At 39.8% G+C, this 125,000-nt stretch overlaps 2 protein-coding genes across 3 annotated transcripts; both read right to left on the bottom strand.

Moving 5' to 3' along the window:
- Positions 1–10,149: 10,149 nt before the first annotated feature.
- On the bottom strand, positions 10,150–70,242 carry tbc1d22b (TBC1 domain family, member 22B). Of its 2 annotated transcripts, XM_017468915.3 has the most exons (13): positions 69,962–70,242; positions 60,704–60,760; positions 60,081–60,433; positions 57,355–57,522; positions 53,184–53,254; positions 49,878–50,006; positions 47,461–47,526; positions 42,892–43,006; positions 29,650–29,756; positions 28,037–28,112; positions 22,728–22,855; positions 18,054–18,149; positions 10,150–15,888 (listed from the first exon to the last, which is right to left on the bottom strand). In XM_017468915.3, exons 1-13 carry the CDS (start codon positions 70,015–70,017, stop codon positions 15,760–15,762), a joined length of 1,551 nt encoding a protein of 516 aa, XP_017324404.1. In that variant the 5' UTR covers positions 70,018–70,242; the 3' UTR covers positions 10,150–15,759. The 2 variants fall into 2 exon arrangements, with proteins under 2 accessions (XP_017324404.1, XP_017324405.1); XM_017468916.3 differs by lacking the exon at positions 60,704–60,760.
- Positions 70,243–90,302: 20,060 nt separating this feature from the next.
- Positions 90,303–93,953, bottom strand: pim1 (Pim-1 proto-oncogene, serine/threonine kinase). The gene is made up of 6 exons (XM_017468777.3): positions 93,553–93,953; positions 93,258–93,364; positions 93,034–93,084; positions 92,544–92,910; positions 91,749–91,925; positions 90,303–91,617 (listed from the first exon to the last, which is right to left on the bottom strand). Exons 1-6 carry the CDS (start codon positions 93,632–93,634, stop codon positions 91,448–91,450), a joined length of 954 nt encoding a protein of 317 aa, XP_017324266.1. The 5' UTR covers positions 93,635–93,953; the 3' UTR covers positions 90,303–91,447.
- Positions 93,954–125,000: the final 31,047 nt, after the last annotated feature.

A 125,000-nucleotide genomic window follows, 5' to 3' on the forward strand; every position in this document is an offset into this window, starting at 1 on the left:
TCCGTTCGATAAAGAGGAAAATTTTAATTATGAAAGTAATCCAGCGCCATCCAGTGAAGCTTGTGTACGCAGCTGCGTGTAGAAAATTATATAAACGATTTGAAATGATGCACGTTTAATTCATATTCTTTTTTATAGAGCATGTTTGATTTTGTTTACCTTCATGTGTTAATGAAAACATTAACTAGAAAGCATGTACTAACGCGTACTTAAAGTGGTCGTTATTCACGCATGAGACACACATCGTAGTTAAGGTTAGCTCTTCATTAAGCTCATGATTAGTACATGCCTTAACTCATCATTAGTTCATATTTAATGAAGTATTGATCCAGGTATTAGTGCATGATTATTTATGTAGTGTTAATGTAAAGTGTTCCCGTTACAAAATGATAAAACATGGGAACTTAATTCTTATAGGAAACAACATTAGGTAACCGTGTTACTATGACCGTGGTTATGTCGCTATGTCGGTTTCCTGTGGATCTAGTCTAGCAAGGATAACTTTGTATTGAATTTGTATGGATTATTAGATGATGGATTATTTTTTTTTTGTCTTGCTTCAAACTCTGAGCCATATTTTTGACGGCTATGTGTATGTGGATTTGCTTGTTGGATCCAATTTTGCAGAATTATGGCTAAGTGGCCTGAATAATAGCAGAGAGAGAGATGGGATGGGATGGGAGAGGAGAGGAAAACACATCAATGACCTTTCTACTTTCACTTCATCACAGAGCGGATGAGATGACTGGACTGAGGAATGAGTCAGAAAAAGACAGAGAGACAGAAAGAGAGAGAAACATTAAATCCTACTGTGTAGTTAAATACTTAATATATTTAGTATATAATTAAATATATATATATATATATATATATATATATATATATATATATATATATATATATATATATATATATATATATATATATATATATATATATTAGTATAAATATAAAGATGAATTATATTTTGTTATCTTCCCTTCAGGATGTGAGTGATTCCTACATCAGCAGATTCTTCAATCAGTTGCTCTTAAAAAAATACATCTGCTCCGATTTCCATGAGTCATGATGTCTACATAGCATGCTAATTAGCTAGGAGTTGCTAATAAACTAGCACACGTTTGATACAGGTAGACCTTGTAGAGTCTCAATTTACATTGTCATGTTCACCATTTTATAATTTTCATTATATTAACTATGCATATAACAGTAGCAATCAAAACTATTTTGCTAATCAGTACCATTATCTGAACTAGCTAGCTATCTAGCTTAACTTTTTTGTTTTTTGCAGCAAACGTTCTAGGTAACATGCATCGCAATAATTTTATGATCGGACTATAATAGGCAAGTACTCAGCTCATACTCAGTGATCCCTAAATCAGTTTTTTTTTACTTTTTAAAAAAAAAAATTTTTAACAGATGAACTGAGAAAGTCTATCTACCAATTTGAAAAGTGTGTGTTTTTCATCCAAACATAAACCTATATAATCAGAATCAGCCATGTAAGAGGAAATAGCCATTGAAGAAATGTGTTTTTGAATTCAGGGTTAATTTAAGTATCGTACTGTTCCTGTTTTACATGTATACATTGCTTCAAATAGCATGGTTTTTTTTTCTGGCTGGAAAGGAAATCGCAGTAAGAAAGTAAATAATTAAATAAATCCAGATTGCAGTGCCTTCTGGGAAAGTTTTGCTCCTGAGGTCTACACTGATGACGTAAATCCTTGGACATAAAATATCAGAACAGAAAGCAATGGGAATTCCCTCAAAGGAAAAAGCCAGGGGTCTCGGTTTCAAAAATGCACCAAAAACAAGTTAGAAATCTTGTACCATTACCATCTTTTTCTTCATAGAAATGTGAAACGTTCCATTGGTCCATCTGAAGATGAATAGACGTTGATCCAAGTACATATCTGCTCCCCTTTATTCTGCTCAGTTGAACTCAAAGCCTCGGCTGAAATAAAAACTTCATACAGCATCGCTTTGGCTGTACTTGCTCTGAAAATCCAATCTGTTCCACCGTGACCCTAAATAAACTTTCCAGAAGTCCTGAGTTTTGGGAAGCAGCTTCTAAGCGCTTTGCACCAGCAGTGTTGATCAATATTTCAGCTGGACAGGCCTCTGAAGAGCCTTTTCTGTGATGGATGTGGAATATGTGCAGGAACTTTACTGTCTGTGCAGCTGGAGACTGATGACAAATCTGCACTCCACAAAGCAGAGGAACCAGGAGTGATAGTATTTAGACAAATCGCAACGGGCCACCTATGTGTCCATGTTCTTTGTGACAAAGCGAATGGCACAGCAAAGAGATATAGAGAAAGACAAATAGGCAGAATAAATGCATTAATTTAGAAAAGCTCTGGGACACTGGGAGTATTTTGCATTCGCCTCGAAACCAAAAACCACCTTCAGTAAATGTGTTTGGTTGGACGAAGGCACCTCAGTGAGATTTTAGAATACATCTCGCAAAGCCAAAAGAAAACAAAAAACCCAACAGCGGTTGATATTCATGGCGCGAAACATTTTTCATAATTCAAAATTGACTGTTTAAAAATCAGCTCCCTTTCCTGTCAGCGGTGTCAAAAGATATACACCAAATGAACACCACCAGTCAGTCACACACCCAACCCCTACCCTGCATTTTGTTATGGAACTGGAATATATTGTAGCATACCGGAAAATACTATGACATATACTGCAGTAACTAATATACACTGAAAAGCCACTTTATTAGAAACACCTGCATGCCTGCTCATTTATGAAATTATCTAGTCATCCACTACAGGTCCAGGGCTTCAGTTAATGTACACAGTATCCCACATGACAGTCTGTTGAGTCTACACAGAAATTGCCCAGACTGGCTTGAGTTGACAGGAAAGCTATGGTAACTCATATAACCACTCTTTACAACTGTGGTGAGCAGAAAAGCATCTCAAAAAGCATAGCATGTCAAACCTTGAGGTGGATAAAACCTGGTCTCATGGGCCTTGAGGTTAAGGATATGGCAGCTCTCAGCATGGGTGACGCCCCCGCCATTGAGCCCTCCATCACCAGACACCTTAACCCCCACCCCCACCCCAAGCCCACTCTCCCCAGCAAAATGCCTCTCACAAGGCCTTGGCCTTGGCTGTCACGGCCCTCTATGTCTCCTCGTTTCTATCAGCTTACCAGGCTGAGTCCTGGTTGACACGGGGCAACAACTGCAGAATGGTGTCCCTCACCCTCACTCTGGAAGGAGATTGTCACCATTAATGAACTTGTCCTCCTGCTCAGCAGCCCTGTGCCACTGGATGAACATGGGGTTTTATGCTTATGGTACGCCCTTTGAGGCGTTCATGTTGTGAAAAGTGGTGACGACAGGGAGCCACCAAGGAGGGCACAGTGAATGGCGTGTGGGCAAACGAGCTCCCCTGAGCCCACATGAACTATTTGGAACTCATTATAGTATGGATGGCTCTGAAACAATTTCTGCCCTGCCTCCAGGGGCATCATATGCTGCTATGCCACAGCTGTAGCACAAATCAATTGCCAAGGAGTTATGCACTCCCCCAAGCTTCATTTACTAGCTCAGAGGCTTTTAGTGTGGAGCAGGCGGCACTCTCTGTCGTTATGTACAACCCATGTCCCAGGCATCCTGAACAGGGGTGCAGACCTCCTCTATGGAGACTGGTGCCTCCGCCTGCAAGTAGAGGACTTATTGTGGGAAATATTCTGCCAGGCTGCCGTAGCACTCTTCACCTTGCGCAAAAACACCCATTGTTCTATGTTCTTCTCACTAAGGGTCAAGGATGCACCCCTCGGTTTGATGGACGCACTGGCCCATCCATGACCCAATGTGCTGCTCTACGCATTCCCTCCCCTTTGCTTAATATCCCCCAGCATAGCCAGGGAGTTCAGAGCCTGTTGTCTCAGGCAAATGGAGAAATCCATCACCCCTGTCCAGACAGGGTGGCCCTCTGAGCTTGACCTGTGAGAGGACAAACCTGAATGTGTGAAGGCTCCCTCCATGTGTGGCCACTGTCATACAGACAGCTAGGGCCCCATCCACACATTCCCTGTATGACTGTAAATGGCATGTGTTGTAGGAGTGGTGTGATTGGTACTGCCTGATATTGTATCAGTGTTTGGTTTTGTACATTTTATGCACAACATTTTATGTTTTTTGCAAGACCTTATTGACAGTTGTAAACCTTTTTCCACTATTAAGGTCTACCTAGCAGCTATTGCGGAATGCCATGTTGGGTTTGATGGTACGACAATGGGTCAACAACCCCTTGTTCACTGGTTCATGAAGGGCGCTCGTTGCGCACTTCCAGTCACTAGAAGAACTTTTCCGGAGTGGGACCTCTCCACAGTGCTGGAGGCTCTGTCCCAACAGCCTTTTGAGCCCCTGGGGGAAATTTCCCCAATTCTTCTGTCCTTAAAGACAGCTTTGCTTATTGGGCCCTTGAGCAAGGCCCTTAACCCTCTCTGCTCCAGGGGCGCTGTATCATGGCTGACCCGGCACGCTGACCCCAACTTCCTGACATGCTGGAGTATGCGAAGAAAAGAATTTCATTGTGCATATGTATATGTGATCAATAATGACTCATTATCATCATCATTATTCATGTTATCAGCATGTCCTGAATGTTCTGCCTGCATACCACTATCAACCTCATACATGGTGTTACCAGGCACCTAATTATGGGATGTGTCAAGCACCACCTATCTAGGTGACCATCCCCTGGATTACAGGGCGTCACTGTGCGTATGTTGTTCAACCGTGGAGTTGTCCATTTCTCCCATAAGCGGATCTTGAACACAAAATGATGAAAGAGAACAATAGGTTCCTGCCTACAACCCCGGTTCTCTGAAACTTCGAGTGGAGAGATCCACCAAGCTTGCCCCGCTTGCTGTATGAAAACCAAATTTGCTCACTCAGAAAGAGGAGTGCGCACAGGTCATTTATGCACTCAGGTAAGGGGCGTGCCCTTACCTAGCATTGGACATATGGCATTAGCCAGACTTGGTGCAATTGGTTGCTCCTGCAGAGGTCAGGTTCAGATTCCCTTCCCTTAGGTGGATCTCTCCACTCGATGTTTCAGAGAACCGGGGTTACATACAGTAACCTATTGTTTTTACAAATTCAGTCAGCATTGGTGGCCACATGCCAAAGAGCATCTGATATCTTTTGTGCACTTTTCTGACCACGGGCTTCAACATCTTGATGGTTTCAAAGTTTCTAGCAGGAAAACAAACTTTTTAAACTCTGTGGCACAATGAGCTTTCTGGAGCAAGATATAGTCAAGGGACTAAAAAAAAACATTCACAGCACCTTGGAAGTTATTAAAGAGTTTCACTTGAAGCAGTTAGTGCTGGCAAATTAGATAATCTCACATCTGTGGTTGGCCATCTGCCAAGTCAAATTGCCTTTTTGCTGTGAAAGTAGGCAATTCTTAGCCATGTTTATTGACAAAGTAGACCAGACTCTAGCGTGTGCTAGAAATCTGGCTTGTGAGCCAAAATACTGTTAGTTTAATGAGACGAAAATGCTGTTCCAGAGAAAAGTAACACTCAATATTGAACCTTTGTTATATGGAAAAAGTTATAGCACTTGCTAAACAAAAAAAACAGTGACCTGGTAAAGCTACAGTATGACATGTTTATTCTGAAGTGTCAATAAGTTATGCTACTGTTAATGCCAGACATACCAGCAGTACAGCATAATCAAAAACTGCATGTCCTATGCACATCTATATACATATGCACATAATGTATACAATCACAAAAGACATGTTTCCATGTTGTTGTGAATAAATTCCCACTCTGATATGCACACATACCCAAAAACAACTTCTGCCTCACCACACTGATGCAATTAACCTGGTGCCAGCGGTCAGTTCTACAAAATCAGCAGTGTCCAATAATACACATTAACATGTTAGAGAAAATGTTCTGTTCGATGCAGGTGCACAGCACAGATGCTAAATCTACATCAGGTCGTTAACCCTGTGCTAATTGCTTAATGAGCACTAACTCCTGCTGTCATTTCCCAGAGCAAGAGTGATTGACAGCTGACAGGACTGGCAACACAGCCACTCAGCTCCCATGATCGATCTATCTATCTCTATCTCTCTATCTCTCTATCTCTCTATCTCTATATCTCTCTATCTCTCTCTCTCTCTCTCTCTCTCTCTCTCTCTCTCTCTCTCTCTCTCTCTCTCTCTCTCTCTCTCTCTCACACTCACACTCACACACACACACTCACACGTAACTGATATCAGAGGCACATCAGTGTCCTTTCCCCTTCGGTGAATTGGCTTCATAGCCTAATGAATTTTCTTCCTTATTGGATGTAATTTATACCCCTAAAAGCAATGGTGGCTCAATGGTTAAGGCTTTGGATAATTGATCAGAAGGTTCCAAGCCCCAGCATCACCAAGCTGCCAGTGATGGGCCCTTAAGCAAGACCCTTAACCCTATCTGCTCCAGGGGCGCCGTATCATGGACTGACCCAATGCTCTGATCCCAGCTTCCTAACAAGCTCGGATATGCAAAGAAAACAATTCCACTGTCCTGTAATGTACATGTGACATTGGGAGAGCATTTTCAAAAAGCTCAGTTTTCACTGGACAAAAATGCCATCTCAGTGTGGACAGACTGTCAGCTGTAATGTTTCCGCTTATAAATAAAGCTAACACTGACTACTATAGCAGAGAAAACCAGACTAATGAGAGAATCCGCTTTCTAAAAATAAAAGGCTGATCTAGGCACAGCATCTGCCATATCCAGGCAGCCATTCATTGGGATGTAAAAAGCGTTGAGCGACCCTAGATCACCTATCTTGCTGAGAAGTGGGTTATACACAATTCCTGGTTAAAGGAACGCGCTCCAGCACCACTGTGCATGTGAATGGGTTGTTGTTGGGTTTTATTTTCCATCTATGGAATGTATTTCAGCTCAAACTGGGATACACATCGCTGAAAAAAGTGGTGAGAAAATTATAACAGACATCTTGAAATGCTGCTTTTTCAAAAAGGTTCCAAAATAGGAAAGAGGCAAAGAATGACGGAGAAAGAAAAAGCAGTAATCCACACACACACACACACACACACACACACACACACACACACACACACAAGGAGACACAAGAAGGAGAAAAATACCGTAGGACACGCAGGACACGGCTATAAATAAATGTGGCGGCTGCTCCAGTAGGCCACTAGTACCTTTCCCCCTCTTCTTTCAGAAAAAAAGGGGAAAAAAATGTCAGGTCCACCTAAAAAGGACTTGTTCTGTCTCCTTAAATCGAATCTAAACTACAGGAACAGTCTGGAGACCTTTATAAAAAAAAAAAAAATAAAAAAAAATAAAAAAAAAAAAATTCCAATCAAAAGAACTCAACCGGAGAACCATTAGGAGTCTTTACAGCATTTAAAATGAAACAAGGTTCTTATTAAAAATAATAAAGTTTATATTGTAGTGAACATCAAACATTTAAATCACTTTGTAGGTCTTAAATTACTGACTGTAGCCCATCTGTTGCTGTGTTTAATGTGTCGCACCCCTCCACCCTATCTATCAATGCGAAGGGACCACCACTGAGCAGATATTATGTGAATGGTGGATCATTCTCAGCACAGCAGTGACACTGACATGGTAATGGCATCTTAATGTGTTGCTGATATTAAAAAAAAATAAAATTCTGAGTGTCCCTACTGGGTTGAGAAACAGTCCATCAGTCAAACATTTTCAGCCACCGTTAGTGCTTTGGTCATAAACTGACACTGATAATAGCAGAGAACAATTAATACAAACTGTGAAATGAGCTAAGTGTACACCTACGAAACAAGGCAAGCCAGCAATATAGTCTAGGTGTATCTGTTTAAGTAAGGAATAAAACACAGCTGTGAAACAGGGGTTGTGAGATTATATATATATATATATATATATCATGCTTGATGCACAACAGAGAAAATGGGTTAACTATTGATTGGCTAGGAGAAAAGAGCATATTTGCATAAAACAGGAAGCACATTAATATAAGAGAGAAACAGCTCCATGTATGGTATTTGGAAGACATAGGAATGTGAGCAAATGGTGCGAGGCTTTATCTGTTCGTACCTGGCTGAAAGTGGTATAATTCAGTGGTAGAAGTGTTAACAAAGGAACAGAGAGGGAAGACGGCTAACCTACAGTCAACTTATCAGTGTGAAGAGTGTTATCCTACAGTAACTAACTCACTAACTCTACTGTAGTAACCATTTCAGTGGGACTGTTGCTAGAACTGGAATTCCACTTGGCGAATACAGAAGAGTGGAGTAAGAGAAACAGTGAAATCCCAGTGTAGTTATACTAAACATCAGCATTGTTGGAACACCACTCATCCAATCAAATTAGTGGATCGGAAGTAACTGTTGTATAACTACAGAAATAACATATTAGAACGCGTGTGGTAATATAAATGGAAAAATGAATGTCACTGAGGTTTTTTTTTGTGTGTGTGTGATTTTATACATCCAAAAATGCTTGATTTTGCTGCAGCTAATGCAATTGCACGAAATTGTTTTGCGCAGTCTTTCACAGTGATGTTTATTGGCACGGGAATCGAAGAGGTTGAATGCACGTTGTGATGATGTCAAGTCACATGATGCGTCTTGGCCCGAATCGGCGGTAATTTAGAAAAATTTCAAGCTCAGAATGTTGCAGTTTGCTTGATTTTGCATTAATTTCTGCGATCGCAAAATCTGGAAATCCTGGAAGGACTGGAATGTGGCCACTTGATCACTTATACTACAAAACATGAATCAGTGGTTGAGAAAACTCTGTGTAAAAGTAGCCTTATATACTTTTTTTGGTGAACCTCTAAAGAGCTAGATAACAAAATGGGCTACAGTATTATGAAAAGTACTGGGTACTAGTTGGGGCTTCAAGATTCTCCAATTCAACTATTTATTCTGAGAAGGGTTTACAGTATGGGTATTTTTCCTCCTTATACATTTAGTGTATTTTTTTCCCAGTGACCTCCAAACACCTCAAAGCTATGTGAACGTGGAGCACTGGTGTGCAAGAAGGCAGTTGCAATGAGTCATCTAAAGGGCAGAACATGGACCAATTGTTCTCTTTTAAATAAGTAAGACGAAGCAGTGCAGCAGTATAGAAGGACAGCAATAATACATTCTGACAGTCTGTTTGCAAGAGAACAACCTTTTGTATTTTTCTTTATGCATTGTATGTAGTGTGGTCAAACCATGAATCCATGTTCCCTGTGAAAGGTCAGCCATGGCCCAGCAGTTAAGGCTCTCTGCTACCGAAAGGAAGGTTGAGTTCAAAACCCATTACCACCAAGATATAACTGTTGGGCTCTTGAACAAGGCCTTTAACTCCTGCCTGCTCCAGGATAGCTGCTTCCTGACGGACTCTATGCTTCGACCCTTGACTTCCCACCAAGCTGGAATATCAGAAAAGAATACTTGTGGTGTCCTGTATGTGTGTGTGTATGTATAATGGCAATTACAAATAAGGCAGACATTTGTTAATTAGCAAGTTCCCTCCCTACACCAGGAAAGATGAAGGCTAGCACATGCTTCCTTTGAGACATTTTCAAACTGCTTTTTCACACACTTGAAGGAAAGCACTATCTGCTCTCTTCCACATACACACTAGCTTGCAGATACCGACGATTGGATAGTGCTGCTGTGATTGACAGGAGAAAAAAAAATTAATGACCTTGCCATAGATAGCTGTGGCATCCCCGGTATTCAAACTCGCCCTCTACTACCAATAGAGTGAACAATAGGTAGGGCACTAATTTCATGTTTTTCTTCGTCTCTCATTTTACTGCTATACAATTATTTAGAAACTTTATTAATTTACTTACGCACCTTTTCCTTGTTCTCTCTCTCTCTCTCTCTGATCTCACTACTGGTCAGTCCTAGGGAAGCGCATGTCTCCTCTCAGACATTAGCTGTTTTAAACATATCCATACATCAAAATGTTAATCCTGCATTGAATCATCTCGAAAGCTCACCTCCATCCTTACCTAATTTGAGACCATACAATGATTTAAAAATTGATTTAAAGTATGTCACCTCCTCATACACAAACATGCACACACACACACGCACACACACACACACACACATACTGATGAGTCCGGAGTCAATAACCCGTGAAAAATAAGCTTTGCAACTCTAATGACTTTGTTTACATCATTAATTTGTGTAAACAGTGGAATCATAAAAAACACAGGCGCGCGCACACACAAAAGAAATCAGGCGTTCAGTAATTACTGAAGAACACAGATGATGTAGTCCTAGGCATAATGGCTTCAAAAAAAATAAATAAAAATAAATAGTCACAGTGTGGTTTTAAAAGAAAATTACACACAAATAGGCTGAGTTTCAAACAATCACTAGGTCAGTCAGGGCAACATCAAATTATTTTTACATTCACACTCAGGAACAAACATGGCCAAGGATTGTCAAATTGTCAAGGCATCATAAAATCATTTTGAGCAGAGCATGCATTTTAGTAAGTACTTTAAAACGATCCAATCACATCTGGAGAACAGGGCAAAGATTAAGGTTAGTCTTAGATGAAAAAAAAGAAATACAATAAAATCTCTGGAGGCTTGGTGTTTCTCCGCTCCAAGCCAACTGGCTGAGATTCTTCTTAAATTATTATTTTTTTTTATTTTAAAAATTTGGGTGCGTACAAGCAGGAAAAAACATCACTCTGTAAAACTGAAGAAACCCCTCCATGAGTTAACTCCAAAAACCCCTGTTATTGATATGTTTTAATAAAAAATGAACACCAGCCCTTAAACAGGACATTGCTTTACCTTTGTTGTACTTCAGAGAACACAATAGCAGTACAGGGTCACTTAGCTGAAAACAAGAAAATGGTCTGTTCCCCTTCCAAACAGCCCCAGAGAGAAATAACTGGCAATGTAAAATCACTTAGTCAATTTTTGGGCCAATTTTCGATTGCTAAAACTGCAGTCCGTTTTTAGTGCTGATGTCTGAGAATTGCTTCATTTGGAGCCGAAAAGCTGGGAAAAGTGTTTATTTGCGGCACAAATTATCCCAATCATAACAGCACTCAAGTTACCAACTAGGTCTCTATGAGGCTGTTTACGCTCAGAAAGCTCTAATACACAGCAAGTTCACAGTTGCAGGAATCCAACTGTCCAGTTTATCCATTTAAACCACCCGTTATCAAGGACACTGTTTAAGGGTGTGGGGTGTGTCGAGAGAGAGACAGACACACTATCAAAGGGGTCACAGGGGGGACAAATAGCATATACAAAACTTTTTTTTTTGCCTGGTGGCCAAGTATGTTCAGTAGATTGTTGATGTAATATTCACCAGCGTACGTGTTTTAATTTTTTATATACTTGACTCATCAACCCACCAAACTAAAAACTACTTTCTATTGACTAATGCAAACTTTTCATTTGGAATAATCGTTTGAACGTAGGGGGCACGGCGGCTTAGTGATTCGCATGTTTGCCTTGCACCTCCGGGGTTGGGGGCTCAAATCTTGCCTCCACCCTGTGTGCATGTTCTCTCCATGCTTTGGGGGTTTCCTCTGGGTACTCTGGTTTCCCCCAGTCTAAAAAGATGCATTGCAAGCTGGTTGGCATTTCTAAATTGTGTGTGCTGTATGAATGGGTGTGTGATTGTGCCCTGCGATGGATTATCCACCAGTCCTGGGTGCCCCCCCACTTGTTCCCCAAATTCTCTGGGATAAGCTCCAGCGCAAATTAAACATAAATAGCGGATATATCAGGGTGCTGTCGAATTCTCGATTCTGATCGGTTCGGGAGGTGAAACTTGGACTTGAAGTAAATCACAGGTTTATATTCATGTGCTCATATTAATACGTTATCGTTTCTATAGTAACGACCAAGCGACAACATGATGAAGATATTGATGGAAGGAGTCTCCAGTGTCAGCACCTTACAGTATATCAGTTACAAGTAAAGCTACTCCCCCCGCCCACAACACTAGAAAGTCTTCAGGATAAAGGGCTTTGTGGTTTCTCGATAACAAGAGGAAGAAAAAAAAAAGTCGCAATTCTCATTAACTATTCTCATTAACTAATCAGACTCAATATAAACATCTATATGTAAAACGAGAGAACACCACAGATCGTAGCCAAAATAACTAAAAAGGATCAAAAATTCTTACCCAAAAAGTTGTGGGGTTGGGCACTGGGGGGCAAATGTGATGCTTCATCACCGGAACCTGAGGAGAGGATAAAGACTAAAGCTACGTAAATCCGCTGCTCTCAGGGATTCAAGTGCTCATTACTTTTCCACAATCTATATTAATGCACATAATTACATCGTCATATTTTTGAGTTAAATTACGTGCCAGCTTTTCAGCCTAATTAATTGGACTTCTGGGCAGCAAAACACGAGAATGGGCTGCACGTTGGAGCTTTTACTTTCCCAGTGGGCTAGCTAATGAATTTATGATTTGTCCATCCCTGCAATGTCAATTAACATCTCGTTACGAAGATTTTATGCCGTGGTTATCACCGAATTATAAACGACAAAGACACACAGGTAAATTAAAATTATGCAACCAACACTGAAACAAAAACAAAAAGCATCATGACATTGTAACAGCATCATATCGAGTCGGTTACGGTGATGTGGAAGTGTAGATTTGCAGATTAAACATTAAATCACTTCTTGCCCTGCGAAAGCAGAGACAATATAACACAATTTCTCTTAACTGATCCTGACAGCTCGATATATTCACATGTACTCCAGTTACTTTAATATATAAAGTATGGTGGCAGCCGTTCATCAATTATTAAAGCCGTCAATGGGATTTGGATTAGAAAACTGATTGCTCGAGGTGAACGGAGCCCAGTCTGTACACTCTATCAAAAAATGCTGAAAAAAATGGATAATACACTGTAATATATTACAATTACAATATACATAGCAAACCTTTATATGGTAAGAGAAAAATATTAAGCTTCGTTACAAACTAATTACTGATTGCATTCGCACATTTACAGACAATTAAGGTTGGGAAATAAAAAGCAATCAAACCCACTGATCCTGGATCAGTTCTCGATATAATCTAACAATAGTAAAGGTTAAGTTTTGGGTTGAAGGAGCTGATCCTACATCTGTGTACAAAGGATTTTATTTCCCCCGGTCAGTTTTCAGCACTGTGTTTGTGCTGCATTAATAATTTCTCCGTCCACACACTTGCAGCTTGCATTACTGACCGAGTGGGGTGTTTTATTTTATTTATTTATTTATTTATTTTTATCCCCACACCGTCTTCTTGCATAACATAACCTCGCATTAGACCGACTCTCTCGCTACAAACATATTATTAATATTTCAGCACAGTCTGATTTGAGTGGTCTGCGCTCTGTAGTCGTTTCTAAAGTTCCACCACAGGAGAAACGTAACCCTTTTTAATATTTATATTAACATTAAAATTTCATTTCATCGTTTCTGCAATATGCAGGCGCTTCACGCGAAACCACGGCACCTTCAAAGATTTCAGACAGCAGCGCGAATCTAATTTCTTTTCTTAAATCCGATTTTTTTTTGACAGTGTCCACATTGCAAATTACATGAGATCAAATCTTTTCTTTTTTTTTTTTTTGTACGTACTGTAGTTGCACAGGCTCACACATCCAAAGCAGTTGTTATAGCAACAACACAGATGTTTATATGCCGAGTAGTGGAAATAAGGCAAAAGTGAGCTAGTTTTATGAACTGGACAATGTCCAGTCAGCTAATCTCGATCTGTTTCGTTCATGTTGTCATTCTGACGTCATGAAGCATATCTAGAAATGCAGTCGTCCCCTCCACTGGTCCGTCCTGACATTGTCGGGACTTCTTCATCGACTGAAATCACCTACAGGGTTAGCTACTTGGTACATGACAGTCACCTGGAATTAATTAGGTGCTAGACTGATGTACAACAATTTGTTTATCAATAAAAAAAAGAAAAGAAAAACAAAGCCACGAAGCTAGCTAACTCATGCTACCTTCCAATTAAATAAGCTAGCTAGAGTTGCACAGAGGAAGCATGTTAGCTAATCACAAACAATTCGTTCGCGAACAGCAAGCAATATGTACACTGTACAACCGGATAAGTTCATTTAACTCAAAACATTTGAGGAAACTAATTACCTCAAAAATTTTACGTTGATAAATCAATTTCTTTAAGCTAAATACACTTAAATATAACAAAAATTGAACTCAAACTTGTTATATTTAACTGTATTTGGCTTAAAGAAATTGATTTATTAACTTAAAAATTGAGGTAATTAGTTTCCTCATTTTTTTTTTTTTGAGTTAAATGAACTATCCGGTTTTACCGTGTATTAAACATAAATAGTTACAAGTAGCTAAACTTATACCAGCGCTCTATTGAATTTATGAATCTGATTGATCAGGTGGTGTGGAATCATTTTTCTTGATCATTCTAACGCGTTATTGTTTCTTTAACACGTGAAAAAAAGTTTGTTTTTTTTAAAAACACAGAGACATTTATGTATGGAAGCTAAAAATGTGCGTAATCGTTGATCTGTGTACGTCAGCATTCATGGAAGGAGCGTCAGTACTTTGTAACAGTCAGAGGTAAAGCTATTGCTTTAATTTTTCTGACAAGTCTTTAGGAGACTGCTTTTTTTTTTTGTCTCGTTAAGAGAGACTGGTGAGGGAATTGCTGTTATAATGTAAGTGATGACAGGGACTAACTTGTTTTGCGGCTGTTCCACAACATTAAAAATGACTATAAATGAATAAAATGTCCGACAAAATTTTCAGCGTCGTGTCTTGTTCCAGACATTAATACCTAACTAGCTAGGTACCTCGGTTATCTACTTAAAAATGACCTCCGTAACGTAGATAAAGACAATGACTTGAAACTGAATATTGGGTTATTTTCTAAGGCTGGTGTCAGGGAGGACCGTATCATTCATCACACTGTCTTAAATTCTATCTGATGTGGGTTTTTTTTTTCTCCCCCCCCAATTAAGACTGCTCAAATCAAACAAGCGACAGAAAATCAGATTTTTGCTGCGCGTCTGAAAATAGCTGTAAAATCAGACTCTTAGGATTGTTTAAATTCAGTGTCAGTCTACTGTGCAAACGGCTCGGATAGGCTGCTGTAGCTTCCGCACTACTGGCTGCTCTGATGTCTGGGTCCAGTGATGGCAAAATGAACAGATCCAGTCGCTCATTAATACAGCAGAAATGGAAGAGAGGAAAAAAACTAAACAAAACACAGCACACACAAATCTTTCAGTGGTAACAGTCAATGTCAGAACTGAATATCGTCTGGAGAAAAGAAAAAAAAAAAAAAGGAAGAATGTTCACTTCATTGCAGCAGAGCAAAATGTAAGAACTCATTTTAAACACACGAAATATATATATATTTTTTCATAAAACAGCCCAGAATCCATTTCCCTCCTCTGTCTCTGGTTATTAATTTAAAAAAAAAAAAAAAAAAAACAGAACACACACAACCTGAGGATGAGATGAAGTTTCCGAGATCATTTCCAGTGCGGGGACTTTTGACCTTCGGTTTATTTGATCCATACGTTCAGCCCGGTGCCGAGTAGCAGCCTGGATTTCTGGATTTCCACTCATTCAAGCTGAAGTAAAAGAAGATTAAAGGAATGCCTCGCCCACACAGACAGGACAGAAACAGACAGAATGTGGGTCGGGTCACTTCATCGTGTTCGTTATTGAGTCAGTACTGAGTAGCTGCTCGGTTCTGAACGTCCTCATCTCTTGTAGTGGCGGGGAGCGTCCGCGAACATGTATTTAAGTCTGTAGGCTTCGGCGAGGAGTAAACCCACCTCCTCGTTGCCCCAGTGTATCGTGGGTAGGTTCTGTAGAAGCATCAGCAGACCCTGAATGAAACAGGAAAAAGGATGCTGCCTGATTAACACTACAGAGAATGTTAACATTCACACCATTCTCTTGACACATAATGGATCTAAACGCAAACATAGGATTTCCTTCCAATATTCTTCCGCTGCAGATTCAGTTTCGATGTGTTGCTTTAAATCGCAACGCAAGACGAGAAAACGTAAAGAGTCTTTGATTTATGGGGAGCATCTGCCTTGAGCTGCATGCGTGTGTTTACTATAAACATCAAACTCAGTATGTCCTAAAGGGAAAGTGAAGGATTATTTACTGGAGGAACTAAAAAGAGATATTCTCCCTGATGGAGGTGAGAGAGAGAGAGAGAGAGAGAGAGAGAGAGAGAGAGAGAGAGAGAGAGAGAGAGAGAGAGAGAGAGAGAGAAATTTTCACAGCTGAATTTTAAACTTGTTTCCCAAACAACAGTGGCCGAAAGAGAGCGTGAGAGATAGAGATGGAGATGGAGAGATTTAGAGAGGGCAAGAGAGCAAAGGCGAGATAGAGGGTGGGGAATAGAGTAAGAGGCAGTGAGAGAAATAAAGAGCGAGTGAGGAAAAGTTAGAGAGAGACAGGGAGATGGACAGAGTGGGAGATTGAGAAAGAGAGTTAGAGAGAGCAGGAGAGCATTAGAGAGAAAAAGAGAGAGCATGAGAGAGCAAGCGAGAGAATGAGAACGAGACAGCGCATTAGAGAGAGAGTGAAAGAGATAGAGAGAGAATGAGGAAGAGAGAGAGCACAATAAAAAGAGGGGAGAGAGAGAGAGAGAGAGAGCAGTAGGTATATACAGAGACACATAAAAGAAGATAAAACAGCTGCAGGAAGAAGAAGAGCTTGACGCTTTAAAGGACTCTATAATGAATGGATTTGGTAGTGTGTGAAATGCAGTTATAGTGATGCTGCTGCACTGCCGGCCCAATTACTCCAATCAGCACGGAGTGTGTGTGACGGGCCTACATGCAACACAAGTGTGTGAGTGTGTGTGCTTGCATATTACACACAACACATCCTTGCTCATCCATCCACACACTTCCATATTCATTCATCCATCCATATGCTCACTTATCCATCCATCCATCCATCCACATGCTCACTTATCCATCCATCCATCCACATACTCACTTATCCATCCATCCATCCATCCATCCACATGCTCACTTATCCATCCATCCACACACTTCTTTATCCATTCAACCATCCATCCACCCACACACTCACTTATCCATTCATCCATCCATCCACACACTCACTTATCCATTCATCCATCCACATGCTCACTTATCCATCCATCCACATACTCACTTATCCATCCATCCACACACTTCTTCATCCATTCAGCCATCCATCCACCCACACACTCACTTATCCATTCATCCATCCACATGCTCACTTATCCATCCATCCACATACTCACTTATCCATCCACCCACACACTTCTTTATCCATTCAGCCATCCATCCAGCCACACACTCACTTATCCATTCATCCATCCATCCACACACTCACTTAACCATTCATCCATCATCCATCCATCCACACACTCACTTATCCACCCATCCATCCATCCATCCATCCACACACTTCCTTATCCATCCATCCATACACACTCACTTATCCATCCATCCATCCATCCACAAACTCCCTTATCCATTCATCCATTCACCCACACTCTCACTTATCCATTCATCCATTGTCATCTGTCCACACGCTCACTTATCCACTCATCCATCCATCCCCACACTCACTAATCCATTCATCCATAGTCATCCATTCATCCATTCCCACACTCACTAATCCATTAATCCATCCATCCACACACTTACTTATCCATTCATCCATAGTCATCCATTCATCCATCCATCCACACACTTATCCAGCCATCCATTCCCATCTTTTTACTAACACACCCCCACCTGTCATACATCCACACATCTAAACAGTCATTAATCCATCTTCCACAGTACCTACTACTACACACACACAATCCCCATACACATGCATCCACGTACACACTTCTCTACACTCACCCACATACCCACACACTCCTATCTATAGAAACACACACATATCCCCACCTATAGAAATTACGCACATATCACCCATCTATTCACACGCCTCCACCTTCACACCAGTACACACACACACATTCAAGTACCTGGAAGTCCAGCATGGAGAGGATCTCTTTTCTCCACTTGATGAGGAACGCTGCACAGACGTACAGGTGGAAATGTGAGAAGCCCTCTGACTCGGCCTGCAGTAATAACACACACACACACACACACACACGGTACATCATTACAGATGCATCTGCAGCTCATTAGAAGTGTTTATTTAAATAAGACAAGTGGAAGAAAGAAATAGCAAGTTACGCCATCATTAGTAACAAAGCGAGCATTACAGTACCTCTCGGTGTCTCAAGAGATGACACCCCCACACCTCACTTGTGTGATGAGTTCAATGCAATACTTACTTTGAGCTACTTGAGGAGAGGCGTGTGCTTATAAATAGGTTTGTTCTTGTTTTCTGTTTGTTTTGTTTTTTTAAATTGCTTTCTGCTTGCTTCGCTCAGTGTATCGAGTGAAAAATGGGGAACAGGGAAAAAGGAGTGTCTGTGTGAAAGAGAGAGGGGGGCTGAAAACAAAGGAAATAAAGATAGATAGAGAAATAAACATTAAATGAGGAAAAGACCAACACACCAGCAGCAAGTCAGAAAAAGAGCGAGAACCACAAAGAACTAAGACAGATAAATCAACAGAAAGAGTGCAGAGCAGAAAAAAAAAAACGTGCTTCGTCCAACTCTTTTTTTTCAAGCGTAAGTGGGCTGGAGGTGCCATGTAATTTCAGCCACACTACCATGTGCCTGGCTTTCTTTTCCCTTTCTCTCACATGTCTTTTCCAGGCACTAATTGATCGTCCCGAGGCAGTCCTGTGTGTTCCAGCTCTAACATACAATTACAAGCGTACGAGAATAAAAGGGAGAATAAAAGCAAGCGGAGGGGAGCGGCTTGACTCCAGGATGTGCTCTCGGCCTCCTGAGAGAACAAGAGGGTAAAAAAACAGCCCTCTTTTAACCTCTTTCCTCTGACTAATGCCTTTTCTTTCATCTGCATGTTTACAGTGATAAACAAACAAGACTCTTTCATAACCGTGGGGCAATATTGCAACAGTGGTTTAAGCCCTGAAAACTGAGTAAAGGAACAAAACATTCAGGGATGTGCTTTTATACAAAAAAAATAAATAAATAACCAACTGTTAGTTGGTGTGATGCGGCACAAAGCCAATGTACTGTTTCCACCCTAAAGTTGATTCTTTTCCATGCAGTGTATTTTTTTTTCCTCTCACATCATGGTCTGTTTGAATACTCGATTCTGATTGGCTGGAAGGTGTGCGTTCAAACCGTATAAAGGAAGTTCCAGTCAGTTTACATCACCGTTTCAAATCAACGCGCTTCCAATAAACAGCTGTAGTGGTTAAACACAGCTTCAGTATTAGTAGAGACGCGGCACAGACGCAGGTAACTCACACACACTTTAACCTGTCAATGCTTGCAGGTGACCATGGTATAAGTGGGATAATGCACGGCTAGGTGTGCATGACACGATTTTAATGCACGTCGGCTGCTTCTTTTCTTCCACGTCGTGCATTAAAATCGTGCACACATAGCTGTGGATTATCCCTTACATACACCCCAGCATTTGGTCAGCACTTCCATTTCTTTATTAAAGAAGAATGACGTGTGATACTTTTTAATCTGTTTATGGTTACGTTTCATGTTGTGGAAGGTCCGCAAGACATGCCACTCTTTTCTCTTCACTTGGTCTTAAAACAAATTTTAAAAAATCTTGACATGCCACCTTACTCCTGACTCGTGCTAAGCATGGACAATGGAGACTCCGTCCATAAATGTTAAAGAAACGTGTCCTTACAGACAACTTCACCATAATACATTGTACGGTGTTAAATAACATGCCTCTTGTCTATAAGATGCAGCTGTGGACCAGATCATTCTAAATGGAGCAAATTCAGAGTGTTGAAGCTGAAAATCCTGATAAACACGTCATTTCTGGGGGAAAAAAAAAAAAAACAAAAACAAAAAAACTTTCTACTGAATTAACTAAAAAGGCACTTCTTTAAAATGTCATGTTTTCTTGGTTGATGACTCTCAATGGAAAAAAAAAAATCTTTCAAAAAAAAATTTCAAAAGGGGAAAACTGCAAGGAAAAAAAGATAGAATTTGGAAATTACAAAGTAGAAATCAGTCTCAAAGGGACAAAAAAAAAAAAACGGAGAAAAGAGACAAATCAAAAGAGTTCTGAGACACGGGGATGAAAAGCAGTGAGGAAATCCATCAGGGGATTCAATCTCTTCATCAAGAATACAAATGAATACTGGCAATGAACACCGCACCCAAGGTCAGGCCTTTTTTTTTTTAACCAATTATAATTGTCTCTCTGAACTACATAAACCACATTTATCAATGCTCTCAGTGATAACGTACACTCTGGGCTATTTTTCATTCTGGCAGTGAACATCAGTTTGTGCTATTTATTCTACAGGAACATTTCCATATGCATTAGTGGTGGCGATCGGTACGGAATAAAACACTGCTGTAATGGGAAACTAAACAACGATGGCATGTGTGTGATGCAGAATTACTGCGAAGTTACATAACATATATAAAAACGTGTCCTGGAGTGTTTATTCCTTTCTTCATACCATGGTGTGTCTGAATACTCGATTCTGATTGGCTGGAAGGTGTACGTTCAAACCGTATAATGTGGACGTAGTTCCAGTCCGTTTAATCACCGTTCTAAATGAATGTGCTGCCTATAAACAACTGTGACCATAGTAACATACAATTGAATTCAGTAGTTAAATTAGTAGAGATGCAGCACAGGCACAGGTAAATCACACACACGCACCTCTCTCTCTCTCTCTCTCTCTCTCTCTCTCTCTCTCTCTCTCTCTCTCTCTAATAACTATTTATTAAAATCGTGTAACACACACCTAGCCATGGATTATCCCTTACTTATAAATTAAAGAATGACACATTGTACTTTTTATACTTGGTGTGCACTTAGTTACCTTTAATGTTGTGGAACAAATTCCTTCCTGTTATCACTTACGTTACAGCAGCTATAAACAGTGGTAACTTCTTGGAGACTCCTTGGCGAATTACAGAGAAACCTTCTCTGAAGACTTACTCATAGTGGAAAACTTCCTGACTCCTCCGAAGCCCTGACACTGAAGACTCCTTCCGTAAACGTTAAATAAAGCGTCTCCTTACAGAAAACGCTCACGATAGCAACGATTATACATGTTTCTCTGGTGAATAACAAAACGTTTATTAATCCGTGTATTATATGGAGTAGAACTGCTGTCAGAGCTGCTGTTAGAGAAAATGAATCAACAACAGAATTCTGACCAATCAGGTTTGAGAATTCCACAGTGCTGTGATATAAGTCAAAGATATGAAATGACAATACTTGAAGACATTTTCACTATACATAATGTGCGATCTGTATTGCAGTATTTCAGTCAGTAACTTGTAATAAACTGCTACTACTATTGAAGAAAATGGCAAAAATGAATAACTCAGTAATATGTTTATCTAATATTTAGCATTACGCTTTAAGAAAATGAAATGACCGATACAAATGGAGATTTTAAACGCCAGTTAGCTCGAAAAAAAAAAGCATTTGTGTGATGGAAAATCTCAATATCCATAGCGTACGGTCATTCTGTCCATCCTAAGTGAGCATACAGTAGGTATTTGTTTGTGTTCGTTTTATTGAAACTCCAATGTCCTCTGGTTATATTGTTTGCTTTTCTTGTTTATTTACTCGTATTTTTGTTTTTCCTTTACAAAATATTTTTTGCATGTTTTTATTTACACTCCTACTTGGTTTTATGATTTTTCCAGTCCTTATTTACTTTATTTCTTGTTTTACTTGTCCTAATTCTATTTTAAACGATGAAGACTATTGTTACTATTTTTTCCATCACTTGGTTTTTGCTCTTGTTTAAGCTGACCTTGAAATCCTGCTAACAGACACATTTTTTCTGCACGTGTGAACAAAAATAATTGGCGAGGCGCATTTCCGAATCTGAATGTAAAACGGATCTGTTCAGAGCACTGACATCATAACCAAAGGCAGCCAAGGTTCAGCCTACACACTTTTACTTCAGAGTCTGCTTGTTCAGAGCACTTGAAAGACTGGAGGCGGAGAAAACTGGCACTACAACCTGGTAGCAATTTGTTCACATTTGTACCAAACGATGACCTTCACCACAATGTTGTAAATTTCTGCACCATAAAAGCAATCCTGATTAATTTTTCAACTGTCTTTGTCGATCTCTTTTGCTATTTTTAAAAGGCGCATAGTGATCCATATTCAGTCATCCAGCCTCTATTTCCCCCCCAACGTGGTGATGATTTTCGTGGTCAAAACATCTGAGTTCAGTCTTATTTGAAACTGATTTTCAATGCTGTGATCACTCTGTTTTTTTTTTTGTACTTTTTGCAGCCCTGAGAGCCCGGAGTCCTGTGTGTTTATGTAATTGTGAAAGAGGGGAACCAGTAGATTTATTCTAAACATTCGTTTGAGGTACCAATAATTTTGCCACTTTTTAAATTAAGAAAAAAAATACAATATTTAAAAAGTGTGAAAATCATGAGTGACAAACATGAATGGGTGCCAATAATTCTGCAATGGGCTGTAAGTGGTTATATGAAGATTTGCATTGCTGCTGACACGCAACCTTTGGATTTTTTCCAATATTTGCTCCCTTGTCCTTTCACTATGGGGGGGTGTGTGTGTGTGTATACCTGGTACGTGTCCCACAGGCGGATTGTGCAGCGCAGCGGCAGCTCCCTCATCAGCAGGTTGTTCATCCAGCGGAAGGCGAACTGCAGATACTCCACCTCACACTTCTGGAAGTGCAGGTGCACGTCCTCTGCATCAGGACAAACAAAAACATGACACGTTGTGACACGGTTCACAATTTTCACTTTAGAAATGTGTAAAAAGAAACACCACCCATCTTGCGCGGATCTCTAGTCGTCTCATAGCTCGACGTTTACATATACGTAAAAGAAGCAGCCTGCTGGTTTCTCAATCATAAACGCCGTCAAATTGGGCCCACACTTGTCCCGCCGAATTTAGATTACAGCCTCCCACCGCGTTCCACATAATTACATTCGACTGGAAATGAAGAGAGAGGTGCAAGCCGAGAGGTGCGGCGCACTGAGAATAGGGACGTTTTAATATATAAAGCATCCATTCAGCAGGGAAAAGGAAGAATAAGGACGGCGTTAAGAAGGAGGCTCTATCGACTGCACCCGTGATGGATTTCAACAGAATCCTGCCGCATCTTGCAGAGGGGAGAATGAGCGAACGCGGATCTATCAGAATGATAATGGACACTTTAAAGGACTCAAAGCAATAGAGGAAAAAAAAAAATCTGAATTTCAAAATACTCTCGTTGTTGACTGTTCTTGATACATTACATAAATTTCACTTCGCATGAGATCCCAAACGATCAGCTGTGTAGTGCATGAGGAAAGAAATTACACTTTTAATCCCAACTATATATTCTCTTTACATTTCAATTTCTAGCACAGCCTCCCTTTATTCCCCTTTATATTCGGGCAAATCAATTCCTCCTTCTTTCGTTTCCATTTTTCTTGTTTCTTGAACAATGTGCTAATTGTGGGACGTATGAAGGAACTGATTACTCTTGGGACACCTTTGAGTCTCCCAAAGAGAAGGTCATCAGAAGGTTGCCACTCTCAATCTTGTGCTAGTCTTACAAATTTCCCTAGTGCTGGCCCCATTCTCCTTTTGCTAGTTTCAGTTTTATGCTAGTCTCACAGCTTTCCACAAGGCATCAGCTTATTGGTATTCGCAGGATTAATTACAAATGCAAACAATAATAACTGCAGATGGCAGGATTGGTGAAACGTTTTGCAAGTGATTGTGGGATTGGTCAAGTGTGTCTACAGGAGCAACTGGGATTGGACAGAAATCCTTTGGGGGCAGATAGTAATAGGATTTCTAAAAAACCTGCGCAGGGGCGTCCCATGTCCCAGTCTTAGGACTTTCCCTTTGCTAGACTTAAGGCCTTAGCATACTTAATGTGGAGATGACATCTATAAGGGTTGCACAAAGAGAAAACAACTTGGCCAGTTTACAAGCTCACCACCATGTGCGAGTGCTCCAGTACTGCAGGTATTAAAATTTCATGACAATTTCCATGATTAGGCTTAGCGGTTAGAAAGTTTGCCTCGCACCTCCGGGGTTGAGGATTCAAATCCCGTGTGTGCGGAGTTTGAACATTCTCCTTGTGCTTTGGGGATTTCCTCCGGGCACTCAGCTTTCCTCTCCCAGTCCAAAGACATGCGTCGTAGGCTGACTGGAATTTCTAAATTGTCCGTAGTGTGTGATGGGTGTGCGATTGTACTTTACACTTTGCGATTCTAAAGTGATCTTTATTGGTCGACCACTACTGGGGAGGGAAACAATGGTCATGAATTTCCTCCATTTTTAAATCTTTTCTGTCGGACTGTGGATTGGTGGAGTCCAAACTCTTTTGAGATATTTTTTTTAAAAACCTTTTCTGAGGTCCTCAGAAATCTTGTGTATCATTAGGTGAAATTGATCGTGTAGTGATACACTTCCATGTCTTGTGTTAGTCTCAACATCATACTAGTCTCTTTGCTATTCTCAGTATTTTTCTACTCTACGATCAATTCCAGTACTGTTAGGCTGTAGAGCAAGACTACCCCTTGATTGATCCATGGGCCCCATCATTGGCTGACCTAGCACTCAGCACTTTGATCTGAACTTTCTTCTAACCTATACACACACAATACTTTTCATAAACTAAACATGACCCTACAGGTTGTGTGCAGAAACTGACATTTTCAACTGGTGAGTTTCTGGAAACAAACACGGACGAGAAGAGTCGTCAGCTTTGCTACACAGCGGTAGTTCAGTGTTTACGTTTCTGTGCTAGTCACCAAAAGGTTGTGAGTTCTCAGAATGCCATGACTGGGCCAGTAAATAAACCACTTGTATTGCCTCATTCGTAGGATCTCATTGGAGAAACCCTTCTACAAATTGCATAAAATGTGAATGCATTAGAGAGAGAGAGAGCGAGAAAAAAAAAAACACTCTACTATGCAGCGCCTTGGCCTTGCAGGACAAAAGCCTTGCATCAAAGGATCTTTCTGCTGAAAGGACAAGAGCCAAAAATGCTGACTGAAGCCAAACGGACAAACCATAATAATAATTTTAGTCATGGTCTGTTAACTTTCACTTCCGTTGTCAAAGTTTCAGACTTGATAATGAGCCCTTTATATTCATAAGGATATGACAGAGGAGCTGACCTCAGGTTAGCACTTACACTAGAATAACTGCATGCAATACCAATGAAGAGATATGTGAAGTAAAAGAGGGGGGGTGGGTGAGAGAGAGAGATAATAGTAGGTAATTGTTCTAAAAGGATCACTTAATTGCCACAGAACCGATGTTCCGAACTGATTTTAATGCTTTTTTTTTTTTTTTAAGGTTCATACTGCGCACTTTTTACTTCTCTACTAGTAAAATAAAAAAATAAGAAAACCATCATAAAATACAATAATAATGTGCGCAAGCCGCTTTTTTGTTTGCCACATTAAAGCAATTTAAAGTAAAAAGCTTTTCAAATGTCACTGCACTTTCTTGGAGCTTGTCTGATTCAGATGTTCTTTAAAAAGGTTGACTTTGAAATTATAAGAGAAGTAACTTGCTCTAATGTTTGTTTATAACAGCCGTTCTTTGTCTTATGTTACGCGCTAGAGCGATATACCACTATCAAAAAGTGAATATATAAAGTAATGCTAAATACCTTGGTTGTACCTTAAAAAGAATAATTTTAATACTTAAATACTTGAAATTCTAATACTGAACAAAACAAAGCACGTGGAATAATACATTTTAATTCCTTGTTAGCTCTGTTAGCATCGCCCGAGTGAATTTCCTTTCCTTCTGCTCGTTTTATCGCTTTTGCTATGTTTGCTAGTTTAAACTATGCTAGTATTAATAATGCCCCTTTTAACAGTCTCACTCTCATGTTATCGCTTCTCCAATGCTAGTCTCGGCACACCAACTTTTGCTAGCCTTTGCCTTAATTCCAGTCATATTGACCTTCTCTTTTATCAAGGGAGTGTCTCAATCAGCTCCCTAGTTCAGTTGACAGGGCACTGATCAGGGAGTCGGCCATTTTAAGGGCTGTCTCAATCGCAAAAGCATTCCAGTGTACTGGAACTTTCGTTTGATAAAAAATTTCTCTTACTGAAAATGACATCATATTTTCTGAAGCCTTTCAACTAGAAAAAAAAAAAAATGGCGGACAAACTCTCAGCCAACTGCGTCTACAAATCTAAGTAGCTTGTTGTTGTAGCTTGCAAATGATTACTCATGTTAGTGATTTTTAAGTTTATTAAAAAGTCTAACAACTTAATGTTTAACGCTTTTGCAAAATCCACTAGCTACAAAATATGGAACTACTCCTAGACTAGCTTATGACTATATCATTCGTATGCTTGCCATGACTTTTCCCATGCTAGTTATGACATTTCCCATGCTAATCGCATTCCTATGCTAGTCATGACTTTTCCCATGCTAATCTGTCTTATGCTAGTTATGACTTTTCCCATGCTAATCTCAGTCTTATGCTAGTTATGACTTTTCCCATGCTAATCTCAGTCTTATGATAGTCATGACTTTTCCCATGCTAATCTCAGTCTTATGCTAGTCATGACTTTTCCCATGCTAATCTCAGTCTTATGCTAGTTATGACATTTCCCATGCTAATCTCATTCCTATGCTAGTCATGACTTTTCCCATGCTAATCTCAGTCTTATGCTAGTTATGACTTTTCCCATGCTAATCTCAGTCTTATGATAGTTATGACTTTTCCCATGCTAATCTCAGTCTTATGCTAGTCATGACTTTTCCCATGCTAATCTCAGTCTTATGCTAGTTATGACTTTTCCCATGATAATCTCATTCCTATGCTAGTCATGACTTTTCCCATACTAATCTCAGTCTTATGCTAGCCTGATAAATCCACCCTTTGATAGTTTCCCCTTACTAGCAGCTATTATGCTAGTCTTATGGCTTTTCTTTTTGTCATTTGCAAGGACTTATGAAGGTCACTTTACACCTGACATGTTTCTAAATCATCTCTCTCTCTCACTGTACGTGTGTGAGAGAGAGAGAGAGAGAGAGAGAGAGAGAGAGAGAGAGAGAGAGAGAGAGAGAGATGGGTGTCACATATGCCACTTATGCTTCAATTTTAAAAAGCCTTTAGAGGCAATTATTCCGCGTCACGCTTTGCTTGGTTTACGCACCATTTGATTTTTTTTTGACACAGGAATAAGCGAAGAGTACACTTCATAGAAATGCACTGAAATAACACATTTATATTTTATATTCTGAGACCTATATTTAATATCACAATCTACAAACATGTCACGACTGTGCAACCTGGGGCTTCATAGCTGGTTGGCTATGTTAAGTATACAGGATAATCAGGGTAAAAAACAAACTGACAGATACAATGTTTTCTCACTATCCTGCTGTCTCATGTCACATCTGAGATGTGATATAATTACATAATTGTGCAATACATAAATAAAAAAATAAGCCCATTTGGGCATTAGTAAATTGTGCAGTCTCACGTTCATGATAGTTTTATGATTTTCTGCTTCACTAGTCTCAAAACACTTTCTTCACCGGTCTCACTTTATGTTAGCCTCGTCTCTCCTCTCTGTTAGCCTCACTTTTATGCTAGTTTTATTACTTTCTGCATTGCTAGTCTCAAAACGTTCATCTCTGCTAATTCACATTTTATTCTAGCCTCATCTCGCTTTCCTTTGCTAATCTCCGTCTTATGCTAATTTTAATTTCCGTTTGTTAGTGGCAAATTTGGAGACAGGGGTATTACCCCTTCTAAATTTAAAAAAACATCACAGTGAACTACAGATTAGTGAGTATTTAGCTAAAAGAGCAGCCATTTCATTATTAGCCACTTTAGTAGCATTTAGTTGAAACACTGCTAGTAAAAGTGCTATAAAGATGGCGGCCTCACCGTCAATCCTGCTGATGAGCTCCTCCAGAGCCTTCACTTTTTTCTGAATACCAGGCTGAGCAAATGTGTAATTATCCTGTAAGATCAAAAGACATACATTAATAATACTCAGACTCACTGCATGTACAAATAGCTTTCTGCTAGTGCAACTTTTAATGGCACTGTGTAGGACTGATCTTAATTAATTGTAAATATTCTGGGGATTAATTCTTCTTTACACAATTTCTCTTCATTGTTTTCTCACTCAAGATGTTTATATTTCTCTTAAGTCTGAAATAGAGATCCAGGGAATATTGGAATTGCTGGTTTATAGTGGTTTTTAAATGCAAACTCAATGTGTACTTGATTAGCCTTTGAAAATTATTAAAATAATTTTAAATTATTTTTAAAAAAAATTATTTGTAGTCATTTTTATTGCTTATTATTATTACTGTCATTCATTGTTCTTTATTCTCAATGACAACATTTCTAGTTTCAATATCATTTTCACTTGCTGACTTTAATACTTACATTCATTTGCCCACTCTCACACTCACTACTCATACCCAATTCCCATACACTACTTCACTGACCCATCCACCCACTCCCTCACTGACCCACCCAATTACTCACCCATTCATTCATTCACCCAACCACTTCCTCACTGACCAATTCAACTACCCACTCACCCACCCACTCCCTCACTGACCCATCCACCCACCCATACCCTCACTGACCAATTCAACTACCCACTCACCCACCCACTCCCTCACTGACCCACCCAATTACTCACCCATTAATTCACTCACCCAACCACTCCCTCACTGACCAACTACCCACTCCCTCCCATTGTGTTTTGTTCCCTAGGTCACCTCTAAATGGAAATCTTACTTTTGAACATTAGTCTGCATTCTTCCTGAAAACTTACATGACAAGATATGCAATCTCTCCGTTTTAGCCAGGAGACATTTTGCAGCCCAACACTAGATAAACAGTCGGATCTGCAACACTGGCATTGCCCCCTCTTTGTACAAACACTAATTGTTCTGTTCTGAATGAGTTGAGACATTAACGACACAGGAAGGAGATTAAGAGCGATTGTGGAAGATGGAGGGACAGAGAGGATGAGGAAGTTATATAGGATGAGTGTAAACTGTGGTTCAAATTAAGTAAATCTAGCAGGGTCAGGTAACTGAGGACCAGTGTATGCTAGTTTCCGCTAGTGTTTTTCATCGTGGGCAAAAACTGACCACAAACCACTAGAGTATGTTCGTGGATGAGACGGCTATATTTTTCCAGAGGTAACATTGATTAAAACATGAGATAAAAGTCCAGTGTAACTGCTACTTATATTAAGTAGCTCCTCCATTATTTTACTGACCAAAGGGACGACAGCCCCGCCCACTTATTTTCTATTGGCTCACAATACTAAGACTTGTGAAGTCACAGATAAAGTCAGCCCAAAGCAAAACTTTCCCTTTGGTGAATATTCTTTTCTGCCGGGCGGATTTTATTCATATTTGGTCTGATCATAACATGTTAGCACCCCTGTATTCACCTTCTAATGCCAAAAAAAAAAAAAAAAAAAAAAAAAAAAGGACTTCACAACAACAAAATGGAAACACAGAACACACCTGTATTCCATCCAGCAGCTTGCTCATACACCAGAAGCTGTCAGCTTCAATGTTGCGTTGTGTTTCCAAAGGCAAAGCAGCCATTTCAAAGTTCTCCATGTCCTCCTCTGTAAAACACACACGCACACAGTTGTTGAACAAATGACAGATATAGACCTATGCCATGTGTTTTAGCTGGTTAGCGTTTCCTCAGGATACATGCTTGTGTGTTTAGGTGACACAGGGCTGTCAAAATGCTAAACACTGCTGGGGTCACTCTGTTCCACCTTCATTCTGCTCTCTCTTTCTCTGCTGTCTTCTAACAGCAGTTACCATTTCTTACTCTTTAAACAGCGAGTGTTAAATGGTCCTGTTACACACATTAGGCCCCCTGAGATTTCCCCCATGCCCCCAGGACACTCCGCTCACCACAGGAAATAACACAATACACACACACACTATCGCTCTAAACATTTAGCTCACTTTCTCTCAATCCCATTTCCTCATTTTCTAACTTCAAGCAGAGATACACAGCAAAAAACCATATCTTAGCAAGGCTTTACTGTACATGAATGTATACAATATTTCTTACAATGCAATTTTTATTAAATAAGAAGATAATTAATTATAATTTTAGACATATTTACTAAAGGTACAAAACACAACAGTGTGCCATTGCAAGAAAATGCTACGGTTACTGTTATACCTCTTATAACAACAATTTCCCAATTATGAATCATTTTTTATTAATTAAAGAACACATACTTTTTATCCATTTATAGCTAATTGTTGTGATTTGCAGTTATACCAGTAATAAACAATTGTTCCCTCTTCAGCCTCTCTTTTTTTTCCTCTCTTGAAGACAATATGACAAAAAAAAAACCATAAACAAAACAAACAAACAAAATAAACACAACTTACTAATTGTTACAAAACCCTGACACTGGAGACTCCTTCCACAAATGTTAAATAAACATATCTCTAGGGAAAAACTTCAGCATATCAATGATGATTCATTTCCTGGTTAAATAACATGTTTCAAATTTCTTTATTGTTAGTCTTGGATTACGTGGCATATCCATCATACGAGTCTCTGTGAACGACCTGTTACTATAGTAACAATCACATGTTAATATATACAGCCAGAAGTTTGGTCAGAGCTGCTGTTATAGAAAATTATTTACCAGCTTCTGACCAATCAGATTCAGGAATTTAACAGAATTAACAGTTTTATGGTTTTATTTTGCATATCTTATACATTTTGCATTTAGCTTAAATAGAAATAAAGGCTGGAAATGAACAAATGAAAACAGAGACTAAATTACTAAATAATTTAATACGGTTTATTATATTTGTTTTATATATACACACACACACAAAATATATATATATATATATATATATATATATATATATATATATATATTATATACACACACAGACACACACACACGAGGTACAAGTTGCATAATTGTAGCAGGCATTTTTATTTTACATAATGTATGCACTGCCTCTGAAATGGCACTTTACAGACCTGCCTAGTTTAGTTTTTGTCCTGTTTCGTTAGTGCTGCATTATCTCCCGAGTATAGACCTGTCAGAGCAAGTTCTTTTTATACTTTCAGAAAAATTATTCATTCAAAGACGAAGAAAAAAAAAAAAAAATCTACATTTAAATCTGTGAAAGCTCACGTTCCACTTTGAGCCTAGCAGTAACCTAACAAAACATACTTTTGTTAAACTTTTTGCCTAAACAGTGTTCATATAGGAGAAGGGGTATGGATTCTCTTATTTTAAATTATGCAGCATTTTTATTGTATTTTTTTTCACCACGTTTAGAGTTGCTTTTGCTTATATAAGTCTGAATAAATGAAGAAGCATGACACAAAGGGGAGAAATTCGTTGAAATAAGGGCATTTGGAAAATAAACAGTGAATTAAGGGTCAGGGGTTCAAGTGGCTGTTTTTTTTTTTGCTTCAGATGGACGCTGTAAATGAACGAGGGTTTGTAAACTGTTGATCAGTGCTTTTCACCCTTGAACGTGTATGTGCGAGAGAGAGGTGGGGGGAGAGAAAAAGAGAGAGAGAGAGCCACAGGTTCAGCAGTGAACAGATGTGAGCAGATGTGAGGCCGTTCCAGATGCCCTCTTTAACCCCAGAGAATTTTGCATTGCAGTGACAGCATCTGGGAACGACAGGAGAAGCTGAACAGGTGTACGGACAGAACTGAGGGGAAAAAGGCAAACGGTTATAGAGGAAGACATATTGGTCTGTGTGTCACAGGGATATCACAGGGCTTTAGGCTAAGAGTATCATGGCTGTCCTCCCACTCATCTCCAGAACACCCTGCTGAGCTTTACTGGACACACACACACACACACACACACACACACACACACACACACACACACACTGCAAAGGAAATGCTGTTTGAGGATACAAAACAAGGTTTTTAGTACTCATAAAACCCCAAGCATTTTAAAGGAATGGAGTCACTGTGCCATGTTCCACTTATCTTATCCTATCACAAACCACAGTCTGGCACACACTTGAGGTGAATCTACAATGCAAATGCATCCAGTCAGGAAATACTGCATGTGCATTCACGTGGTGAGTCCAGGCTCACGTTACTTACTCTCACAACTGCACGACATAATCTGCTTTAACGTGAAGTACTGAATAATAAGCAGGAAGGGGGTTTGGGGTTGGGGGTAAATATACACCAATCAGACATGGCATTAAAACCACTGACAGATGAAGTGAATAACATTGATTATCTCGTTACAAAGGCACCTGTTACATACAGGTGGGATACATTACGCAGCAAGTGAACAGTCAGTTCTTCAAATTGATGTGTTGGAAGCAGGAAAAATGGGCAAGCAGAAGCGTAATCCCGTCTCCGCCCTGTGTGCGTTGAGATTGTTTGTCCTCCTCGTGCATCAGGGTTTCCTCATTGTAACTCCGGTTATCTCGCCCAGTCCAAAGACATTTGTTGTAGACCGGCTGGCATTTGGTAAATGGTCTGCACTTATATAGCGCTTTTATCCAAAGCGCTTTACACTGTGTCTCATTCACCCCTTCACACACATTCACACACCAATGGTAGCAGAGCTGCCATGCAAGGCGCTAACTTGCCATCGGGAGCAACTTGGGGTTCAGCGTCTTGCCCAAGGACACTTCGGCACGTGGAGTCACGTAGACAACCCGCTCTACCACCTGAGCCCCAGCCGCCCACAGTATTTCCATATTATCTGTAGTATGTGAATGTGTGTGTGATTGTGCCCTGCTATGGGTTGGCACCCAGTCCAGTTTTGAGATAACAAGATCCTGGACTAGTATCTGTGTAGCCTGTTCAGTGATACAGGGTCTGATTATCTTGAGGTTGTACAGAATGAACCTACAGGATCATGCAGTTGTTGAAATGTGGTCTGTAAAGGTTAAGCTGTCATCGAAAGTCACCCCAAGGTTTCTGGCTGTCCTGGTTGGCTTGAGTGTGGTTGAGCCAAGCTGAACAGTGAGGTTGTAATTGATTGAGGGGCAGGCTGGGATGACGAGAAGCTAAGTTCTTGCCAAGTTGCGCAAGTTTGATAAGGCGTTCCCTCATCCAGTTTAAGATGTCAGACAGGCAGGAGGAGATGCATGTTGAGACAGATGGATCATCAGGCTGGAAGGACAAATAGAGCTGGGTGTCATCAGCATAGCAGTGATGTGAGAAGCCATGAGACTCAATCACAGGCCCCAGAGATGTAGAAAAGAGAAAAGAGCAGTGGACCCAGAACTGATCTCTTGGGAACCCCAGTTGTGAATTGCTGACTTTCAGAAATCCCTCCCCTCCACAATACCTTGAAGGATCTGTCTGAGAGACAGGATTCCACCCAGCGCAGAGCCGTTCCTTTGATGCCTAGGCTGGAGAGACTTGACAGGAGGATCTGATTATTCACAGTGTCAAAGTCAGCGGAAAGGTCGAGTAGGATGAGGACAGATGATCTTGAGGCTGATCTTGCTAGTTGTAAGGCTTCAGTGACAGAAAGCAGAGCAGTCTCTGTGGAGTGACTGCTTTTGAAGCCAGACTACTTGGTGTCCAGGAGTATGTTCTGTGTGAGAAAAGTGGAGAGGTGTTTAAAAACAGCTCTTTCAAGGGTTTTGGACACAAAAGGGAGGAGTGAGACAGGTCTGTAGTTGTCAACTGCAGCAGGGTTAAATGTTGTTGTTTTTTTAAGCAGTGGGGTAGCCCGGGCCTGCTTAAATGAGGTAGACAATGTGCCGATGGAGAGGGATGTGTTAAAGATGTGTGTGAGTGCAGGTAGTAGCGTGGGAGAGATGGACTGAAGAAGGTGAGAAGGGATAGGGTCTAGAGGACAGGTTGTCGGACGACTAGAGAGGACAGGTTTTGAGACATCAGTCTGATGAGGGGAGACTGAGGACAGTTGAGATTTACATAGAGGAGGAGCTTGTCTCAGGGTGTAACCTTGATGGAAAAGAAGCTATATTAACCTAAAGAAGCAAATTTCAGACCCAAAAGCTAATCTGGAAATCTGATGATTTTGCACCAAATTATACATTTGATCAAGACTCTAAGAACCATGGCATAGAGGGCATTCGTGCAGTTCTGCCACCACTGGGGGCCCAATCTCTTGTCAGACTTATTCAGAACCTACCTAACCTTGTAACCCAACATTCATTTTTGTGACGCCTAGGGGGTTGGGCTTCCCAGCAGCTTTTGCTGGAGAGATTTAATAAATAGCCTATTAGTAGCTGGTAAATTATACAAGTTAAATCCCAGTGTATATTTCTACATGCTTACGTTATGAAATGGATTTTAAATATGTACTAGGAAGAGACACAGCTGCACTTCCTCTTATGATAATGATTATCCTGGTTGGTGGAAATGACTGATGGGATTTACCCTCCTGTGGTGTGTTCTTATTTGTTCATTAAGGAACTCTTTTCCGTGGTGTGAGCACGCTTGAGTTGTTTTATTTTATAGAGCAACATGACGAGTTATAATTTTGTTAGCGTTTCCTACTCAGAATTTGGTGCTGAATGACTGAGCAGAGTGTTGATATATAATAATATCACTGTTTGCATGGCTTTATTAGAGTGGGATGCTGCAATGTTGTTGTCTTCCCCCATGGGATAAATCTTAACTGATCTCAATGTTTTATATTACAGAGCTGTTCAATTCTCAAAGGTCAGATGCTGTTGATTAATTTTCTATAATTACAGCTCAGACAGTAGTTGTGCTGCACAGCAAATCAGGTTTGTATTAATTTACTTGTTCTGTTATATATTGTTTCTGATTTTAATAATAGATGGATTAAAATCAAGTTGTTATTTAACAAAGTGAAAAGTTTTCACTAAGGAGATGTTTATTTAACATTTATGGAAGGAGTCTCCAGTGTCAGGACGTTTCCCACTACAGGAAAGTCTTCAGGACAGAAGAGCTGGTGCTTTCCAGTTTCTTAGTAACTTGACAAGGTGTTCTTACAAACTTCAATAAAGAGTAGAAAGAGGCTGGTGAGGGAATGACTATTTACAGTAAAGCTCCTATAACGTAAAGGATAGCAGGCACTACTTTGTTGTGTGGACGTTTCACATGCAACTATAAACTGATAAAAGTACAGCATTACATTCTTTGATTGTCTGCTAAATTGTTGGCAAATTGCTCTGGCATATGGGAAAGAAAACATCAGACCGCACCGTCATTGATTACTGTCCTATCCATGTTCCATGACCCAAGTGCAAGTGTTTTTTGTTTTTTTTCCTCCCTTGTATTTATATTTGAAATTTTCACACTGACTTGCCGCAGGAGTTTTTTTTATATCAAGCGAACAAATTGGATCAGTGTAAAGTGTTGGCTGCTCATGATGAGGCAGCTTTTCATCTGAAATGCAGGGCAGTGTTTAACTGTGCAACATGCCACCACTACAAGATCATCTGTTTGCTTTTATTTATTTTTAAAAAGGCATGATTAGCAGCACTAAAAGACATCTGGAGTTAACGAGGCTGTGAATTTGAGCTTACAATCTTATGAAATTTTCTTACATAATTTAGTTGCTAGATATCGAATTATTGTCTCATACAGAGTTTTTTGCACATCTAGATGGTTTGGATTTGGATTGCATTTCCGTTTTCCGCCATTCCTCACACACTCTCTCTCTCAAACACACACAGCTTCCCGATCCGTATCTCAAATTCCAATGCTATGGCTCATCGATACGGACACTTTAAATCAAAACGGCGTTGTGACTCCTGAGCCTGCTGGCTTTTTAAAAACACTTTACTTCCCACTATTGAACTAGCTCAGGAGAACTGATGCTGCTTTCTCACACATGCACACACACATACAGAGATACCGACACACACCAATAGACACTGTCCTCTCCAAGGAGGCTCTCAGGGACGGCAGAAGCGAGTCATGCAGTCCTAGAAAGTCACTGAGCCATGCAGCCCCCGAGTTCCTCAGAAGAACAATGATACAAAGAGAGCAGGGTGGGGATTAAGCACGGCGTGATCAGGGGCTCCGATTGGCCGAGTGCTCCGATCGCACACACACACACACACACCTAGAGTGGCCTCACCCGCTTTGGAAACCCTGAAGATCAATGAAGCTCATTCAACCTGAGCGTTTGGCTCAGTCTTACAGCCTCGTGCGCGCACTCACACACATACACACACAAATCAGGACCATAAAGGCCCCAAACAGAGTAGAGCGATGCATTACGATGGAAAACCTACCTTTCAGTAATGAGTTTTAGGAAGAACTGAGAGAGAAAGAGATTTGAAAAAAAGAAGAAAAAAAGATCTGAGAGAACGAGTGAGTGTGTGTGTGTGTGTGTGTGCGCGCAAGAGAGAGAAAGAAAGAAAATGACCAGAAATCGATCAGTGCTCCAGGTAATCTCAGGCTACGTCCCGATCTGTGTGGACTGGTGACATTGCAGGCTTGGCACACACGGGAAGAGATCAATGCACTCCTTTTTGTTCTGCTGTAATCCTTAACTATCTAGAAGTAATTAACCTTCACAGCAGAGGAAAGGAAATAAATAGGCAGGGGAGGGAGGAAGTCTGCGGCGCGCCCGGGAATAGCAATGAGACAGACGAGGCTCCGATTATCCCCTTCGGTGGCTGAACAGATCTCAGTCCATAGACAGGTTACGCAACCAAGACACATGCACTCGAGATCTACTGGAAATGAGGTACAGATACCTGGCCGCAGTATACTGCATGATGTATTGAATTTCTTTAGCCCTAATAAACAAATGAATCCTGGGCCAATATCCGGGGCACAGCACCAATTTAATACTTATTCAGCAGCACCAATTTTAGACTTGCTGAAATAACTTCAAATGAACTTCACGACAATATTCGTAGTGGCGACAACTATAAGAATACTTCAAACCAAGTCACATGGGGTAAACATTTTCTATTTGTGTTTACTCCACAGCAAGAAAATAAAACAAAAAAACACATCTCATAAAATATGAAGAAAATTGTGCTATGGCAACGTAAGAACTGTCAGTCACTGCTGAGTATCGGCTGCTCTCCAGCCACTGTGGTTTGAACTGACCTTTTCCCATTTGGTCCCTGCTTATGCTAATTCAACATTTAGATAATGTTAGCTTCCGTTTAATGCAAAACCTGCACTGTTAAAGTGGCCCCATTTTAACCGGCGTGTATGGGGAAAAAAAGATTTAATCACACATTTAAAAAAAAAATTAAATGACCCCAGGTAAAGAATGTAATATGTAAACATAAAACCCACCAGTTAGTTCTCCACTCTCATACTGTACATCAGCTACCAAACTGGGAGAGTCAAGGCGATCACGTGCTTCCTCCAAGACACACTGCTGCTCATGCCTCACCATGGGTCAGTCTAAAGGGCCTTTCATGCTGAGCACAATTAAACGACGCGATGACGCTCTTGAATCGAATCTCGACTCCCCCCCCGCGTCGCTCCGCGATGAAACGGCCCGTCCAATTCGATTTGAGCTTTAGATCGCGTGCCGGAGCTGCTGCTGTTGCACAAAAGGGCGAGATTGGTGGCGCTATAGTGCAGAAAGCTGTTTTGAAAACCAGTGTAAACACTGAAGGAACGTATTCTGGAAGAGAGAAGAGAATGGATGTTGAGTTCTTGTTATCGTTGGTGTCTGAAAACAGAGAACTTGTTGATAAAAGTCACAGCGCAATCCATTTTCTTTCTTTCTCTGTAATCCTTAACAGTTTGTGTACCTTGTGGTGCTACGCGCCAACATTTAAGTGATCCTTCTTCTCTATGGTAAAAGACGATAGGCCAATCAGCCGAATAGTGGATTGCGCCACCTAGTGTGAAGGCATAAAATCCATTCTCGGTCAGCGCCACCTATCGTGCAAGCGCGAATCAGGGGAAGGTGAGCAATCGTTTCATGTTTTTTTATCATGTCGCGCTCAGTGTGAAAGGACCTTAACACACTAAGAGGAAAGCGCTATCTGCCTCCTTCTGCAAGCATGAGCTCAAATTCCCAACCCTATGTCCCCTTCCCCTAGTAAACGCCTGCGCATCGCATACATATTTGCACACTGCATCCTGATAGGCTGTTATATTTTATGACACAGTAAAACTTTCCTGTCAAAAATAAAATCCTAAGTCATATTTTCCACTAAGATTTCCCACTGAGCTTAAATTAATGAGGCAGAACCTTTTCTGTGACACGCTGAAAGATAGAATCATTATAAGGGCCCGAGCACCGATGGTGTGAGGCTTTATTGGATCTGCTCCGTTTCTTCTTCTTCTTTTATCAAATTAATCGCATTTTAGAGGGCCTAAATATACCCGAAAACTCACGAAACGTCGCACATGCATCAGAACTGGTGAAACATTTGATTGGGGCTCCAGAATTGAACGTGGCAAAATGGCTCAATAGCACCACCTACAAAATTCAACAATGTGCGCCTCGCACTACGTTTCACCTACATGTACAAATTTCGTTCACATGTGTAACATGCCAATACGTACAAAAAATCTCTCGAACCCATGCCCTAAACTCAACAGGAAGTCAGCCATTTTGAATTCCTTCTTAAATTTCTGCTCAGATTTTGCCATTTCCAGGCCTCGTACTTTAACGAACTCCTCCTAGAGATTTCATCAGATTGACGTCATATTCGTTCAGTCTCATCGAAAGGCCTTGACGATGCTGAATTGCAAAGCTTTTGAGTTTTTGCTACACGGCATGGGCGTGGCGATCTCACAAAGTTTGATGGTTCGCCATGAAACAGGAAGTTGTTATAATTCCAACAGACAATGTCCATTCTGCTCCAGACGTCAAAAGTTTGATAGACGTCCTGGCCTGAAGACATCTACATTCCAACATTCAGTTATATTCATAGTGCCACCTACTGGCAACAAGAAGTGACATGTTTTACACTGTGATGCACTCCTATCAACATATAAAAATATGCCAGCATGTGGTAAATATGCTAGCAACATGCTAAATGCTAAAGCACCCTATAGGAAATTTCCTATACGAAATAGGAAGTTGTTATAAATCAAACAAGCAACGTTCAATCTGTACCAAAACTTCACATATTTGATATGAATCCGGGCCTGAGGCTATTTACATGCCAATGTTCAGTTATAGTCATAGCGCCACATGTTGGCAGCAGGAAAACATGTCAAAAACAACTATATAAACTCAAAATAAAAGAAAAAAATGTAATGGCTTTCCCCTGGCAGAGCAGCCCCAACGTGCACCAGGGTGCGAGGGCCCGCTTATCGCTGCTTGCAGCTTTAAAATAATCCTTAAAATTACTTAGGTTCATCAAACCATTCCTGAACAATTTTTGCAGTGAGGCTGGGTGTATTATCCCGCTTAAACAGACCACTACCATTAGGGAATGAAGGGGTGTACCTGGACTGCAGCAATGTTTAGGTAGGTTTTACGTGTCAAAGTAACATCCACATGAATGCCAGGACCCAAGGTTTCCAAACAGAATGTTGCCCAGAGCATCACATTTTGGTAAGTACTAACCACTGCATACCGGGAACACCCAACAGGACCTGCTGTTTGGGAGATGCTCTGACCCAGGCGTCTAGCCATCACAGTTTGACCCTTGTCAAAGTCGCTCAGATCCTTACATTTACCCATTTTTTCTCATTCTATCACATCAACTTCGAGAACTGACTGTTCATTTGCTGCCTAATATATCCCACCCCTTGACAGGTGCCAGTGTAACGAGATAATCAATGTTATTCACTTCACCTGTCAGTGGTTTTAATGCGATGGTTGATCGGTGTATATCAACCATTTGGATGGAAGCACAACCTGTATGCAAATACAGTACGGTGAAAATCATATGGTAGACTAGGTAACTCGCAAAAGCACACATCTATTGGACAGCATTTTTACTCTGAGTTCTGGCCACAGCACAGCACAGGTTAGTGCTTTCACAAGTCCAAGACAGTTAATTTAATTCACAAAGTGCTTGATAATTAGATAATTAGCTGGGGGAACTCTTCTGCATCTCTGAAGGACTGGGTGTGAAGTCGTGAAGTACTATTGTACATCCTGAGCACTTGAGCATCACAAAGTGTGATGCGTATAGCAATGCACCCAGAAACCAATCACAAACAAGAACCGGTTTTAAATGTGTAAAACCAGGAGCAATACATACATACATACACACAGTGCCCTCCACTAATATTGGCACCCTTGGTAAATATGAGCAAAGAAGGCTGTGAAAAATGTTCTGTATTGTTGACCCTTTTGATCTTTTGTTCAAAAACTTCACAAAAATACTCTGCTCTCATGGATATCAGAATCAACACAAAAAAATGGTTTACTGGCCATCCTAGTCCCCTGACTTGAAACCCATAGAAAACCTGTGGGGTGAACTATAGAGGGAGAGTCCACTAGCGTGGACCTCGAAATTTCAAGCATCTGGAGAGATTCTGTATAGAGGGAGGAACGGTCTCAGATCCCTTGCCATGTATTTTCCAACCTCATCAGGCATTATAGGAGAAGACTCAGAGCTGTTATTTTGGAAAAGGAAGGTAGCACAAAGTATTGACTAAAAGGGAGTCAATAATTGCTACACACCTATATTTAACAAAGTTTTTTTTTTTAATAAACCTGTGTTGTATTTGCAATTGTTTGATATCCATGATAGAGTATTTTTGTGATTTTTTTTTTACTTATTTATTGAGTCGTATTCAGATATAAACTTCTAAGTCTTCAGACATGGGAAATTCTTTAGGACAGAGGGCTGTGCGGTTTGTCAGTAACATGACAAGCTGCATTTTTCATCGTATTAACTTCAACAGAAAGTAAAAGGCGAGGCTGACGAGAGAAAAACTGTCCATAGCAGTTATAAGTGATAACAGAAACTGACTTGTTTTGTTGATGTTCAACACATTAAAAGTAACTGAAAATGGATAAAAGTATGATGCTGTTCTTTAAATCAATAAATAACTGTAACCATCGTTACAAGGCGAATAACACACTTATATAATCAACTTTGCGGTGGTAACGGTCATTAACTTAAAATGGTAAATGGTGCACTTATATAGCGCTTTTATCCAAAGCGCTTTACACTGTGTCTCATTCACCCATTCACACAGACACCAATGGTAGCAGAGCTGCCATGCAAGGCGCTAACCTGCCATCGGGAGCAACTTGGGGTTCAGTGTCTTGTCCAAGGTCACTTCGGCATGTGGAGTCACGTGGGCCGGGAATCGAACTGCCAACCCTACGATTAGTGGACAACCCGCTCTACCACCTGAGCCACAGCCGAATCAGACCGTTTCACACCACCCCATGTTGAGTATTTTTCTTAAATCAACATGCCCTGTTGTTTTTAACATTCCTTACAAGGCTAATGCATGACACAAAGTTTTCTGACAAAGTATCGCTACAAATTGGTTAGTGTATAAAGGATAAGCTCTTAGCTAAACGGTTTTCTTTTTGGAAAAAGGTTAGGGTTAGCACGATCATGTGCAATGCAAAAATGTCGGTTTGTAAGAAAAACAACAAAATAGAACCTCACCCACCCAAACTTAATTTAACTGCGGTCTAGACATAAGACAGATGTCTTAGGAGACAGGTAAAAATGTCATCCCGAGACACTAATCCCATCAGATAGGGCTAAAGATATAATTAATAGTGTGGAGTACAATACAGTGCTGCTAAAAGAGCAAATTTGGACTGTGATGATAATAAATGCTGCTTTGTTTTTGCTCCCCCGTCCCCCACCTTTGTAACGGTAAAGTTACAACCAGATAAATCGTCCCAATAACAATAGCAGTATTGACAAAACCTATCGAGGGAACCTAATTACTGAGAGGTCTTGTAGTGCAGGGAAGGAAAGAAAATCTGTATATCTGCAGGGACAGTGAAGGGAATTTACTCATTTAAAAAATTGCTAATTGTCTTTTTTAAATTATTTTTATTATTGGCCAAAAATGACTGATTTGGAACACTAACAAAAATAGGTGTGGCACATATGATGGTATTTTTTTTTATTATCATGATAATTTAGTTTACAATCCTTGCTTTTAATCACATCACACAATCATTTCTTAAACACTGAGCAACTAGATGCTATATATATATATATATAAATAAATAAATAAATAAATAAATAAATATATATATATATATATATATATATACACACACACATACACATATATACATATACATATATACATATACATATATACATATACATATATATACATATATATATATATATATATATATATATATATATATATATATAAATATACATATATATATATATATATATACATATACATATATATATATACATATACATATATATATACACATATATATATATACATATACATATATATACATATATATATATATATATATATATATATATATATATATATATATATATATATATATATATATATATATACATACACACACACACACACACGTATATATAAAGAAATAAAAAAAACATGTAGCGTGATCTTAGAAAAAATGTGAAGGACGGAGCAATGGTGTCACCCTGGGATGTTAAACTGCATAGCAACAGGTAGCTGATTGGATGTCAGCGATTTATGCCGTTATCATGGTTATCTATTTATATAACAGCTGTCTGATAATCCCTCCCGTACTGAAATGTATTGGTAAACACCAAAATGAAAAATGATTGAAGTCACTGTTGTACCGTCTTTTTTGCTGGTGTGTTTTGTCTGCTTCATAACTTGTTTTGCTCCACACACGCACACACCCCTTTCAGAGTACTAGACTTACCCACAAACTCAGACAGGAAGACGACGAAGAAGGGTGTGACGAGGTCATTGATGCCCTGCACATAGCCGCTGGCAGGATGTCGGATCGCCCAGATAAACAGAATCCTCTCAAAGACCTGCCACACAGAAAAAAATATTTATTTTATATACTTATATTTCTAAGTGCAAAAGGTTAACATCCCCAAAGGTTTCTGGAAGAAAAAGTATAAAGAATGTATACTCGGTGTAAGTGATTCAGAATGCAGTTTCACTTAGGATACATGTGATAAGTGAATGAAAAGCAGTTCTAACTAATTCCTAAAGAAAGAAATTGCAAAACTGGTAGCAGATGTATCATGAATATATATGATATACATGCATCATATTCAATTCATATATATGAAACCCAGTGAGAGTATTTATAAAAAGTGAATGCTGTTTTTTTTTTTTTTTTTAATACCATGTTCGTTAGTTTCAACAGAACGTGTGTTTCTGACTGGATTGAAGTCACTATGGTTTGAAATGTCACGACACAGCCATAGCACCCCCTGTTGTTACCTATTCAGCACTGCACAACAGTAAACCCAATCATGATAACCTGCACTCTAAATAAACCGACTAAACCTGTTACGTCCTTTCAGAACTTCAGAAATATAGGATTATACTGAATATCTCCAGATTTAGCACAACATTAGACATATCCAGACTAGAAGCACTGCTATACATCCACAGGGTGTGACCTACAACAGCCAGCAAGGATGGTGCATAAAAATCTATATACAAAACAACGGAGTGAACTATGCAACATGAAGCAGGACAAATGTTCAGTTTCATTTCCACAAACTGACAACATATGACATGTATAAATTCAGTCCCTATTTACCATACATTTCATTATTTATCGTGCACCCATATTGTAGCGTCCTACTTCTCACTGAATGATATTGTATGGATAGCAATATTGTATGAGCAAGATATACTTATACTATAAGAGTGAGATTTCTCGGCACAGCTGTGATTCGGCCACAGGCGCAAGCCCAAGGGGCTTGAATGCGAGAGGAATATCGCTTTTGTGCAACACTTCTATAAACACGAAATTAATATTACGTAAGTGGCATTTTGGATACAATATGGCAAAATGTTTGTTTTATTTTTTGCTCAACTAGTGCGGTAATGTGTGAGTATGTGAAGGAGTGTGAACGAGTGAGTGAATGAATGAATGTGTGAGCAAGAGAGTGAACGAGTGAGTGAGTAAATGTGAGAGTATGTGAACAAGAGAGTGAGTGAGTGAGTATGTGAACAAGAGTGAATGAGTGAGTAAATGTGTATGTGAACAAGAGAGTGAATGAGTGAGTGAGTAAATGTGAGAGTATGTGAACAAGAGAGTGAATGAGTGAGTGAGTAAATGTGAGAGTATGTGAACAAGAGAGTGAATGAGTGAGTAAATGTGTATGTGAACAAGAGAGTGAATGAGTGAGTGAGTGAGTGGGTATGTGAACAAGAGAGTGAATGAGTGAGTAAATGTGTGAGTATGTGAACAGGCGAGTGAATGAGTGAGTGAGTCAGTGGGTATGTGAACAAGAGAGTGAATGAGTAAGGGAATGAGTGAGTGAGTAAACGTGTAAGTACGTGAACGAGAGTGAACAAGTTAGTGAATGAATGAGTGAGTGAGTGAACAAGTGTGCTAGTGAATAATTAAATGTAAGTATGCGAATGAGAATGTGAACGAGTGAGTGACCGAGTTGAACAAGTAATTGAATGAGTGAGGAAACGTGAGAATGTGCACGAGAGTGAATGAATGCGTGAACGAGTGAGTGAGTGAGTGAGTGAGTGAGTTAGTGACCAAGTTGAACAAGTAAGTGAATGAGTGAGGGAACGTGTGAGTATGTGAACAAGACAGTGAGTGAGTGAGTGAGTGAGTGAACAAGTGAATAACTCTGTCTTTTATAAGTACTGAAGCACAGAATTGTGGGAAATCCATTCCTGACCTCCAACGAAATGCACCTTAATTTGAGCACCTATCTAGGAAGGCGATATTATCAGTGACGAGCTGAAAGGACGTTCTCTTTCAACCAAAAATTCATAAATAATAAGAAAAGTTCTCCGGCAATTATGTAAAGATCCTGAATCAGCATATAGTGTCCAAATCCGCTCGTCTCTACTCAGCTCTTTCTTCAGCACAAACTGTACAACTCAAGTCCATTGTGAAATAAACAGAAGATAATTCGGATCTTAGTTTCCAAGACTGAATGTTGTCAGTTGAGATGCTCATAAAAAGTTTGTGTCGCTAACAAGAAATAATATTTAGCATGATAGCGTTTCAACAATTTCAAGCCAATGTTCTACAAATTTCACAAATTTTCACGTCACCCATTAAACAACCCATTTGGGATTCTTTTTTTTCTTCTTCTTGATACACTTTTTTTTTTTTTGCACTTTTGTTGACTGTGCACAATTTTACACTAAATATTCCAGCTTTAAAACGTCAAACTTTAAGTCTTTCCTCAAAGTGTTGTTTAGGCAGCTACTGGAAATTCCACATTTTGGCTTACGAATAAGGAATCCAGACTGCTTCTATTGAAGATAACATTGTACAGCAATGAAACGCCATATGATGACCTTCATACAGGATAACACTAGAAGATAAATCCAGTAATGGGATTTGTGATGTGTTATTTGAGCAGTGCTAGGTCAGCATAAGGTTCTACACTGGGATAAGAAGCCAAGTGTTGGCTTATAAACAAATACTCCAGATGATTTTCAGCCTATTATCCCTCTGCTGGTTTCACACACACAAAAATATAATAATAATATAAAAGAAGCCTAAGAACTGTTGCTGTAATGCCAGTGAAAACTGATAAAGAAATGTATATTTCTTTAACACAGACTTCAATTAGAGCAATTTGTAAATGACGCTCTAAATTACACAAATTTGGCCTCTTGAAGATCAGGGAAGAATTTGTGGTTATGTATTACTGATGTAGTTGTGAATTAACCAGGACTATGTTTTACTGTATTGCTGATAGGGACGTCAGGAAAATATCATCACATGACATCGTATGCAGTACGACAGCAGTAATCTAATTACTGAGCTTACTCTGAGTAAGATAATATTGTGATTAAGGTGTTTACATGAGTCGCTTTTAAAATACTCCTTTCATGTTCCTGTTTTACATGTTATAGAACATAGATGGATTAACGTCACACGTGACGTCACCGCGCCATGCCGTCCGACATTCCCAACAGAACTTCACTTATCGACATATAGTCTGTCTTCGTAATGGTACCGTATACAGTTTTGGGTGTTTCATTTTTAATTTTACGAACGCTTCAAGTGCAGTTAATTATTTGTCATGCTGTACGTGCATATAGACGACCGCTTGAAGCCGTGGGGTGCGTCCCAAACCGCGTACTTACCTACTATATATTAGCCGAAATACATGTATTTCTCCTACTATATAGGAGATAAGTACGCGGTTTGGGACGCAGCCGTGCTCTCTTGTTTGCCGTCAAACGGTTGAGCGCTGCCGTGTGTGTACGTGTCCTGTCGCAAAATGCGGTGAAAACTCCCACACGACGTTGATAGTGTGATTAAGGTGTGTACATGTCTGTAATACACGTCCATAATGTGGAGGAATACTCCACACGTCTTAATTTCATTTGCGTTTACTTGCTATTACCATGATAAACAAATACATGTACTGAGTCCACAGCATATGTATATAGTGTCTCAAAACTGTGCATTTCATAGTACCTCCCCCATCCACCCCAATATCTATCTTGCATATATTGTATATCTTGTTTATTTATTTTGTTTATTTATCTTGTTTATTTATCTGTGTATTATCTGTTTATTCTTCTTGTGTATTGAATGTATATGTTTGCACGGAACAAAAAGGAGTGGCTCTTAATTTCATTGTACATATGTATAGTGACAATAAAAGGCATTCATTCATTCATTCATTCATTCATTCATTCAAGTATGACTTTAGTTGGATTAAAGTCATCAATAATCGCTGTTTACATGCTAGTTTCTTAATCAGAGTATCGTCTTAATCGGGTTAATATTGGATTATTGTTGTCCATGTAAACGTACTGACTGCGAAAGACTGCGCAATATTTCGCCAATTCAAGTACTTTTACGCAAAAAAACAGCACAGAAAACTCAGCAAATGGCATCACAAATTTTTTGAAAAAAAGCATGAACATTTTTGGCTGAAACAATCACAAAAAAACAAACAAACAAAAAAAACCTGTACGGACTGACTGTTACAATTAATGAATGGCACGTCATACTTTTAATCAATTTATAGTTGCATTTATAAAGAAGTGAAAGAAGCTAGCTCCTGATCACTTATAATAAAGCAGGTAAAAACAATTATTCCCTTATTCTCCTCCTTTTTTCCTCTTAAAGTTAAACAGAGAAAATGTAGATTGTCATGTTAGAGGAACTGGAGAGCTCTTAACTTCTGCATGTTTGTGTAAATAAAAGAGAGACTAAATCTAAGTGTTGTTTTGTCTGTACAGACAGTGTTTACAGAAAAGAAGGGATGACTGTAAGGACAAATGGAGAAAAGAGGACAGGACTCACCTCCTGTACCAGCGGCTGCTGGAATAATGGAATCAGCGGATTCGTCCTAGGGATATCAATGTGAATCTGGAGAAGAAGAAAAAAAAAAAAACACCACACACACACACACACACACACACACACACACACAGAGACACACAGAGACACACAGAGACACACAGAGACACACAGAGACACACAGAGACACACAGAGACACACAGAGACACACAGAGACACACAGAGACACACACACACACACACACACACACACACATAATTCAGTGTGTCTAAAAACATGGGCATTCATGGCAAAACTCAGGGTGAATCAATAAAAGCCAGAATGAGCTAAATAGAGTTTCATGCCTTAGCTCTTACAGTAAGCTCGGGAAATCAATCAAGCTCGACAACGCAGTATCGAACGGACTTCATAACGAGCCGAGCCCACTCAGAGAGATCCATAGGCCATGAAAACAAACATAACTCCAAAATGGATTAGAAATAAACCACTCGCTTGTATCCCATTTCCTCAAACACGCACATCCGACCCTCCCCGTCTCTTAACCGTTTTTCCAGTTTTCTGTTTTCTAACTGTTATTGTTGTGCTGTTGCCTTATATCGTCTTCTGGCGTTACTGAAAAGATTACAAATGCAGTAATCTGCAGCTGAGAAATTGGATCAAACATGTAAGCACAAAGAAGACATTAGCCGTTGTTTTTGTATATAATGAGACATTTTGGCGAATTGCACCAAGCAGGACTGGAAATGAAATGGCTGCATATGGTCAGGTCAGAGAGAGGCCAGCGGAGTGCACCGCATCTGTATTCGTGTCGATGGCAGCGCTCCCGCCGTTGAGCCGATGTCAACACTAAAAGGTCATTTAGAGTCTTGCAGACGGCCAGGGGCCATTCAGACCACTCAGTACAACCTCATAAACAGCCCTAAAGGTCTGCTTCCCATTTGTGCCGCGCTGAGGGAAATGAAGTGCTCCGGGCTGAGGGCAGCTCCATCCCGCAGAACGATGGAACAGAAAGAAAAGAATCAAGTACATGGCTGCCAAGTCTCAGTTCTGCACCATTAACCCGACTTTTATAACCTATAAGCTTATCGATTTCGGCCTCCCCCATTAATAACGCATGCTATATAAGCTCCGGTTATTAAGTGAGACTTTGTACGGGGAGCCACACACAGCGAGTAGTGCGCTCATTTTCCACGACCTTGTTCGCCTGTTATTTGAAGTTCTGGCCATTCACACCCGCTGAGGTAAATATGAAGCTATCTTAAGGTCATGCGGGGAGAAAATGTCGTGCCTGCTATTCAGTGTCCATTAGGATGTAACCGAATACGAATACATTATTCGGAATGAACAGATAATGTGTTCTAAACGGATACAAATACTACTTGGTTTTTTTTTTTTTCTCCCTTTCAGAAAGCTTGCCAAAAAAAAGGTTCACGTGGCAACAAAAAAAAAAAAAAGTCATTTCTGTAAAGTTGCTTTTGTGACAATGTCCACTGTTAAAAGTGCTATATAAATAAAACTGAATTGAATTGAACCCAGGCGTGAGACATGAGCTAGTGGTCAGATACGAATCCTTTATAACTGTCTGGTGAGGTGACTAGCTTGTTTATACTTTGGGAAAGAGAACCAACCAAGTTTGTTAGAAGCAGGCACAAACAAAAATAATAACTACATTAGTGGTATTAAATAAACAGTCCAGAAAAAAAAAAAACTGTTATAGGCCACGCCCACTTTAGTTCTAATCTAAATACAGATACTAGCACAAATATCTGAAATACTAAAAAGATTGTGCTAATGCCAAGCCAAAAAATTATACTCCACTGCTCTGTATACCCATAGGTTGTGGTTCTCTGGTAGTCTTGGGATTTGAAATAATAACTTAGCTCTTGAGCAGGCTCTTAACAGCTTGTATAAAAAAAATTCTGTATAAAATATTATACAAAATGTCAATTTAAACCAATAAGAACATGATTTACAACAACAACAACAACAAGGGACAATAATCGAAAATTGTGACTGGTTTGAAAAACAAAATGGCCGTCATGGCGTTTTTTTGTCTGTTTTTAAAATGCATAATACATGTTATGCATTTGGAAGTTATGCTGTCTCATTCAGAGTGTATTCCTGCCTTGTCCCCAGGACCCACCATGATAAATAAACCAGAATAAAGCGGTCTACTAGCTAGCTACACTCATGTTTTTCCCAAAGGCTAGTGCTTTCTTGAATCGGTCGACGTCTAATTAAAAACACGTTCATCTAGAAGCTTAGGTTTCTCTTTAATTAAGCTAATATGCTTAATGGTGGATTATGAACGTAACAAAATCTGTGAGAGCTACCTTAAGTGTCCCAAGACAAATGCAGTATTAAAAATGTTATGTGGAAAGTGAGCTCTAAATAGTCAGGGAGTATGCTGGATGTTACCTGTCGGTAGGTGTCTCTGTGGTGCTCGTCTGTTCTGGAGTGGTAATACTGCTCGATGAAGCCAAAATACTCCTCTCGCTTCCTTTGGAGAACCAGCTCCCTACGTTCCATATTAGCCGGCAGGTAGCCCTGAAAGAGAGAGAGAGAGAGAGAGAGAGAGAGAGAGAGAGAGAGAGAGAGAGAGAGAGAGAGAAGGAGAGCATGAGACGGGTATGAGATGAGAAGACGCAGGATGTCTTCTGGCGTTGCCATCATTCTTGTCCCCAGCACTTTTCAAAACAGTTATGCCCATTTTGTATATCATTAGGATTATCCTAAGGTGAAACATTTCTATCCGGATGGGAGTGGTGTCTTCCAAGATGACCCCGCCCCCAAACACAGGACACAAGGGCTCATCGAATGTTTTGATCATATGCTTTTGGAGTATCGTGTTAGACAGCGCTCTCCTCCACCACTGTCATTTTTAAAGGAAATAAGAGAAGCTGAATTTTGTACAATGATGCTGATTTAATCCAGGTTTACAGAAAAAAAAATAACTGAACGCATACAGACGGATGTCACCCTAAAGGAAAAACTAACAAGTGTTTTAGTAAGGTGTTGGACCACCAAGAGCCATGAGAACAGCTTCAAGGTGCCTTGGCAAGTCTGTGGGAATGTTTTGATGGTGGTGGTGGTAGACAGTGCTTACTAACATCACTCTGAAATCTCCCATACGTGTTCAGTTGAGATGCACTGAGTGTGGAGGCCCTAACAGGTAAAGGCTTTACATCATTTTCATCCTCATCAAACCATTCAGTGAGCCTTCATGCACTGTGGATGGGGGCGGAGTCATCCTGGAAGAGACCACACCCATTAGGATAGAAGTGTTTCATCACAGAATAAAGATCATCAATCAGAAGAAATTGCTATTGATTTGCAGAGATGGTTCTCTATTAGCAGACCAGTGGATGCCAAAGCATGCCAGAAAAATAAGTAAATGCCCCCCCACAGCATAACCAAACCACCATTTTATCCTTTAATTTGTCCCACAGCTGTATTTTCTACATCCACACACCAATGCTATGATCTTGTGCCGTATTTTCCCAATTGTTTTCTGCTCACAAAAAAAACTGGCCCACCTTTCTTATTCTTCATCTCCTCCACACTTATTTTCTCGCAGGAACTAACACAACCACAGTGTTACCACATGCTGGATGGTCAAATAATAACTATGATTCAGAATCACTTAGCGAGCACTCAATCAGCGCTTGTCTGAAGCTTCGAGTGTGTGTGCGTGTGTATGTGTGTGTGTGTGTGTGTGTGTGTGTGAGAGAGAGAGATGATTGCTCGCGTTCACAACTCATTTGCATCCTTGTTCATTCTGTCAACAGCTATTAAATGCCAACGTAAACGCAAATAGAATGCAAATGATTGGGGTGAGTGCTTTGTGTAAACACAAGTCCTCCTGTGCATGTACAGCACAGAGAAAAAAAGAAGAAAAAAAAAAACCTGCCATGAAAATGTTGTGTGTAGTTAAAATCCTCACTCGCTGTGTATACGCTTCTGTCTCTAATCTGTTTGCAAATGCTCTGTGAAGCACAGCGGGTTTTAAGGGCGTTTAATCCATTCTGTGGAACTCTGTGTTATGGACCGCGTGAGCAAACTACAGATGTGTTAAGTCCAACCTGTAGATCAGCCTTCCCACACAACCATCCGAGCTGTGTGCGCTTTCATGAAGCCAGTTTGTTCATGGGGTGTAATAGGCTAGTATGCCATCCATTTACCCAACAACGGGTCTCACTTATCAAGCTGGATACGAACGGATTTATCCCTCAATCGTCCGTAGGAGCATTTACACAAGAAATGTTGTATTCATGAAAATCCTGTCATTTCGAAACACGTTCATATCCTACTCGCGTTCGAAGACTAACTAATGTAAACCTCGACTTGATTGACTTCAAGTCCAGGAATTACTGCACTTTAATATATGGAATAAACTGTCAAGTTTAAATTGCTTATTAATTTACTTTTACAGCATTCAGCAGATGCCCTTAACTCGAGACTTACCAAAGTGCTTTGGAGTCTTTATCAAAAACACATCCTCAGGCTACTTCACTAGGTCAGGGCCTTAGAATACCATTGAGAACATTTAGTGAAAACCAGTCATATTATAAAATTGGCATTAATTAACAACATAAACCAAATAATATGAAGACGAATAAAACTATCTATTCAATTATGACCATAGAAATAATGCCATAGAAACAGAGGGCGGGCCGGTCTCTCTACGCATAGCCGTAATATGTAAACAAATGCCCCAGCTGATGGAGGATTAAAGTCATGCTTATGAGGGAAAGGATTTGTAAAGACCGGTGTGATTTTTATTGGAGGATAAATGCTGGCTTATAAACCGCTTCCGCTGCTATTTTAAAATAGCAGTATCTATGTGTGACGTGCTTGGTGATCTATGATCTCCTGGGTCTAGTGTAGATATTTTCTTCATTGTTGATTGTAGATATTTTCTTCATTGTTGATTGTAGATCTCCTTTGTTTTTGTCTTTGTTTAATTCACCTTTTCAGTCGTTTGTCTTTTCGAACTTTGACCTTTTCAGGTGCACCGTTACACTGCTCACTGTTTTTTTTTTTTTTTTTGGCATAGAAGTGAGTCAAAATAACTTCCACTTTTCTTTCGCTGTCATTTTGTGTTTCCAGCCGTCTGTGCACTTGACCTTCTATGGAGTTTTGTGGGCGTCGCTAAATGCAAACGGACTGTGTCGGGGGACATTCCTTGTACTTTTGAAAAACTTTAGTAAATCTGGCCGGGATTTTTAGTTTGGTTTGGCTTATAATCATTTACACACAACTTTACAAAACAATTGATAAATAAATGTGCTTAGGAGAAGTGTTACTGTTACCCCCCTGCAGTTGATCATTTCCCTATAACAGCATGTCCTTTGTGAAGTGTTTAGTAAATTTCTCTGGTAGAAGAGGAATTAATGATTACATTAGATGAACTAACTAAAAAATGACATCATTTGAACCATTTATGGTGACATATCAACAATTCCATATCAATGATTATGCATTCCTCGTCGTTAAATATTGATTACTTAATATATACAAGTATACGAGTCCCTGTGAATTTGCCGTTACCATAGAAATGATAACGTATTAAAACGAGCGCATTAATATAAACCTGTGTAGCCAGAACTACTGTCAGAGCTGCTGTTTTAGAAAATTAAAACCAACATCAAATACAACTTTAAGTTATGATAGAAATCTAACCAAGCCTAAGCAAACCTTCAAAAAGTGATATAGTATACTCACTGATAGAAGTCTCCAAGTGATGGGGCGCATTTCTCTCGGGATCCCTGACCAGCTGTGCTTCCGTAAGTCCTCTGTCCAGACACACAACGTTAAATCAATAAAGCATATGCGTTATAAACTACAGGCAGATCTTTCTGGTCAGCAAGAGTATGCAAGAGATCAATATTTAGCATATAGCATCGCCCATTCGATCGGGCGTAATTAAAATATTTGCGCCATGATCCAAACAAAACGAGCCACTCGGGCGTTTTCCCCGAGATTACAACCTTGGTAATGTACATCATCCCTCTTTTTATTTCATTGTCAATAAACAATTACTTTTACGCAGTCACACCTTGCATTGCCTAGCCTGATCTATAGTGATATCTCATAACCTCGCGTGGATTTTAAAAAAAGAATTATCCTCCTGTCGACTATTAAGAAAGCAATCAAAAATTCATCTGTGCGGGTTAAAAGTGCTGCTAGAGGCGAGGCTGGAGAAAGAAAGCAGGATGGATAAATGGGCTTACATCCACTTATTTACAGATGGCTTGCTCTGACTGTGGAGGAGTGCTGAAGGCAACATATTGCGAACAGGAAGTGTGATGCGGTACCTGGTGAAGCGTTGTTATCGTTATTGTCAAGACTGACATCTTGAACATTGTGTTGGAAATGAAACATTGAGCATGTGATTGTGTGAGCATCTCTAAACAGCCAAATGGACTTGGAGCTGGTTATGGGGAAAAAACAAAAAGACAAACAAACAAAACAAAACAAAAAAAAAAAAACACCGCATGGAAGAAGCTCCAAAAAGTGTACTTTCTTTTCTTTTCTTTTTCTAGCCCTGTTGCATGTGCTGCGATTTATATAGCGAAGCATCATACGATATTGCTTCATGAGCCGTAATGTTGTTGCCTGCTTTTAGAAAAAAACAAAAAGTATTACAGCTTTACCTGTTACATAACACGGACACTGGAGACTCCATCCATGAAGCCTAAATAAACATCTCCTTACAGAAACGTTCAGCAGATCAACAACTACAGACATATTCTAAATCGTTTATGTGGAGCGTCCGCCATAAAAGTATCTATGCGAGTTGTTACAATAGAAATGATGGCATGTTAGGATTAGTGCATTACTATCAACCTGCGCTTTGAATTACAGGTGTAACTACTGTCTGAGCTGCTGTTATAGAAATTTAATCAAAACTCTCTGAAATTTCATGCTTATATATTTCAATGTAAGTGACATATAAAGTGACCACTTTATGTTTTCCCAATACCAATACAGAGATCAATTCCAAACCACTGATATGAACACTGATCCAAAACACACATCATTTGGCTTTCATTGATTTCTAATTCGCAACACTTTACTTAAGATGGACATTTAAATTTGCCATACTCAAACACTATAATAAGAACACAGACAGTTTATACTAAAACAAGTGGAATTCTTGTATAGTATTGCTACATACAGTACATAAACCACTGAGTAGGAAAGTAGATACAGACAATGCAATATTACTTAAATACATACTACACTATAATCTACAGTATGTATGCTAGGGGTGAAACGATCCATCCTGACAAAAATGCGATGACGTGCATCGTGGAAATCTGCGATTCACATAATGGAAATCGGCATTCTATTAATTATGAATCTAATGCAACTGCACTGTTTGAACACCAGAGTCCCCAATCTGCACAACCCATAATATATAGCTTTAGTATATAGAGAGAACGCTGGTCACATTCTTTCGTGGAGAGTCTGTGGCAATACTGGGAATCATCTGCACTTGTGAAGTTACCGATATCTTTGTATGACAATGACCAACACACAGTATAATTTTATGCACCATTATAAACCATTAAAAATAGCTTTCCAATGATACCAGCCCCACTCACCAGCAGTCTACAGTGCTCAAGAAAGAGGATGCAGAAACCGGGCATTTTAGCCGCCTTTGGAGCTCCATTTACTAGTTAAAATGGCACCTCAAGCTCTGCTACTGAGCTCGTTATGTTTTAATCGATCAGATCACATTTTTTGGTGAATTTATAAATGTAGTTATTTATCTTATAGATCACGATGAAGCCGTAGTACAATTTTGTGTACAATATCAATCCTCTGTTCATAGCAATTTTATTCATTTAGTTTTATACAGGCAAAAGTTCACACTGTTGTGCACTGTTTATGATTCAGAATATTTTTTTTAATGAGTCTCTTTAATCTGCATTTGTCTTCATTTAAATTTTGTTCAAAACATTCTGAGAATCTAATCGAATTGAATCGTGAAGCCAGAATCATGAATCTAACCAGATCCTGACTTAAGTGTAACATAACGCTACACCCCTAATGAATGCTAAGGGATTTGGATAAATCTATTTTTCCCTCTACGCTGCCAACTGAACATTCAGGATGAACTACTGCCATTTTAAAACTTTTTTTTCCTCCAGTTTTTATTATGTTCCCTGAATAAAATCATTGAGTGAGTGAATAATTTTTCAGGCTTGGACTCTACAATTTCGGAGGCATGGCGGTTACCAGGTTCAAGGAAAAAGTCATGGCAAATGTTCTCCAGTTCCTTTGTGTGGTTTAAATTTGGCAGGACTTTTCTCACGCTGGGAGGTTACGCCTCTTAAACTCAGATTCCATCTGCCAGTACACAAGCTACCATTTGCTGTGCCGTTTTACAGGAGCCACGTTATTCTCAAATGATGACAGGTGCGTAAAATAAATAATGAATTTAGCTAATTAATAGGCAGCCGCTGCAGGTATGGCATCTTAAGAATCACCCTCGGGGTGATTGCAGCCAATTTAGATAAAAGAGTAGTTTTTTTTCCCCTTGTATTTTTTCCTGTTAACACCGCAGAGCGACATATGGTGGTGGTGACTGCTCTCTGAAAGCTTTGAATTACAACATTGAGAAAGACAAAACAAAAACATCTCCTGCGACAACAAAAAAAAAACCACTCCTACGACACCGACCGTATTGGTTGCTCGCCAGACGTCACGCGAAGACGAACTGAGGAGAGACGGCGAGACAAGTCACTGCGTTCAAGCTTACTTCCAACGCTAATAGAAGCCCTAATTTGTTATCTTGCTTGAATACACACATGCTAGAAGTACATAGAGCAAGTAGTAGAAGAAGAAGACTCAGAAAAATAAGAGAGCATTCCAGAGATAAGTGATGAGTTCTTACACCCTGCTGCGACATCACGTCAGTCACAGCCACCCGAGCTCCAGCTAGTGTTTCGATTTCACTTCGTGGCATGATGAAAGCACCCTCTCCCTTAATTGAACCGTTACAGTCAGCGTGCCTCGTCGAGCAAAAGCACTCACGAGGCTTGGTTTAGGTTTTCTCGACAGCTCTGAGGTGTGTTTAAATGCCTGATCGCTGCGACGTGCTTGGAGAACAGAAGGCTCGCTCAGCACGACCCCAGGAAGACTAAAATAACAGTTTCTCTTTCAGCACTCCCACCATCTCAGCTGTGTGTACCTGCCACCCACGTTGGCACCATGAAGAAAGTTTTTTTTTTTTTTTTTTTTTTTTTTTTTTTTAAAAGTGACGTCTGGGGAGAGAAAAGGTTCAAACTTCAAGCTCGAGATTTCTGTCATTTCTTGCTGTTAAAGGTCACAAAAGAAAGACCCTCGAGCCGAGTTTCTCAGCTCTGCTGCTAATTATCCCGCAGCTCACGAGTACAGAAACAGAGAGTCTGAATTGTGAAGTAATAACAACCGTTACTTTATTCATACCACCTACTGGTAGAATCCAGAATTCACAATAATATAACAACATAATTGTGTCTAGTTCCTTTCTCATGAAATAAACATCTTAACACCTTCTGACCAATCAGAATCAAGAATTCTGTGCCGTTATATTAAGATACCGAGCGAGACGAACGACACTTTTCCACTTCTATTCCTCTGAGATGTTGAAATGCCTTAAAACCATTTTATTTTTTGACGTATTAAAGGTACTACATGCGCTTGAGATTAATAGTCTAATAGTTACACATAGGCTCCACAATGTACTTATAATACTAGCTTATAACTCTGTAATCAGACCATATACATCAATTACAGAGACTCTACTAACACAGAGTGTATTAAACACATACACAGTGTGTGTGTGTGAAATCAATTCATTTTAGAATAACAGATTCCTTTACCTCAGTATTCTCGTACTCACCCAGGTCTGTGTTGGGACTGGCCAGCAGCAGCCTGAACTTATCCAGTCGGGTCTTCTCTCGCACGGTCATGGGTGGAGCTCCAGATGCATTCTGGTCTGAAATGCGGGCCACTAGAGGGATGATGGGACGCATGGGGAGAGACTGTTGCTTCTGTAGAGTGCTGCGCTCTGGACAAGACACAAAACACTGTGACGAATGAGCGCACTAAAGACAAGACAGACTGGTAGAGCGGGTTGTCAACTATTCGTAGGGTTGGCGGTTCGATTCCCGGCCCACGTGACTCCACACGTGTCCTTGGGTAAGAAACTGAACCCCAAGTTGCTCCTGATGGCAAGCTAGCGCCTTGCTACGTGTGTCTGAGTATGTGTGAATGAGAAACAGTGTAAAGCGCTTTGTAGAACCGCTAAGTACTGCTAAACGCTTTGTAAAACCGCTAAGGTTAAAAAGCGCTATAAGTGCAAAGATAGCTGGATATAAGATAGACAAATATACACATTCAGATGGACATATATAATGACAGAGACTGACAGCTAGGCAGGTATAGACAGAGTGAAAGAAAGATAGCTAGATATAAACAAAGACAGACAGACAGCTACAGAGAGACCGACAGACATAGCTTGATACTGACAGACAGAGACAGATAGACAGAGAAATATACAGGTGGACAGAGAGACAGCTAGATATCGACAGATGCAGATAGATAAACACAGCTTGATTCTGACAGACAGACAGCTATAGAGAGATAAATAGATCAATATGCAATATGAGAGACAGACAGACGGGTCTTTTCGTCAATTCTGTAGCTGCAAATCATCTGAAACTGAACTCTTCTGAATGTAGCTGAACACTGATAAAGCAAAACCTAAGACAAAACACACACTCTTTCTGAGTGTGTGTGCATGTGTGTGTACACGTGTATATGTGTGTGCTCTCTTTCACCATGCTGTAATCTAATTCATGACCTCCAAGGTCATTGCTAGTTTTTTCAATACTGTTTATGTCTGACTGCTTCCTGCTTAAACTCAATTGTCTATTTGGTTGGGGTTTTTTTTCTGTTTCTGTTACTGTTTCTGTGACCTTCTGGAAACTCTCTTATTCCAAGAAAATAGTTCCGGGCGAAAACCGAGTTTCCCTTCCATATAACTGAGAATAATCCATCCATCCATCCATCCATCCTTCTTCTATACCGCTTAATCCTCTTCAGGGTCACGGGGAACCTGGAGCCTATCCCAGAGAGCATCGGGCACAAGGCGGGGTACACCCTGGACAGGGTGCCAATCCACCGCAGGGCACACAAACACATACACACATCCATTCATACACTACGGACACTTTAGACACACCAATCAGCCTACCATGCATGTCTTTGGAAACCGGAGTGCCCGGAGGAAACCCGCGCAGCACGGGGAGAACATGCAAACTCCGCACACACAGGCCCACGGTGTGAATTGAACCCCCGACCCTGGAGGTGTGAGGCGAACGTGCTAACCACTAAGTGCGCCCACCGAGAATAATGTGAATAGAAAAGTCATTCAAACACAGAAACTCCACCTCGAGCGGTCTCGGCCTGGCCGACGCACAGCAGAGTGCGGCTCATTTTCTGCAGTTTTCAAACATACAACAGGACGCAATTTTCACACAATGGATCACTGTCAGTTACTTTAAAACAGCAGTAGGACATTTTTCAAGCCATGTGCTACCTGCATGGTGAACTGCAGTTGAAATGAATATACTGGCAAACCCTCGGCTTGCCCTAACCGATTCTATCCGAAACGAGCAAATTAGATCGCTGATATTGCTCTGGATGCTTAGGTAGGCCATACCTCTAATGCTCTTTAATAAAAAAAATACTGTTTAAACGCTATAATATTGTAGCAACATAGTAGATCCTCTTGTTCATGTTTTTTTTAATAGAGCACATTGGAGTCTGCTTTGCCTTGCTTGCCAAAATTAATTGTGAAATACACTACAGGGCCAAAAGTTTGTCTGACCATCACACCCATATGTGGGCCAGCATCATCAATAGGTTTAAATTTGGTTTGGATTACATCTATAGTCTTCTGGTAAGACTTTTGCTGCTCTATATGTTAGAGGTCGACCGATATTTATAATAAATAATCGATTAATCAGCCCATTATGACTTTTTTAAATTGATACTGAATGAAAACAACACTCAAAGTAAAATATTGCTGAACTTCATGACAAAAATAAACAGTACTGACTGTACCATGAAAATGCACTGTACTTTTTAAAAATGATTATATATATATATATAAACAATTAATATTAAATATTCAAGTAAATAAAATATATACATTCAAACTGAACCAAAAAGTAACACTTCAAATAACAAATAAAAATAGAGATATCCAATATGAATTTAAAAAAAAAAAAAAAAAAAAAAAAAAAAAAAAAAAAAAAAAAAACCACACAACACTTCAAAGGACAACTAAATTTGTCAGCGATAGTTTTTTATTTCGCCTCTAGAGGCTGCTCACGTTCTGTAAAATGGCAGTGGACCCTTCTCAGCCGATCCAGCAACCGGGAAAAACTATCGTTGTGGATTTTTGCAGATAAATGATAGTTTCAGCAATTGGTTATCGGTGCCAATGAATCGCAAAACCAATCGATCGGTCGACCTCTACTATATGTCACAACCTTGTTCTGAAACTTTCTGAAGTTCATCTATAAAAAGGGTTCAAAATTTGAGACACGCAATGATTACCTGAATTACTGTTCAGCTGGACGTCACTGCTGGACTTCACCACTCTGCCATTTACCGACTCACTGTCAGACCTCAGCTGATCTCGGCAGACCTCTCTGCTTCCTGCTTCCAATCTGTCCCCTGGTCTTGGCTCCGGCTCTTTATCCATCACACGATTGGTCTCTTTCAGACGGGGTGCTTTGACTGTGGAGTGTGACTGCACAGGAACAGAGTGTGTCGGAGTGAAGAACCCGCTGTCTTCCACGTCGTCTATGTCCCAGGCATCGTTGGTGCTGCGTGCAAACTCATGGAAAGTGGATGGCTTCTTTGATTTGACGCTCACAGCGTTTGACTTTGGAGTGTCTTTCAGAAACCTGACAATTTGGAAAGGTAAAGAAAACATTTTAAAAGAATCTTGTGAGATTAAATAAAAAACATTAAACAAACATTCTGTTCAAACTCTTGTGTCAAAAGGGGGGGGGGGGGGGGGGGGGGACGACAAATGCTCGACTTGGATATTGAGGTTCAATGGGCAACAGACTGGGATGAATTCGAGCACAGGAACAGAAACAGATGAAAATAACAAGGTTAAGGAGTCAATCATCCACTGAGGGCAGATTATCCATGCAGGTGGCTGCACTTACGAGCAGAGTACCCGAGGGTCCACAGGTGGGTACCGCGCCCCGTAGATAGGCTGCAGACTAAGAGAGAGCAAATAACGGCAAGAGAGACAGACAGAAAAAGAGAGACAGATCACACTGCTGTGTGAATTTTAAACAAGTTTGTTTTCCTCACCTGTCTATTAAGGGTGTACGGAGCGCCCCTAGTGTCACGTAAGAAAAAAAAAAATACAGCCTTGTGTAATCCGTGCCCTCAGATTTGTAAACCGTACCCTCAGTTAAAAAAATAAAAAATAAAAAAAATTTGTAATGTCATTCCCTCGAACGGATATCCTCATTCCCTGGAAATGAGGCCACACCTCCTTCACTCTGACTGACAGGCACAGACATATACATCATTTTGATTTCCTACTGCTGTATAAACCTGAATTTTGAATGGTGAATCTTTGCACCACTACTATTCTTATACATATTCCAATAACAAACACAAAGTAGTGGACAAATAAAGCACCTTGTTATACCAGCATCTCTGGGAAAAAGCGCACAAAAGGATCGTTATTTACAGGTTTCGTCTCAGCGAGGAAAATTGTGCTATAATGTACTTTTCGCACACCACTAATGCATAAACGGAGTGATTTATTTCAGCAATCCTCATAAACAAGGGCAAATGGTTTGGGCTTTGCCCTCAAGAAGATAAATGCAGCATCACTGCTTGGAGTTTTGGGGCTAAGGAGGAATTTTAGAGGCAGTGGCGATATTTTGCAGATTCTGCACAAGGCCACAAGGATGTACCACCAAAGAACACATTGTTCACGTTAAAATCAATGAGAGCTAAATGTCTTGGCGAGAACATAAAGACAAATAATCCTCCAAATGTGTCACTGGGTGAAAAGAGGAGACTTCCCAAGTAGGCATGCTGTGCTCTAATCACTCTGCCAGAAGAAACTGTTATCTTCATCACATGGTACACATCCATCCTGTTCAACACACACACACACACACACACACACACACCATTTTGGGGTTATGGCTATACACTAATGGTCCATTTGCTGTGGATTAATGTAATAATTACAATATAAATTACTTTAATTTCCTAATCTACTACAGCACCCAGGTGGCAGCAGCTCGCGCCGCTTGGAACAGACGGACTCATCAAATATAAAGCTAAATGGCGCTAACGGCCTTAATTAATGATATTTTTCCATTGGTGGCCTGGATATACTCACACCACACTTTCAGACAGAATCTTCCGCTTCAATAAATACACATTTATCAACACAAAAGCAAGAATCCTGCATATGACAAGCAAGGACGTTGTGGAAGAAAGCGTAAGGAAGCACTGACCTCAGATTAACATTATTCTATCAGCATTAAACGAAAATTACACACAAGCCTTTATTATTATTATTATTATTATTATTATTATTATCGTTACATCAAACGTAACTGGAACACGTCGCTTCATTTGATGTTGAAAATAAAAATAGTTATTCCTCATATCTAGTGATTCTGTGTGCATGCATTATGAGAAAATATATCCAACAATCACAGAAAAATAAAATAATCCGTCATAAATGTGTCGCCATATCATCTTCACTGGAAGCTCATTTTTAATTTTAATAATATGATCATATCAACAGAGCTGGGTTCATAGGAAACTGTTCGTCGTGTGTTCATTTAAAAGCATCGGGATGCAATGGTTTTAGTTGTGCATCATTGTGCAGATGTTGTGTTTTTTTTTTTTTTTTGATAAAGCAACATACACCGATCAGCCATAACATTAAAACCACCTGCCGAATATTGTGTAGGTCCCCCTTGTGCTGCCAAAACAGCTCTGAAGGTGTGCTGTGGTATCTGGCACCAAGACGTTAGAAGCAGATCCTTTAAGTCCTGTAAGTTGCGAGGTGGAGCCTCCATGGATCAGACTTGTTTGTCCAGACCATCCCATTTACTTGATGCGTAATCAGATTGAGATCTGGGGAATTTGAATCCTCATACCGTTCCTGAACTATTTTTGCAGTGTGGAGAGGGCGGATTATCCTGCTGAAAGAGACCATGACGGAGACCAGGATGGAGACCACGATGGAGACCATGATGGAGTGTACTTGGGCTGCAAAAATGTTTAGGTAGGCGGTACCTAGTAACATCCACATGAATGCCAGGACCCGACGTTTCCCAGCACGACATTGCTTATTGTTCCCAAAGCGCATGAATGAGCCACTGAATCTCGGGAAAACAACACAAGACCTGCCACTTTGGAAACGCTCTGAGCCAGTCATCTAGCCATCGCAATTTGTCAAAGTCACTCAGATCCTTACGCTTGCCCATTTTTCCTACTTCCAACACATTAACTTCAAGAACTGACTGTTCACTTACTGCCTGATTTATCCCACCGCTTGAGAGGCGTCACTGTAACGAGATAATCAATGTTATTCACGTCACCTGTCAGTGGTTTTAATGTTATAGCTGATCAGTGTATATGGTATAATAGGGTTCTTTTACCTGCTGTGAAAATGTACTACATCAATATAGAACTCATTTGAAAATGTCTTGAGAGTTTGGATTGAGTATTTCACTATAGCAGATTTTTTTTTTTCCTTTTCTTTTTTTAAACGCCTTTTTTCTAGAAGATTTAAAAGCAACATTATTTTGACCCAAATAGATTAAACATAATCCAATCTTATACTTTAAACACTGTGAAAATGTCAGCCATGTGAACATTAGACAGCTTATTTGTAAAAAGATTATATCCATATGTGCTGCTATGGGTTTTTTTTTTTTTTTAATTATTGTTTACAGAGCATTATTGCAGGATCCAGTCATTCCAAGATTTTGCGATCGCTGAAATGAAGGCAAAAATCAAGCAAACTCCGATGTACTCGGAGGAGCTTGCGAGATTTTCCGCAGATTTGAGTCAAGACGCGTCATGTGACGTCATCACAACGCACATTCATCCAAAGCCCTCTTCGATTCACGTGCATCGAACATGAGTACAGCTAAAAGGTCTCATTTTCAAAGCCGCAGCAAAAGCAAGCATTCTTGGCTGCAGCGATCGCGAAAATAAAACTATGAGAAATCCTGTACGGACTGAATGCAGGATCGTTTGAAAATACATCATCCAACTGAGTTCGTGAGTCCGTGATTGTCACATGATCCAACTGCACAGCGGATCGTTTTATTAAACTCTCCAATACTATCCTTACACCAGAAATGGTAGAAATTCTTGCTTTCCTGTATTGTTTTTTTTTTTTTTTTTTTTTTTTTTTTTTTAGACAAACAGTTTTGGATGATTAAATCGTTTATCGCAATATTTTAAAATGGAAAATCCTACGTAGGGAAAAATCAATATCGTACAAGCCTATTTACTACATTAAATGTAGTTTTTTTGTTTGTGCACTACACAAGATATAACATAGTGGAGCTATACATCCTGGCTGTTTCGGTACATGTACAGTGCAGAACATGGCAACGTTCAGTGTATTTTTTACTAGTCTTTCTTTTAAAAAAAAAAAAAAAAAAAATAGTCAAAACCCATGTTGATGGGGTTTTCTTTTCCATCTTTTGTCTCTTCTTTCTTCATTGAAAAAAAATAACAAAATTGCTTTCGGCTAGCCTTAAGCTAAAACTAATGCCAAACACTGAACGTTTCTGCACATGGTTTTGGGTGACTCGAGCATTCCTACCACGTTTATCTAAAAAGCTGAAGCTTGCTCAACAGAGTATTATTTTTCACATTCAACATTCACAAACTCCCCTTGACTAATCAGAGGTCCAACATCGCATAGCCAAACATTACATCAGCTACACGCCTGTTGCCCTGCAGCTACAACAGATCTTCCCCAGCAAACACACACTGCACTTAAACATGTATAACCTTAAGGGGCTTTTAGCTCATCACTTATTCTACGTTCATCGATTGCAAAACCGGCTGTGGTAAGAAGTCAGGGGTGTTGTCCTGAGTGTCCTTGGAAGATATCACAGGTCTTGGCCGAGTTTCAGTGCTGCTTTTAACATGCCCTTGTCAACTTTTCTCCTTAGAGAAAACTCTGGCAAGATATAAAGGGCAGCTGCATTCATTTATTAAATGAAGTAAGCTAAAAAGTTTGTTAGAGGGCCGCCTGGAGAGCCAAGAGATCGAGTCAGTGACTCAGAATTTACCCGGTAAACACTGTAATCTGGTTTTAATTAACAAAAATGACACACGGTGTTGTTGAATTCTTAAATCTCATTCGTCAGCAGCTCTGACGGTAGATCCGGCTTAGAGATGTTGATTTAGCGTTTTGAAAAGCATCTCCAGTGTTAACACTATGGAACCGTTAGAGATAAAGCTGTAAGGTTTTCCACAGTTGGAAAGTCTTCAGAACAGGCAACTGTGAGCTTTTTGGTTTCTCAGGAACATGACTAGCAGCATGACACAGCAACACCATTTCCCAAGGTATAATAGGAACAAAAAAAGAGGGGGGAGAAAATACCGAAGGGGAAGAATAACAGAGAATAAACAACAATTTCTGCAATGACGAGAAGGATGGCGATAATGTGTTGGATGAGGGGCCAATCAGGGTTGCCAGATCTGTGAGACAAAAGCAGCCTGAAGCTGCTTGAAAATCACTCCATAGGTATTAAAGGGGGAAGTGGTGGCTTAGCGGTTAAGGCTGTGGGTTACTGATCGGAAGGTTCAAGCCCCAGCACTGCCAAGCTGCCACTGTTGGGTCTTTGAGCAAGGCCCTTAACCCTCACTGCTCCAGGGGTGCTGTATCATGGCTGACCCTGCACTCTGACCCCAACTTAACATGCTGGGGAATGTGAAGAAAAGAATTTCACTGTTCTATAATGTATATGTGACCAATAAAGACTCATTATTCATTATCATAAAACACACAAATTGGCCAAATAGTTTTTTGACCAAGGTCTTACAATGGCCTCATGTTAATACATAGTCACATATCATAATAACCATCTATGAAAAACCAGTCTGTACAGGAGAGGGATTTTTTTATTTTTTGTGATTGTTACGTCCAAAAATGCTCGATTTTGCTGTGGCAATTTTTCTAAATTTTCGATGCAACTTGCTGAGTTTTTTGTGCTTTTTCTGCGGAAAACTACTTGAATTGGCAGAACTGAAATCGAACAAAATTGTTTTTTGTTGTCTTTTGCAGTGACGAAATGAGATCCTTTAGCTGTACTCATGTTTGACACACATGATTCGAAGTGCGCTTTGGCTGAATATGCGTTGTGATGATGTCACATGGAGCGTCTTTGCCCAAAATCTGCGGAAATTTTGAAAAATCGCAAGCTCCTCCAAATACTGCGGATTTGCTTGATTTTGTGTTCATTTCTGTGAAATTCATTGTCCCCTTTTGATTAAATACCTGTAGAATGGTACTCTTTCCAGTGCGAATTGGCCACTCTTCCTCTGTGGACTCTTTCACCATGGACTGGCCAGAATCTTCCTATTGTATCATTTTCAAGTCTCTACCTTTGTAAAAGTATATTATATCTGCTCTTATACCTAGTTATGACACCAGTTACCACACAACATGCAGCGAGCTGAAAAATTTATCTATGTGGCTAACGAAAATATCAGGTTTGTTTGCATTAATTAGCTGACTAATGCTACCCAACAAGCCAGTTTAGCATTATGTTCATTTTTAGATTACATCAGGACTGTGGTTGGTTTACAAAATAGTAACAAGTTACGAAACCATGATAAAATTGTGACACATACTAAAACCGTTGTTATCCGATTGGATCATGTCAGGTTTATCTCTGTTAGAAGGTTGGTGAGTTAGAGAACTAGTGTTAGATAAATACTGGGTATTCTGATATTCATATCAATACATTAAATGTATGAGTCAGGTATAGACACCGATGCAGAGTGAGGAAAAACACAAATTCTGTGGCAAACTTACAATATTGTAATGCATTTGAAAAATCATTGATTTAAATGTCGTTTTATTTTTTATTTGGATCCAGCCCTGAAGTGCATAAGCAGGACTAAACTCAGCACTGCGAGTCAATGTAATAGAAAATCAAAACAACAGCTGGCAGGTGTGTCCTAAACCAGTTCGTTAGAAATCCACCACCCACGCGCTTAAGGACATCCAAGAACCTTAGTAAGATTAAAGAAAGGAGGCTGCCTGTAGAGCTTTTACGTCATAAAGTTCGTGTGAAAGGTGTAGCAACTGTGAGCCGCAAGACAATGAGAGCCACACTGACAATGTCTCTTTAGAAAAAAGTGGTAATATGTCTTCAAGCTTATACAAGTTCAGTCACCTAGACATATTACAACTAGGCAAAGAACACAAGCTTTACGCCTAATCCTAGCGAAATATAGAATTACACAAGACGGTTTCTCAAAGTAATAGGTAATACTTTCTAAAACAAAAGAAAAACCCCAGACAAGGTTTATGAAATCTGATACAGCCGTGTCTGCTGTTCACTTATAGGGAAGTACCCAAGATTGTGGTGACAGTTAGAACTTCCTGGTTTTAAGAACACTGAAACAAGATAACAGTAAAACCACAATGCTGAAATCTCACTCGTTTTTAAGAAAGTCATTCAGATTAGAACCACCGGAAGTGGCACAGTGATTCACTAAAGTGTTGTGATGCTTTTATTGGTCGTGATTCAGCACCTAATTTACTATATAGGTACTTTAAGAAGCAGACACATCATAAATTCATTAGGAAGTGAACGCACCAAAGTGCTGACTAGAATTAGATTGCCCAGAAATCAAATTGCTAACATGCTGCAATTATGTACAGTCAAATAATTAGCTGGTTAAGTGCATTATTAGAGACTAAGGAATATTAACAAGTATATTAAAACGCAGAACACTGTATTTGTGTCCTCAAGAAAAGTCCGCAAGACACTGGCCAACGCGTCGTCTATTCACATTGCACATTGATTTGTTTACATGGACAGCAGTAATCTAAATATTGATCTTATTCTGAATAAGACAATATTCTGATTAAGGTGTTTACATGAGTCGCTTTTAGAATGCTCCTTTCATGTTCCCGTTTTACGTGTCATAGAACATAGAGCGATTAACGGCACACGTCATTACGTCCCCGCGCCACGCCGTCCGACGTTCCCCTTCAGAATTTCACGTATTAACATACAGTTTGTATTCATTATGGTACTGTATACAGTTTGGGGTGTTTTTATTTTTACGAAAGCTTCAAGTGCGGTTAATTATTTGTCATGCTGTACTTGCAAATAAATGACTGCGTCCCAAACCGTGTACTTACCTACTGTATAGTAGCCGAGATACATGTATTTCACCTACTATATAGTAGTTAGGTCAGAGTATTGTCGTAATCGGGTTAATATTGGATTATTGTTGTCCATGTAAACATACTGATTATTTGAATCAGGTTTGAGTCTTTATTTTATAGCCATATGCTTAACTGCAAACAGGGGAGTTGTATGACGGCTTTGCATTAAAACATTCTACTGTTCAACAAATTGCTCCTCAGCCAATGTGTGTGGTGCAGCAGGCAGTAAAATGAATACGCGGGCTGTCACGAACACTCGATTATAATTGACTACTCTTTTATATATGTATGTGTGTGTGTGTGTGTGTGTGTGTGTGTGTGTGTGTGTGTGTGTATATATATATATATATATATATATATATATATTTAAATCCTCTATGGAAAATTTCACATCATCAAATAATCAGCAAACAATGCTCCAGAAGCAATGTACAAGAGGCTAGGCCAAAGCAAGAAAAGGTCCAATAAATTAGTGAAGAGAAATGTAAGTTTATTACTTTGACGTGTTTATAAACGCTCCTGCATTCAGGCGTGTAGAGGACGGTAGATACAATAAACAAAACAATAAAACAAATTCTTTCATTTATAATAAAACAAAATGGAAACATTACTGTTTTTGATCCACTGATAATTTAAGCACCGTCTGTGCAAATGTATGCTTATGTTCAGCTAACCAGCGTTAAACTAGTTCGTTTAAGTTTGAACCCAACACCCTGCTCTATGATAACACTAACACATGTCCCAGCAAGCAGAAACTTTCACTCAGAAGACTTGTTTGACGTCTGTTTTTTAAAATGCATCTTAACACAGGAGATTTAAATCAGACGCATGTAGATGTATTTAAATTCTGCCTGTTTTATGTGATGTTCCTGTGTAACGAGTAACACCTTTTGTTTAGTTTTTTTAAACTAGATACTTTCTTACTCTTACTCGAGCAGATATTTGAATTCGGTTGTTAGTATGAAAATACAAAAGGTGTTTGTTGTTGTTGTTTTTTTTTTTTAAATAATATTGCAGGCCTACATTTTGTTTTCATGAAGGGACATTTTGAAATGATTCTTGGGAATTTATTTTAAAATGAATTAACAAGTCTGAATTTAAAGATAAAACAAAGTATATTTATATAGCACGTATATGTAGCAGAAAACACGTTGTTAAGGGAAAACATGTTAACACTTGTCTGTAGAAGTAGGTTTTAAAGCGGCATATGATATCGACTACTCGATTATAAATTGAAGGAAACGGTCGACTTATAAAAAGTCAAATTATAATATCAATAGCAACAGCCCAATATCACAGCACAGTTTACACTAATATAGCCCACACTTGAAATTTGCTTGCCCCGGGTACCCTGAGTACCGATTTGACCACTTTTGACCATGTATGAGTACCTGTGATGGGTACTATTTACTAGTCTCCCAGTACCCCGCCCATCAAGGGGCAATAAGGCAAACAAGGCACAATTTTGTGATGGAAAAACTAAGCTTTAGTCTCTAACTGTACCAGCTAGAAAAGTCATCACAAGCTTAATACCCTTATTGTGTACCAGCACCAGTGGTACTTTTGTTCTGGTCAGTAGTGATCCCTTTAGTATATCAGTGTCAGCAGACAGACTTAACACAGTACCACTGCTATGTTCACTACCATGTCAGAGTCACTGACCACCCAAATAATATCTGCACATAAAACATTTATAACACATGGTCTACAGGAGGAGATTGTACACCTACAAAATGCCCACTGAGCGCACGTGCGACCAGATCCTGATACCATGTGGTCACGTGTTTTCACGTCTACACAGCTGGACACACTAGTTTACATATTAACGCCTGTGGGGTTTTGACAGTGATTATAAATAAGCTATTAAATATATAAATTAATTCAGGCCGAATTAAGCTAGCACTGTGAACCAGTCAATCCTAAAACAGATGATAAATCACTGAGATACAGGAAGATGTTGATATTTAAAGACTAAACATTTAAGTTCAAACCCTCAGCTCACCTTCCGGGACCCTTCGCGTTCCTCCTCCAGAAATGAATTTTATTGTCGGCGGCCATGGCTGCAGAGCCGTGTATTTCTCCCTAAATAAACATTAAAACATACAGCGAAGACATGCTTCCTCCAGGGGTGGACATTCAAAGCTGTACTCTTCTTTTTTGTGTGCTGCATTACACGAGCTCGCACTGTTTAAGCGATTCAGTTCTGCTGTTTTTGTCAACAAAAAGTGAGAGGATGATACTTCGCGATGGACGCCGCCATCTTGAAACGGCACGTCCAGTTGTGATTGGATAAAGCGGCAAACAGGTGCAGTGGAGTCAACCAATAGAAGGGCGGAATTACACCAAGAGGCGGGATTTCTTTGAATCCCCTTGTGTGACCACTTTGACAGGTGCAGGTTACAATCCAGGGTAAATGTTTGCATTCCCCATGGTTTTTAAACTGTTGCTCTGCATCCTAAATGTTTCTGAATAAATAATGAAAATAATGAAAAACGTGTGTGTGTGTGTGAGAGAGAGAGAGAGAGAGAGAGAGAGAGAGTGTATGTACATAAACACTGAGAATGCATTGCATTCATTGCATCCTACAACAATTTGAAACAGAAGGTAAAATCAATTTAAAACGTTAAAAAAATTAAATAATATTTATATTACATTCAGGAAGAGAAACCCAAAGTTGTTGTTGTTGTTGTTGTTCTTTACGAAGTCCACTGTCGTAAAGTTGGAGAACTCAGTGGTTGTTACAAAAGCACTGACACTGGAGACTCCTTCAAAAATGCTAAATAACCATTGCCTTACAAAAACATCCCCATATCAACAGTTACACCGGTTTGTCAAAGTGTTTATGTCGAGCCTCCATCATACAAGTCTCTATGCAATTGTTACTAAAAAATAACGCACACAAAAATGACAGCGTATTAGATTGTGTGCATTAATGCATTAACGTGATTTGCTGGAACTACTGTCAGCACTACTGTTATAGAAAAGTAATTAATACTTTCTGATCAATCAGAATGATTATTATAAAATGACAGACACTGACTTTGATTTCTCTTTCAACTTCTTTCCACTTCTCATTTTCTTTACTTCTATCAGTAGCTTTGTGATCTGGCTTCATATACACTGCCCTCCACTAATATTGGCACCCTCGGTAAATATGAGCAAAGAAGACTGTGAAAAATTTATTTCATTGTTTAACCTTTTGAGCTTTTGCTTAAAAAATTCACAAAAATACTCTGCTCTCATGGATATCAAACAAATGTAAACACGACACAGGTTTGTCCTAAAATTATCTTCATTAAATATAGGTATGCAACAATTATTGGCACCCCCATGAATTCATATGAGAAAAATTTACTTGAAGTATATTCCCATTGATATTTTACATTTTAGACATAGGTGACTAGGAACAGGAAATTGTTCAACCATGACTTCCTGTTTCACAGGGGTATAAATATGAGGTAACACATAGGCCAAGTTCCCTTAGTCATTCATAACAATGTAAGACCAAGGAATACAGCTGTGATGTGCGGCAAACGGTTGTTGAGTTTCACAAAATGGGGCGTGGCTATAAGAAAATAGTACAAGTATTGAAAATGCCCATTTCTACCATCAGGACAATAATTAAGACGTTCCAGTCAACTGGTAATGTTATGAATCAGCCTGGAATTGGACGTGTGTCTATATCGTCTCAACGCACTGTGAAGAGGATGGTTCGAGTGGCCCAAAAATATCCAAGGATCACAGCTGGAGAACTGCAGATGTTAGTTGCGTATTGGGATCAGAAAGTCTCCAAAACTACAATCACCACAAGTTGTTTGGAAGGATTAAAAAAAAAAGGCTTCTACTCTCATCCAAAAACAAATTCAAGCATCTTCAGTTTGCCAGACAGTACTGGAACGTCAAATGGGATCGGGTTCTATGGTCAGATGGTCTATGGCTTTTTGTCAATAAACACCAGAGGTGGTTTTGGCCCACAGAGAGAGGTAGCCATATGGAAAAGTACCTCATGCTCATGGTTAAATATGGTGGTGGCTCTTGAATGTTTTGGGGCTGTTTTTCTGCCAGAGGACCTGGACATTTTGTTAGGGTGTCATGGACTCTATCAAATATCAACAGATATTAAATGAAAACCTGACTGCCTCTCCCAGAAAGCTTAAAATGGGCCATGGTTGGATCTTCCAGCAAGACAATGATCCAAAACATACATCAAAATAAACACAAAAATGGTTTACTGACCACAAAATCAAGGTCCTGCCATGGCCATCCCAGTCCCCTGACTCGAAACCCATAGAAAACCTGTGGGGTGAACTGAAGAGGAGAGTCCACCAGTGTGGACCTCGAAATTTGAAGGATCTGGAGAGATTCTGTATGGAGGAACGGTCTCAGATCCCTTGCCATGTTTTCTCCAACCTCATCAGTGTTATAGGAGAAGCCTCCAAGCTGTTATCTTGGCAAAGGAAAGTAGCACAAAGTATTGACTAAAAGGTGCCAATAATTTTTGCACACCTATAGTTAAGAAAGATACTTTTTTTGATAAACCTGTGTTTTGTTTGCAATTGTCTGATATCCGTGAGAGAAGAGTATTTTGTGATTTTTTTTTTAACAAAAGCTCAAAAGGTTGAACAATAAAGACAATTTTTCACAGCCTTCTTTGCTCATATTTACCAAGGGTGCCAATATTAGCGGAGGGCACTATGGTTACCCCCTTAATCTCAGGTCTCATTATTTATTCTATTCAGTAACTACTGTGACTTATTTAGTAACTTCAGTGACACTCAAAAGGGTGTTGTCGATGTAAGGAATGTAAGTCTGGACTTGCTGAGGTGACCTTGAAGTGGTAATTATCCCCGCTTGGTGACCTTTAGTCTATTTAGTTAATAAACAAACCCTGCTGATGACCTTCAAAACACCTTCAATACAAGCACTGTTCATTTCAGTAAACACAATGCCATGTCATTCTATATATTACCATCATCATCATCACCATCATCAACCATCATCACCATCATCATCATCATCATCATCATCATCATTAATATCACCCTCCATCATCATCATCATCATCACCACCACCATAATCGTCATCATTAATATCACCTTCATCATCATCATCATCACCATCATTAATATCACCTTCATCATCATCATCATCACCACCACCATAATCGTCATCATTAATATCACCTTCATCATCACCATCATCATCATCATTAATATCACCTTCGTCATCATCATCATCATCATCATCATCATCATCATTAATATCACCCTCCATCATCATCATCATCACCACCACCATAATCATCATCATTAATATCACCTTCATCATCATCATCATCATCATCATCATCATCATCATTAATATCACCTTCATCATCATCACCACCACCATAATCGTCATCATTAATATCAGCTTCTTCATCATTATCAATATCACCTTTATCACCCTCCATCATCATCATAATCCTCCTCCTCCTTCTCCTCCTCTTTCATCATCATCATCATCATCATTATCAATATCACCTTTATCACCCTCCATCATCATCATAATCCTCCTCCTCCTTCTCCTCCTCTTTCATCATCATCATCCTTATCAATATCACCTTCATCACCCACCATCATCATCATAATCCTCCTCCTCCTCTTTCATCACCCTCCATCATCATCATCATCATCATCATCATCATCATCACCCTCCATCATCATTATCATCATAATCCTCCCACAACTTCTCCTCCTTCTTTTTCATCATCATCATTAATATCACCTTCATCACCCACCATCATCATCATAATCCTCCTACAACTTCTCATCCTCGTCTTTCATCATCATCATCATCATCATTATTATGATATAACATTATCGTCATTATCAGTTCTATCCTTTTCCTCAGACCTGCTGTCAAAACATGCTGCCACAAAATTAGAAAGAAATGGTATTTCTGTAGTTCATCTATTGAGCCACTAGATGGCAGCACATGATTAAAATATGTATAATATATAATATAACTGACGTAGTGACTGCAGGCAGGAGTCAGTTACACTGTCGTGCCTTCTGCACAGCGCTATTATATTTCTAGCTCTATTTATAGTTCTATCATCAGTCCTATATGTTCCTCTCTATGGCAGAGATTTAGTAAATATCCAATGTGGTAAAGAAAACAAAACAAAACTGCAACTTGAACAGAGAACCAGAAATATATTTCAATCTGAAAACTAAGGTTCTCAATCCTTGGGGACTAGAGGCAACACACATGATAATATACATCAGCTTTCTCATCTGTTACTGGGATGGGATTCTTAAGGGTACAGTCTTTGCACCTGGAAATGATAAATAATCTAAGGGACATACCGTAAGTGGACCCTTACGGTTCACTTTAATTACTTTAAATGTACTGCCCATGCACTTTCCCAAGAAAAGGTACATATTAAAGGTGCAAATGATTAAAGGTCAATGTACGGTTTAGTAACCTTTCTTGTTGAGAGTGGTTTCCAAACACAGGAGGGAGGATCAATGCTGAAAAACTAGAAAAATATGTCTGAGATTCATGAGCACTGGATATTAATTAGGATATGGAAAATGCCATAATTTTGTACATAATATTTTATCACATCACGTGCGAATCATTCAAGGTCAAGATTATGAGTCAGAGATATAATTAAGGTACAGTATAAGCAAATAGGGGTGCGACAGAGATAAGAAAAGATAACACAATGATAAAACAAAACATTGATCCTGTTCAGAGAACAGAGCTGTGGCGAAATGTAGGAAGCTGGATTTCACATTTAAATAGGGAAATGATCTGAGAGAGAATGAGAGAGAGACAGAGCGAGAGAGAGAGAGAATGTGTGTGTGTGTGTGTGTGTGTGTGTGGACCCTGAGGGCCTTAACTGTTACTGTTATGCTAGAGAGCTCTTCACAGGAAATGTTTACTATTTCCCAACATACCGCTAACTGATAAGCTCATTCATGCCACGCTCATGCATAAAATGACAACACGGCACATTTTTATCACTTCAGCATTGTTTTTGTTTTTTTTATGGACCAATTGAAACTTGTGATCAGTGTGTGTCATGGTTGAGTAAATTCCTTATTACTTAGCTAAAACTGAACCTTGATTGTTCACCAGGATTATCACACATGATCAGGCTGTGTGTGTGTGCGTGTGTATGAGAGAGAGAGAGAGAGAGAGAGAGAGAGAGAGAGAGAGAGAGAGAGAGAGAAGAGAGAGAGAGGAGGAAGGTGGGGGTAGGAGGCCACGGTTTCTGTGTCCTTCATGTGCCTCTGACATCTCTGGAATGTTTCCCTCTTTTCCGCCCAATTCCCATGTGTTTGTGTCCATTGTGTTGCTCGATTGCAGACGCGTGTGTGTGTGTGTGTGTGTGTGTGTGTGTGTGTGTGTATGTGTGGTGTTATTGACAATTTTAGTGCAGCATATTCCTCAAGGCAGGCGAGGAGATTCTTAAAACATGAAGTTTAACCCATCCTGGCTTCCTTGAAAGCACTGCAGTGATGGTTTAAACCATAGTGTCAGGTGGGACTTTATCTTCATAAAATACTCATTCAACTCCTTACATTTTAAATACTTCTTTTTAGTGGCCAATGACTTACAAAGAATATTGCTATTTGACAGATATAAGCTGATGTCCCATTGATTTCTTCGAGGCTGCTCAACCATGAGGCCCCATTTAGCTTTTTTAGAGTTATTACTGAACCTAGTGGTCAAAAATGGGAACTGCATCAAATGCTAACAGAGGCCCATTGGGGTAGGTACATCACACTGCCCCATACTCACTTTTCAGTGGAGGAAGAACAGCAGACAAAACAGAGAAATTAACAGAATTAACCAAAAATCTGACTTTTGTTTTACAAATATGTATTATTTTCTGGAATATTATATATATATATATATATATATATATATATATATATATATATATATATATACAAGAATTTTTTTAAATAATCAATTTATTGATATATTTGGTTCCAAGCACCATTTTCCTAATTGTTTAGTCTGTTTTTTAAGTAAATTCTAGACAGTGAACTGAAAAAAGTAATGTGTGTGAGCTGTAACCCACTGCAGAGATTCATTCAATGCATCACTGAATGAAAGAGCCTGAATGAAAGAGCCAGGCTGTACTTTGCTCAGAGACTGGCATCCCGTTATAGCTCAAGGTCTGTCACGTCGCTATCCTCCTCCATGCTGAGTGTTAATACAAAAGCTCCATGCCAAGGACACAGAGTGACTGCATGAGCCGCCCACGGTCCAGACGACAGGAGAGAGGAAAGGAAGGGTGCGAATGGAGGTTCTTCAGGCTGTGGCAGATCAGAATTGTTGCCAGGCGCCCCGTTTAAACACAAGCGGCTTTGGCAGTGGGTGCGAATGGCAGATTGGTGAGGAAACACAGGAAGAGTGTCACTGCAGGAAGGAAGTGAGTCAACGATGGAAGTGCTGGCTCTTCGAGGAATAGTTTTTGTTACATAAATACACATATATTTGCTCAAGCAGTCACTGGGATTGAAAGTTAATAAATCGAACAGGAAGGCTAATGTTAATGCCATATTATCATGCTGTGGCTCAGGTGGTAGAGCGGGTTGTCCACTAATCGTAGGGTTGATGGTTTGATTCCTGGCCCACATGACTCCACATGCCAAACTGTCCTTGGGCAAGACACTGAATCCCAAGTTGCTCCCGATGGCAATCTAGTGCCTTGCATGGAAACTCTACTACCATCAGTGTGTGTGTGTGTGAATGGGTGAATGAGAACCAGTGTAAAGTGCTTTGTAGAACCGCTAAGATGAAAATAAAACTTGCTATATCAGTGCAGACCATTATCTGAGTCATCTATTTTTAAGTTGCATTGACAAACACTAAAGTTTTGATCTCTCAATATACTGTAGCCACACTTTTGTGTTTCCTCGTCTGGGATGTATGACAGCTTACATAAATATCCACCCCCACTTGAACTCCACTCAAACATTTAGTAGTCACTTTAGACACTGTGACACAGTGAAGGTTAATTAACAAAGAGTAAAAATTAGTTAGTTGCAAATTCACAGTTTCACAGTCCCTACTGATTTAAAGCATCCTCACAAGATGATGCTACCACCACCATGCTTCATTACGGAGATTGTATTCTCATGGTGATGAGCAGCATTGTTTGGTTTCTGCCAAACGTAGTGCACACGTTAGACCAGAGAACCCTTTCCCACATTTTGCTCAGTCTCCAAACAGGGTTTTTTATTGTCTCTGCAGTCTTCCATAAAGCCCAGATTTGTGGAGTGTCCAAACTCTGGTTGCCCTCAACAGCTTCTCCCATCTGAGCAGTGGATCTCTCCACCTCCTTCATAGTTACCCTTGGCCTCTTGGTTGCTTCTATGACTAAAGCCCTCTTTACCCGGCACTTTTCCAAACAACAATTGGGTACACAATTCCATTATATGACACATTTTCCCCAAATATACACTTAGTTTAAACTAAGTGTAAACAGATAACAGGCACCATGCCAGGTAACTTATCTAGTTAGACAGGACACTGCTAAATGAATAGACCATTAGATAGATAGCTAGGACTCCTATTAAGTTAGTTAATGTTAAAATGTACAGCTTTCAATTCGAGAAGTTACGATAGTAACAACAAACACAGTTTAAGACTAATCATAAGCACTTTTTTTTTTTTTTTAAAGTGTAGTTATTTAACAAAGCAAATTGTGTAATTGTTGATGTTTGAAGCGTTCTGTAAGGAGATGTTTATTTAACCTTTATGCCACAGGAAAGAGTTCAAGAGAGAGGAATTTGTGCTTTTCTGTTTATTAGTAACATGACAGTCTGCATTTTGTTCTAATTAACATCAAAAAAACAGCTAAAGTCCCACCTCTTCCGTGAGCACTTAACTAACTAAAATGCTAATCTCCACATTATTTTAAAAAACACACACAAAAAAAACAACGTAACTCAAACGCTTCTCTAGAACTCAATTATAAATCTTGCATGGTAGCACTACTTGTATTGTTTCTCCACTTGATATATCGCTTTGCTTGTATTTCCTCATTTGTAAGTCGCTTAGGATAAAAGCGTCTGCTAAAAGGATAAATATAAATGTAAATGTAAGAGAGAGAGCGAGAGAAAGAGCAACTTTTAATAGGAAATAACTTGTTTTGGGGATGTTCCATGACAATAAACGGAACTATAAACGAATAAAAAGAATGATGTGCCGTACTTTAACAAACAGAAAATTATAAATCATTGGCAAATTGCTGTGGTATATGAGGAATAACATACATCAGGATATGCTATTACTGGAAAATAATCAACTTAAGGGTAGTACTAATAGTAACTCTGCTTCGCATCATTGATTATTTTCCTATAACAGCCCGTCTTGTGTTTTATTCGTTATATATTATGCTAAATCATTCATGTGGTTATCAAATAAAAAGTCTTTCAGATATGTATAAGAGCATAAGTGGTTAACTTAGTCTACAGTCTAAAATGTCTACATCTTTAAAGACAACATTGAGACAATAACAATAAACAATAACCTGTCGATTCTTAGCTTTCAGTTCTAACTGAAACAAGAAACCCATCTGTTGGTGGTTGGAATGTGGCTCAGTGCTGATCCAAGATTAAGGTGACACGCCTCACTAAAGTCTTAGCACACACCTACGTCGGCATTATGAAAGGAATTATGTGCACATTCCACTCCGGTTTCTCTCCCACTACAAGGCTTAAGGTTTATCACATGCCCAGTGAACCATTATCAAGGCCAAAGGAAGGAAGGTTCATCCTTCCTGTGCATATGCTTATCTGCTAGTATTATCGCACCATCTTTTATTACACCATCTTGGACATTTCCACCCTTGCTCAGCCACTTGGTGTTTTGTCATTAACCTATGAGTCTGTTGGTACACACAGTACTTTGTGGTTATTAACATCAAACCCTCACTTATCTAACTTCAGTAAATCATTGGGAAATGTACCATGTTGCATATGACACGTTTTGGATCAGTGTATCATGTTTCGGTTGGAATATGCCATGAAAATGCAACAAGAATCATCTATTTGCACTTGATCCCCTAATGCAACACCTCAAGCCATTTTATTAGGTATAGCTGCTTTGTATGTACACTCATTGGACAGGTACATAATGGTAACATATGCATAATTTATTAGCCCCTCTCTACCCATCCATCAATGAAATAGACCACCATAGGCGTTTATAAGGCCAGTAGAATATCTTTAGAACGATTAGGATATCTATAAGGCTACATAGATGTGTATAAAGCCATGAGGATTTTTATAAGGTCAGGAGGATGTTTATAAGGCCATGAGGATATCTATAAGGCCATGAGGATGTTAATAAGGTCAGGATGATGTTTATAAGGTCATGAGGATATCTGGAATGCCATGAGGATATCTATAAGGCCATATGGATGTGTATAAAGCCATGAGGATGTTTATAAGGTCAGTAGGATGTTTATAAGGCCATGAGGATGTTAATAAGGTCAGGATGATGTATATAAGGTCATGAGGATATCTGGAATGCCCTGAGGATATCTATAAAGCCATGAGCATGTTTATAAGGCCATGAGGATATCTATAAGGCCATGAGGTTGTTTATAAGGCCATGAGGATATCTATAAGACCATGAGGTTGTTTATAAGGCCATGAGGATATCTATAAGACCATGAGGTTGTTTATAAGCCCACAAGGATATCTATAAGGCCATGAGGTTGTTTATAAGCCCACGAGGATATCTATAAGGCCATGAGGTTGTTTATAAGGCCAGGAGGATATCTATAAGACCATGAGGTTGTTTATAAGGCCATGAGGATATCTATAAGACCATGAGGTTGTTTATAAGGCCATGAGGATATCTATAAGACCATGAGGTTGTTTATAAGCCCACAAGGATATCTATAAGGCCATGAGGTTGTTTATAAGGCCAGGAGGTTGTATATAAGGCCATGAGGATATCTATAAGGCCATGAGGTTGTTTATAAGGCCATGAGCATGTTTTTAAGTCCATGAGGATATGTATAAGGCCATGAGGTTGTTTATAAGGCCAGGAGGATATCTATACGGCCATGAGGTTGTTTATAAAGCCATGAGCATGTTTTAAGTCCATGAGGATATGTATAAGGCCATGAGGTTGTTTGTAAGGCCATGAGGATATCTATAAGGCCATGAGGATATTTATAGGGTCATGAGGATGTCAATAAGGCCATGATTATAATTATATCTAGAAGCATTGAAACCCTGACTCTAGTCCTGCAGTGGGCCAGGTTCATTTATCTCTTAAGGCAAGCACTTCACAAGGATGCATTCAAACTCTACTATACCATACCATTGGAGGTTTATTTTATATAAATCATTAAGTTAAACTAGTCTTTGGAGTTACAATGTGGACTCATTGTAATCCTTGACTTGAATCCATGACCACAGACCAAGCTTGGCAATTTGCCTTCAGTGTCAGTACTGACATAGATGAGCTCACATGATTGTCCCCTAGCCCTATTCAGTGAGTGGACAACACGCGCCTGCTGAATTGCACTATGTTGTAAAATGAGGCTTTGAACTTGAAGCCAATATTGTCTTACCACCTACATTTTCATGCTTATCAATATGTATAATTATTAATGGTGTTAAGTTACTGTCTGGAGACTTTTTTTTTTATTTAACTGATAACCCTGCTATTCTGTGGAACTTATTTTTGTCTAGGGACAATTTAACACAGCCAGTCCACCCAGTGTCATGAATTTTGTGAGGTAGCATGAAACTGGAGAACCTGGAGGAAACACAGACCTGAGTAACCTGAGTTAGGATGAACCTGGGGACCCTGCAGCTGCGATCCAGGAAGAAATTAAAAACATTTTCTATTTAATAAACGAAAATGCCAAGAAGCTGTATCATTCTAGGAGAATCAGGATCGAACCAGAATATTTCATTTAAATAAATGATGTGTAAAAGTGTATAATTTGGGAGAATATTAGTTTTGCATATGTAATTGGTTCTAATTGCCATAAACGCTGTAAATAATATGATAGTATCGAGTGAGACACACCCGTGCAGGTTGACTTCAAAGCATAATTTCCATTATAACGTGACCTATATTCAGACTGATCTCGTTTTCAGGGATGAAGAACAGCACGGTTTGTGGCTAAATCTGCTGTCAGGAATAACGGCCAGGTCACTTAACTTGCTCTCTGTTTACAAACACAAATCATGTCCTCAGGCTTGTATGTGCCAAGCTTTCGGACAACCGTTTACCGCGTCACTGCTGTAGCTGATCTGTAACATAATGTGACAATTTATTGCAATGGTGCCTATGAGGACACACAGGAACTCACCCTAAAGATGCCCTTTGCTTCTCGTAAGGAACGTGAGGCCATTCCTCTCCGTCACATCAGGGCAGAACAAATCTGTTACCCAAGTTAGTTTCGTTGTGAAATACCGATGTTTCAGATTTCATCATTTACAACTTGAATACAGGAATGTGCTGGAGAAGCATGCAAATATTTTTAACCTTGAGCAACACCCTGGACTATGTATGGGAAACTACTCATGAGCAGATGTATTAGGGCAAGCCAAAAGTTTGTTTTTCATTTTAGGAAATAAAAAAAGAGGAATAAGGAGGTATAAGAATGCTTATAAAGTATAATAATGAGTCTAAACACATGCTGTGAGTAATTTGTATTAAGGGGCCACCTGCGAGCTGAGTGTGTTTGTGTGTGCAAGTATGTGGAGAAAGGGAAGCAAAAGCGAGTGCTTGCATGTTGCATGCGAATGCATCAGCCACTGCGGAATGAGGAAGTGAATCATGGCTTTACGGGAAAGCAGCAGGGAGGAGGAGGGGTTGATGGGAAAGCAAGAGGCATTGATACAGGTGTGTGTGTGTGTGTGTGTGTGTGTGTGTGTGTGTGTGTGGTAGTGACATTTCTGTTCATACAATAGATGCAGAACTACAAGTTTACAAGAAAGGCTGTCATGCTTGTTTTAGAATAAAATGCAATATTATTCTAATAATTGCATTTTTTTTATTACATATATATTTTAAAAGTTTTGCAGTAATTTCCATAGATTTATAGTTTGATTATAGTTTATTTACTAAATGTTGTAGATTTATTAAAGTTATCCATAAAATACTTATATTTTGTATACGAAAAAACTTGATCGAATAAAACAATAAAATAAAAGTAACAGTAGTAGTAGTAGTAGTAGTAATAGTGGTAGTAGTAGTAGTAGTAGTAGTGGTAGTAGTGGTAGTAATAGTAGTAGTAGTAGTAGTAGTAGTAGTAGTGGTGGTGGTAGCATTAGTAATAGTAATAGTAATAGTGGTAGTAATAGTAGTAGTAGTAGTGGTGGTAGCAATAGTAATAGTAATAGTGGTAGTAATAGTAGTAGTAGTAGTGGTGGTAGCAATAGTAATAGTAATAGTAATAGTGGTAGTAATAGTAGTGGTAGTAGTAGTACACAATGAACAGTATTTAGTCATTCTTTTAAAAAAAACCACATTAAACCCTAACAAAAAACCTAAACGAATTAATAAATTAAAATTAATTCAAATCAAAACTATTCTAACACCCACACCCAAAATTCCTTCATCATTCCTTGAAGCATACTTCTGCATGTTGGGACACGATTAAATTACCAGTGAACAGTTAACTCATGAGTTCTGCTGCACTGTGTGTTAATCCAACACTTTCATTTACGCAGCAGTTTGCTGTGTTCGTTACCTCTCCAGTGGCTTCACGCTCCCATGGGAACAAACTCTGCGCCAGTTCTCAAGTCACTCAAACAGCCATGACTAACCCCACTGGGAGGGGGCGAAGTGGGTGGCGCCCTCCAGACTCCACCCGCTATTCCTAACGCTTGTCAGCTCAGACTTGACTGCTGTTTACCGAGGGATGAATCACAAGGGCTTGTCAACAGTGGTGTGTTTGCTGTGCTGGGTTGAGATATTGACTTCCACCAATTTCCCAATGGGAAGACTGAGGAATGGGGGCCATTGGTTCTGTCCTCGATGACCTGAGAGGAAGATGAACTTTAGAGCTTATCCGTGATCAGAAATGGTTTGTGTTCGCGTTTTGGTAATGATAAGAGAGATACATCTGGTTGAGTTTGAAAGCTGTTTTTAGGCCTGGGTGTGGTTGTGGGAATGGATTCCCTAAACACCCCACTCTGGGGGGGTGATGCTTGATTCCTAGGACAATCTGAAAAATAACAGAGCACCATGTCATGGGAGGGCAGCACAAACTGGGCATGTTTGAGTCAAGGTCAACTATCAGTGTTGCCAATAGTAATGGAGAGCCACAGGGTTTTCACCAGGAGGCATCTCTGACATATCTGAGTAATAGATTTAAGTAATACTACGGTCCAACAGTCTATGATATGGGCAGACATTTACTGCCCTTAGAAAAGTCAGCAATAAACTACATAGTCCTGGGAGAGTATGTGTGTGCAAGTCACAGGTTCAGAGTATCATGGAATATGCGTCACTTTCTTGGATGGGAGCCTCCGCAACATCTCTGACAGTCCCGAATAACATCCAAAGGAAAGCAACTGATATCATTTCTCTGATCCCATGCCCATATACCTTGTGTCTAACCACTAGAGGCGGTGTTTCGACACCCTAGCATGCTCTGTCCATTCCAAGTGCCAGAACCCATAAACTTACATACTTTCTCTACACTGCTAGAAAGATTTGGAATAGTTTGCCTCATGATGCTGTTGGGTGCATGTCTTTTGGCAATTTACAGGCTTTTAAACCTCGAACACATTGCTACCTGGTAAATAAGTATGTTTTACTGAGCTGCTGTGAAACATGGTGGTGGTAGTATCGTGGTTTATGCCTGTTTTGCTGCATCTGAGCCAGGTCGACTTGCATCATTGACAGAACAGCAAATTCTAAAGGAAAATTTCAGGACATTTGTCCGTGAACTGGATCTCAAGAGAAAGTGGGTCATGCAGCAAGACAACAACCCTAAGCACACAAGTCATTCTACCATCCATCCATCCATCTTCTATTCCGCTTATCCTTTTCAGGGTCGCGGGGAACCTGGAGCCTATCCCAGGAAGCATGGGGCACAAGGGGGAGTACACCCTGGACAGGGTGCCAATCCATCGCAGGGCACAGAATCACACACACACTCACACACCCATTCATACTCTATGGACACTTTAGACATCTCAATCAACCTACCATGCATGTCTTTGGACTGGGGGAGGAAACCCCCGCAACACGGGGAGAACATGCAAACTCCACACACAGAGCCGCGGGAATCGAACCCCCGACGATGTGAGGCGAACTTGCTAACCACTAAGCCACCATGCGCCCCATCGTTCTACCAAAGAATGGTTAAAGAAGAATAAAATGAATGTTTTGGAATGGCCAAGTCAAAGTCCTGACCTTAATCCAATAGAAATGTTGTGGAAGGACCTCAAGCAAGCAGTTCATTGAGGAAACCAACCAACATCCCAGAGTTGAAGCTGTTTTGTACTGAGGAATGGGCTAAAATTCCTCCAGGCCCTAACCCTAAACCTAAACTTAACCATAACCCTAACCCTAGGACTGATCAACAGTTACCATAAATGTTTAGCTATTATTAGTTCAGTTATCACAGCACAAGGGGGTCACACCAGATACTGAAAACAAAGGTTCACATACTTTTGCAACTCACAGATGTGTATTATTGGATAATTTTCATAATAAATAAATGACCAAGTAGAATATATTTGTCTCATTTGTTTAACTGGGTTCTCTTGATCAACTGTGAGGACATATTTATTTAGAAACTTTCAAGCACCACTGTATATGTATATACAAAACTGAATCCTACTGGACCTAAATCGAATCACTGCTGCTATAAATCCACTATCATTGCCACTGAACTGGATCAATAGTGAACTGATGTGACTGAATCATTTGAAAGAGGAAGATTTATATCTATCTTATTTACTCGTACGTATGGAGAAGGCATGTTAGCGTATATGATGGAATCACATTCTCAATCAGTCCGAGGTAGCAAGACGTTCAAAGTGAAAAGGGAATATTATAATAAAAATGCACCAACGGAACATCAAAACTTGTTCACTGCTAATGAAGAGCAAGGCCCGCCCCTGGAGGTGGGGCACATACATTCTGCAGAGCATTCAATTGGTTGAGCACAAGACTAGTGCAGGATGAGTCAGCAAAAATGAGACGTAAAGAATTATAAAAATTGAAATGAGATTATCTGCAAAACTATTCTGTTGCATTTGTTCTGGATCTATTATTGTACTGGTCTTGATAAAACTGGTACCAAAAAGGACTCAAACACCAATTTTGATTTCAGGGGCACTTTAAAGATCTGATCTGAGGTAAGCTGCGTTCCGAATGAGTGAGAGCGAGCTGACCTTTATCCTGGGTGACGGATCTGCACTCGCTGCTGAGAACGAATTGAGTCACAGGGCTAAGAATGCTGGGAAGCCGGAGGGGGCGTGTTTGTGTGTGTGTTTGCTCACAAAGGCCCAAGTGGTGAGGAGAGGAAGAGGGTTAGCAGGTAGAGATGGAGCGAGCGCCAGGGTCAAGCGCAGGCTTACATTCCAGTCCTCTCAGCATCGCACAACCCTGGAAACCTCGCAAGAGCAGCATGGAAGGGGGCACTGAGCTCATTCTCACGATGCTGTTCACACACACCATAATAAATAAGCAGTTCTTTTCTTAAGTACTATCCAGAGCTCAAGAAGCAGATTCTCTGTTTTCCGTGTATGTGACATCAAATGACGGAGTAAAGAAAATGTTTACAGACGCAGTTCATACAGGTTTTTCCTTCTTTTTTTCTCCAGAACTTACATCATCTGATTTTTTTTTTTTTTTTTGCGTATCAATATGGACTATGGATACAGTTGTCCCATCACCAGGAAATCATACACTCGTTCACATCCTTTACTCTCAATTAACGCACTTAACTAGCTAACTAGCTCACATGTCATAACATTACCACTTTTTAACATCAATTCGATTTCCAGGCAACCGCAACATGGAACTGGGTAATGCACTAAAGCTTACATTTGCCTGGTGGGCTAGATAATACACTTATTATTTATTTAAAAAAAAAAAAACACTATTAAGTGTTCCTGGACACACAGTAAACATATTTTCAAGGACCTAAGGAAAAAAAAAAAAAGATTTGAATTATTGTCGATATGGTTAGTTTCTTCATTTCTACATATTTTACAGCCCAGAAACAAGCCCCGCCCACAGGTTTGGCAGACCTACTCTGCCTTGTCCCTTTTCCTAAAAACAAAACGCAGACTGTTCGTTTAAACTCACATCTGGATCAGTGTGTGTGTGCGTTTCTAAGTGAGGTTGTGTAAGATCACTCTGCTCGTACCGACATATTTATTTTATTATTTTATCCTCCATCTATGGTCTGCTTGATTGAGAAAATTCTCAATTTTCTGTCCCACTCTCATTTCTTGGTCGTTCCCGAATCGATCGTTTCGGATTCACAATGGATTTTCAGCAGATTTCCGACCTTTAAGAGTTTGAAACTTTAGAAATGAATCATGTTTAAGATGCTCAGGCATTAGTACAAACCCTGAGACACATGCCGGTGGAATGAGTATGCAAACTTTTTATTACTTTTCATTCCTAACATAATTTCATTAATGCAGAAAGTATGCTGACAGACACTCACACTCTGTCACACACACACACACACACACACACACACACACACACACACACACACACACACACTCATAATACACGTAAATACATGAACAATTGGGACAATGTGTGGCCTAATGCATTGCCATGAACAACTGGGACAATTGGTAGTGTGACCTAATGGCGTTGCCAGCACACTCAGGCCCAGTGGGACCAATTACATGGATGTCATGTGCCAAAGCAGCACGGCCACACACACACACACACACACACACACACACACACACACACACACCTGTATATGTATGAGTTAATGAGTGCACCTAATCCCAGGTAACACTTTGCTCTGATCGTGTTTGCTACCATTCCATCTTAAGAAGGTCAACCATTCTCGCCTAAAAAAGCAAGTAATCTTAGAAGCCTGATGCATATCAGCCGCACTGTAGCTGTACTGAGTGATGCTGTGTGCGCGTTAGAGCATTGTTAATTATTTTTCCGTGTTGTGTCATGGAAATCGTAAGCCATGCTACTACTAGGATCTCGGTTGCAGGTCAGCATGACAAAACCAGCACAAAGGCCATTCAAACCTACCAAAAGCTCGACAACACCCTGCCAGTTCCAGAACTCAAAATCTCAGACTCTTTATTAGACCTCAACAGCTGTCCATTACTCTCACCAGCAACGTTCACACACAGCGATTTTATTACTGCAAGTCGCCAGTAGGTGTTCCTTCTACTGGTTGCCATAGTAACATTTATCAGAGGGCAGGACAACTAGCATGTCACTTTTGACAACAAAACTGTTTTCTTTCTCAGAGGAGAATGGCCAGACTGGTTGAGCTGACAGGAAGGCTAAGGTCAATCAAAAAAACACTCTTTACAGCCGTGGTGAGCAGAAAAGCATCTCACACTGGAACACTGGGTGTATATACAGGAATATATCCTGGATTAGATGCCAGTCCCCCATCTCAGGACATCATGGAAGAACGATTTAGAGTTTCCAGTGCTACTGGCATGTTTTTTGGGGAAGTGCGATGAAACCAGAGAAGCCGGACGAAACCCACATGGACAGGGAGAACATGCACAACACAATTTGAATTTATAAGATGGGTAATAGAACACTTTGGTCTTCTGGAAGCTCCTCAAGTGAATCCCGCCCCTCTGCATGAACTTTCTTGTAGCAGTTATGTAATGGCCATGAATCAGCATTCTGTTCACACTGTCATAGATCAGAGGCATGCACCCCCACCCCGCTACTGTAGAACTCTTTTGTCAAAAGGCAATGGCACATGCTTGACAGGCTCGACATGTCAGTAATGGAGCATGTTCCCATGAAGCAAGGAGCTTTCCAACTTTGAAGAATTATAAATATCTGCCGGGGGCAAGCACAGCCAGGAGCAAATATTTAAAAATTCTAAATAGGCTGCATCGGCTTTTTCTTTTTTATGTGTTAACTCTCTGGCAAGTACAAGTTTCAAGATTCATCCTGGTCCAAGATACGTATTTCCCACAATCTTTCATGACAAACAGAAAAGGTTTTGACCCTAGAGGACATGGTGCCTTAGTGGTTAGCACATTTGCCTCGCACCTCTAGGGTTTTGCTGGTGAAGATAGTCGTTCTCTTTTCTTTTACAGTCACAAACGTAAGGTGGAACTATTATCACATCCATCCATCCATCCATTTTCCATACCGGTTATCCTATACGGGTCGTGGAGAACCTGGAGCCTATCCCAGGGCACTTGGGGCACAAGGCGGGGGACACCCTGGACAGGGTGCATCACCAGTGTTCCCATCACAGGACACAATCACACACACATTGACACACTGTGGACTATTTGGAAATGCCAATTAGCCTACAACACATGTCTATGGACTGAGGGAGGAAACCCCGGAAGCATGGGGAGAACATGCAAACTCCGCACACATAGGGTGGAGGCAGGATTTGAACCCCCAACCTCAGAAGTTCAAGGCGAATGTGCTAACCCCAATTCAGCTTCTGAGGTTGGGGTAAAAGGAGAGCTGATATTTAAGCTGATGGCTAATTTTAGCCTTTAGTAGAAAAACATGCATCCATTTTCTAAACTGCATATCCTACTGGGTTGCGAGGAACCCGGAGCCTATCCCAGGGAGCATCGGGAGCAGGACGGACACTTTGGACATGCCAATCAGCCTACCAAGCAAGGGGTAGGGGGAGGAAACCGGAGTACCCGGAGGAAACCCCCGCAGCACGGGAGGAACATGCAAACTCCGCACACAGAGGGTAGCAGAATCTAACTGTTATAGAAGCTTTAGCTATAGCTAACACTCAATCAATCACTTTTACTAAGCACCTTATCCTGATCAGGGTGGATCTGGAGCCTATACCAGGAACACTGTGTGAAGCAGGAATACACCCTGCATGGGATATCAGTGCTTTTCAAGGTACCATGCACACACCCATTCCTCACCGTGGGGCAATTTATCTTATTCACCTAGTGGAATGTTTTTGGGTTTGAGCAAACTGAAGAACTTGGAACCCCCCCACCCCACCCCACACACACACACACACTCACTCAGTAACACGACACCAGGATTGAACCTGGGATCTGGTAGCTGTAAAGTAACAGAGCTACCCACTATAGCTAATCATGAAAATGATTTGAAGAAGCTTTTAAGGTTCTGTGTAGCATTTTCCTTCCAGAGAAAGTTTCACATTATTGAAAGCCTTCAGAGAGCTATTCAAAAAAAACGATGACGAACTAAACTCTGAGTGAAACTCTGGATCAGGAATGAGCGGTTTGATCATACACCAACTCCACTGTTCCTCAAAGTAATGAGCTGCTGACTTGTTTCCCTTCCAACTTTTCCTATACTTCTAAGAGATTTTTTGTACTGTGACACTTTCTGCTGTAAAGGGGAGGAAGGTGAACTCCCAGAATGAAATGCATCCTGGAAAAAGCTGGGAAATTGGATTCACCTGTCAGGAAACCTGAAATTTCTACTCCAGAGGTGCTAATATAATAATACAGATTAACGGCAGCACGTAGGATTTTTGACCCATTGCTACCTGAACACTATGCTTTAATGCTTAAGCAGCAGTCAGAAAGGTATATAAAAAAAAAATAATTCACTGAAGGGGAAAGGACACAGGATGTGAAACACACATTTCCTCCAGGTAGGGGTTACTTTCACTTTGCACTTTACCCAAGTGAACATTGACCTCTGTTTTGTGAACCATTGAAAACAAGATGTGGTCTCTGGATGGGAAAAGTACAGGTTAACATTTATGCTGTGAGCACAGCACCATCTCATCCTCCAACATAGTGTATGGATTTTGTTGTAGAATTCGGCTTCCCCCCTCTCTCTTCCTACAAGGGATTTTCTTGTTAGCCATGCTAGCAATGTTATCCATGTTGACAGTTCTGCTTCTGGCAATTCTTTATACGACACTATAATTAATTAGGGATTAACCTTTTAACATACGCAATCATCCAGCATATCTAATATTTATGGGCCTTGTAATTTATACTAGCCTCAATCCTCTTTAACCTTGTAGTTTTAACAAATGCTACTTGAAGTACCATTTCATGGTCTTGCTCCTGGAACATCACTAGCCATGTATTTATTTTTATTTACTTAAGGAAAACTATTTTTAGTGCTCACAGCTTCTTAGACACTAAAAAAAACTGAAGAAACCCAGACAACAACCATATTTAGCATTTAAAAAAAATATTTATTGAAACCTTGTGTAAAAAAATAACTTCCTAAACAATTTACAATCACTAAATCAAATGAAAATCCAAGCTGCAGTCATGCAACAAGAGGTGAAACTCTGAACATGTAGACATTTGTGTGATGTACACATGACATTCGGCCAACAATGCACAGCAGACAATTAAATAAAAAAAAAAAAAAAAAAAAAAAAAAAAAAAAGAAATCAGTAGACTTTTCAGTACTCCTTGCATCAGACAATGGAAGTGCTTGTAAAGTATATTTACATGCATGTACACATCTGCTCAAAACAGCTCTTAAATATTGTAAAATAGATTTAAATAGGTTGTGGACCCTTCAGTGTGGAATGACAAGTGTCAAAAATTGTTTCGCTATAAATAAATAAATAATTCCACTTAGTTCTTGTTTTCAAGAAAGAAATCATTCAAATAAATATTACTTACACAGGCCTTGTCTTGGAATTTAGAGTCATAAGACAATTACATATGTACAATATTGACAAAACAAAAATGTAGTCATCTCATATTGTAGTTGCATTGCTGTGTGCATCTGTATTGACAAGTGGTAGTTGTGTTGAGAGAGAGAGAGAGAGAGAGAGAGAGAGAGAGAGAGAGAGAGAGAGAGAGGTGTAGGACGGTCATTCTGCACAGGTTATCCGAGGTCATTTTGGTTACTCTGCATAGTGCAGATAAGATGGAAGCAAGAAAACTGACATCTGGATAAGGAGCAGTGGTACAGTGGCTATTACTTAATTCAAGTATTTATTTCCAACACTCGCACAGAAGGCACTAAATGAGAGCTTGTGTCCTCCAGGGTGGAGGTTTCTCAGTCCATTCACAGGTATGCCTTTACTCTTTAGCATCGCACGAACCGCTTCAAGTTTGCACAGGTCGCACCTTACGCAGCGGGGCGCCCCTTCCTGGGCCGGACGCGGCTTTCAACAGAAATCGGGAGCGGGATGCCGGGCATCCTGAACCTCCCGGGCTCACCCATAGACAGCAGCCTTTTGTGTTAACCAAAAAAAAAACAAACGTTTTACATCATTTGTTTCTTGCGCTGCTCAGTTCGGAGGGCGGATGTCGGCTCTCAGCTGGCTGACGTAGTGTTGAGTCTCTGGGTAGTGAGTCACTTGCATACCGTGACTGTCTCGTGGCTCAAACTGTGCAGCCGGATCTCTGTGGTGTCTGTAGAGGGCGCCGGTGTGCTCTGCATCCAGGAGTGGTTGATGATGTCCTCGAAAGATGGACGATCGGCAGGACGCAGAGACAGACACCATTTGATGAGCTGCTGGCATTCTGAAGGGAAGGGGAGGGGAGGGGGGTAATTTAAAAAATAAGTAAGTGTACCATAATCACACCGGACCAAAGGATTCATTATACCTCTATTACTGGTGTAATTTTTTTTTTAAATGATCTGTGACCCTTACCTGTTGAGATCCTGCGCCTGAAGAGCACTTGACCACGCACGATTTCTTCATCCTGCTCGAACGGGATGTCTCCACACACCATGTCATACAGCAGAATCCCCAGAGACCAAACAGTCGCTGATCTTCCATGGTACCGGTGGTATTTGATCCACTCAGGAGGGCTGTACACACGTGTGCCTGCATGTGAAAGGGGGTAGGAGAACAAATAAATAAACCATCACAATGTTTTAATCTAAAAAATAAAAACATTAAAAAAAAAAAAAAAAATAAAATAAATAAATAAATAAATAAAACACATTTACAACCCAGTTTGACTCAAGAGCCAAGCCCTTTTGTTTTGTTTGCAAAGAGCAAACACTAATAATAGTAAAAGAGGTGGGGCTCGGAGCAGGAAGAGCTCTGCAGTTGTGTTTACAAAACACTACTACTGCACGCAAGGCCAGGTGAACCTACGCACTCACGTGCCGTGTGCACGAGGCGGGGCGGGAAAACCGGTTGCCATGTGACTTGTGTTTACAAACTTTGAGTTGTAGCCACGCCGCTTGTCGCCAAAAGAGGGCGCTGGGGAACGACAACCGCGACCGAAACAGTAAAACACTGGCTCGGTTTCTGAAGGAGAGGCGTGTTGTCGGTGTAATTTGATTTGGTTTAATAATAAAACTTCCTCGTGCTAAATCCTATTTAAAATGCTATAGTTCACCATGCCCTTCATCGTGCACGAATGACATATGGATTATTTATAGGGGAATAGAGCGTGCGTCACTAATTTATTTATTTATTTAAAAACGCTCTTACCGTCGAAATCGGTGTACACGGTGTCCTTGAGCAGCGCTCCCGAGCCGAAGTCGATGAGCTTGAGCTCGCCGGTGCGCATGTCGATGAGAATGTTCTCGTCCTTGATGTCGCGGTGCACGACGCCGCTCGCGTGGCAGTGACGCACCGCCTCCAGCACCTGGCGAAAGAATCCGCGCGCGAGGTCCTCGGGCAGCGCGCCTTTCTCCGTGATGAAGTCGAACAGGTCCTTCACGGCTTCCGGTCTCTCCATGACGATGATGAAGGCGTCAGGACGCTCGTACCAGTCCAGCATCTTGATCACGCCACGGAATCCGGTGCCCACTTTTTTCAGCAGGACGATCTCCATGGGCACGCGCGCTCCGTTAGGCTGCAATGTAAAAAGAAAAGATAAATAAATAAAAGCCAAACATTTTTATTAAAGAAAAAAAACAGTTAATTACTTATTATTCAAATTATTTAGCAATTAATCGCTGAACAATTAATTTCTTACCAATTCTCCCCATTCGGTCACGCGCTCCTTAGCCACATGCTTGATAGCAACCTGAATAATAATAATAATAATAAACAATAAAAACATTAGACTTGAACGATATTTCCGCAACCTCAAAGCTTATTTTTTTTAACGATAACATACTACAAGAATTACATTCACACCGAGGTTAAAAGCCAAAACATTAAATAAAACGTAATCGGGTTTAAAAAGCAGGAACGTACCGGCGCGCCGTCGGCTATCCGCAGGCCGGTGTACACGGTACCGAAGCCGCCGCTTCCCAACACCGAGCCGACCTGATAAACCTTCTCGAATGGCTCCTTTTCCTTCACTGAAACCACAAAGAGCAACATAACTTATTAAAACCGTGAGAACATTGTGAGAAAAACAAACCCCTAGTTTTCCCTCCTTCTCCTCACACAGCGCTCGTCTTTAGCTAAAAGCTAGTAGTCATGTCCGCAATGGCTCCCACGCCATAAGAGGGGGGAAAAAAAAACACAACACAAAACGTCCTCTAACCTTGATGCACTTGGATCTGGATCTTCGCAGGCATGTCGACGGCTGAGATGTGGGCGAACGTGTTCAGTTTGGAGAGGAGCATTTTAAAAATCCGTAAAAAGCCAAATATTCACGAAGTTATTCCCACAAAAAAAAAACACCGTGAGAATCCACTGGAGATTAAGAGTGTACGTAGCCGCTGGAGTAGAAATCCACGTTGTTGGAGGCGGATTTTCCTCTTTAGATAACGTCGTTTAAAATAATAAAGCAGATTTATGATTCGAATATGAAACTGAACGCGGTTTCAGCTTCTCGGTTGAATATAAAAACAAACAGCTCGTGACGAGTATTAAAGGAATAAACGTGCCCGTTAGCGGCACCGACAACAGACAAACCCGGCTTTCTGAAAGCGTAAAGGCGGGGCGCGAGCCTCTTTATACACATAGTAGTGAGCGTATGTTTGGCGTCACGTGCGGCTCCGCCCACCGGCCGCGCTCAGCCAATAGGCAAGAGGCCCTCCATTGTATGCGGACGTCAATCAAATATGAAAATAGATGAAAACGTAGGCCGGCTAGACGACGTGGCGGGAATCAAAACGCGCCAAAATCGTTCACCTCGTGGTCAGGCGGAGACAGGAGACAAAACTTTTTGCCCCCAAACAAAAGAGTCATGGCGTCATCAGAGTTTTAGCTTCTGGGAAAAACTTATTGGGTTTAATCTCTGAGGGTTAAAAATATGTAACGCTGTTTTAAAGTAACAAAACTATCATTATTATTATTTTTTTTGTCTTAGTGCATTTCAACTTCATTACAGATGAAGCTCAAATCTATTTTTGATGCAGTAGAATTTGATTAACATGTTGCATTTCAACAATTATCTGCAGCCTACTGAAATAGAAAAAGAGATAAATTACGACATACAACATTACAGTTAAAAAAAAAAGGTAGTAGAGGGTACTGTTGCTTTCCTTTAGGATTTATCTCGAAAGCTAAAAACAAGAAGCAGACATTTTTTGTGTTAATGTACAGTGCCTTCCACTAATATTGAAAAATTGTCTTTATTGTTTAACCTTTTGATATTTTGTTAATTACCAAGGGTGCCGATATTAGTGGAGGGCACAGTATTTCCACTTCTATACATTACAAAGGAAGTTCATATATATTTTTAACGCATTCGAATTATATTTACGGGTCATAATTTCAAAATATCCTAAGCTGGCACAATTATGTACAGCCTACCAGTCATATAGCAAGTGATGCAATTACAACATTTGGATAAAATGTTTGAGGCGTCATTGCTTCCTGCACCATCACAGACATCAGACTTGACTCACTGTCCTCCTGTCTCCTGATGTTGAGGACTCTATTGTTTTATTTTTGACGTGATGCGGGTGTGTAGGTGCATTTATGAAGATCTACAAACAAAAGCAAAACCTCATTAATCTCAGATCGCTGCTTTGAAAGTTCCTTCCCCTGTCCGTGGCCCTCCAGCTTTATTTAGACAGCGAACAATGGCAGTCACACCACCAGAGCGCTGAGGAAGATGGGCGCATACCAGGCATTCTTTCAAATTGGGTGGCCGCGTTCAGACTCAGCAGCAGGATGTGGGAAACTTGAGATAAAAGACTCCCATTTACCCCCAACCCCCCAGCCTGCTCCTGTGCTTTCCCGCCATAGCATTGGTTGAATGGTAAACGCACTCGATGCCCTCTCACTCTCCACATACTCCCTCCCTCCCTTCTCAGAGTCTGTCCCCACCCTGTCCCCCGTCTTTCCCTCTCTCTACCCTTCTCTGTCTATACTTCCACCCTCACCCCTCCCCTCTCGCTCTCTCGCTCTCTCTCTCTATATGTCCTCCCCCAAATTCTGTAGTAGGCTATTCTTTTCCTAAAAATAGCTTAAATTACTTCTCTCAAACTTGCTTTGTGCAATTAGCCCACGCTCTAATAATGCAGCAGTCTAACTGCAATGTCATGCAGCTCGTCTATCTGCTTTGAATTCACTCTCTCTTTTTTGATTTTGCTCAGCCGAATGAATCCGATCGAGAAAAAAAGGACAAATCCAGATGATTCATAACAAGGTTAGACTTTTGCGTTGCTGAGTAATGATCTGTTTTTGCTACTCACTCAGCATCCTGTTTTTGTTCAGTTCGGCAGGACTGACTCACTCTGCTGGGTGATGATCGATGACTGAGCTGCGTGGCAGACGGGCATACATACAGCCTCCACCTACACACACACAAATGCTTATGCATTTGACTGATGTTGATATGTTCATCAGTCACATGTACCAGCATTGCTGCCTAAGTCAAAGCCCTGATGACCAAGCTTCTATAAAGACATACATATCTCCTTTTATTGATGTTCTTCCTAGTGAAATAGTAACTATCTAATAAATATTAGCAAGACATGTATTGCTATATGGAATAGGCTGGTTTATCCCTATCCTGGGAAGGATAAACCTGAATGCTTTTGAAATAGAGAGGCAGCAGGAACCTTGTATGAAGGGGGCAGGTATGACAGGACCGCTAAAGCTGGGAGATCTGTGGGTGCTCGTTCAACAGAGAGAGAGCGAGAGAGAGAGAGAGAGAATGATAGCCACATGCTGCCTCGGTTCATCTGATAGGTAGCGTTATCTCTGAGCCATGCTTCTCAGAGGATAACGATGACACTTCAACTGCCTGTTAGACACTGACCACACATACCTGCTTCACTGCCAGGAAAGTCTCAGTGACACTTATGAAGTCAGAGGATCTGTGACCGCAAATCACACCTTTGCTCTAGAAAGGCAGGACATTTTCATACTGCCTCGTAATGAACTGGGTATTAGCTCATTCTCATGAACTTGTGTAATGTCCCTATTAACGCACACATCCATTACGTAATAGAAAACAAATCGTACTGACCAAATACAAAATAATTTATGCATCTGACTAGTTCATACTGTCATTATAGAGTCTATGTTTTTTCCATCATGCTATAACGATTATATATGTTTAATAGGTAATAAGCATACGTTATAAATGTAACCTTATACCACAATGCTAATGAATTCTGGAATATGATTGGTCAGAAGGTGTTGATAAATTTTTCTATAACAGTAGCTATGATAGTAGTTCTGGCTGCAAGGCAAATCACAGACTTATATTAATGAGCCATGGGAAAATCATAAGCATAGAGGACTTTGCGTTTTTTTTAGTAACATGACAGGCTATCTATGATTTGTTTTGTGGATGTTCTGTATCATTAAATACATATTTTATGCTATATAACAAATGAATAATGCATTATTTCTTACATAATGTGTGGTTAAATTTGGACTTACAGAAAGCATAGGAAGACTATTTTTATGATAATATTTATTATAAAGCAAAGAAACATATTTTTTCCATATAAAAAACTACAAACAATTTATGTTATGATAATATGAAGAGCTAACATGGATAAAAGCTTTGACTTAAGAAATACATGGTAGTTTTTCTTTCTTTAGTTTTTTTTTTTTTTTAAATGAAAGCATTTCTTTATAAAAAACCGTATGAAAGCATATTGCATCATCATTGCAATCGCTGTCACCATTATACCATGGGATGATTTACATTTTCATTAAAGTATAGTACCGGAGCTTCATGTGCTGCTCATATAAACTAAATGTGGTGGAGCTGCATTCCCTTGGGATCCCTTTAATTTAACACCTGGTCATAACACACAGGAGTACATTCGTGGTAGTATTATGGTTGAATATGTAATAAACATAATTAGCATAATGCATAACAATAAAACCATGATAGTATCATGCACCTGATTTATAACTTATTCTATCCATATTTACAATGAAGGATTATAGTAAAACTATACTGTATCATAGTAAACACATGGTAAACTAGAACGGATTTTTGCTAGGTTGTGACGAATTTTCATTAGGGTTTGGTTACATTGTAAGTAATTGGCAATTAAGAAGCTATTGCAAAAAATTTGTTTTTAAAAAATGAATAAATAAAATACTAGTAGTGGTTATAGGTATTATAACTCTACCTAAACTGTACAAATTGTTGTAATCTTCCAGTTAAAAAAATGTACAATTCAGCTAACATTAGCAATCAATGTGTCCTACTTATGTGTCCTAATGTGTCCTACTTAACACAGTATAACACAATATAGTCATTCATCTAGGCTATGTAAGAACATTTTACTGTATCTCATAGCATCACTTCTAAATGTATGTTGAATGCAAATGAGGCAAAAACAGTCAAAGATCATTCCAAAAGTTCCTCAGAAAAAAGCTAGATTCCTGTCATTTGTACATTTTTTGCTACAAAAATGACAGCGATTGTTTACAGTGTCGTTGATCACATGGTTATTGTCTGTTATGTATTTAACTATTTCATATTTCATGTCCAAACTCTCAATCACCCTTTCCATTCCTCAACTTAAAGAAATCTTTGACACTTCACTCAGCATTTGACAGGGTCACGAAGAAAAAGTCTGTTACGACATTCCCCACAATTCCACCCTGTAATAAACACACCGCTCTTAACACCCTAACCCCATTTTGCCACCTGAGGATGACAGCAACAGTGAGGTGTGACCCCTCTGGATTTCCAGTTGATTGCTTCACCACTTGCCGGTAAGGGAACACTTGCCTGCCCATCAATCAAGTGCCATGGGTAATCTCCTCCACAGCTGCTTTAATCCGCCGCTGGATGTTGGAACAGGTGTATAGATGGAAGACAAGGACACAGGCTTCGCTCCTTAAATTCAGAGCACACTGACCTAGCCATCTCTAACAAACCCAAATATTAGGTCAGTCTGCTGTACCTTTGGAAGATTGCTGGGAGTCTCAAGAATGTTCTCCCTCCTTTCACACTAGTTCATTTTGCTTGTTAGGTCTTTATTTGGAACACTGTAGGCCAGCTGCCAATGTCTGCAAAGGGTTTGTTGGAGAATATTAGGATAGTGTGATCTGGGCTAAAAGAATCCTTTCTACTTTCTACTAATCAAGTTAACATTTAATTTAAATACCCCCCTTATTCTCCTCCCAACGCACCGACCCCCCCTACACACACACAAACAAGAGGACCCCCTATGTCAGTTTTCTGACATCACATTGCCTTAGGAACAGTTTCATTGCACAGTGAAGCAAAACAATGGCCATGAATAGCTCATTGGGTCTGAGCTGGTGATCAGAAGATTGTGGGTTTTAAATCCTAAAACCCAATGATCTGCCCTTGAGGAACAGCCTTAAGTCTGGTTATGCTCTCTTCCAAACATACTTCCTCAGATTAGAAACGTTATTGGTGAGTCGTGAAGGAATGGACAGAAGCTTAGACTCTGTTGCTGTAAGAAGATAAATAAGCTGAGTGGTTGTCCATGCTGCAATGTTGGCCAGTAGCATTGCTACAAATACTGAGGCTATTAGTGTAACTACATTTACATTTACTGCATTTGGCAGTCATCCTTATCCAGATCCTTATACAGAAGTGCTTTGTAGTCTCCATCAGAAACACGTCCTCATATCTACGCTAATGCAAATAGCTCTGGGTCTAAGAATACTATTAAACTAAAACGTTGTTAAAGAGGCGTATGAGTATGGAATAGCACAACAACAAAAAGTGGCCCCCCACTAGTAATGTAGGAGTTCTACGACTTTTAAATTAAAGAGATTAATAAATAGTGTGGTACCACTGATCAGTGCTACATCATTTTACATCAACATCATATGCAAGTGTATTTCTATTTCATTGAGTTATCTAGATCTTGTCAGTTATTTGGGGGTACTTTCTTTTTCAAGTGTTTTAGGGGCTAGTCGATCTTTGTCAATTGTGTGTTTCTTAATAAAAGAAATGTGATAGATTCATCACTCCGAAAAATAAATAGTTTGTTTATTATTATTATTATTATTATTATTATTATTATTATATATAGCATAGCAATATATAATAAAATATAGCATTCATTTAAACGAGGTACTTTTTTTTTTTTTTAGAGTAGACTACGCAATAGCTAAGCTAACTGTCAGCCTATATATTTCAGACGAGGTGACACAGAAAACGACAACATCCTCATCTCAGTCAAAGCATGTCACCTTTTTGTTTAAACAGACAACATAAAACCACGACCCCCTCCCCCTTCGTCTGATGTCCAGCCTACGAATAAACAAAACCCTCCTGCTGTTCTGATGTCTATTTCAATCGTTCTCAGAACAACTTTTATATAATAATATATATTTTAAAACCCCGTAGACTTTAAGTGTCAACTTCTCATTAGTTGTTTCTTTGGATTAATTGAATACAGTGTAAAAACATGGAGTAATAAGTACATCATCATGTTGGTAAAAATACACTAGCTGTGACAGGCAGGGCTATTTGAACCTGCAGGATTGTGAGTGTTGCATGCTTTTAAATACGCTATGAGAGGAATGGTGTATTGTGCGGATGATGTCAGGATTTAAAAATAGGGCCTGGAATCAGTGTTGCAGCTGCCCTGACCTTTTCTTTTGTATTGCTTCTCATGATGAGAAAAACAGGAGCATGTGTATGTATGTATGTATGTATGTATGTATGGATACGAGGGTGGATTTTCTCAAGCTCTTGCTTGAATGACATAAAAGCCAAGAGCAATGGTGAGAACATAGGTGTGAGAACTGGCTGAAGAAGCCAGCGTCAGTGCAAAAAGATTACCCTGCGATTAGAGACGCAATTTTCAGCACAAACACAATCAATATTAGAATAGTTTACGAGAAACTTTCTGTATATTTACACTGCAAGGCCAGATGGAGCTGCACCGTATGGATGGAAATTCAGTTAACCATTATTGGTTTATGATACCATAGAATTTGTTCAGGAAGTTTTTATTTATTTATTTTTTTTTACAACCCACCAGCCATGTGCTTGGGTTTCAACTTTGACGGCCCATGAAACGGATGTTATTCTTAGTTTTAACTGGCATTTCTTCTCATGATCTGCTAGCCCAGTAATACCCTGTCACAATTTAACTGACATCATTGACCTCTGGTCTAAATGAACAGGAATAATTCCAAACCAGAAAGAAAGACTAGCAAGGGGTAATTTTTTACCAATTTAAGTAATAGGTTGCCCTTCCACCTGGGGCTACCCCTGATAGCTACTTTGGTCCTGAAAGATCTTGCTGAAGAGAGAAAGATTATTGGAAATCCTACAAAACAGACATCAAAGTCCAAGGTTTGGTGGGAAAAGGCCACAGTTCCTGCCGGGTCAGCTTTAATGTCAACGATGGCATGGCTAGGGGTCACAGGTTACCAACATACCTGTCCAACATTCCGAGGCACTCCAGGAGGAAATGACCATCACTTGTCTCAATTAGGGGGGCTGTTCCTAAAAGCATAGCTTTGTTTAACAGCGCTCCCAGCAAATTAAGGGATTAAATCTTCCTCTCTGGCAGGTCAGGGCACACAAGAGAGACAGAGGGCAGTGTGTGTGTGTGTGTGGGGGGATTGGGGGGATGTTGTGTGTGAGGCCCTGGTCTGTCTACTGCCCCGTAATGTTTATTTGGGGTCAAATTTGAGTCTGAATAAACAGTAGCTGCTGACAGGAGCAGATAATGAGTATGATTAATTCTGGGTCTTAAAAGCAAATGTAAAATAGAAAAACTATATAATGGTGGTTTCTTCTAATGGATCAGAAATGATTTGTAAATTATTTGTAATATCTTCATTTGGTGTAAAATGCCTAAGTTCGCAAATCTGTAATGGTTCAATGATTCATTTCATCTTCATGACACACTTCAGTCAGCATCGAAGTTCCTGGTCAGGGTGGATCCAGAGTCCGTCCTGTGAGCACTGGGCATGAGGTGGGAATACACCCTGAACAGTGTATCGCAGGGCACAATTCACACACATTCACACACTCATTCACACCTACAGGAAATTTAGCGTAGCCAATTCACCTACCAGCAGGTTTTCCGGGAGGAGGAAGGAGACCAGAGAACCTGGTGGAAACCCACTCAGACATGTGAGAACAGCTGTGAGGTGGCAATGCTACCATGGCTAACATATATATTTAAACGTGTGATGAACCATGTTATACCCTGAAATTGCACGTGTACTCAAGTAATCATGTGACATCATGTGATTATGTGATCACGTGAAAAATCATATTAAAAAATTAAACCACATGCCTTACATGTGAAAAATGTGTGAATTCATGTGACCTTTCTGCAGGCATGTGGTTAGTGGTGCAATAAAACTCAGTTAGCAATATACAGCCTTTACTACTGGATATAACGAATCAAGTAGATCCATTTTTATCACTTAGAGCGCCAGGCATACTTTCAATGAACCACCTTCACAAAAATGTAATGCTTATTGACTCATGCGGCTAATGATGTTAACTAGCTAACACCAGTGGTGACGGTCAGCTGAAAAACCTATGCAAGCGCATTACAAGGAAAAACAGGACAACAAAGGCACTGGCTTTTTCTGAGTGGCTTTAAAATTGATTCCAATGTTGTATTGTACATTCGGTGAAGTGGTTTGGGATGCATATGACCACTTAACATATTTAGCGTGAACACGAAAGCATCTCGATACGTCCCGGACAGCAGTGAAGGACCGCCTAATATGACGGCTGTTATTAATATGACGCTTAATATTGCAAGATTGTTTGGAAATCACGTTGAAGAGTAGAGTTCTCCACGATTAATGGATAGCCCAGTGGAGAAAAATGATGAATGTAGTTGCTTTTTGCAGGTTTCGATGCATGAAATCAGATCGCAAGTGGTTACTGGAGATGCATTCATAACGCCAGGTGTAAACAGTTATGTGTTTCAGCTGTCCACTTATAATCAGATCACTCAAGACAGAGGTTAATACGAGGTGTGAACAAGGCCGTAGTGTACTTAACTGCTAGAGTTCCAATCTTGACAAATCCAATCTTGACTAACGCGCCATTAAGCCAAAGTGTGTATTGTATCTTCCCCATGGAAAGCAGAAGCAGTATTCAACCGTCATGGCTATGTGACATGCGTCATGACCACGATCCCTTGTGCTTTGCTTTCCTAACTCTTATCTCACGAGGAAATTGTCCATGGGGACTTGCACTGTAGCTATTTCCTCTTCACTGCTAACACAGGTTTGACACGCAAAGCCATATTTGTTTTAAGGTTACCTGTTATTTGTTTATGTAGTTGTCACTTCAGTGTTTTTTTTCTCAAAAACACATCCCCTTGAGCCGGTGGGATTTTCCCGACTCACTTCCTCCTGATGTACTGTGCATCAAAACACAGTGAGCGTGAGTAATCGTGAGTGGCCATCCGGGTAAAAACCCCTCGTGGGCATTGAGGCCTGTGCACTTCCCCCTTGTACAAAGCATGAATGAAAGGTCTGGCTCTCTAGGCGACAGCCAATCGGGACAAATGTATAAAAAAACGTTTTGTGATCTCACCATGAATGGCCATCAAACTGTGAGTTTCGCTAAGAAAGGAGAAGTGAGATCCATTCATCATGTCTGTTTAATTATGGAGAGTGTTGTTTTTTAGTTATGGTGTTAGGATCATTTATATTCTGTAGCTATTTTTCATCAAACACAACTTAGAAATAAAGCAGAATTTGATCCAAACACCACGCTGACCAGGTTAAGGTTTGTACGGGTGTACCCTGAGGGCCCAACGCTGGTTTTCTGGCAGCACCACAAATTACCTTAACCTGGGCTGGATGCATCTAAATGCTCCTGCATGTTGAATCTGTCAATGATTTTCATCAAAGAATCTCTTTTGATGTGGCAAACCAATATCAATAGCCCCCCACCCCAGGGACATATCTCCAAAAACATTGAATTCTGAATTGATCACAATGAAACATTAGAGTGTTCTGGATAAATTAAACAAAAGAAAACATGAGGATTTTTTTTTTTTTTTTTTTAAAGACATCCAACAGAGATATAACAAAGATGTGAAGATGTGTGGTGTGAGCTACAGGGTACGAGCTTGAAATTAGAATGAAGAAGATTATAAAACTGTTCAGAGGATATGAAAGTGGTTGGAGGCAGTTTATAATGACAAAACGTTGGGCCTATAAGTTATTAACTAGAAGTTATTGAGGTTGAATTCTTGAGTCTGATTGGTCAGAAGGTGTTGATTAGTTTTCAGTAGTGCTGGCTGCAAGGCAAATCACAGGTTTATAATAATGCATTTAATCTAATATGTTATCATTTCTATAATAACTTACACAGGGACTGGTATGGTGGATGAATGCTCCACATAAACAAACAAAATAACTGTTTAAAATGCCTTCAGTGTTTTTTGCTAACATAACAAGCTGCATTTTCCCAGCACATAGAAGAAGAACACTGTTCTCACGTTTTGTTTTGATTTCCTCTATGTGATTTTTGTTTTCATTGACATGTGCCTTTGTTTTGATTCAAGTCTTGTCACCACCCCCGTTCTGTCATTGCTGTGTTTCCTTATGTTGTCCAGGTGTCCTGTGTCTGTCTTTATATATCCTGTTGCGTTCTAATATAAGTTTCGTAGATTGTAATCGTGTGTTTCCAGCCTTAGTTTGCATGTTTTTGAGTCTTGGTTTCCCCCAATTACCTTGTTCCTAGTTATACTTCCTGGTTTTAACCTGTGACTGTTTTGATGTTTACAATTATGGATTATTCTCATTTGACCTATCCGCCTGTGAATTGTCCTCCATGTGGAATAAATTCGATGATTGCTGGATCACTCCTAATAAACACCATATGGATTTTGCATACTTGTGTCTTACCTCATCTAATTAACATACAGAACATCATATGCATCTTAACTTCAAGAGAGAGAAAACACAAAGAGGTTGGTGAGGACACGACTGTTTACAACTCATAACAGGAAGTAACTTGTCTGGCGGATGTCTCACAACTTTAAATGTAACTGTAAACAGATTATATGTATGATGTGTTATCATAGGTAAATAGGTAAATTGGTAACAGTACTCCTCCGAGTCATATCAGGCAGCATTACTCTACCTAGTTGTTGATTATTGTCCTATAACTGCATGCCTTGCCATGTTTTATAACGTACTTATTACAATTAAGATATCAGTCATACTATTAATGGATTATTACAATTCACGTAAACACAGCTCCTGCCAGGTCGGATGAGATCCTGTCACTTTTTATATGTTCTTTCATAAGCTGATGTAGGAGTAGGAGATAAAACAGCCGCCAGCATGGTAAGTGACTAATGCAAAACTTACAGTGACATTTAAAAAAAAAAAAAACCTCAAAGTAACAAGAGCAAAAGTTTGTTCTCTGCAAACCAAAAAAAAAGAAAAGAAAAGAAAACACCCTGGCGCTGTGCAGCTGAGGCGTCTGAATCACTGAGGCTCCCACAACACAAGCGGAGGAACACATGCCTGTGCGGCCCACTCATCGCTCCATATAGCAGAGACTCTGAAAAAAGCCTATGTGAGAGAAGAATGTTTAAATACTGTAACATGAAGGCTACAGTTCTCTCTCGCTCTCTATATGGTCATGGTGTGACGTGTGTATGTAAACACTGAGGCTGTGATTACGGTGTCATACGGTGTCATACGGATAAGTCATACGGTGTTTCCTTAGTGAAATCCACTGTACAATCCACTCTGTTACTGATGTGGCCAGTATGTACCACTCTGGTATGCATCTAGGTAGGAGTGTAATGCACAGATAAATCTCTGTATCTCTATTTGCTTCGTCCTCTAAATATTCGTATCTGTATTCGGATTTAACCCTTTCTAGAAGTACACTGGCGTTGCATTTGGCCGGCGGAATGGAAATCGACTTATTGGACATTTATAAACAAACAAATTATTTTATCACCATATGTCTGTTATAAGATTAGTCAGGACTCCGTTGAGTTTCTGTGTGTAGAGTATCGTGACGCTATAGTGTGTTTAGCTGTTGGTTAGCAGGGGGATGGGAAGCGGGATGGGAACGTATGACAATGACAAACAATTCACAACTACTTATAAAAAAGCTGCAAATTCTTAAAGCCCTGAGTGTCTACTTTCATATGAGCCATTAACCACTACTATGGAGCGTGATATCACAAATAAATTCAACACTGAACACCCCCAAAACAGGCAGAAATTCCATTTTCTGGTCTCTGGTAAAAAAGAGTTGGTTATGGCCTGACAGTTCCTCAACCTCAGCTAGATCACCCGAGTTTATAAGAATCTCAGTTAGGGAAGTGCACAGGACTCCCGCAAGCTCAGTTATTAGATTTGTATGAGCTCGTTTCCCAAAATATAAACAAACTAGTAGCCTAATCTAAACCACCACCACCACCCTGACCAGGCAGTTACTAAGGATGGGTGAAGGAAAGCTATAAATTCTTTGCACGCTGACTCACATAAATGAATGCTCATTCTTTGTGCTGTGAGCTACATATCTGATTGCCACACTTTTTTTCTTTTTGTTTTGTCCCAGGTGCATCTAAAAAAAATTGGACAATCATGGAAAAGTTTGTTTTTCCCCCCGTAATTTAATTCAAAAAGTTGAACTTTCATATATTCTCGATTCATTACACACAAAGTGAAATATTTCAAGCCTTGTTTTGTTTCAATCTTCGATGATAACGGCTTACAGCTCAGGGAAATCAAAAATCCAACATCTCAAAATGTTAGAATAAAGAATTTATAATGCAGAAATGATGACCTGAGAAGAGCTCTAATCAGATAATTAACTCAAAACACCTCCGAATGTTATGCTGCCCTGTGATAGAGCATGAGCGGTGGTCCGAAAAGATGTGGCTGGCTGGCTGGCTTCACGTGTCTTGGAGAAACCACGTGTTAGCCTTCACCGTTCCCAGTTGGTAGCTGTCGTATGATGATGGGGAGAGCTGACTGGTGGGTGGTAACTGGCCAAGACTAAATATAGGGAATAATATAGGGAAAAATTGTGGGAGGTTATAGCTACATAGAATATTTATTTTTAGCATTTTTGACTCAGGAAAGATGCCTAGTTAGCTTAGCTAGCAAGGTTTCCCCCCTCAAAATGTTATTCAGACAGTCTGGAAAATCCCTAAAAAGTGTTTCAAAAGGCAACAAAAAAAAAGCCTAATCTTACCCTGCTGGTAAAAAACAAGCATCTACACAAAACCAAAACTCACGTGATCTATTTAGTTAGCTAGCTAGCTGATTATTTTCCTGTAACGAAATACTCTTTCTTGTATTTTGTGTTTCTTCTTAATGACATAAGTCCCAAATCACATGTTCTTCATTAAGCTCATCAGAGGTGTGAATTTGTGAATAATTCATCTTAGGCAATGCCAAAAAGCCCATCTGGGTCAGTTGGGTCACCTAACACCAGCTCTGTCAGTGTCATCCTGTTGTGACCTAATGTTACCTGGTTTGGCTTCTGCAGGAGAAATGCAGTCATCTGCTTTTCATACGTGCTTTTTATAGCAGCATGCCTTTTCCTAACGGTGTTGTGTAGTCATGGCCTTGTACACACACTGTGCTTTATTCACAAATGAATCCAAAAACTTCAGTCACATGGACATATTTGAGTGCCATTATTTTCATGGAGTATAAGCTATTTTTCGACAGATATTAATCCATCTGAATAGCACAGCAGTTTTCTGAAGAAAAAATGAATAGCTAGTAGTCTTTTAGGAATCTTATTTTCAGAGCCATAGAAACCTTGACGCCTTGTGTTTCTGTCTTTCCATCTCCTGAACACACACACACACACGCATTAACGAGCCTTGGGCTCCCATGACGCTGTTGCTGATTCAACGGTTGTCCTTCTTTGGACCACGTTTGTTAGGTACTAACCACTGCATACCGTGAACACGCCACAAGACCTGCCGTTTTGAAGATGCACTGACCTGGTCATCACAATATGGCCCTTATCAAAGTCTCTCAGACCCTTACGCTTGCCCATTTTTCCTGTTTTCAACACATCAACTTCGAGAACTGACTTCAATTGCTGCTTAATACATCCCAAGCCTTGACAGGTACCACTGTTATGGTTGATCGGTATATAAATTAAGGAGAAAACTTTAATAATTCCATTAAATGAATCTTGAAATCAGAAAAGAATACAAATGTAATATCGCAGTTTAAATAGTACATGCATACACACAGAAAACACACACAAACATTGTCATCCTCCTTCTCTTGCCACTATTTATAACTCCTATTTCTTTCTGTCACCTCTTTCAGTTTGTCTCTCTAATTATGTGTTTAAATGTGTGTGTGTGTGTTTTAGTTTTAGCAGTACAATAAAACAGGCAGCTCTATCAATAGCAAGCCTAATTACACCCACACACATGTAGAAGCTTTCCTATTCTGCTCTGTACAGATCTTGCCATCCTTATGCCTCTTCCATCACTGACATTACATGGCAACCTTTCAGAGAGCACGACAAAAGCTCTCCGGATGGAACAGAGACTCGGAAGCTGGCCAAAGTAAGCCATTCCTGTGTTTACATTCACAGGCATGTACGTCAGCACAGGGATTGCTAGTGGACACACCCACACCCACACCCAAATCCAAATCCACACACAACCACACAAAAAAAAATTTATTAGTGTTGTAAAGATGCAGATTATGTACAGTTGAGGTGAAACACCGGCTGGACTGGAAACAAGCAGCGTGATGACGAACACCAGGCCAACGAATCAGACAGAGTTAGAGAAACCCGATCTGTGAGCTGACGTCGTGGATGAACTCCAGTGCCTCCTGTCCAGATCCCTTCATCTAATCCATCCCTCACCTTTATCGTCATCCCTCCATCATCCCACATGTTTACCACCTGCCCTTCATGACTCCTCTTCCATAGCTGACGTCGGTGCAAAAACAACAAAAGCACAACAGTAACAGTGATGACTATAAAACAGATCGTTATACTGTAGGTCCAGATGTCGGGGATGACCAGTGTTCCAGATGTGACCTATGGACTCACGTTGACTTGGAAAGTGTTTTATTGCTTGCGTAAGCTTAATATCAGTGACAGAGTTTGCATATTTAGTCATGTGACCTTTCAGGGAGAATGCAGAGAAATATTCAAAAGGTCAAACGTTTATTTAAATTCGAAAGATATATCGCAGTTTATCTTTATGGATGTGTGACGAGATGTAAAATATGGACACAGGTGTAGGTTTAAAGGTGATTGTTGTAGTACATTGCTGAGGAGAATTCAGCAGCTGTGAATGGATGTGACATGTTTGCTTAGATAATGAGTCTTTAGTCATCGCATACCCCACCATGTCAGGAAGTTGGGGTCAGAGTGCACAGTCAGCCATGATACAGCACCCCTGGAACAGAGAGGATTAAGGGCCTTGCTCAAGGGCCCAACAGTGGCAGCTTGGCAGTGCTGGGGCTTGAACCCCCAATCTTCCAATTAATAACCCACAGCCTTAACCACCAAGCCACCACCACGTTTATTGTTGCATGAAACAACTATAATAGGAATTAAAAATAAAGTATAATGTGCCATTAAGTGGGCAATTGAAAGTTTTTCCTGTCTTCACATCTATTTTTCCATAGCAAGGTTGCTATTTCTATAGAATTACTCTAATAACTGGTTATACACTGTACACCATAAGTAAAGAATAAAACACAACATGCTGTTCTAGGAAAATGATCGATGACAGGATTGTGTGATGTGATGTGGCCTGACGCAAAATGGAGTTACCATTCACAGCCTGAAGTTGGATATTTTCCATTATTCATTCCGATGTTGTGGAACATACGAATTTACTACTAGCTCTTTGGACCTCATGACGGTATTTGTTTAAGTATGTACAGTATGTTCTTAAACAAACGCTGGGTTTGTATTGAAATCATGTGACACTTTAATAGCACTTTAATAGCAAACAACTGAACTCCATTCAAGTAATTAGAGCGATGTTTGTTGCATATAGACATTCTATTCGGTGTAATGTGTTCTTGCCTCAGGTAAGTGCAACACACACACACACACACACGGAGACGAGAAGCTTGAGGTGGAGGTGGAGGATCAGAGCTTCAGATATGTGTGGAATTTTAAACCATACTCACAGCTATAAGCAAGTTTGTTCAGATTCCACATCAACCGACGTTTCCAGACAGAGCGTGAGTGACACCAAAGAATTCTCATGAAGAAGACATGAACAAACTTTTTCACATAAAACCAGGTGGCGATAGCGAGGTTCCAGCTGAACTGGTCTGACATCATAGTCTAAAATCACTGGTAAATGTGAACTCAATAAATGATCTTTTTAAAATTATTTAAAACAGAATTGGTGCACTGTTTGCTAAAGCTAGCACACCCTGCTATTAATCTAACTAGCATTGCGACATACTTTAGCTCCACTCATGACCTCACATCATTGAAAAGTTAATTATTCACTTATAATAGCACAAATGTTTTATTCCTCTTCTATTCGTTCAGTTTAGCCATTAAAGAATGACACATCATACTTTCTGATCATTTACTGTACATTGACATGTAGTGTTGAATTATTCCTTTTGAAATTATTTTCTGTTACATTATTATTATTATTATTATTATCATTATTATTATTATTATTATTATTATTATTATTATTTCTGTTAAATTATTTTCTGATATATTATAATGTTGTCTAGTGTTTGCTTATCTATGTCTCCCACATGTGTCTTGATTACTCTCACCTGTTTTCAGTTGGCCTCTTGATTACTTTGTGTATTTATACCCTCATGTTTCTTTGTTCAGTTTGAAGTATCATTCAGTACTAAGGTGCCTGACTTTACCAAGCCGTTTGTTCTGTGCTGTGATGTGGCTCTTGATCTCGTTCTGTCTCCGGGTTTTGTATTTTTGCTTACCCCCGATATTGTTATTTTGCTGATTGCCTGACCTCTGCCTGTTTTCTGTTCATGACTTCTATTCACAGTTGGATTTGTTTGCCAGCTCTTTTAATAAAAACGCTTAACTGCAACTATATCCATCTCAGCCCACTTTACATGACACCCTCATGTCCAGTCCTGAAAACCTGTGTCAGAAAGCATACAGGAACAGCTTTACCTCTGACTTTTATGAAGCACTGACACAGGCAACTCCTTACGAAATAATGTGTGACTGGAGTAGGTACACATAAATAGCTAATTAGCGGGATTCTGGTATTAGTACTCTGAAAAACTGACTGTTACATTAAATAAAGTACTAAGCACGGGCCATTACATTGAGAAATGGGCATACATACATATATTATATATGCTGTACGTACAGTATGTGTGATATAAGAGGAATAAAACACTTCAGGCATACTGTGGACGACTTGAATTGCACACAATTGAACTCCATTCAAGTAATTAGATGACTTTTGATGGCAAATGGTTGCACCAGAACTATTTCAGAGTTTGTGCATCAGTTTGGGGGTGGGGTGCGGTCGGGGCAGGTGAATACTTATGCAATCACAACGTTTGTATTATATTGTAACTTGCCTTTTATATAGCACTGTATATAATGTTAACCTTCTCATGCCATATTTATGAATGATATGGTGTTCTTATATATTCTGTCCAATGATGTGTTCTCGACTCTCACTTTGAAAGCTCAATTGCACCCGATTTAGACTTCTACAATGGTGGCATGTGGAATAGAGACAGCAGAGGTAAACCTCAATGAACACACACACATACACACATACCAACGCAACCACTCACCCACTCACATATCCCCCCTACACACACCAAGAGCAGAACAGAATAAAGCATTCTTGTCCACTATTATCAGCACACACGTCACGGCGTCATGATTGTGTCTGTAAATCACTATTATGGATGTCTTCACCTCACTGCTGTGAGTGTGCTTCACCACACACTCACATAGAGCTTTCTAGGCCATGAGAGATGCAAAATATGCCAAAAGCAGTATGGCGTTCATGTTCATCCTGACCCCTACACTATTCAAACCTGCAAGTGAACAGCTGCGTCAGACACACCTTCATATTTCAGGCCATATGGGGTTTCAGCCAGCAATATGGTGAGTCTGAGAAGCAGGTCAAACACCGGCAGCTCCTGCTATTGTTTTATACAGCGTGCAGCGTGTCTGAGGGTAGAAATATAGCCACTTACCTTTCTCAGAGCTCACAGTGGAGCTGTGCGTACAGGGACGGATGAAATAAATGGGCTACCAGTACTACGCTATTACTCCGTTTCACAGAAAAAACTAAGCTTTTTTTGGCATCCAGGCTGTCAAGTGGCTTAAAGTGGATTATTTTACTTTTATGCTACCAACAACAGTTGAAGTAGATTTCTTTCTAATCTAGACTGTAGATTCACACAGCCTACCATTGTGCTATAAGGTACACAATAGTAATAGTAATAATAATAAAAGTAACACTGACTTACTGTGTTTGTTTACACTGCCACGTGTGTTTGTTTTCGTCCATGTCTTGTCATTGGTTGTCACCCTCATGTGTCTTGATTACTCTCACCTGTTTTCAGTTGGGGGGCATGGTGGCTTAGTGGTTAGCATATTTGCCTTACATCTTCGGGGTTGGGGGTTTGAAGTGTTGGGAGCCCTGTGTGCGTTGAGTTTGCATGTTTTCCATGTGCCTCGGGGGTTTCCTCCAGGTACACCGGTTTCCTCCCCAAGTCCAAAGACATGCATTGTAGGCTGAAACTATCCATAGTGTGTGAATGTGTTTGCAGTTGTGCCCTGCGATAGATTGGCATCTCGTCCAGGGTGTCCCCCGAGGGCTCCCCGCAACCCTACATCGGATAAAGTGGTATAAAAAATGGATGGATGGATTGATGTTTTTAGTGGCCCCTTGATTAGTTTGTGTATTTATACCCTTGTGTCATCATTCAATGTTTAGGTGCCTGACTTTACCAAGCTGTTTGTTCTGTGGCGTGGCTCTTGATCTAGTTCTGTCTCCTGGTTTTGTGTTTTGTATTACCCCCGATACTGCTGTTTGCTGATTGCTTGCCTGTTTACTGTTCACGACTTCTATACACATTTGGATTTGTTTACCAGCTCTTTTAATAAAAACACTTAACTGCAACTGCATCCATCTCAGCCCACTCTACATGACACCCTCATATCCAATATCATGGTCAGTTGTCATTGGGTTAATAAACACCAAGTCCAGGAATGTTTGCTCCAATAAGAGAGGGTGTACATGCTGCACTGTGCTCTGGTCAAGCATTTAACCATGGTGGTGTTACTGAGTGTTACATGAGATTTGGACAGAATTCACAACGGACAATGACTTTGATGACCCACGCTCAAAACAGTTATCAAAATGCATGAAAGTGGATAGGAATGCTCGGTGGTGTTCTGCTCAGGTGTTTAGATATGCGTGCCGAGATCGAGTGTGTAAGTGTATTAGTAGCTCTGTGGAGAAAATTCCCACAAGGAGCCCATGATGTACTAGTAAGGAATTTGATAATAGCTATTGATTGTGAGACTTTTGCCATTAACAAGTTGCCAGAGATGCTGTAGGGAATGAACAAACCGTTCTAAGAACTGGCACGCCTCACTTCCTGTTTAAGAGCTGAACCACACAAAGAAAATCCTAGGTCCTAATGCACTCTCTGACCTTCTGTAGACTACAAAGCAAAGATATTGTCATGCACAAGATGCCAAGTACCATACATGTATTGCTTTTAGTCATTATTCTGTTTGAGTGTATGCTTAAAGGAAACTTTATTATCATTAGAATTATCACCGTGACAATTTGTAGGGTTTGCAGCTGCTCATAAAATCTTTGTTTCTTCCGCAGACCACTGAATTACCATTCATTTCATCCATTCTTTATTCATCTTCAGTAATCGTGGTGGTGCTTCCATGGTGGGAAGGGCCTCAGGGCACCATGCACATTAAGAGTCTAATGCAAAGCCATTATCTGTTTGTGTATCTGTATTTGGATTTAGGTTGGTGTGGCCTACTCAGGAGGGTGTTGTTTTTTTTTAAATTAAAATACAAACTTTGGAAACATATAATAAAAAATAGAGATAGAAATGCCAACGCTGTCGGCATTATGTGTGAATTCAGGTTCTGACAGTTCCTCAACCTCAGGTCCATCACATAATTGATGAGTTCATAATCTAGAGATGTGCATGAGAAGTGTTTTTAATCTCTCTCACACATATTATTTTCGTTTGCACCATATTGTTCCTGTTTGTACCTTAACTCCACTATCACTGCGGCCAAGCTGTGACTTCTATTCGGTTTGTCACAGCTGCATTATCCTCATCAGTGTCACCATGGATCTGGAGCCTTTCCTGGGAACTAAGAACGAGACGGGAATACACCCTGGATGGGATGCCGATTCATCAATGGTTCATTGTTATTGAGAGACTGATAAGACATAAAGAGAACTCCCTATGGATGCAATTGAGAACACATTGCTGATTGGACACTGTGTGAAGTCGATAATATATGTTGATTGTAAATCCTTTTCAGCTAAGACAGTAATGGTGATGCTTCAGGTAAATCGGCGAACATTGAAGGAAAAAACAACAACAGCAAAAAAAAAACAGGTGTACGTTTTACCCAGTTTGAGTTGCACCATCACATAATCGAATGTGGAGGTTTCCCAGTGGACTATGTAAAGAATACACAAGTTATACACAGTGCTATAGAAGGCAAGGCAAAACTTCGAATAAATTGAAAAGCTGAGCATTATGTCTTATGAAATCCTCTCTTGTTGTTAATGAAAGGAGACCAGTGTAGTCCCCGTTCCATTGTTTCTTCCTCAAACCATTGATTCATGGTTGCTTTCATTATTATTCCCAACCAACCAGTTATTTCATCTGTAACCATTTCGTTCATGTCTATTTCCAAACTACTCACTACCACGATCTGCATTCTTCATGGAAATAATAGTATTCTGTAAATAAATAAATAGTCCATTTGTAAAGCTGTGACCAGACTTCTTTTTCTATAAGAAATGCTTTATTATTATTGATCCATCCATCCATTTTCCATTCCATCCTATCCCAGGGAATTCGGGGCACAAGACGGGGGACACCCTGGACGAGGTGCCAACCCATTGCAGGGCACAATCGCACACACATTCACACACGATGGAAACGCCAATCAGCCTACAACACATGTCTTTGGACTGGGGGAAGAAACCGGAGTACCCCGAGGAAACCCTGAATGCACAGGGAGAATATGCAAACTCCACACACACAGGGTGGAGCCGGGATTCAAATCCCCAACCCGGGAGGTGTGAGGCAAACGTGCTAATCACTAAGCCATCGTGAGCCCTTATTATCATAATTTTTTTTTTATTCTGATACACATATTCTATTCTATTCTTCAGACAATTCCTCTTTCATGTGACATGTTCTGATATGCAAATGACCATAATGATTTAATGAATATGTAGATTAGTCTATGTCATTAAGTTGTCTGGTTACTTCTAGAGACTTTCGAGCATGTATTAGCTAGCCCCAAACCACCCACTTTGAGTTGTTCATTTCAGTGTACTCACAAGACTATAAAGTGTGTGCTGATAGAAGCGGAATAGAATGAGCCATGGTGTTCTACTCAGGTATTTAATGGTACATGCTGTGTTTATGTGCGTACTTGTGTGCACATGTGGGTTTGGAAGAAGGTGGACAAAATTCCCGATACAAGGCCATGCTGTACTTCTCAAGCTTTTAATGACAGAGGGGAGTTTGGGGGAAGTTGGACGTCAAAGCACCTACTTTGCGTTGAACAGAATAAGGTTACAAAGTGTACACGGGCTGATAAGAGATGCGGAGAATGCCGTATGCCCTATCGATGACCGTGGTGTTCTTTTCAGGTATTTAGATATTGCATGGTGGGAGTTCATCTTCAGTGTGTATTGAGGTCATAGGACTGTTAATAACACAATGCAACTTTGTGTTGATGAAAATGCATCTGTATTCCTCATATCACAAATGAGCACTGTCTAAAGTCTCAAAAGAGAGAGAGACGTATAAAGGTGGACTTGTTTTATGGATGTGGCTCTCTAGAAAGCCATTGTGAAAAAAAAACAAAGCCCTCACAGACATGACTAACGATTAACTCATCTAATGCAAACGAAGACCTGATTCAATTGCTAATCACTCAGCGTCTCTGTGTTGCCTCCCTCTGAGCGTGCAGGGAGGGTTCAGCGGGCCTCCTTAACATTTTTTCACCCTCTTTCAACTCCTTTCTCAGCCTGTGGGAAAAAAAGTGTGTGTAATCCCTGAACAGCTTCCAGAGGACTTCCAGCAGCCCAGTGAGCTCATTCTAAAAAATTCCATCTCTCTATCTTATCTGCTAAAAAGAGAGCCAGGATCCCGTCGGGCCTCCCTGCTATACTCCTTACACACAAAGACTTGCATTTACAAACCACACAGCCTCCAGAAATTGACCGACTCCAGAGCCTGTGTGAGCAGGTACGGTTCAGCCTACATAGGAACAGGGAGGGAGTTAACATTAGAGGTGGAGGGATATGAAAAATTCATGGTTTTCAAATTCAAACAATATATGCCAACATTCATACAACCAAGTATAACCCAACATCAAAACAACCCATCCTTACAGTTTAAAAAATAACACTTTTGCAGTTATTTATTTATTTATTTATTTATTTGTTTGTTTGTTTGTTTGTTTGTTTATTTATTTATTTTACGTCTTTTGCTTCTTTAAATATCCAAACATTAAGGCTTACTATCCAGGAAAACAACACATAATTATTAAGCTACTATTACATTCAGTGTGTCCTCATGTCCGCAAATGTGCATTTAGCATTTTTCACTCCATGCTAATGACATCATTACATTAACAACATTCTGTTTACTATCTACTTTTTTTATTATTAATAATAATTTATTTTCAGTCTATAATTTAGGTAACACAGTTGTACTTCTAAAGTGACCGCATCATTTAATATCATTTTAAAGCATTTGGTAGACGACCTTATCCAAAGCAACTTATGTTTATCTCATTTATACAACTGAGCAGATGAGGGTTAAGGGCCCAACAGTGGCAGCTTGGCAGTGCCGGGATTTGACCTCATGATGTTCTGATCAATAACCCAATGTCTCAACCATTGCCCTACCACTGCCCACTTTCTTTATCATACAGAAAAAAGGAGAGAACTTACTTTTCTTTTCCCCCATTATTTATTTATTTATTTATTTATTTATTTATTAAGGATATTTGTACTTGCTACTTGCATTAAAACATGACCAAATGTTTCACAGGGGTTTACAGTTTGCACTGTAACACAATATAACAGAAGTATTTAATATAAGTGAAACTACATGATAAAAGACTCAAAGATATATATAAAAAAAAAGTAATAATGGAAATTAGACTGGACACAATCTTGAAGAGAATTTCTTTTAATTCAGTTAAACTGAATACAATTCAAATTAATTTGACTTTCAAGGATAATTCTACAGCAAAAATTTTTTACATTTCAAAATAAAATAACCTTTTTTTCCCCCACACATTCTGAACATTATCCAGTGTACAGGTCATACACTGCCTATTACTGTTAACTGTTATTACTGTTAGTCATATTGCTACAAATTCAAAAGATTTATTGGGTCAATCATTGATTAATCAAAAAGCATGATCATTTATTTATTATTTGTTTGTTTGTTTATTTTACACAATCATGTGGACTCTTTGTCAACTCGAGTGCACAATGTCATTAAAGCAAAAAGGGGACATACGAAAATACTAAGAAACTTTTAGGACGCATGTAAATTTTTTCAGATTCAACTTTTCACTCAAGTTGTTGCTGATGATGTCTTTTGCAATGAAAAACTTTGTGTTCAAGTGAAAAAGAATGCCAGACAGAAGCATTCTCACTAGTGCTCTCAGACTTCTGGACTCCAATGTGTGTGGAAGAGGGCAGATAGTGCTTTACTCCGAATGTGTTATGCTGTTACACAGCAGTTAGAAAGGATGCAGTGGTTGGTTTCACGTGTGTCAGAGGAACAATGTGATAATCTTCACCCTTCCCATTTGGTAGCTGTCATGTGATAAGGAAAAAAAACATACACTATACTCAAAAGCACACCTTTTTCAATGGTCACCCCAAATGTAAGCTCTGGCTTCAAAATGCATTGAATTGTCATGAGTTTCTCACTATGTTCCCACCCTAAATTTCTCACTGGTGTCTCCAGTCTTGTATTCTCCTAGGCGTTGAAATTAGGGATGAATGGAAGATGGTTGAATGGGTAAAATTAGGTGGAAAATAACATGGTGTATGGTTGTGGCAAATGTATATTATATTCTCTGTGGGAATCATTTGAATAGTAGTTTGGCAAATCGATCAAGCTAAAGCCTTTCCCCCTAACAGGATTTTAGCGAAATGGTATTCTTATGCTGCATTTGTGGCACCTAATAAGTGGTAATAGCTATCCACCTTGATGAAGGTGTGACATTCAGTGAGTGAGGAAATCACAATTACCTAGCAAGGCTTTAGACATCTGTATGCATTCAAAAAGGCAGGGCGGTGTCTACAAAAATTAATTAATTAAGCACCACAATGTGATTTACAGATTACAGATTAAAAGCCGCTTCAGAAAAGGTAATTACGTGCACAATTAATACAACCGAAGGGCAAGCATTACATTTGCAGAAACTCAAGTTTCTTGAAAGTTTGTCTCGGCATCTCAACACAATTCCTTCATTCCTGGTCAGGTTCACAGTGAATCCAGAGTCTGTCCTGGAAACACTGGATGTCACGCTGGATGAGGATGTCTGCTCAATTTAAACGTAAATAGACCCCTACGCTGCTCTATAAAAACAAATAAGTCACACATTTACATTCTGTTGGCTTGGCAGCACCCCTACTAAAAGTATCTTCCTGCTGGAAATGCCTGCATGCTGTACAGTCAATAAGACATCCATTACTCAGTAATAAACAGAATGTGACTATTATACATGTGTGTGATTTTCGGTCATGGAGGTTGTTTTGAAATGTCTAGTAGCGGTAATACAGTGCGACTATTACTGTGCAAATATGCAAATGTGTGGTGACCTGGAAAACCCATCTCATGTTGAAATATTGACATTTTCTACTATATATAACTCCTGAAAGCTATTCCTGTACTCATATACTGTATGCTTCCCTTTTGTGTGTCAACCAGACGCTCTTATGAGAAGTTCTAGCATTTTAAACGCTGGTTACCCCCCATGGCTTGTAGGTATCCGACGTTAGCCAAGGCAAGATTATGCGGTAAAATAAACACATTTCCATATACGTGTGGTGAGATATAGTTATAGTTTTAAAGTTAAATCATCAAAGCATGTAGGCAGGCAAATTCAAAGATTCTGCCCTAGTCTACATCAGAAGAGTTTACACAGACCGCCACACAAATGCGGTATGAGACAAATCCAGTTATGGTGATTTACTTCTACCAGAAATGTCGTATATTATGGCACAGAAAGCAGTTAAACAGGCAATACCACCTTAAATGTTACTGCTATGAACTGGTCACTTTTGCCCCAGGTTTTGGAAAGCCAGTGGAGGTTTACAGTAAGAGTACCACAGTAATTATAAAAATACATGAACTGGAAAAAAAAAAAGCAGAATAAGAATCGGGAAGCGAGTATTTCCCTTCTGAGGTCTAGTGAAGTGAGCTGGGATCCCGGGTGGCTGTGACATGCTGTCTGAGTGTGTCATTGACACCAGAGCTCCAGCTGGAGGAAATAAGTGTGTCGCACTTGAGGGAAACAGCTATAACACAACAGACTGTGCAAACACACACCGCTACTGCATCTCTTCGAACGTGTGCTAAGCAAACAAAAACGAAAGGTTTATCCTGGTCAAAGAGCGCTTTCCTTGTCCTGGCTCTATTTAAAGACCATTTCGACATCCAGGCTGCGATGACGCACCTAGGTCAACACGGATAGTAAATGTGCTTATGTATACACACACACACCCACACACAGATGCTACATGCACCTCCATGCTCATTCATTAACGTGCTCCTGTCTGTCCAGAGATACACCAGAGCTGTTGTTTCCTTTGTCTTTCTCACTAGTCTAAGCTGGTTTAATATCATTAGCTATCAAGCATCAATCTTATTTGGTTTGAGGACACTTTTGAAAAATTGCTGTTAATATTCTTGCACATTCGCCTCTGTCTTGTGTGCGCGTAGTTTGCATGCTCTCCCCATGCTACGGGGGATTCCTTCGGGTACTCCGGTTTCCTCCCCCAGTCCAAAGACATGCTTCGTAGGCTGACTGGCATTTCCAAATTGTCCGTAGTGTGTGATTGTGCCCCGAGTGCCTAGAGTTCCCTGGAATAGGATAAGCGGTATGGAAAATGAATGGATGGATGGATTCCTGCATACTCATGCACACAAAATGTTGGGCTACATGTAAAGCTGCCATCATTTAGTTTTGCATGTACACAAACTTGATAATGCCTGCAGGCAAAACAGACTTATGCATCTTACATATGAACAAAATCTTGCACATCTTGCCAGTTTCACACTTTACCTTAATGAATATACCTTGATAATTTGGAGCATTTAAAAGGCAGGGCGATGTCAGCACAAATCAATTAATTAAGCAAAACAATGTGATTTACCGCAGATTCAAAGTCGCTTCAGGAAAGGCGATTATGTGCGCGATTAACACAACAGAAGGGCAGGTATTACATTTGCCGAAGCCCGTTACTCTATTAAAGCTTTGTGAAAGTTTGTCTCCACGTCTCAAAATAATTCATTCATTCTTCACTGATCAAAACTGTTTTATCCTGGTCACGGTGTCACGGTGAAACCCGAGTCTGTCCTGGAAACACTGGCCATGAGGCGGGAATATACCCTGCACACATAGAGTTGCGAAGTCATTCACACCTAAGGGGCAATTTAGCCCATCCGCTTATTGGCATGTTTTTACGGACAGAAACCGGAGAGCATATCAAACTCCACATAGAAACTAGAGAACATATCAAACTTAGCAGAGACAGTAACCCAGTAACTCAGGATCAAATCGGGAGACCCTGGGGCTGTAGTGGAGCTACGTGACCTCCTGCACCACCACGCAAAATATCACTATTCTTCAGAAAGAATGATGCATAAATAAATGCGAAGGACATCCATAATGATTGGCATAGACAGTTGCATAATGAACAGCAGTAATATGCTATAGTTAAAGGTATAATATTTTACACAATGTTTATATACACATTATATGCACTGTACATTGAGATTTTGATTAGATTAGAATAAAAAGCTAGAGTGCAATAATATTAAAAAAAAAAGTACAAAAAAAAAACATATCGGTAATGCATAAAATGTATGTAGAGTATATATTAAATGTAAAATGTGTACCATGTATAGTTTGCATGGTAAAAGATACTTGAGTCAAAATCGAATTTTCTATCCTCATATACAGTTGAAATCTAAATACCCTGTTAGAGATGATGTTAATGCACAAGAGTGAACGAGACAGCTTGGGTGTGTGCAAAAAGTGTAAAAAGGGATGGGATGGTATTATAGTTTCTCCCAGTGTCAAAGAGAACTGAGGGAAAGCTACTGATCCTGTCTATCTTCTCCACCCAATACCAGAGGAACAGAGAACACCCCACCCTACACAGCTATTCAGCCACCCCCTCCATACCAGAAGTCCCACAGACAAAATAAAGAAGAAAAAGTACATATGTAGCATTTTTCTAAGATCAATGGACGGCCGAGAGCTCTATCAGGTGTGTATGTTAAGCTGGTAAAGCAGTGTGGACGTGGGATATTTGCCCAAGCTTGCAGTCTATGCTATGAATGTCATTGCAAGTCATTCCACTCAAAAGACTTCAAGCTTGAGTAAGATTTGTTTCGTCACTCCCGTGTTCCCTGGGCGAGGCTGGGAACAGCATGCACCTTTTTTTTTATTTAGTTTTTTACAAGCATGAGGGTTGCTTTGAACTTGAATTGACAGAGGAGAAGTTGAATTGAATTGTTGTTTGGGATGGGATGGTATGCCAGACACACGTTGGCACAAGCTGAGTGCTGGAATATAAGAACAGGTACAATGCCACAGGGCAAGAAGAGCTCTCAAAACATAAACAAAAACCAAAGAACATGAGCCTGGACTTCACCCAAAGATCCTGGCGCCAGGAGAAAGAGACATCAGGATGATAATAATGCTGCGTGTTGATTGTACACCTCACACATACATAGGTGCATGCATGTCTATGCCACCACACACAGTCTACACATCCGTAGTCCAACAACCAATCCTGGTAGTTCCTTCGTTGCTCAAGGCGATCATCATTTCCATTCTATTCTCAAGACCTGAGTCAGGATATTTAATCTCAAGAAAATTTAAGAGTCCTGAGATTGAATCCTTTGCAGGTAAGGGTGGAACGATTCAACTAAAAGCCTTTTCACTCCCCAGATCGATGTTGGCTGTTGCAGCTTTGTAGTATTTGCACACATCCCTACAGGAGCTTCCTGTTCAGGCAACGACCAAGCCTGGCAGCAGTCGAATGAGTAACAGCTGAAACATTGCTGTGAAAACATGTGACGCAAACAACAAATCAGCCGCCATAACAGAGCGTCTGGCGGAATGGGGGCAAAGAATTATGGGCCAGGGTTATTCACACACCTCAGCTGGTAATTAGAACAAACCATCAACTGTCGAACAGCTATAGTAATTACCCAGAAATTTATTTTCTCATTTTCTTAAATGAGTTGCCTTCAAGTTGTTTTGAGAACAATTACAATAAAATGCCTTTTGATTTTAATTTTGCTTACGTCACATAGTTCTCCGAGTACGCATTCTTCCTGGAGTACTACACACTTTAAAGCAGGAGAAACCCCTACTGAGTTCATAAACGTAGCTGTGCGAGACAGAATGGACTGATCCTGAGCCCCACCTAATTTTCTTGGTTGTCCAGACACTTATCAATCGACCATAAGATCAGCTCAGTCAAGCTTTCATGATTTCAGTAGCCACACCTTTGTTTGGACATACTCTTGGACATACTTTGAAAAGAAAACCTGTTTTAGAATATTTTCAGTGACTGAATTCAGTCAGTTAAATGATTCATTCAACAGTTTTACCCATATGCGCATCCAGATCGTCAAGCTGTCAAAGGGAAACAATCAGATAGTGTAGTGTAAAATAGACAACTATCATCATTTTATAATATGCTTGTATGTTCAGGATTGGCAAAAGTAATATTTTTCATACACACCTCAACACCTCAATCTATTACTGCTTGTATTGAAATTGATGGAAATCTCCTGCTTGGACTGAATGAGTGCAAATGGGCCCGCTTCAACATATATACATGTATAATGTAAATACACACCGATCAGTCATAATATTAAAATCACTGACATGTGACATGAATAACATCGATTATCTTGTTACAGTGGCACCTGTCAAGGCGTGGGATATATTAGGCAGTAAGTGAACAGTCAGTTCTTGAAGTGGGCAAGCATAAGGATCTGAGCGACTTTGACAAGAGCCATATTGTGATGGTTAGACGACTGAGTCAGAGTATCTCCAAAATGACAGGTCTTGTGGAGTGTTCCCAGTATAGAGTGGTTAGTACCTACAAAAAGTGGTCCAAGGAAGGACAAACAGTGAACCAGTGACAGGGTCATGGGCATCCAGGGCTCAATGATGCGCATGTAGGAGTGAAGGCTAGCCCGTCTGGTCCGATCCCACAGAAGAGCTACTGTAGCTCAAATTGCTGAAAAAAGTTCATGCTGGCTATGATAGAAAGCTGTCAGAACACAGAGTTGTTACAACCCAGTCTAGAGTTAGGTCGCACAGTGTAAGTAAAGGCATGGGGTAATATAAGGTGGAGTGAATAAGTATGTGGTGTTCGAAGTAGACAGGAATGGGACACATAGGAGTAGCTAAAAAAGGTTGATATATATTGCGGTATTTACAGGGTATATACATTTGCTGTACACCACAGATAAATCAGAATCTTCAGGGTGGACCAAGGCCAAAACAGCAAACAAAAACCGCTGTTTAAGGGAAACTAACATACCTATAACGAAAAACATAAACAAAAGATAATTAGCTTCCCTATATTCCCTTCAAAAACAGAGACAAAAATAGACACCCAACAGAAATGGCAGTCGCACACCTACTACCGGTGAATATATACAGTGTTTGATATGTACAAAATACAGCAATGTGACTATATACAACCCCAATTCCAAAAAAGCTGGGACAGTATGGAAAATGCGAATAAAAACAATGAGGAGTGATGTGTAAATATACTTTGACTTGTAATTAAACAAAAAACGTATAAAGACAAGGTATTTGATGTTTTAGCTAATCAATTGCATAGTTTTTTGAAGGTAAACATTTATTTCGAAATCAATACATGCAACAAGTTGAGACAGCGGCAATATAGGACTGATGGCAATGTGACAAGTTGAAATAAGAAGGCGATGTGTAACAGGTGAGGAGATCGTCTAATCATAGTATATAAGGAGGCTCCAAAAAAGGACTAGTCCTTCAAGAGCAAGGATGGGTCGAGGCTCCCCGATCTGCCAACAGATACGTCAGCGAATAATCCAACACTTTGAGAAGAACATTCCCCAAAGACAAATCGGTAGGATTTTGGGCATTTCACCTTCTATAGTGCACAATATAATTAAAAGCAGCAAATGCCATCACACAGGTTAACTATACATCCATCCATCTTCTATACCGCTTATCCTTTCTTCAGGGTCACGGGGAAACCTGGAGCCTATCCCAGGGAGCATCGGGCACAAGGCGGTGTACACCCCGGACAGGGTGCCAATCCATCGCAGGGCACACTACAGGTTAACTAGATGAACGGAACTAATGCAAATTATGACACAGTTTGCATCACAAAATTCAGTGAACATCCATGTCCCGACAGTCTTCATATTCGTCACTGGCTCAGCTTGCTCAGTTATTGCCACAGGCTTCCTGTAGGCTCTGCTTAAGCTCAGGCTGTTCTGTTAGTGCAGAAGCCAAATTTGAATAAAAGTAAAAATGGAAAAAAAAAGAAAAAAAAAAAAGAAAAAATTTTCTTACTTCTCAAAACAGAAAATCGGTTTGGATACAAATGGTTAAAAACCCTGAAATCTGATTAAAAAAAAAAAAAACTTTAAAAGAATTTCAAGCTTGAAATAATCTTGTCCTATTTAGTTCAAGCATTTATTCTTAGAACAAAAGCAAAATTAGCTGGCAATAGAAAAGTGACTGTGTGATATCTCCCAGACCTTCTTCCTTATCAACCACTTTATCAATTTGTAGTAACAATGGATAAAATCTGAATAAAATGTCCCATGCAATGCAATGGATAAAATCCAGAAAACAAAAAAGATTCAGTAATACCCTACTACTATTTATCCCACTTCCCTTGCAGCCAGTGAGTGAGACGTGGTTACAAGTCATTTCAAGTCATAGTCACTTAACCTGTTACTGATTTTTATTAGCTTTTATTAGCTAAAAGTTTATATCTTATGAAAATGCCACCATTTTATAAGAGGCACAAAATAACTGTCACACAATTATTTTTTTTTGCCAGGCATTAAGAATTCTTAGTTGAACAGTGATAATTACTTTTAAAATGGCTGACT

This window comes from Ictalurus punctatus, chromosome 5 (assembly GCF_001660625.3).
Source record: "Ictalurus punctatus breed USDA103 chromosome 5, Coco_2.0, whole genome shotgun sequence".
NCBI lineage: Eukaryota > Metazoa > Chordata > Actinopteri > Siluriformes > Ictaluridae > Ictalurus > Ictalurus punctatus.

Excerpts from the sequence above, each read along its gene's own strand:
- tbc1d22b (XM_017468915.3), bottom strand. The coding sequence starts at position 70,017 with ATGGCCGCCGACAATAAAATTCATTTCTGGAGGAGGAACGCGAAGGGT. Across the intron at positions 47,527-49,877 it reads ACAGAGACACCTACCGACAG|ATTCACATTGATATCCCTAG; the intron begins GTAACATCCAGC and ends CTTCTTCTCCAG. Across the intron at positions 15,889-18,053 it reads TCTCCATGCTGGACTTCCAG|GGTCTGCTGATGCTTCTACA; the intron begins GTACTTGAATGT and ends TGTTTCATTCAG.
- pim1 (XM_017468777.3), bottom strand. The coding sequence starts at position 93,634 with ATGCTCCTCTCCAAACTGAACACGTTCGCCCACATCTCAGCCGTCGAC. Across the intron at positions 93,085-93,257 it reads GGATAGCCGACGGCGCGCCG|GTTGCTATCAAGCATGTGGC; the intron begins GTACGTTCCTGC and ends ATTATTATTCAG. Across the intron at positions 92,911-93,033 it reads TGACCGAATGGGGAGAATTG|CCTAACGGAGCGCGCGTGCC; the intron begins GTAAGAAATTAA and ends TTTACATTGCAG.